The sequence below is a fragment of the Rattus norvegicus genome, chromosome 2 (assembly GCF_036323735.1).
Source record: "Rattus norvegicus strain BN/NHsdMcwi chromosome 2, GRCr8, whole genome shotgun sequence".
Lineage (NCBI taxonomy): Eukaryota > Metazoa > Chordata > Mammalia > Rodentia > Muridae > Rattus > Rattus norvegicus.
In genome coordinates, this window is record NC_086020.1 from 86908866 (window position 1) to 87053044 (window position 144179).

At 38.8% G+C, this 144179-nt stretch overlaps 1 protein-coding gene across 1 annotated transcript; it reads right to left on the reverse strand.

The window, feature by feature from the left end:
* Nucleotides 1-2086: 2086 nt before the first annotated feature.
* On the reverse strand, nucleotides 2087-95238 carry Sirpb2 (signal-regulatory protein beta 2). The gene is given in 5 exon segments (XM_063282798.1): nucleotides 2087-2316; nucleotides 2319-2396; nucleotides 79018-79383; nucleotides 81185-81541; nucleotides 95062-95238. Coding segments are annotated over 5 exon segments (1104 nt in total). The 5' UTR covers nucleotides 95135-95238.
* Nucleotides 95239-144179: the final 48941 nt, after the last annotated feature.

Genomic DNA, 144179 nt, shown 5'->3' on the forward strand with positions numbered 1-144179 from the left:
TTCTTCCTGAAGCCATCTTTACTTTTTATTCTTAATGTTCCCAAGTTCACTGTGGTTAATTATCTCAGCAGTCATTGGACCAGAGGGTATATGTGCTTCTCCCTGATTCCAAATTTAAGACCAAGTCTGGCAATGAACTATTTCTACAAAGGACCATGTAAGCTTTTATGGCCCTTATGCTTATGCTGTATAGAAATTTCCCCATGGACCTAAAGGCCAAGTTGAAGGCCTGTTTCTTGTGCTCCACAGCCTTTTGACAATCTCCACTACTCATTTCTGAAAACCACATCTGTTTCAATTACTATGGTGTGATTAGCTCTGAGTAATGGCGGGGGTTATAGTCCCCAGAAAGAAAGACTGAAGGTAGAGTAGTAAAGATAACAGATCAGCTTTGGGGCAACAGCAACTATCAGCACATGAGGGGATCATGGGATCAATGGCCTGGTGATGTTCCAGAAGCAGGAACTGTGTCACACCTCCCCTTTCACAGCCATACTTGATCAAGCTCCAAGGAACCTGAGTTTTCCAAAATCATTGAATTTGTGGACCTCCCAATTGTTTCATGAGCAAAAAAAAAGTATTCATATTGATGGATCTTTATCTAATTAAAACTTTACATTATAACATAAAATTTGTTTACATAATAACAAGTCCTGGGGAATTGCCTTTTGCAAATTTGATTTTTTTTCTCATTAGACCATATTGCATGTTCTTAGGGCAAGAATTCAACATCCCTATTAGTTCTCAACTACTAGATTCTTGACTGTAAAATTCCTAACTCATAAGATTGTTTACAAAGGAAAGAGATTGCAGCTAAACTGAAAAAAATAGTAAAGGTACATTAAGGGTTGCATGTGTTTGTGTAATATATTCATATTGAAAACAGAAAGATAAGCATTTCTTCTTAAAATATCACCCAGGAATATGGGTACCTAAATAACTGCTAACTACAGGTAGACTGTTGGAATTTCACCCAAAGGGAACACAAATGTTTATGGAAAAATGTAAAATGGAATGGAGGCAGAAAAGATATTATAAAGAAATTATATGACCTTGACGATGTAACAAATTTTAGGTAAAAATGGGAAGAGTCAAGATGCTTGAGTTTTATGATACTTTAATTTCTTACTTATTTAATTTATATACGTGAACACATCAGTGTAAATATGTATGAGACTTGCAAGGAGTCAGAATGAAATCTGACTTCATTTTATTTTGTTGTAGTTGTAAGGTTACATATATATTAAACATGAATGTTACCTCTTTCATTAAAAAGAGATCAATTTTACTCATAGCCAATAAAGTACGGTGAAGACCTCATGAGAGATGATGACAGTACACTGCTCCCTTTGATGTGCAGTGGCTTAAAACACTATGGGTTTTAGTATGTGGTGGCTATCCACCATGCTCAACTTGGCATGTGATTACCATGTCAACCTAATGGGCAGATGAATTTCCCAAGAGCCATCTGTTTCTGCTGTAAGATCCATCCTTGTTTTCTATGAGGGTAGAATCCAGTTCTATGAGTGGCATATTTACACTCTTGAACAGGTCAACTGAAAGCTCAAAAGATAGAACTTCTGCACCTGGCACATGATATTTATCACATTCCAGATTGGTGTTGACTGTTGATTGATCTAATGGAGAATGGAATTGAAAAATCACTAAGAGAAGCTGAGGTAGATGGAAATGTGACATTGGAAGACCCCAGAGAAAAGCTGTAGTGCTGAATACCTACCACATTACAAATGCACCTTGGGAATAGAATAGTGTTTTGCACAGAGCAGATCACAACTGCGTATAGCTCCAAACACAGAGGAGCACAGGCAGAGGTGGAGTGAGGACCCTAATTAGAGAAATCAATAAGCATAACTCTCAGATGCACTAGGAAAAATAAAGGTCTAACAATGCTGTGTATGAGATATGTGAATCATAATTAACACAGCTTCAGTTACTTTTGTTAAAATAAATACAATTTCCTTTAGGTGCTGACTACAATGCCTCCTTTGCAATGTGTATGAATGCTTGGGAACTATGGGAGAATGATTCTGATCATATAGGAACTGGAGCTCAGTTTCGAAGCCGTCTACCTAAGATGGTGTAAGACAGCTTGGTTCTCCCACAGAGTCCTTCCTTTTAAGGTGTTATGGACCACCTTACAGAAGATGTTAGTGTAGATCTCCACAGCTCCAAGCACCATTTGTGCTGAAGATATTGTAGAAGATGTTCTCTTCTTTGGGTCCCTAGTGGTTTGAAAGTGAGAGAGCTTCGTTTCATTTTTTAATCATTTCAGTGTGATGTTCTGAGGTGAAAAACTGATGTGCATGGGAAGCTCGGTGTCTGCTTAGGTATAGCTCTGCTTGTAGGACTTGAGAACGCAGGAGGAAATGGTTTAACTGCAGTGGAGCATGTAGACAAGAATGTCATTGTGATTGCCACCACTGATGACATACACTGTGAAGAACTTTACTAGATAATACCGATATCACAATTATCACATTTTCTTGTGTTGCTTGAGATCAAAATCAAGACTTCAGTCAAACTCTGAACCTGCTATAATTCCATGTTATAAATTCATTTTAGCCACAGACATTAAGGGTTCATCTTTCTGTACGGCTTTCCTCAGGACTTCTCATCTTCCTTCTGTGGTATCAAATGTTCTGTGTTTGCTTAGTTTAGCACTGATGGCCAGGAGAAAATAAAGGACAAAGCCAGGTAAAATTATAGGCCTCGCCAAGGAAGTCAATTACCACTGTATTTCATATTTAATATCATCTATTCCTGCTGGTCTCATGAAGGCTTGATAATCTATGGTAAAATTTTCCAGAATTATAACAATTGTAAGACAGAAAATAAAATTTATAACAGAAGGGTCACAAATCTTGGGCCCTTCCTGATTTCCATAGTTTCCTTTCTTCCTTTCTTTCTCACTTTCTTCCTTCTTTCTGGGCGCTCTCTCTCTCTCTCTCTCTCTCTCTCTCTCTCTCTCTCTTTCTTTTTTTCTTTTGTACATACAAACCTTTTGTCTAATATCTGTCAAGCCCTGAAATTAACATTGAGAACTCAATTACCTGTATCTCCATATGTGGACATAATTTGTACTTATTCTGAAGTAAAAGGCAAAAATTATCCTCTGTCACTGAAGCCAGGGTTGCTACATTTTCTAATTCTTAATATCAAAGGACCAAAACAGAAGTCTGTTGAACAGACATGAATTCTCTCTGGTCCTAAAAGCACACACTGAGTGGTCTGTTTGACAGAAAAAAATGTGTGCTGTAGATGTCTTGTGCTGATGTTATTATGTGTAACAGGCTGTATTTGATGAATATTCTACATAGTTACATGGTTGTATTTGTACAATGTGATTCCTCCTTAAAAAGTCATCAAACCAGGAGGATAAAAAAGTGTTATTGAAGTCAATCTATCCAAACACTAGCACACATGATGTCCCTGCAGTTTGGCAGACAATCTTCTGTTTTCTTATTCTGCAACTACTTCTTCCCAAACCTACTAGTGTCCAGGTGTCAAAAGTTTGAAGTCTAGCAATGGAAAGTTCCCTTTGCATCCCCTAATGGACATGCCCAAATAGTAGACACTTTATCCTAACACAGGGCTTATAACCTGCCATTTTCTGTATGTTACATTTATCTCATCTACATTCAGGCAGTCTTTTGTTTTCTGGGAAAAAGACTCCTTCTCCCTCCCCTTTGTTTCTTTCCCCTTCTCCCTCAACTTGTATCTCGTTTTGTGTATCTCATTTCCTGCCATGTTTTGCTCTGATGCACATAAATCTGCTCTGTGCTGAGAAATAGTACATGATCAGTTCCTTTCGTGAGCTGATATTTATCTCAATACCCTTCCATAAAAGTGAATTAAAATTCTCACCCCAGGAAAATAAAAATAAAGATAGAATCCATTTCTTATACACTTTATGACCACATGCTTATTTTCTTCCATTTGCATGAAGTAAAAGTCATAGAAAAACAATAAGATATTTCTCTAGTTTGTTTTGGTACTACCATGAAAATTTCACTTAATGAGCAGAAGTTTCTATATAGCTAACATTTTTCTCTTTCTTAGTGATCCTTTCAAAGGTTGGCCAGTGGCTTTTACAGTTCAATTAGGGCCTCCAGAGGTGCTAATTATAGAAAGCAAATCGCCATGAGATTAACAATTTACAGAACTGTTGACATTCTGTTTTATTAACATAGACTTCTGAGTAAAGGAGAGACATTTCTGGCCCCAGAAATTATTTGAATGCTGATCTGAGCAATACAGAAAAGATTTGCTTTGAGATTACAGTTGAATATGATGGTGTCTTTTTGTACATTAAGGACTCTGCTCCTCTCTGAGATATGCCCTTGAACACTACTTGGGATTTAGGAAATAGTGTGCAGCAGAGTTGGTTCTGCTATTTCAAAGCATAAGGGGTTGTAATGTCTCAGCATGGTATCCTAATAGCTCAATCAAGGTAATAATCACAAACATTCCCTATTGCATATATTTGATGTTTCAGATGTCAAGGGCCATACCAGAACAACCGAAGAAACTTGAATCTAGGATTTTTCTTAGTTTATTTAATTCTAAAATTAGTCAGGTGAACAGCTAGCAATCTCCCCCTAACTTCATTAATACCTAAGGCCTAGAGAAGGAAAGTGAAAAGTTCAAAGACACATGCCCACTTAGTAAGACAACACACAGTTATGAAACATTTCTTAAAAGTCAGCAATTTCTCTTAGTATGTCATATGACTTTACTACTTCAGTAGACGCAGTCTACATGGTGTGTTAACAGGCAAAGGGTATTATGTGAGGTCCCTGTGTAGAAGGTCTCTTTCTGTGTACATGTCAGAGGGTAGCAATTCTGGAATGCATAACCATTTAGATTACTTCCTCTCTACAGACCACGGAAATTCTGATGTTCCTAATAGCCCTAACATCACCAGCCAAGAATATATGCATGTTTTATCTTTCCTAAAGAAACATCTAACAGGGAGCATGACTTTCTCATCACAAAATGGGAAACTGAGGATTGTACAGAGTATGTCATTGTCACCGTATGGGCTCCTGCTGCCAGCCTTTCATCACTTTTCTGTGTAGCCAGAACACTTTGGGAAAGTGGGCACAAGAGCCACATTCTAAAGAAGAAACTAATGGTCAGACTCAATGAGCTATCCAAGATTTTAAAACCATAATATACCAACTGTTTTGTTTGTTACTTTGTTTGTTTTTGGCATGCTGCTGTGTCTGGTGATATTTGGCGGTACAGGTTTTTCCTCTGAATGATATGTGATCATCACCATACCACAGAAGAGGATTTTTAGGATGGAATAGAGACTATCTCCTCTTCCCCGATGTGTCTCAGAATTCACTCTGTGCCCTCATTTTCATTTTTCACAAGATAACAGCTACTTTTCACTGAAGCTCCTCCACTGACACCACTCTAATTCTAACCTAAGATTCTGAATTGAAGAATCCTGTGCCAGATGCCTGCTCCACAGAGCTCCAGAGAGAAGGGGGCCTTTTTTCCAGGAACTAGACTCCTGCAGAACATGACTTATTTATTCTTAATATTTTCAGTACTAGACACCAGAGGCCACTTGATTCTGTGTCTGCTCCTCAGAGAATAAGATAAATAGCAAGGCAGCTTGTGTGGCCTCTTAGTCTATGAGGTAGGGTGTTTTAGTGAACTCTAACCTCTCCTTCATGTGCTCACAAATCAGGTTCTCTCTATCAATTTCAGGGTCTTCTCTAAAAGGAAGAGGTGACCTCTCCTCTATAGCAATGTTTCAGGAGAAAATGACATAAGAGGGACCATGTACATAACCAATTGCTATTCCATTCAGCTCTTCCAACCTATATCATACTCAATAGCATCATTGAAGCAAATGATATGGAAAACATCTTGTTTACTGAAAAGCTGTAGATTGTATCTTACTGGAGTCACTTACTGGTTGCAATTGCTAACACATTGCCTTGCCTAGAGTATCAGTGTCCTTGTTTATGATATGTATGGATTCGTGGTGAAGCCACTTTCCCTGTCTTTGTCCATTGAAGGGATATAAGAAGACTTGCTACACTATATAAAAGTGGGCAATAGGTAACATCCCTATAAATTAACTCATGTTGAAGGTAGCAGGCATTCAGCAGAAGGCATATGCCTTATGGCCAGGATGGTTAATTAAGAGACGATCTACTGTTTTAGTAGCCACAAATTGAAAACAAAGTATTCATGGCCTAGGAACTTAAATATGATATATCTAGCTAATGCACTATTATACTTTGTTTCCACAAGGGAACAGTTCTCAAATCCAATACAGGGTGAGTATGGTTGACATTTGGGTAGTTTTCTAATCACTATTGCATATTAGAATCTGAATGTGAGAAAAATCTTTGGAGCTAGTAATGAATGAAAATTCTGGGCAAATTGAACAAATTATGATTCAATATATCTTATGCATTGAGCTTCTAAGTACAGATAGCTTCTCTTGCCTGGACAGTAAGAAAATGGCTTTTAAGGAGATGTGGATTCCAGTTCAGATCCCAACTCCTATCTGGCTGTGTGATCTTGGACAAGGCATATACACAGGTTATAGATCTAACAGGCTGGGTTGGATAGTATGTTTGACTTTTATGCTGTAAAATTCTCAAAATCAATACCTGGATAGAAGACTTCACGCTTTTTCAGGAAATGCAAAATGAACATTTGGCTGCCACAGATCCGGTGTTTGGAGATAATTCACACACAGGAGCCAAGCCAACACTGGTCCAAAATTTTCATGCCTGTGAGAGTAATTCCCTGAAAATGTTTTCTGACAGTGCCATGTCAAGGACCTAGATTTGTCTCAATACCTAAACTAGGGCTGTGAGTTTCTACAGTGAATATGAGCACATCAGGAATGTTTGCACTGTGAAGGAAGTTTTGAGTAAATAAGAAATGCACATTATGCCCTGGTTTTGTCACTCTCCCTTGATGTGCTTTTCCACTTGAGAGGGAGGAGAACAAATGTATGAGACCTCTTTCTTGACAGTTTCATACAACATAAATTGGCATACAGAGTGGAATCTGGCAGATCTAGGCCCCAAATAGGTGGGGAAATTCTATATGCAGTAGGAAATGTCTGACTCCACCAATGGATGAAAAAGTCAGCTCTGAGGGACTTTACATAGCCAATAGGCTGGGATAGATTTAGAAAGATAATTGCTGTTGGGAAGGCAAATAAAGGTATGGGTTTATCCCATTTACCAAAAGAAGAGGAACAACTAGAAAAATAGATTATCCTCTTCTCTGCTCCGGTTTCTTGGTCCACAATTGGGTTGGAGTGACCATATGAATATGAGGGTTCACTTCCATACTTGTTCCTTACTTATTTAAAAAATATTCAAAAATATTCAACAATATTGACTTGTTGGAAATAAATATCAGAGAAGTGTTAAACAGTGGAGTACTTACCACGAACATGGAGGTGGGTGCCTACCCCATACTGAAACTCCCCCTCTACAGAGTATGTGTTCCAGAACTTCACACAGTAGTAAGTACCATAGTCAGCAAGTGTAACATTACTGATTCAGATGGAAAAGTCCATGCTGTTTCTTTTTGTAGTATCTGAAACATCTGTAACTCTGGGGAAGTGCTCTCCTATGAAACTATATATTAAGAGTCGACATTGTCCTATACTCCTGAACCACTTTATGGGCCCCACAGGAAACAGGGAGGTTACAGTGCAGTTCAAAATGGCCGACTCTCCAGCAGTGAAAGAAACTGATTCATCAGGCTGAATCACCTTTAGGTCCTTTGTAGCTGCTCTTGAAGGAAACATCAGTTTGTGCTTATCCTGATGAAAACAAACAAGTTCCTCAACTATTTGATTAAATACTATTATTTACAAAAACTCATCATGATTGCATGAATGTAATCCCAATTCTTCTCATTTGGGCTTTTAGTACAAATATGTAATACAGATGAGAAAAGTGAATCACATAATGACTAGGAATTGGGGAGGATTTTGATCAAAGCACCAATTTTGTTTGGTATACATTTTTTGTGCACGTAGCACATGAAACTTGTGTTACAATAGAATTGAGTTTATTATGGGCTCTTTTAAACCAATGAGATATGAATGCAGTGTCTAGGTAGAGTGAGGTTTACATTTGATTGGCAGATTCTCATGACAGCATTTGCTTTATCAGATTGGCTGAAAATGCCATAAATATGCCTTATATGCAATTACAATCACCCAAATTAAGAAAAGAAATCTAGCCAATATAGGTAAGAGATCCACCTCTTACCTGTCCTCCCTTGCCCCCCTCAGTTCAGAGTCCAAAGACCCAGGCTGCTGACAACCTACAGACCTACATACAGTACCCCACCATCTCCCACTCTCACTACTTAGGTGAACATTGACTGATCAGGTACAGTCAATACTAGAAAGAAGAGGTAAAAGCCCTACCTGCTATTTTAACACAGCCAACACTTGTTTTGTAAGTTAATGACTCAACCCAATGACATGTCCCTTTCCCCCTTCCCCAGTTTCATGCACTTTCTCCTATATGATTGGACATTTATGGCTCAGGTAGAGGCCACACAAGCCAGAACAGGTAAGAGACAAACCCAACATCTAAACCCAAAACACTGGAATGTTTTGGAAAATATATTCTATGCCAATTCAAGAGTATCCCCCTCTTTCTGTCTATCAGGATCTGCATTTATTGTACTGTTTTTTTTGTTGTTGTTGTTTTGTTTTGTTTTGGTGGATATTATTTTACTTAAGTTTCAAATGCTATTCCCTTTCCCAGTTTCTCAGACATAAGTGCCCTATCCCATCTCCCTTCCCTTCTTCTATGAAGGTGTTTCCCTCACTATCCACCCCCATATCCAGCCCCAATGACATTCCAGTTCCTGCCAGCATGCAATTCTTAGCTTCATTCATCTTACCTAGTTTTGGGCCACATGTGGGGCAGACTCTGAATGGCCATTCTTTCAGTCTTTGCTCAAAACTTTGCCTCCAAATGCCCTCCTATGGATATTTTGTTCTCTTTTTAAGAAGGAGTGAAGCACCTGCATTTTGAGCATCCTTCTTTTTTTTTTTTTATTAACTTGAGTATTTCTTATATACATTTCGAGTGTTATTCCCTTTCCCGGTTTCCGGGCAAACATCCCCCTAATCCCTCCCCCTCCCCTTCTTTATGGGTGTTCCCCTCCCCATCCTTCCCCCATTGCCGCCCTGCCCCCAACAATCTAGTTCACTGGGGGTTCAGTCTTAGCAGGACCCAGGGCTTCCCCTTGCACTGGTTTTGAGCAGCCTTCTTGAGCTTCATGTAATCTGTGGGTTGCAGCTTGAATAATTCGAGCTTTATTTGGGCTAATATCGATTTATCAGTGAATGCATCCTACATGAATTTTTCTGCGATTGGGTTACCACACTCAGGATGATATTTTCTAGTTCAATACATTTCCCTATGAACTTCATGTAGTCATTATTTTTGATAGCTGAGTAGTACTCCATTGTGTAGATGTACTACATTTTCTGTTGCCATTCCTCTGTTGAAGGGCATCTGAATTCTTTCCAGCTTCTGGTTATTATAAATAAGGCTGCTATGAACATAGTGGAGCAATTGTCTTTGTTGTATGTTGTACCCTCTTTTAGGTATATGACCAGGAGAGGTATAACTGTGTCCTCAGGTAGCAGAATGCCCACTTTTCTGAGGAACCTACAGACTGATTTCCAGTGTGGTTGTACCAGTCTGCAATCCAACCAACAATGGAGGAGTGTTCCTCTTTCTCCACATCCTCGCCAGCATTTGCTGTCACCTGAGTTTTTTATCTTAACCATTCTGACTAGTGTGATGTGGAGTCTAAAGGTTGTTTTGATATGCATTTCCCTGATGGCTAAGGATGTTGAACATTTCTTTAGATACTTTGCAGCCATTCAATATTCCTCAGTTGACTATTCCTTAGTTCTGAACATCATTTTTTTAATAGTGCTATTTGTCTCTCTGGAGTCTAACTAAGTCCTATGTATATTTTGGATATTAAACCTCTATCAGATACAGGACTGGTAAAGATCTTTTCCCCTTCTGATGGTTGCCATTTTGTCGTAATGACAGTGTCCTTTGCCTCACAGAAGCTTGGCAGTTTTATGAGGTCCTATTTATTGATTCTTGAACTTAAAGCATTAGCCATTGGTGTTCAGGAAAATTTCCCCAGTACCCATGTAATGAGACACTTCCACACTTTTTCTTCTATTAGTTTGAATGTATCTGGTTTGATGTGGAGGTCCTTGATCCACTTTGAGTTGAGCTTTGTACAGGGCAATAAGAATGGATCAATTTGCATTCTTCTACATGCTGACCTCCAGTTAATCCAGCACCATTTGTTGAAAATTCTCTTTTTCCCATTGAATGATTTTAGCTCCTTTGCAAAAGATCAAGTATTCAGAGGTGTGTGGGTTCATTTCTGTATCTTCAATTCTATTACACTGATGTACCTGCCTGTTTCTGTACCAATACCATACAGTTTTTTTTTTTTATCACTATTGTTGTTTAATCCTGCTTGAGGTCAGGGATGGTGATTGCTCCAGAAATTCTTTTATTGTTGAGGATAGTTTTTGCTATCCTGTGGGGTTTTTTTTTTTGTTGTTGTTGTTGTTATTCCAAATGAATTTGCAAATTGCTCTCTCTACCTCTATGAAGAATTGAGTTGGAATTTTGATGGGGATTGCATTAAATCTGTAGATTGCTTTGGGCAAAGTGACCATTTTTACTATATTAATCTCCCAATTCATGAGCATGGGAGATCTTTCCATCTTCTGAGATCTTGAATTTCTCTCTTCAGAGACTTTAAGTTCTAATCATACAGATCTTTCACTTGCTCGGTTAACGTCACACTGAATAAGTAGTGGGAAAGTGGGCAACTTTGTCTACTCCCTGCTTTTAAGTGGGATTTCTTCAAATTTCTCTCCAATTAGTTTGATGTTAGCTACTGGTTTCTTGTATATTGCTTTTACTATGTTTATGTATGGGCCTTGAATTTCTGATCTTTCCAGGATTTTTATCATAAAGGCATGTTGAATTTTGTCAAATGTTTTCCCACCATCTAATAAAGTGATCATGTGTTTTTTTACCATTGAGTTTGTTTATGTAGTGGATTATGTTGATGGATTTCAGTATATAGAACCAGTGCTGTATCCCTGGGATGAAGCCTACTTGATCATGATGGATGATCATTTTGATGTGTTTTTGGATTTGGTTTGCATGAATTTTATTGAGTAGCTTTGCATCAATATTCATGAGGACAGTTGGTCTGAAGTTGTCTTTCTTTGCTGAGTCTTTTTGTGGTTTAAGTATAAGAGTGATTGCGGCTTCATAGATGGAATTTGGTAGTGTTCTGTCTGTTTCTATTTTGTGGAATATTTTGGAGAGTATTCTTAGGATGGTTTGTATGAAGGCCTGAGAATTCTGCACTACACCCATCTGGTCCTGGGCTCTTTTTTGTTGGGAGACTTTTAATAACTGCTTCTATTTCTTTAGGATTTACAGGCTTGTTTAGATTGTTTATCTGTTCCTGATTTCAATTTGGTACATGGGACTTGTCTAGAGAATTGTCCATTTCCTCTAGATTTTCCAGTTTTGTTGAATACAGGCTTTTGTAGTAGGATCTGAGGATTTTTTGAATTTCCTGAGAATCTGTTGTTATGTCTGCTTTTTATTTCTGATTTTCTTAATTTTGATACATTCTCTGTGCCCTCTGGTTAGTCTATCTAAGGGTTTATCTATCTTGTTGATTTTCTCAAAGAAATAACTCCTTGCTTTGTCAATTTGTATGGTACTTTTTCTTTCTACTTGGTTGGTTTCAGCTCTGAGTTTGATTATTTCCTGTTTTGTACTCCTATTGGGTGTATTTGCTTCTGTTTGTTCTAGAGCTTTTAGGTTTACTGCCAAGCTGCTGATGCATGCTTTCTTTTGTTTCTTTTTGCAAAGACTCTGAGCTATGAGTTTTCCTCTTAGCACCACTTTCGTTGTGTCTCGTAAGTTTGGGTATGCTGTACATTCATTTTCATTAAAGTATAAGAAGTCTTTAATTCAGTTCTTTATTTCTTTCTTGATATTTATCATTGAGTAGAGCATTGTTCAACTTCTATGTACAAGTGGGCTTTCTGTCGTTATTGTTATTATTGAAGCCTTAGTCTGTCATGATCTGATAGGATGCATAGGATTATTTCTATATTCTTGTATTGGTTGAAGCCTGTTTTGTGATTGATTATCTGGTCAATTTTGGAGAAAGTACCATGAGGTGCTGAGAAGAAGGTATATTCTTTTGTTGTAGGATAAAATGTTCTATAGATATCAGCTGTTCTATAGAAACTATTTAGTTTCAGTTTCCATGATCTGTCCATTGTTGAGAGTGGAGTGTTGAAGTGTTAGGTGCAGTGTGTGATTTGAGCTTTAATAAGGTTTCTTTTGTGAATATCAGTGCTTTTGCATTTGAAGCATAGCTGTTCAGAATTTACAGTGCATCTTGGTAGATTTTTCCTTTGATACATATAAAGTGTCCTTCACAAACCATATTTGATACCTTTTGGTAGAAAGTCAATTTTATTTGATATTAGAATGGCTACTACAGCTTGTTTCTTGGGACCATTTGTTTTGAAAAAAAAAAATCCAGACTTTTACTCTAAGGCAGTGTATGTCTTTGTCACTGAGGTGCATCCCCCATATGCAGCAAAATGCTGGGTCATGTTTTGTTTCCAGTTAGTCTATGTCTTTTTTATTGGGGAATTGAGTCCATTGATATTAAGAGATATTAAGGATTAGTTATTGTTTCTTCCTGTTTTTTTTTTTCATACAGGTGCAATTTTATATGTGTGGGTATCTTTTTTTGGGCTTGTTGAAAGATTACTTTCTTGCATTTTCTACAGTAGAGTTTCCCTCCTAGTTTTGGAGTTTTCCTTCTATTATCTTTGTAGGTCTGGATTTGTGTGAATATATTGTGTACATTTGGTTTTGTCATGAAATATCTTTGTCTCTCCATCTATATTAATTGAGAGTAATGCTGGGTATAGTAACCTGGTCTGACATTTGTGTTCTCTTAGGGTCTGTATAATATATGCCCAGGATCTTCTAGTTTTCATAGTCTCTGGTTAGAAGTCTGCATAATTCTGATAGCTCTGAATTTATATGGTACTTGACCTTTTTACCTTACTGCTCTTAATATTCTTTGTTTGTTTGTTTTTTGCATTTGTAATTTTGATTTTCATGTGACAGAATAAGTTTCTTTTCTGGTCCAGTCTATTTGGAGTTCTGTATGCTTCTTGTACGTTCGTGGGCATGATTTTCTTTAGACTAGAGAAGTTTCTTCTATAATTTTGTTGAAGATATTTACTGGCCATTTATATTAGGAATCTTTGCTTTCTTCTATACCTGTTATCCTTAGGTTTGGTCTCCTCATTGTGTCCTAAATTTCTTGGCTATTTTGAGTTAGGAGCTTTTTCCTTTTTTCTTTTTCTTTGTCTATTGTGCCAATATTTTCTACGGAATCTTCTGCCCCTGAATTTCTCTCTTCAATTTCTTGTATTCTGTTGGTGATGCTTCTTTTTATGACTCCTGATCTATTTCCTAGGTTTCCTATGCCCAGGGTTGTCTCCCTTTGTGATTTCTTTATTGTTTCTATTTCCATTTTTATATCCTGCATGGTTTTGTTCAATTTGTTTCACCTGTTTGCTTGTGTTTTCCTGTAATTCTTTAGAAAACTTTTGCGGTTTTACTTTAAGGGCTTCTACCTGCTTACCTGTGTTGTCCTATATTTCTTCCAAGAGTTATTTATATCCTTCTTAAAGTCCTCTATCATCATCATGAGATATGATTTTAAATTCAAATCTTGCTTTTCTGGTGTGTTGGAATATCCAGCATTAGCGGTGTTCAGAATACTGGGTTCTGAAGATGCCACGTAGTCTTGATTTTCGTTGCTTAGGTTATTGTGCTTGCCTCTTGCCATTTGGTTATCTCTGATGTTAGTTGGTTTTGCTGTCTCTTACTGGAGCTTGTCTGTCCTGTGGGTCTTTGCGCCTCTGAGACTGTGATTTTAGGAGTGAGAGCGCTCATCGCAGACCAGCTCTCTACCAGCAGGTTTTGGATCTGTGAGCTCTGGGAAAGCCCCATCTCGGGGCATAACTGGAAACTAGATGATTCCTGTCCTTGGTAGCCCTGCAACTCCTTTACTCCAGGCTGGTCTCTCTTTGGATAATCAGTAAAGAGAAACCAATGGACTGTGGGCTTAGGAGGGAAAAAGTTCCTTCCTGGCAGACCAGCTCTCTGTAGGTAGGTTTTGTGTCTGAGGGCTGTGGGACAGCCCCAGCTCCAGGCACAAATGGAGACCAAAAGGGATTCATGTGTTTTTATAATGAATTTCTTTCTTTCTTCATTAAGGACATAGATCATGTTCATATATGCTATTTTAATGTTTTTATTAAACTATTCGTGTACCTTGAAAATTCTACATCACTATGTCCATGTTTGAGTAAAATTAGACCTGACTGCAAACTGTATACAATCACATGCAAAAAATTGGCAAGTAATTGAGAGGACAACATTATTCCAGTCCTGCTCAGGAACAAATTCATCACTAAAAGTGGTACTTTATAAATACCAGGTAGTCACTTTTGAATTTGAGTATGGTTAGACTTTGAATCCCATCCCACCCCACCCCTCTTTTTTTGTTTTCTAACTTTCTGAGACTAGGTCTCTCTCTGATGCCAAGACTGGATTTGAATTTGAACCAAGATTTGGGACCACACTTTGTACCTGTTTTATAGTGCTTATTTATTAAGAATTCAACTATACTTGCCACAGTGTTTAGACAATTGGTAAAGCATTACTCATTATGTTTTTGTCAATATTAGTTTGGGTTATTTCTATGCTCTCTCTCAATCTCTCTCTCTCTCTCTCTCTCTCTCTCTCTCTCTCTCTCTCTCTCTCTCTCCCAGTATCTGTGTCTCTGTGTGTCTCTGTGTGTGTGTGTCTGTGTGTGTGTGTGTGTGTGTGTTGTGTATGTGTGTGCATGGTGTGTATGAGAGAGAGAGAAAGAGGGGGAGGAAAGAGAGAGAGGAGAGAGAGAGAGAGAGAGAGAGAGAGAGAGAGAGAGAGAGAGAGAGGAGAGTAGTTTAAATAGGGAGAGTTTGAGTAAATCAATTCTTTGTAACATAGGTATGCCTCATCATATCAATGGGTCACTGCCTCAGCTGAACATAGGGTTTCCTACCTTATCTTCCGAAACAGTAGGGAAGCATCAGCAAAGGTTTTTAGAATCTTCACACAGCAAACGATCTTCACACGACATAGACTAGTTCGAATTTCCACTCTCCAAAGTCCTCAGTCATTTGCTTGAAAGAAGTCTCAAGAAGAGATTTGTTTTGAAAGGAAAATTAAATTAAAGGACAGCAGAGCCCACCCGGGGCTGGAATACACAGATGTGAACTAGAAATTGTTTTTAAGCTCTGGTGCAGGTGGTGACTGCATCTCATTCTATCCTTCACAGCTCAACTTCCAAATCTAAAGCAGTTATTGATTGCAGAAAGAAAAGGAGGAGATTCAGGAAATCCAATATTTTGCCAATTTTTTTTCAGTACACTTCTGTTTTTATGTTGTTTTGCTTTCTTTTTCGATTTCTATGAGGAGCCTTAAATAATATGCGTGTCTTTCCTATAAAATTATATTTCTTTGTGTTTTCTAGTAAAGTCATTTCTTTTACTAACACTATTCAAATTTCCTCAGTAATAATTGGAGTTTGATGGAGAGATATGTATATTTGTTGTATATTATTGTTCATGTAAGTCTTTGGAGGAACATTCTTATTTGATTATGTCATGTCATTTATACAGCACTTTAACTCTCCTCTTCCTATTAATTTTTTAATATTAATGTTGTGAATATAATTATTGAACTATAGCATTTAATTACTTTAGATTGAATATCAGAGCTTCCTGTTGCAAACACCTACATTACAGATATTTGGAGAACAGTGAATAAAACCATAGATATGATTGATATAAGAATGAAAAGAAAGCTTATATTACTATAGCCCATCCAAGAATAACCCACTTAATTTTGTTTGTACACTTCTCAGGATGAGGAAATAATCTCTTTCTTAACTTGACTCTCTTTGAAGAGTTCTTTCTTTCTCCTAGATTCACCTGACATAACCTACAATATAAACAATACCTCTTACTTCTTTACTGGTTATACCTTAATAAGCTTGTTGGTATATAATGACTCTGTTTTTCATATGAGTCTCCTGCAGATCAATATCCCCTAGTCTTCCAGAGCAACTTCTCATAAAAACCTACATCTTTAAATGTTTATCTATTAATTTGAAGAATTAGGTGACCACTGAAAAATTAAGAACATTCAAATAAACTTAAAGCAAGTAGAATATTTTATTATATAGTATTATGAAGTATTTTATTATACTCCTGTCTGCCTGGAACTCAGACAGACACAGATGTCTCTGATACACAGGATTGGTACTAATAGTGTGTACCAGGATTCCTGGCATGAATTCCATTTTACTCAGCTGTGGCCTACCTTACCTGGTTAGAATTGCCTACAGTGGGCTAGACCCTTAGCAATTAGTAATGAAGAAAATGCCATACAGATGAGTCAGCATAAAACAGAAAGGTACTCAGTTGATGTTCTTCTTCTTAGAGGCCATCCTTATAGCCACTATTCGCCACCACACTGAACCACCACAGAAAATACTTATTAGGTCAGAATTAGAAAAAAGAAAATTGCATCATGAGGGTTTGGGTCTCTTGTTCTTTTTTCTATACACATTTCTGTGATTACTGAAGGCAATTATCATTCTCTCTCCCTAGTACCTAGCTGCACTTATTACAAAATGGAATATATTCTTACTTTCTATCCAGTACGACTCTGAGATCATTGATAAAGTGTGCTCTCCTTATCTCAGGAAATAGTCCATACTATTCCCTTCTGAGTGAAAATATATACTCTTTCCTATTCCATTCTATTCCATTGATCACACATACTGAAGTATACCGAGGAGCTCTCTGGAAGAAATTGGTGTGCTGCGATAAAATGCTCTGGCAAAGTCAACTTAAGGCAGAAGGAGTAATTTGTTGTTAGTAGAGAAATGGCATGAGAAGATTCTCCTAGCTTGCTAGCTGCAAAGCAACAGAAAATTCCTGCCAATCTTAGCACTCTGAAATAAAAAGAAAGGACACTTTCTCATAAAGAGGACTTAATGATCCTTTACTCATAAGAAAGTAACTTTGTTTTTACTTCATAATGCAACACATCTGTGAGCTGGAGTGCTAGTAGATGTGTCAATCTGCAAGGAGCTTTGAGTTATTTTGAATCAAGACAAGCTATTGCTAAGAAAACAGCACCTGGTGAAAACTAGAATCTATGAAAAATTTTCTTCTGCTTTGCTTTTAAAAAGAAGTTTAAACTTTGAATAAACTGTGCATTGGATGACTTGACTGGGTTCTCCCTGTGTCCTGGTTAATGTGGCTCTAATTTGGGGGCTCCAGTGCACTAGATGTTGACAATTTTTGTCCTTGTTGCTGTTGCTTGTTTACTTTACATTTGTTTTGGTTTTTAGCTCTCAACTCTACTGTTCAATTTGCAGTGAATTCCAAGTAGATAAAACTTGAAGGAGGGAGTCACATTATATCCATAGACAAGAGAAGAGAGAAATGAATTAGTGCACACATGCTGGTATTGAACTGGCCTTCTCCATTTTTTAGTTCAAAATACCTTACTTAAGAAATGGTTATGCAAAAAAGGCACTTTCACAAATCAATTAGATTTGATTGTGACAGTCAATCTCCCACAGGCATCTCAAAAGGCACACAAAACCTCAGCAATCATTCATAGATATCCCTGGAGTCCTGCTTCATCTGTGTAAAGTTGACAATTAATATTAACCATAACTGATTCTACTTTGTTTGTGCTGATCAATAGATGCTTTTGCTTTATTTGGAATACATTTTCAAGTATATCAGTGAAAGATTTCCAAAGGGACACTCCAAGAGGTCTGCTGATTTACTATAGCTTAATGGAGAACTCTTAGATGATATTGAGAAAGGATGGGCTTCAAATTAACATCTAGAGTCTAAAACTTAGGTGTTTAAAAACATCCAAATGTCCTGGATTTCAGATGATGAGTTAATAAAACAATATTTCTTGAGACCAGGTAGATTTAGTACAGGTCTACTATATAGACCTATATAATAGGTCATACTATATTGGAGGAAAAAAAGAGGGACTTTTCTAAGTCATGTTTAAATCCTGTTAAAAACACATGATAAAATCTCCTCATTTGTATCTGCCAGTAACATTATTCATTCATTTCAAAATCAGCAGTATGATTCCTGACTTATGAAAACACAGACAGATTCTTTATGCAAATTAAGACATAGCACTTTTTTCTCTTGCAGATCAGAACTTGAGATTTTACCAGCACAGACACTGGGCTAAACAAACTCCTTGGCTCCCATTACTATTGACGTTGGCTTTCGGCCACTGTCCTTAATGCTAGAATTCACAGATCAGCTTTTCCCTGGTGTACAATCATCTTTATGCATTTGGCTACCCCTGCTAATGAGATTCAAGTACTCTAGAAAAACAATAGAAATGCCACTGATGAGAAAATCACAACATTATTTTCATACCATTTTTTTTTTTATTAACTTGAGTATTTCTTATATACATTTCGAGTGTTATTCCCTTTCCCGGTTTCCGGGCAAACATCCCCCTCCCCCCTCCCCTTCCCTATGGGTGCTCCCCTCCCAACCCTCCCCCCATTGCCACCCTCCCCCCATAGACCAGTTCACTGGGGGTTCAGTCCTAGCAGGACCCAGGGCCTCCTCTTCCACTGGTGCTCCCACCAGGACACCCATTGCTACCCATGGGGTCAGAGTCCAGGGTCAGTCCATGTACAGTCCCCAGGTAGTGGCCTAGTCCCTGGAAGCTCTGGTTGCCCGGCATTGTTGCACTTTTGGGGTCTCGAGCCCCTTCAAGCTCCTCCAGTTCCCTCCCTGATTCCTTCAATAGGGGACCTATTCTCAGTTCAGTGGTCTGCCGCCGGCACTCGCCTCCGCATTCGCTGCATTCTGGCCGCGTCCCTCAGGAGCGATCCACATCCGGCTCCTGTCGGTCCGCACCTCCCTGCCTCATCCATCCTGTCCAACTGGGCGGCTGTATATGTATGGGCCAAATGTGGGACAGGCTCTGAACGGGTGCCCCTTCAGTCTCTGTTCCAATCCCCGCCTCTCCCTTCCCTGCCAAGGGCATTCTCTTTCCTCATTTAAAGAAGGAGTGGAGCATTCACATTTTGATCATCCGTCTTGAGTTTCGTTTGTTCTAGGGATCTAGGTTATTCAAGCATTTGGGCTAATAGCCACTTATCAATGAGTGCATACCATGTATGTCTTTCTGTGATTGGGTTAGCTCACTCAGGATGATATTTTCCAGTTCCAACCATTTGCCTACGAATTTCATAAACTCGTTGTTTTTGATAGCTGAGTAATATTCCATTGTGTAGATGTACCACATTTTCTGTATCCATTCCTCTGTTGAAGGGCATCTGGGTTCTTTCCATTTTCTGGCTATTATAAATAAGGCTGCGATGAACCTAGTGGAGCACGTGTCTCTTTTATATGTTGAGGCATCTTTTGGGTATATGCCCAAGAGAGGTATAGCTGGATCCTCAGGCAGTTCAATGTCCAATTTTCTGAGGAACCTCCAGACTGATTTCCAGAATGGTTTTACCAGTCTGCAATCCCACCAACAATGGAGGAGTGTTCCTCTTTCTCCACATCCTCGCCAGCATCTGCTGTCACCTGAGTTTTTGATCTTAGCCAATCGCACTGGTGTGAGGTGAAATCTCAGGGTTGTTTTGATTTGCATTTCCCTTTTGACTAAAGACGTTGAACATTTCTTTAGGTGTTTCTCAGCCATTCGGCATTCCTCAGCTGTGAATTCTTTGTTTAGATCTGAACCCCATTTTTTAATAGGGTTATTTGTTTCCCTGCGGTCTAACTTCTTGAGTTCTTTGTATATTTTGGATATAAGGCCTCTATCTGTTGTAGGATTGGTAAAGATCTTTTCCCAATCTGTTGGTTGCCGTTTTGTCCTAACCACAGTGTCCTTTGCCTTACAGAAGCTTTGCAGTTTTATGAGATCCCATTTGTCGATTCTTGATCTTAGAGCATAAGCCATTGGTGTTTTGTTCAGGAAATTTTTTCCAGTGCCCATGTGTTCCAGATGCTTCCCTAGTTTTTCTTCTATTAGTTTGAGTGTGTCTGGTTTGATGTGGAGGTCCTTGATCCACTTGGACTTAAGCTTTGTACAGGGTGATAAGCATGGATCGATCTGCATTCTTCTACATGTTGACCTCCAGTTGAACCAGCACCATTTGCTGAAAATGCTATCTTTTTTCCATTGGATGGTTTTGGCTCCTTTGTCAAAAATCAAGTGACCATAGGTGTGTGGGTTCATTTCTGGGTCTTCAATTCTATTCCATTGGTCTATCTGTCTGTCTCTGTACCAATACCATGCAGTTTTTATCACTATTGCTCTGTAATACTGCTTGAGTTCAGGGATAGTGATTCCCCCTGAAGTTCTTTTATTGTTGAGGATAGCTTTAGCTATCCTGGGTTTTTTGTTATTCCAGATGAATTTGCAAATTGTTCTGTCTAACTCTTTGAAGAATTGGATTGGTATTTTGATGGGGATTGCATTGAATCTGTAGATTGCTTTTGGTAAAATGGCCATTTTTACTATATTAATCCTGCCAATCCATGAGCATGGGAGATCTTTCCATCTTCGGAGGTCTTCTTCTATTTCTTTCCTCAGTGTCTTGAAGTTCTTATTGTACAGATCTTTTACTTGCTTGGTTAAAGTCACACCGAGGTACTTTATATTATTTGGGTCTATTATGAAGGGTGTCGTTTCCCTAATTTCTTTCTCGGCTTGTTTCTCTTTTGTATAGAGGAAGGCAACTGATTTATTTGAGTTAATTTTATACCCAGCCACTCTGCTGAAGTTGTTTATCAGCTTTAGTAGTTCTCTGGTGGAACTTTTGGGATCACTTAAATATACTATCATGTCATCTGCAAATAGTGATATTTTGACCTCTTCTTTTCCGATCTGTATCCCCTTGATCTCCTTTTGTTGTCTGATTGCTCTGGCTAGAACTTCAAGAACTATATTGAATAAGTAGGGAGAGAGTGGGCAGCCTTGTCTAGTCCCTGATTTTAGTGGGATTGCTTCAAGTTTCTCTCCATTTAGTTTAATGTTAGCAACTGGTTTGCTGTATATGGCTTTTACTATGTTTAGGTATGGGCCTTGAATTCCTATTCTTTCCAGGACTTTTATCATGAAGGGGTGTTGAATTTTGTCAAATGCTTTCTCAGCATCTAATGAAATGATCATGTGGTTCTGTTCTTTCAGTTTGTTTATATAATGGATCACGTTGATGGTTTTCCGTATATTAAACCATCCCTGCATGCCTGGGATGAAGCCTACTTGATCATGGTGGATGATTGTTTTGATGTGCTCTTGAATTCGGTTTGCCAGAATTTTATTGAGTATTTTTGCGTCGATATTCATAAGGGAAATTGGTCTGAAGTTCTCTTTCTTTGTTGTGTCTTTGTGTGGTTTAGGAATAAGAGTAATTGTAGCTTCGTAGAAGGAATTCGGTAGGGCTCCATCTGTTTCAATTTTGTGGAATAGTTTGGATAATATTGGTATGAGGTCTTCTATGAAGGTTTGATAGAATTCTGCACTAAACCCGTCTGGACCTGGGCTCTTTTTGGTTGGGAGACCTTTAATGACTGCTTCTATTTCCTTAGGAGTTATGGGGTTGTTTAACTGGTTTATCTGTTCCTGATTTAACTTCGATACCTGGTATCTGTCTAGGAAATTGTCCATTTCCTGAGGATTTTCAAATTTTGTTGAATATAGGTTTTTATAGTAAGATCTGATGATTTTTTGAATTTCCTCTGAATCTGTAGTTATGTCTCCCTTTTCATTTCTGATTTTGTTAATTTGGACGCACTCTCTGTGTCCTCTCGTTAGTCTGGCTAAGGGTTTATCTATCTTGTTGATTTTCTCAAAGAACCAACTTTTGGTTCTGTTGATTCTTTCTATGGTCCTTTTTGTTTCTACTTGGTTGATTTCAGCTCTGAGCTTGATTATTTCCTGCCTTCTACTCCTCCTGGGTGTATTTGCTTCTTTTTGTTCTAGAGCTTTTAGGTGTGCTGTCAAGCTGCTGACATATGCTCTTTCCTGTTTCTTTCTGCAGGCACTCAGCGCTATGAGTTTTCCTCTTAGCACAGCTTTCATTGTGTCCCATAAGTTTGAGTATGTTGTATCTTCATTTTCATTAAATTCTAAAAAGTTTTTAATTTCTTTCTTTATTTCTTCCTTGACCAGGTTATCATTGAGTAGAGCATTGTTCAATTTCCACGTATATGTGGGCATTCTTCCCTTATTGTTATTGAAGACCAGTTTTAGGCCGTGGTGGTCCGATAGCACGCATGGGATTATTTCTATCTTTTTGTACCTGTTGAGGCCCGTTTTTTGACCAATTATATGGTCAATTTTGGAGAAAGTACCATGAGGAGCTGAGAAGAAGGTATATCCTTTTGCTTTAGGATAGAATGTTCTATAAATATCCGTTAAGTCCATTTGGCTCATGACTTCTCTTAGTCTGTCGACATCACTGTTTAATTTCTGTTTCCATGATCTGTCCATTGATGAGAGTGGGGTGTTAAAATCTCCCACTATTATTGTGTGAGGTGCAATGTGTGTTTTGAGCTTTAGTAAGGTTTCTTTTACGTATGTAGGTGCCCTTGTATTTGGGGCATAGATATTTAGGATTGAGAGTTCATCTTGGTGGATTTTTCCTTTGATGAATAAGAAGTGTCCTTCCTTATCTTTTTTGATGACTTTTAGTTGGAAATTGATTTTATTTGATATTAGAATGGCTACTCCAGCTTGCTTCTTCTGACCATTTGCTTGGAAAGTTGTTTTCCAGCCTTTCACTCTGAGGTAGTGTCTGTCTTTGTCTCTGGGGTGTGTTTCCTGTAGGCAGCAGAATGCAGGGTCCTCGTTGCGTATCCAGTTTGTTAATCTATGTCTTTTTATTGGGGAGTTGAGGCCATTGATATTGAGAGATACTAAGGAATAGTGATTATTGTTTCCCTTTATATTCATATTTGGATGTGATGTTATGTTTGTGTGCTTTCATTCTCTTTGTTTTGTTGCCAAGACGATTAGTTTCTTGCTTCTTCTAGGGTATAGCTTGCCTCCTTATGTTGGGCTTTACCATTTATTATCCTTTGTAATGCTGGATTTGTAGAAAGATATTGTGTAAATTTGGTTTTGTCATGGAATATCTTGGTTTCTCCATCAATGTTAATTGAGAGTTTTGCTGGATACAGTAACCTGGACTGGCATTTGTGTTCTCTTAGGGTCTGTATGACATCAGTCCAGGATCTTCTGGCCTTCATAGTTTCTGGCGAGAAGTCTGGTGTGATTCTGATAGGTCTCCCTTTATATGTTACTTGACCTTTTTCCCTTACTGCTTTTAATATTCTTTCTTTATTTTGTGCGTTTGGTGTTTTGACAATTATGTGACGGGAGGTGTTTCTTTTCTGGTCCAATCTATTTGGAGTTCTGTAGGCATCTTGTATGCCTATGGGTATCTCTTTTTTTAGGTTAGGGAAGTTTTCTTCTATGATTTTGTTGAAGATATTTACTGGTCCTTTGAGCTGGGAGTCTTCACTCTCTTCTATACCTATTATCCTTAGGTTTGATCTTCTCATTGAGTCCTGGATTTCCTGTATGTTTTGGACCAGTAGCTTTTTCTGCTTTACATTATCTTTGACAGTTGAGTCAATGATTTCTATGGAATCTTCTGCTCCTGAGATTCTCTCTTCCATCTCTTGTATTCTGTTGGTGAAGCTTGTATCTACAGCTCCTTGTCTCTTCTTTTGGTTTTCTATATCCAGGGTTGTTTCCATGTGTTCTTTTTTGATTGCTTCTATTTCCATTTTTAATTCCTTCAACTGTTTGATTGTGTTTTCCTGGAATTCTTTCAGGGATTTTTGCGATTCCTCTCTGTAGGCTTCTACTTGTTTATTAATGATTTCCTGTGTTTCCCTAAGTGTGTTCATTTCTTTCTTGATGTTCTCCAGCATCATGATCAAATATGATTTTGAAACTAGATCTTGCTTTTCTGGTGTGTTTGGATAGTCCATGTTTGTTTTGGTGGGAGAATTGGGCTCCGATGATGGCATGCAGTCTTGGTTTCTGTTGCTTGGGTTCCTGCGCTTGCCTCTCGCCATCAGATTATCTCTAGTGTTACTTTGTTCTGCTATTTCTGACAGTGGCTAGACTGACCTATAAGCCTGTGTGTTAGGAGTGCTTAGACCTGTTTTCCTCTCTTTCAGTCAGTTATGGGGACAGTGTGTTCTGCTTTCGGGCGTGTAGTTTTTCCTCTCTACAGGTCTTCAGCTGTTCCTGTGGGCCTGTGTCTTGAGTTCACCAGGCAGCTTTCTTGCAGCAGAAAAGTTGGTCTTACCTGTGGTCCCGAGGCTCAGGTTCACTCGTGGGGTGCTGCCCAGGGGCTCTCTGCAGCGGCAGCAACCAGGAAGACCTGTGCCGCCCCTTCCGGGAGCTTCAGTGCACCAGGGTTCCAGATGGTCTTTGGCTTTTTCCTCTGGCGTCCGAGATGTGTGTGCAGGGAGCAGTCTCTTCTGGTTTCCCAGGCTTGTCTGCCTCTCTGAAGGTTTAGCTCTCCCTCCCACGGGATTTGGGTGCAGAGAACTGTTTATCCGGTCTGTTTCTTTCAGGTTCCGGCGGTGTCTCAGGCAGGTGTCCTGCTGCTCCTGGGCCCTCCCCCACGGGAGCCCAGAGGCCTTATACAGTTTCCTCTTGGGCCAGGTATGTGGGCAGGGGTGAGCAGTGTTGGTGGTCTCTTCCGCTCTGCAGCCTCAGGAGTGCCCACCTGACCAGGCGGTTGGGTCTCTCTCTCACCGGGTCTGGGAGCAGAGAGCTGCTGCGGGCCGGGATCCGCGGGTGTGGGTCTGGGAGCAGAGAGCTGCTGCGGGCAGGGATCCGCGGGTGTGGGACTTCCTGTAAACACAGAACGTGCCTGGTCCTAGAGAAATTCTGCTTCCGTGTGTCCCAAGCTCACCAGGCAGCTTTCTTGCAGCAGAAAATTTGGTCTTACCTGTGGTCCCGAGGCTCAGGTTCGCTCGTGGGGTGCTGCCCAGGGGCTCTCTGCAGCGGCAGCAACCAGGAAGACCTGTGCCACCCCTTCCGGGAGCTTCAGTGCACCAGGGTTCCAGATGGTCTTTGGCTTTTTCCTCTGGCGTCCGAGATGTGTGTGCAGGGAGCAGTCTCTTCTGGTTTCCCAGGCTTGTCTGCCTCTCTGAAGGTTTAGCTCTCCCTCCCACGGGATTTGGGTGCAGAGAACACACAACATTATTTTCTAGAGGCAGAATCCTGTTTACTGCTCAGTGAGTCCATAATTGCAATATTTAACCAGAAGCATCCTTTTAGAAAATGTTTCAAGGGCAATAATTAAATTTTTCTAATATTTCAGCTGACAAAATTACTTTCCGCAAAAATAGCATTTAAATTATTTTCACTCTGAGGTATATTGCACCCAGTGAGTCAGTTACAAAGTAGTGAGTAGGACTGCATGACTCCAAACTCAGAACCATCTGCTAACCTCCTGCCTCATCAGGGCTGGTATGGAGGTTAGTGATATAGCTTGTGGTACAGTGTTTCTGGTAATGCTCAGCTATCATCCTTTGTTAGTTAGCTTCCTCATTTTGTCCTCTGGCGTCTAGTTCCTTCCTCATTTCATATCAGTCTTCTCACTGAGTGCTGTTTCTTAGAGAGGCTGCACTACTAATTTTTCTGTGTTCTATTGTTAAGCTTGCCACAAGATAGTGGCCAAAACCACAGTCATCCAGTTTCTTACAATTCTGGAGTGTGGAATTTCAGGGTCAAGGCCTTCACGAAACTATTTTCTTCCTTGCTTACTCTTCTGATATAAATTGCATTTTTCTATCTGTCTTCATAGAATCTTATCTTATCCTGTCTTTGTGGATCTTGTCCATGTCTGAAAAGGAAACCAGTCACATTGGGTTAGGATCCATACAAATGACCTCAACAGACCCTTACTGATTGAAAAACACTCTCCAAACATAGGTGCATTGTTTTGTACTGTGATTATGGCTTTGATATGTAGAATACAAGCAATTCATAGGCACCCACACATCCCTCGCCTTCTTGTTCTGTTCCAGGGAACCTTGTATCCTTTCTCAGGAGAAGCAGGATTATTGACACACTCTGATTACTTCTTGCTCATGATTCCCAAGTGGCTGTTTTCCTTCATTTTCTTTTTTTTTGAAGAAAAATTGATCGTTTCATGTCAAGACACAGGCTATCCAATTTTGTTAGGTTTTATATCATCTAATGTTACAGAAGCTGAATTTTTAAAACATCCTCGTTATGCCCTTACTGCTCTTAATCTTAAAATGAGCAATAAAATAGGAGTCTTTTTAATGATTTTAGAACTTCGTGAAGTTTTTATTTTTTCTCAAATTTATATACAATTACATCAATTTCATCTTTTCTCTGCTCCCATTTGAAAATTCATAAACATCGTTTATCTATTCTCTTTCCTTCTCTTTGTCTCTCTCTCTTCCTCTCTCTCTCTCTCTCTCTCTCTCTCTCTCTCTCTCTCTCCCTCTCTCTCTGTCTCTCTTTCTCTCTCTCTCTCTGTTTAACACACACACACACACATTTTTATCTATATAAATACAACTTTCTCAATACATACAATGTTATCTTAATAAAGTCAAGACCAACACACGTGATTACATTGACGGGGGATATGGAATTAATTGATATTGTGTCCTGACTTTATCTTTTTGTTTTTGTTCCAACCATATTATGCTTTCATGGTGTTTCCCTGTCATGATAATTTGTCTTTCTACAGGTTCCAAATGCAAGAGGAGTGCCAGTGGTTCAGATTGAAATTTCTTCTTTTTTAAAATTGGATATTTTTATTTACATTTCAAATGCTATTCCCTTTCCTGTTTTTCAATTAATAAGACCCCTATCCCACCCCTCCCCTTCTTCTATATAGGTGATCTCCCTCTGCAAACACCCCTTTTCCTGCCTCCCCACCCTTATATTCCCATACACTGGTTGGTCCACCCTTGGCAGCTCCAAGGGCTTCTCCTCCCATTGGTGTCCAACAAGCCCATCCTCTGCTACATATGCACCTGGAGTCATGGGTCTGTCCATGTGCAGTCTTTGGGTAGTGGTTTATCCCTGGGATTTCTGGTTGGTTGGTATTATTGTTCTTATGAGGTTGCAAGCTCCTTCAGTTTCTTCAATCCTTTCTATAATTCCTCAAACAGGGACCCCATTCTCAGTTCAATAGTTTGATGCTACCACTCACCTCTGTATTTGTCACACTCTGGTTGAGCCTCTCAGGAGACAGCTATGTAAGGCTCCTGTCAGCATACCCTTCTTGGCTTCATCAATATTGTCTAGTTTTGGAAGCTGTAAATATATGGGCTGGATCCCAAGGTGGGGCTGAATCTGACTGGCCATTTTTTCATTTTCTGCTCCAAAACTTGTCTCCATATCTCCTGCTATGAATATTTTTGATTCCCCCTTTAGGAAGGACTGATGCATTCATACTTGGGTCATCTATCTTTTGAGCTTCATGAGGTCTGTGGATTGTGTCTTGGGTAATTTGAACTTTTGGGCTAATATCCACTTATCAGTGAGTGCATACCATTGGATTGGATTGCTTTAACTTGCTCAGGGTGATATTGTATAGTTCTATCCATTTGCCTTTGAATTTCATAATGTCATTGCTTTTGATAGCTGAGTGGTATCCATTGTGTAGATGTAGCAAATTTTCTGTATCCATTCTTCTGTTGAAGGGTATCTGGATTTTTTCCAGCTTCTGGCTATTATAAATAAGGCTGCTATGAACACAGTGGAGCAAGTGTCTTTGTTATATGTTGGAACGTCATTTGGGTATATGCCCAGGAGTGGTATAGCTGGGTCCTCAGGTAGTGCAATGTCCAATTTCCTGCAGACTAATTTCTAGAGAGGTTGTACCCACCAACAGTGGAGTAGTGTTCCTCTTTCTCCACACCATCACCAGCATCTGTTGTCACCTGAGTTTTTGATCTTAGCCATTCTGACTGGTGTTTGGTGTTTTGATTTTTATTTCCCAGATTAATAAGGATGTTGAACATTTCTTTAGGTACTTCTCAGCCATTCCATGTTCCTCAGCTAAGAATTCTTTATTTAGCTCTGTACCCCATTTTGAATAGGGTTATTTGGCTCTCTGAAGTCTAACTTCTTAAGTTCTCTTTGTATATTAAATGCTAACCCTCTATCATATATAGGATTGGTAAAGATCTTTACCAAATCTCTCACAGGATTTGGGTACAGAGAGCTGTGCTAGCAACACAGTTCAGGTGCAGTTAGAAACTAGAAGTGTCCTGTCCCAGATGACTTCTGTCATTGTGTTGGATTGAAATTTCTAAACTTGTATTTAGTCCAACTTCTGGTTGTATTGATTGATTTATCTGAGGAATTTACTTCAGGTCTGGCAAGTTATCTAGTACAAAGTTTGTAATTTGGCACTGGAATATAAGACCAAATTAAGGCCTTTATTCCTAGCTCATAGAACTTCTATGAGAGATGATTGGGTGCTTAGAACATAGTCAAAATGAGTAATATTTTCCCATATCACACTGGTGTAGCAGTAAATTCTCTGAATTTTGACTCATCAGAAACAATAAACCATAGGAAATATGTATTCCTTCGAACTGCTACTTCCAAATGTTTTCCAAATTAACAGAAAGCTAACTTAGCATGATAGAATTAAGTTCACATCCATGTTCATATTTACAACTAGACTCAGCTTCATCATCTGTACCTCATACATGTGCTGCCCTAAAATTATAAAAACATCTGTCTTTTTTCCCTGCACTAGATCTGGCACCATAGTGCCCCAAGATATCTGGTAGGTATCTTCATCTCAGTCAGCAAAGCCTCTCACCTACTTGATCTATTCCATATCACACTGTCAATGGTTTTTCCCTAAGCCTAGCAAAAATCTCTCTACCCATCTCATTTCCAAGGCAGGTTGCCACCATACCAAAAACACACATCTCAAATCCGTGGTGAACCCATGTCTCCAGTCACCTCAAACTCTCTTAAATTCAATAAAATCACTACATGAAAGAACACAAAACCCAATAACCTCTGATCCAATTGATAATATGTAATTGACATATTATCATAGACATATGAAGCGCTTGCACATCTATCCATTAAGAATATTCATGACAACTTGCAGATGTGTAGAGAGGAATATTAACATCCACCTCCATGTTCTCTCCACTGCTTTTCTCTTCCTTGCTCCAGTCTCCTCCTCTCTCTAAAACTTTTCTCCCACCCATCCTTTCTTCTCATCCAAGGACAGGCCTCATTCTGTCTTGTACCTGCCTTCACCTGCATAATGACATCATCTTACATTTCACCCTTTCTGTCTAAATAAAAAAAACTTTTCTCTCATATATAAGCTGAGCACAACTATTATCATTTTGTAATTAAAAGCAAAAAATATACCTAACACCCAGTCCAACATTTTATCAGTTAAACACAACATTTAGTTATCCATTCCAGCTTAAGAAAGGCTTAAAACCTATGTTATATTCTGGTTAGCTTGTATATTATTTGATAACTATCTAATAAAATATGTATTTTAAAAATTAAACAGCCTGATAGGCTATAAGAGTATAATCAGTCTTCAACCCTGTCAGAAATCTGAGAATGACCAATTATCTATAAATATAGGAAGCCTAATACAGCTTCTTGAACTGAGAGGTTGTAGAGACAAATCTTTACTAGCACAGTCCTCTCTTAGCAACATGTGAGCACAAGTCTTCAACCTTCTGACCCAAAGTCAACTAGATAGACTATTGAAATGCAAAAATCTTGAAGGGATGATAATTCTGGCATGGAAAAATTATCGTCGACTATTCTGCATAAGGTGTTCCTTTGTGGACTGTCTTAGTCTGTAGTTGAAATAGGGAGTTCCTGCCTAGTGGCTGCCTAGCCACAAAGTATTGCTTCACCTGGAGGTAGAGATGTTCAATTACTTTGTTTCCACCAAAGGGGAGCTGTTAGGAGTAGATACGTCTCAACAGAAGATAAATAACTTTAAATCTCGTATTTTGTGGATTTCTGAGTTTTTGAAAACCATTTATCTATAAAAGGTAATCTGGACTGTTGTTTGTTAACTATCTTAATATATTATCTTGAAAGCACTCTAACAAACTCAGAGACATGAATTTTCTCTTTGGCCCTTAACTCACATGTAATATCAACTCAGATGTTTGTAATGGCATCAATAAAAGGACTGGTTCTAAACCTTGTACTTTAAATTTTTTTTAACAATTAAATTGTATACCAAAGTAAAGATATGATTTTAGCTTTATCAAATGAGATAATGGCTGTACATATCTATCCAGTCAATTTCTCCCTGTTAAATTATGACCAATTCTAAATTCCTCATAAAAACAACCTTAGAATAAACACTTTCAGCCCCGCCAGAAGTCCAGAGAATTGGGGCAACGATTCTTCAATAACTTCTTCAGGTTGTACGTAGGTGTTGAGATATCCTTGCAGGTTAGTGGGTAGGGAAAATGGAGCAAATGTTGTAGCCTGTTGTGCCTGTCTTGACTGGACACATTTGAAAGTCCTTGAGATCAGGAATCCAAGTAGGTATATTCTGCAAAATATAATACTAACGGCAAAAGTTTAGAATAGAGTTATCTTTTTGTTTGATTCTCTTGAATCTAGCCCACAATTTATGGATCTATCAAGTTTTCTACCTAGAGCCTAATTTTTTTTTTTATTTTTAATACCCAAAGTATATCAATCTGTTAAGCTCTCTACCTGAAGTCTCAGATTTTTATGTATTGGTAACTTCTATAATATATGTCTGATTCACTGCCTGGTGTTAAAGACTTTTAGCAAAACTCTCTATTTGGAGTCAATGATTAATTTTCCCTAAGTTCCAAACCATGTGTAAAAAATCCCACATGATTTGGCTAATCTCTGTATTCTTTTCTTCTAAACACAAACTTAATCACCTTCTAATAATATCTGTCGATAGGAGGCACCTTGTCTCACTAGGATTTTAAGTAAAAATTCCCATGGAGCCCACTTTAGAAGGAATATGAGTATCCTGAAAGACTTTCTAAACAACTTTCTAAAAAAGCATCTTTTAATTTCTAACTCTCTGAGCTGCCACTACTTACCACAACAGGTGATCTACTGCCTGTTTGTGCATTCCTTTGTTAAGGTTCCGATGCTTGAGCCTGCCTGTGTGTTTCTTTGTTTAAGGTTCCTGCATTTGGACCATCATGTAATTCAACATGGTGCTGGCCTCCTCTTACTTAGAAAATAAAACTTTCTCTCAACTCTTAGGCTTAATAGTGGATTCTTGTCCGTTTTGTTGGTTCACCCCCTGTTGCTGTAAAATTATAAAAAAATCTGCATTTTTTCCCACATTAGTTCTGGCACCATAGTGTCCAAAGACAGCAAGTAGATATCTTCATATCAGCCAGTGAAGAATCTCACGTTCTTTGCTCTATCCCATATCACACTGCCAATGGCTTTTCTCAGAGCCTGGCAACAATAACTTATTTTTCTTCTTCTGATCCAATTGATAAGATATAATTGCCCACATAGACATACAAAGTCCTGTACACATCCACCGCTTAAGCATATTCATAACAACTTGTAGATGTGTAGAGAGGAATCTTTTTTTTTTGCCTTCCTTTTTTTTTTGCATCTTTATTAACTTGAATATTTCTTATTTACATTTCGATTGTTATTCCCCTTCCCGGTTTCCAGGCCAACTTCCCCCTAACCCTTCCACCTCCCTTTCTATGTGAGTGTTCCCCTCCCCATCCTCCCCCCATTTCCGCCCTTCCCCCAAAAATCACGTTCACTGGGGGTTCAGTCTTGGCAGAACCAAGGGCTTTCCCTTCCACTGTTGCTCTTACTAGGCTATTCATTGCTACCTATGAGGTTGGAGCCCAGGGTCAGTCCATGTATAGTCTTTGGGTAGTGGCTTAGTCCCTCGAAGCTCTGGTTGCTTGGCATTGTTCAGATGGGGTCTCGAGCCCCTTCAAGCTCTTCCAGTTCTTTCTCTGATTCCTTCAATGGGGGTCCCATTCTCAGTTCAGTGGTTTGCTGCTGGCATTCGCCTATGTATTTGCTGTATTCTGGCTTTCTCTCTCAGGAGAGATCTACATCCGGTTCCTGTTGGCCTACACTTCTTTGCTTCATCCATCTTATCTAATTGGGTGGCTGTATATGTATGGGCCACATGTGGGTCAGGCTCTGAATGGGTGTTCCTTCTGCCTCTGTTCTAAACTTTGCTTCCCTATTCCCTCCCAAGGTATTCTTGTTCCCCTTTTAAAGAAGGAGTGAACCATTCACATTTTGGTTATACCTCTTGAGTTTCATGTGTTCTGTGCATCTAGGTAATTCAAGCATTTGGGCCAATAGCCACTCATCAATGAGTGCATACCATGTGTGTTTTTCTGTGATTGGGTTACCTCACTCATGATGATATTTTCCAGTTCCATCCATTTGCTTATGAATTTCATAAAGTCATTGTTTTTGATAGATGAGTAATATTCCATTGTGTAGATGTACCACATTTTCTGTATTCATTCCTCTGTTGAAGGGCATCTGGGTTCTTTCCAGCTTCTGGCTATTATAAATAAGGCTGCTATGAACATAGAGGAGCATGTGTCTTTGCTATATGTTGGGGCATCTTTTGGGTATATGGCCAAGAGACGTATAGCTGGATCCTCAGGTAGTTCAATGTCCAATTTTCTGAGGAACCTCCAGACTTATTTCCAGAATGTTTGTACCAGTCTGCAATCCCACCAACAATGGAGGAGTGTTCCTCTTTCTCCACATCCTCACCAGCATTTGCTGTCACCTGAGTTTTTGATCTTAGCCATTCTCACTGGTGTGAGGTGAAATCTCAGGGTTGCTTTGATTTGCATTTCCCTTATGACTAAAGATGTTGAACTTTTGTTTAGGTGTTTGTAGAGAGGAATCTTAACATCCACCTCCATGTTCTCTTCACTGCTGTTCTCTTCTTTTTTCCAGTCTCCTTCTCTCTCTAAAACTTTTCTCCTACCCATCTCCCCTCTCATCCAATGACAGGCCTCATTCTATTCATCTTTCTGTCTTGTACCTGCCTTCACCTGCATAATGACATTATCCTATACATATATAACTTGGACATCTCTACATATGTATCTGTCAGCTCTGCATGACACTATGCAGATCAACCAACACCAGCAGAAGAATCTATGACTCAGGAAATCAACTCAGAAATTGCATTTAAATGCTATGAACACTCACTATGTCCCAGATACTGTAAGAAGCACTCCATGGCTCTATATCATATGGCCAAACATATCAGGTTAATGCACTTTCACACTCCCACAGACAGATTAAATGAACTAGAAGCAAAACCAACAGTAATTGCAATGTGTAGAGCTAGAATTTGAACTCAGAATTTCTGGATGAGGTCACAAGAGTAACAATTACTTGCTCCAGAAACTTCAATCTATCCCATGAACTTTAGCTTTTTGAAGTGAGATACAGTCTGTAGTTTTCTTCTCCTAGGCCCTTCAGTTTCTACAATACATGAAAACAGCTTTTCTTTGGAAAAGTCATTCTTATGGGAAATTAGGTTTTATTACTACACAAATTGACAATTTTCAGTGTCACACTTAAAGAATATACACAGCAAATAATTTGCTGAATGCTGAATCTAAACAAGAGGCTACTGAAAAATGAGACGCAACATTCATGATTCTTACTCTTATATAACATGATTTATGTTCCTCTTTGTTGAAAACTTCTCTCTTGTACCATGGGGCACTTGAGAGCTTTGAGTGTTGTTCTGATTGTTCTTCTGTCTAAGTTGAATAGTGATGCTGCAACCTCTGTGTTGTATCCTAGGATTTCTGTGTACTCAAATACAAGATAAGAAGGACTGTCTGACCTTTGACAACACAACCACTGTGAAATCAGAAACAATTCACTGGTTTAGGTAGTATGTACATACTGCACATGAGTTCTGGAGATGACATTTCTCCTGAGCAAATGTGCTGTGTAGATGTATCTGATATATGTATGATCACCCATAACCACGTAAATGGAGTTAGTTGAGATTCTCAAATTCCCACCTACAAATGATATTACAGAATAGTCAAGATACTTATTTCAGTTTTTCTGTGCCTTCATCCCAGACAAGCAACATTCTAATCACTCATTTGATGAGTTCCTTCCTTATCGCATAGTTGGTTGCCACAAAGTGGAGCTGGATATTACATTAGTTCTTTGTGCGAGATGAGATGGCTCATGGTCACATACCACTGACTTTCAAATCTCTTCCAATTTATCACATTATATTTACAAAATAAATTTATTAAACTACTTTATAAGTGTTAAAAATGTTAGTTCATTTAAATTTAGTATTAATTCTTTTAGATAATCTGTGCTAATAAGAAACATTGTAGCAGAATTGATACTACACCAGTCATGTCTAGACAATCCTGCTGGAACAGAAGCCATATTTACTGTTTATTTCTTCATTCCTTCCTTTCTTCCTCCTTTCTTTCTTTTTTCTCTTTAGAGTTTCTAGTGCTATATTTTTGTTTGAGCTCCTCTCCAGTATTACACTTTTTACAACTGCAGAAGTATTTCACAAATAACAATGAACATGCATATTTGTAATGCATTCTTTCTGCTTTATCAAAAAATGTGCTGAGACATGAAGACTGAGTGATAAAATCAAGGTCACAAATAGAATCACAATATTGAGTTGACGGTGACACAGAATCAAACAGGGATTTTCAGAACACAATGAGGGAGGCTGCAAATATTAGGAAAAAAATACTGATATGGGGACTATACAGATAAAGCTACCAAGCCTCATCCTAAACAAAATTCTGAACAGTAAAAGCAACCTAAAGAACTCAGAAGCAAGATCTGAACCTACCCTATCATAACTGAGGTTTTCAAACTGAGGTGGGCCCTGCAGGTGACTTTGCAAGCATGGGGACCTAAGATCAAATCACCATCACTCATGTACAAAGGACAGTCAAGGCTTTCTGACTGTTTCTCCAGCACTGGGGGTAGAGAATGACTCTAAGATCTCACCGGCAAAGCAAAGTGACAGAAGACAGTCAACGTTCTGATATGTCTTTCGCCTGTGTCCTATTTTTACATGTTCCACACACAAATTGACCAATTGATTAATCAATTCATCAATAGGAATCTTTATTTCTTATTGGATATTTTCTTTACCTATATTTCAAATGTTATCCTCCCTTTACAGTTTCACCTACAGAAAACTCCTATTCCACCCTATCTCCACAATCTCCCTCTATGAGGGTGCTCCCAAACCCACCCACTACTCCCTCCCACCTCCCTGCCCTGGCATGGAGTCTTCACAGGACCAAGAATCCCTCCCCCTCTTAATGCCTGACATGGCCATCCTCTGCTACATATGCGACTGGAGTAGCTCCATGTGTACAGTTTGGTTACTGTTTAGTTCCTGAGAACTATGGAGTGTCTGGTTGGTTGATATTGTTGTACTTCCTATGGGGTTGCAAATCCAGTCAGATACCTCAGTCCTTTCTCTAACTCCTCCATTGGGGAATCTATCCTCAGTCCAATGATTGGCTGCGAGCATCCACCTCTGTATTTGTCAGGCTCTGGCAGAGGCTCTCAGAAAACAACTATATCCAGCTCCTTTCAACATATATTTCTTTGCATCCCCAATAGTGTCTGGGTTTGGTGACTACATATTTACTGTTTCTATACTCTGTGGTTTTTTTATTAGATATTTTTATTTACTTTTCAAATGTTATCCCCTTTCATGGTTTCTCATGGTTTCATGGTTTATACACTTATAACATGACTCCTCCCCCTTCATCTATGAGGGTGTTACCATTCCAAAGACCCACACCTTCCCACGTACCAGCTCTGACATTTCCCTACATTGGGGGGGGGGTCCAGCTTTGACAGGACCAACAAGGCTACATATGGAGCTAGAGCCCTGTGTCTGTCCATGCATAAATTTGGATGGTGATTTAGTTCCTGGGAGCTCTGGTTGGTTGGTATTGTTCTTATGGGGTTGCAAAGCCCCTCAGCTCCTCCAATCCTTTCTCTAATTTCTCTGATTGAAACCCCATCCTCAGTTCAATGTTTGGCTGCTGTATTTGTATTCACCTTTGTGTTCGTCATGCTCTGGCAGAGTTTCTCAGGAGACAGATATATCAGGCTCCTGTCAGCATGAACTTCTTGCCATCAGCGATATTGTCTGGGTTTAGAGGCTGTGTGTATATGGGCCAGATTCACAAGAGGGGCAGGTTCTGAATGGTCATTACTTCAGTCTCTGCTCCAAACTTTGCCTACATATCTCCTCCTATGAATATTTTTGTTCCCCTTTTTAAGAATGACTGAAGCATTTGCACTTTGGTTATCCTTTTTGAGCTTTATGTGGTCTGTGGATTGTATCTTGGGTAATTTAAGCATTGGGGCTAATATCCACTTATCTGTGAGTGCACACCATGTGTATTTTTCTGTCATTGTGTTACCTCACTCAGGATGATATTTTCTTGTTCAAACCATTTGCCGATGAATTTCATGAAGTCCTTGTTTTTGATAGCTGAATAGTACTCCATTGTGTAGATATACTGCATTTTCTGTGTCCATTCCTATGCTGAAAGGCATCTGGGTTCTTTCTAGCTTCTGGCTATTATAAGTGAGATTGCTTTGAACACAGTGGGAGCATGTGTCTTTGTCATATGTTGGAGTAGCTCTGTTTATATGCCCAGGAGTGGTATATCTGGGTCCTCAGATAGTGCCATCTCCAATTTTCAGAGGATCCTCCAGACTGATTTCCAGAGTTGTTATACCACGTTGGAATCCCACCAACAATAAAGAATGTTCCTCTTTCTCTACAGCCTCAACTATTATCAACTAAGTTTTTGATCTTAGTCATTCTGACTGGTGTCAGTTAGAATCTCAGTGTTGTTTTGATTTACATTTCCCTGATGACTAAGGATGTTTTGTAAGAATAAAAAATTTTTAGTTAACTCCACTACAAGCACTCAGAGACCTACCCGTACCCAGCCTGGGTACATGGCCTCTTGTTCCAAGAAATAGGTTAACTACAAGTCCATCTGCCCCAGAATAAGGCTCGTTCAGTAATTCTGAGAAAGACAAGAGCAAGAATAGGGTTTGCTTAGATGAGTTGACTAAACTTGTGTTATAGATAGAGTATACCAATTTGAACGAGCCAATGAAATTGTTATGTGTCTACTGCTTCCCGTCCCAGTGATTTTCTCTATAAAATGATCCCCAAAATTGTGTTCTGGGTCAACTCCTCTGTCTCCTACGTGAGATATGTGTCATCCCCAGAGCTCTGGCTTCTCAAATAAACCTCTTGCCTGATTGCACCAAAACCAGCTGCTCGTGAGTTCTTGGATTCCCATCATCTCGGTACTCGAGTAAGATTCTCCCACTTGGGAAGGACCTTTCAGTTTAACATTTCTTTAGGTACTTCTCAGTCTTTCAATATTTCTCAGGTAAGAATTCTTTGTTTAGATTTGCACCCATTTTTTTAGTAGGGATATTTGATTCTCTGGAGTTTAATTACTTGACTTCTTTATATACTTTGGATATTAGCCCTCTCTCTGGATATAGGGTTAGTAAAGACCTTTCTTCATTCTGTTGTTTACCCTCTTTTCCTAATGACAGCAGCCTTTGCCTTACAGTAGCTTTGCAATTAAATGAGGTCCCATTGTTGTTTCTTGATCTTAGAGTATAAGCCGTTGGTGTCCTCTTTAGCATCTCTTCCCCAGTGCTCATGTGTTCAAGGCTCTTCCTCCCTTTTTCTTCTATCAGTTTGAGTGTGTCTGGTTTTATGTGGAGGCTCTTGATCCACTTGGACTTGAGCTTTGTACAGGGTGATAAGAGTGGATTGATTTGCATTTGTATTCATGCTGACTTCCAGTTGAAACAGCACCAATTGTTTAAAATGATATCTTATTTCCACTGGATGGTTTTAGCTTCTTTGTAAAAGAACAAGTAACCATAGGCATGTGGGTTCATTTCCGGGTCTTCTATTTTATTCCATTGATCTACATGCCTGTCTCTGTACCAATACCATACAGTTTTAAATCACTATTGCTCTCTAATAGTGCTTGCTGTCACAGACTCTCCCAGAAGCTCTTTTATTGTTTAGGACAGTTTTTGCTACCCTGTTTTTGTTTTTGTTTTTGTTTTTGTTTTATGTTATTCCAAATGAATTTGCAAATTTCTCTTTTTAACTCTATGAAAAATTGTGTTAGAATTTTGATGGGGATTTCATTGAATCTGTAGATCGCTTTTGGCAAATGGCCATCTTTACCATATTAATCCTGCCAATCCATGAACATGAGAAGTCTTTCCATCTTCTGAGATCTTCTTCAATTTCTTTCATAATAGACTTGAAGTTCTTGTCGTACAGATCTTTCACTTGCTTGGACAGAGTCACACCAAAGTATTTTATATTATTTGTGACTATTGTGAAGTAACTTTTTCTCAGTCTGTTTATACTTTGAGAAGAGGAAGGCTACTGATTTGTTTGAGTTAATCTTATACCCAGCTACTTTGCTGAAGTTGTTTTCTGGTGGAACTGTTGGGGTTACTTACATACATTATCATATCATCTGCAAATAGTGATATTTTGACTTCTTTCTTTCAAATTTCTATCCCTTTAACCTCCTTTTCTTGCCTGATTCCTCTTTTTAGGATTTGAGTACTATATTCAATAAATAGGGAGAGATTGGGCAGACATGTCTTGTTCTCCGATTTTAGTGGGGCTTGCTTCATATTTCTCTTCATTTATTTGTGGTTGGCTAATGGTTTGCTGTATACTGCTTTGAATATGATTAGCTATGGGCCTTGAATTCCTGATCATTCCAAATCTTTTAACATGAACTTGTGCTGGATTTTGTCAAATCTTTCTGCAGCATCTAATAAGTTGACCACATGGTGGTTTTCTTTGAGTTTGTTTACATAGTGTATTACATTGATGGATTTCTGTTCATTGAACCATCCCTGCATCTCCGGTCTTCTTAATCATGATGGATGATGATTTTATTTTCTTTTTGTATTTGGTTTGCAAACATTTTATTGAGTATTTTTGCATCTATATTCATAAGGGTACTTGTTGTGAAGTTCTCTTTCCTTGTTGGGTCTTTGTGTGGTTTAGGTATAAGCATATTTATGGCGTCATAGAAGGAATTGGGTAGAGTTCCTTCTGTTTCTATTTTGTGGAATAGTTTGTACAGTATGGATTTTAGGTCTTCTATTATTTCCACATTTTTACCATTTTACCTGTATAGAATTAAATTTATCTAATTACTTCCTAAGTGTAAAAATTATTTCATTTTTTATTATTAATTATGTTAGAGCGTCTATGTCAGTAAAAATATTGCAAAGGAAAGTGATGTGTCATATTTCACCAATTGTACTGAAAAAACAAGCCATAATACTGTTTCTATATTTGATGCTTTGTTACTGTCTCAAAATTATAAGTCCATGTGCTAAAAAAATTTTGAAGCTGTAGTTTTCTTTTTGAATACTATATTAAATCAGGTTACAAAGTTTTGAGAGTTGTTACATTCTCTAAATTCAGGATTTATGTAATCTTATTACAAAAGATAATTGAGAATTTTTTAATCGTTGTGGATTTTTTTCAAAAAGTTTAGTCTATAAATTTGCTATATAAATTCAGGATTTTCAGTTGGAACAAAGTATAGAAATGTGACAATATTAATTATATAGTTTGTGTACAAAGTTATGCAAAATATAAATTACTATTTATTCTTATATAATCTAATTAATTCTCATTATTTTCATATTTTATTTTTTAATCAGGAAGTACTCTAAAACTATCCACATGTTTGCGAGATTTGGAATTAGGTCATTACCAAAGCTCATTAGACAACAATTTTTGTCATTAATGTAGTGACTATAATGAAAATTCTTCAATTTCTTTCTGTTTGGATGTTTGGATTATAGTATGTGCTGGTGTGTATTTGTCAGAATTTACCTCCTAATGGATTGGTCCAGTGTGTTAGATTTGTAATTGTTATATTTCATCAAACCAGGAAGGTGTTAGACAATAATTTTTGTCATTAGTCTAGTGAGTACAATTAAAAATTTTCAATTTCTTTTATTTATCCTACCCCTGCAGTGCTAAGTAATTTTACTATATCCATTTTCATGATTTTAGGTTTGCTGTTGTTTGTAACTAGCTAAATCCTCTGTGGATTCTCTCCATTCAACTAATGAGTTATGTACTTCTCAAATTCTCAATTCCATTTGCTCTTCTTACACTACCTTTACATTTGGTGTGATTATTCTGCTATTCAGACACTTTACAATTTTAGTGCTCTTCCATATTTACTTTTGCTCTTTTCATATTTCAAATGAATGTTGTATCATCAGGATCCAATAGCATACGACGGTGTAGTATAGTATGGTTCTATTGGATCACCTAAGTCAGGCAGGAAGGGATCAGAAGTGTCAGAGTTATTGGTTTCAAGTTACTGAATGACTTGAAACAGGTGACAAGAAAACATACCCTCAGACAGACACAGGAGGTAACAGAAAAGTGAGGTACTGTGACTTCCTGGTAATTGCATTATAACAAGAAACTAGCCCTTCAGACCCTCTAAGCATAAAATAAAATGTGTGTGTGTGTGTGTGTGTGTGTGTGTGTGTGTCTGTTTGTGTGTCTGTGTGTAGCCACAAACTATTGTAATCAAATATATCATCCTTAAAATTTAATATAATATTTGGACTACAGAGATGATTTGATTATGAGCACCTTTTTCTTCCAAAGGAAGCAGGTTTATTTCTAACACTCGCATTGTGACATAACTATACATAAATTCAGTTCCATGGTATATCATACATTTTAAACATATTTTTTACATTTTTACTTGTTTGTTTTTATTATGCCCACTGTCACCCTCCCAGTTACCCTCTTCCACAATACATCCACCCATACTGCTAAATATCCCCCATACTGGCACATACAGTCTCTGTAAGTCTTGCCACATAATGTCTCTGTAAGTCTAGACATATCTGTTCCCCTTGACAACAAACAGACAGTCTAGCTAGAAGAACATACCCTATGTACTGGCAACAGATTTTAGGATAGCCCCCACTCCAGTTGTTCAGGATGCACTTGAAGGTCAAGCTGCATATCTGCTACATAGGGGCAGGGAGGCCGGGGTACAGCCTTGTATGTTCTTTGGTTGTTTGTTCAGTTTCTGAGAGCCCTAAGGACTCAAATTACTTTATTCTATTGGTCTTCCCTTAGAGTTTCTATTGCCTTAGATGCTGCAATTTTAAATTCTCTATATCTGTCTGAATCAACTGCTAAATAGAGCCTCTCAGAGGGCAGCCATGTTAGGCTCCTGTCTTCATGCATTATAGAGTATAAGTAATAATGTCAGAGATTGCTGCTTCTTTATGATATGGGTCTCTAGTTGGACTTGTTATTGCTTGGCCATTTCCTCATTCTCTGCCATATCCCACTACCCTGCGTTTTTTGTAGGCAGGATAAATTATGGGTCAAAAGTTTCTGGGTAGGTTGGTGTCCCTATCTGTCCATTGGGGTACCTGTCTAGCTATGAAATGTGGCCTCTTTGGGTTCCATACTCCATCCTGTGAGCAATTTGTTTATAGAAAGATGAGGAGATGGCATATATACTCTATGATGATGTAGTGATGTATGGGGAAAGAGAGTGCCTCAGAGAGCCCATGCTGAGGGAACCCTTTCCCTGAGGGACCAGGCACAGTATGGTAGAGTTTATTTACGGCATGGGGAAGAAAGTTGAGAGGGTAATAAAGGTAGAGAGAGAGAGAGAGAGAGAGAGAGAGAGAGAGAGAGAGAGAGGCATGTCATAAGCACGTGGAGAGAGGGAGGGAGAGGAATGGGAAGACAAAGCAGGGACAGTAAGGCAAGAGAGAGAGAGAGCAAGGGTGCAACAAAGAAAGAGTGCAAGCAGCCACTTTTACAGTGTCAGAAATACCTGGCTGTTTTCAGGTCACTGTGAAGGGGAGCATATCTGACTGTTGCCAGGTATCCATGGGGCAGGAATAGACAGAATGCCAACAGTGAGTTACAGATAAAGTCATCACCTTGATTCTTGGGCACCTCCAATATCACAAGTCTTTGTCTCATACTGATTCCCACTACTTCCTCATCCTTTTAGGTGCAGGTTTCCATTCATTCTCGTGATGACTGTGCTAGAACTCCTATCCCTCTCCGCACCAGATCCATAACCAGCCAATGAATTTCCCTATCCCCTCTCCCACCCAGTTCCTCACCCTCCATCTGCCTCTTATGATTATTTTATTCCCCTTTCTAAGTAAGATTTGGGTGTCCTTTCTTTTGCCTTTTATCTTAAGTTCTCTGAGTCATGAAGTGGAGCACGGGTATCCTGTACTTTATGGTTAGTATTCACTTAATAGAGTGACTACATACCATGGATCTCCTTTTGGGACTGGGTTACCACATTCAACATGTTATTCTCATAGTCTACCCATTTGACTGCAAAATTTGTCATGTCTTTTTGATAATAGCTGAATAGTTTCCCATCGTTTAAATGGACCACATTTTTGTAATTCACTCTTCAGTTTATGGACATCTAGGTTATTTCCAGTTTCTGGCTATGATGACTAAAACTTCTATGAATATAGGTGAGCAAGTACATTTTTGAGATGTTACAGCTTCTTTTGAATATATACCCAGAAGTGGTATAGCTTGATCCTGAGGTAGAAGCATCCTCATATTTTTGTTGCTTGTTTTTAATATCCAAAGCACATTTACTATCATTATTATTGTTGTTGTTGTTGTTGTTATTTAATCTTTTTTTTAAAATCCTGTCTTTATCCTCCTCCCAGTCTGCCTTCTGACTGTTCCTCAACCTAAATCTCCCCACACCCATCTCCACGAGGATATCCCTGCATTTCTTATCTCCAAGCCACTACATCTCCCCACATCCTGGGGCACGGGTTTTATGACACTTGTCCTAGTTGCCTGGAAGCCAGTCTTCTCATAGCTGCCTGTGGAACAAAAGTTCAAACTCCTTCACTCTCACTTCTGTCTGGATGCATCCATGCTCCAGCCTTGAAGGATAAACTTCTTGATAATAGACTAAACCTCTGTCAACCTGTAAGTCAACTCCAATTAAATGTTTCTTTATAATAGTTGGCTTAGTCTGTTCACAACAGTAAGAACAGTAAGTCATTAGCCCTTTGTTAGATGTACAACTGGTGAATATTTTTTCCCAATTCATAGATCCTATTGACAATGTCCTTTCAGTTACAGAGGCTTGCAATTTTATTATCTCCCATTTATGAAAGGTTGGTCTTAGAGCCTAAGCCATTGGTTTACTATTCAGGAAATTTTCTCCTGTACCAATGCATCCAAGGGTATTTACCATATTCTCTTATATGAGACTTAGTGTATCTTGTTTTACATTGAGATACTTGATCAACTTTGAATTGCATTTTGTTAAGAGTGATAAATATAGATCCATTTTCATTCTTCTACAAGTAGAGCTCCTTTTAGACTGGTAACATTTTTTGAAGATTTTGTTTTTATTTCCCATTGTATAGCTTTGACTTCTTTATCAAAAATTTAGGGTCAATAGATACATGGGTTCATTTAAGGGTCTTAAATTTGATTCCATTTATCAATGTGTCTGTTTCTTTACCAATAACATGTTTTTTTGTGACTGGTATCATACAATACTGATTTAATTTAGGAATGGTGATTCTTTCCTTGTTCAGGATTCTTTTGGCTCTCCTGCATTTTTATTTTTGAATATGAGGTTGAGAATATGTGTCCTATCAGACCACCAAGGGCTAAAGCTGGTCTTCAATAAAAATAAGGGAAGAACGCACACATATACATGTAAGGTGAACAATGCTCTACTCAGTAATAACCCTGTCAAGGAAGAAATGAAGAAAGAAATTAAGGACTTCTTAGAATTTAATGAAAATGATGGTACAACATACCCAAAATTATGGGACACAATTAAAGCTGTGCTAAGAGGAAAACTCATAGTTCTTTGTGCCTGCAGTAAGAAACAGGAGAGAGCATATATCAGCAGCTTGACAGCACACCTAAAAGCTCTAGAACAAAAAGAAGCAAATACACCCAGGAGTAGTAGAAGGCAGGAAATAATCAAACTCAGAGCTGAAATCAACCAAGTAGAAACAAAAAGGACCATAGAAAGAATCAACAGAAACAGAAGTTGGTTCTTTGAGAACATCAACAAGATAGATAAACCCTTAGCCAGACTAATGAGATGACACAGAGAGTGTGTACAAATTAAGAAAGTCAGATATGAAAAGGGAGACATAACTACAGAATCAGAGGAAATTCAAAAAATCATCAGATCCTACTACAAAAGCCTATATTCAACAAAACTTGAAAATCTGTAGAAAATAGACAATTTCCTAGACAGATACCAGGTACTGAAGTTAAATCAGGAACAGATAAACCATTTAAACAACCTCATAACTCCTAAAGAAATAGACGCAGTCATTAACGTTCTCCTAACGAAAAAGAGCCCAGGTCCAGATGGGTTCAGTGCATAATTCTATCAGACCTTCAAAGAAGACCTCATACCAATACTATCCAAACTATTCCACAAAATTGAAACAGATGGAGAGCTACCGAATTCCTTCTATGAAGCCACAATTACACTTATACCTAAACCACACATGGGATTATTTCTATCTTTCTGTATCCGTTGAGGCCTGTTTTATGACCAATTATATGGTCAATTTTGTAGAAAGTACCATAAAGTGGTGAGATGAAGGTATATCCTTTTGTTTTAGGATAGACTATTCTATAATTATCCGGTTTTCTGGGTGCCCCCATGCACCATGGTCCCAGATCGCGTTAGGTGTTTTCCTCTGGAGTCAGAAATGTGGGCAGAGTGTAGTCTCTTCTGGCTTCCCAGGCGTGTCTACCCCTCTGAAGGTTTAGCTCTCCCTCCCACGGGACTTGGTTGCAGAGAACTGTTGACTGCGTCTCTTCAGGTCTGGGAGGTGTCTGGAGCGCAGGGGACCTGCAGCTCCAGTGCCCCTATCTTCTGGTTCCCAGACGCCCTATACAGTTTCCTCTTGGTTCAGGGATGTGGGCAGGGGTGGGCAGTATTGGTGGTCTCTCCTGCTCTGCAGTCTCAGGAGTGTCCACCTGTCTGGGCGGTGAGTTGTCTCTCCCAAGGGGTTTGGGAGCAGTGAGCTGTGGGCCGGGATCAGCGAGGTTATGAAGGTAACTTTAACACTTGATTCTTACTTCTTGCTCACAGAATCTTATAAACTGCTTTGAACTGGTGGAGATATCAAGGATAAGAAGGACAATGAAGTACTTACCATGGACAATCAACTTGTTGCCTACCACAGACTGAATCTCTTTGTCAGTGTTTGCTTTGTCTCTTTGGAACTTCACCTAGTAGTAAGTGCCAGAATCAGCAGGAGTGATATTATTAATGAGGATGGAAAAGTCCAGGTTGTCCCTTTTTGGCATTCTGAAATATTTGTGACTCTATATATTATGTGTTGACTTGAATACTATATATTATGTGCTGACAAATGTCTGTAACCTTAAACCACTGCTTCCACAGGGAGCAGGAATAGAGAGGTCATAGTGGCTGACTTTCTGTAAAGATAGAAACTGATCTCTCAGGTTGAATTAGCTTCATCTTCTTCACAGATGCTCCTACAAGAAACACCAGTTAGTCCTCATCCTGATGAAACCCTCAGGTTTCTCAAGTTTGTGATCAAATATTGTTACTTTCTCAAGCTCAACAGACATCTAATCACAGTTTTGTTCACTTGAGCCTCTTAACAGTGATGTAGCAAATATGGGAAAATGAATCATGTAGACACTGGGAACGTGACATGATTCTGATTGATTCCTTTTATGTTGGGAATTACCATGCCTCATACAGTATCTGCTTGGTTTACATTTTCTGTGGCATTTCTTTTATAATGGTATCATTGTATTTATGTGACTGTGTTAAATCAAATAGAATTAGAGTCCCTTATACCAAGCCAAGCTACTTTGAGCAACTTGCTATCTACTGAGAACCTACATTCTCCTGCAACCTCCTTCCCCCTCAACCTTCATTAGGCTTCTATATTCTGAATTATGCATATTAGTTTCCCTTATCCCATACAGGTTTCCTTTGAATATGCCAAGCTGCCCAGGACAACCTGCTAACCCAACTGGGCCTCTGGTATACCTACTGAAACCTTTCTTCTTTTGTTCATCATATCTGCCCCTCCTGAATCATGCAAGACAACAAGGATACCCAACAGAGGCCTGTCACATCAGGACCATCAAGGTTAAATCCCTCCCAATACCTACTACAACAGAAATATCTAGAAACCAAAGCCATCTAAATAGCTAAATGTCCACGAAAGAAGGAACATAATCAACAAAAGCTATGGTAGTACGATATCTTCACAGCATAGCTATCCTTTTACAGAAAGGCCTGGATATCCTAAAAAATGAAGCATAAGAAAATGACATAAATGCAATCTTAGAGATATTATAGTAGCCTTTAAAGAGGAAATGAATAAATCTCTTAAAGAAATATAGGGGGGTTGGGGATTTAGCTCAGTGGTAGAGCACTTGCCTAGTAAGCGCAAGGCCCTGGGTTCAGTCCCCAGCTCCAAAAAAAAAAAAAAAAAAAAAAAAGGAAAAAAAAGAAATATAGGAAGATACAATTAGATAGACATTTATAAACAGGAAAAATAAACACCTTAAAGATACACAGGAAAATATAAATAAACATTTGAAAAAATAAAAAATGCAAACCCTGAAAGTAGAAAGTGAGAGCATAAGTGGAGGGATGGGGTTGCCATCCCACAGTCAAAAACTCCAATCCAGAATTGGTCCTGTCTAAAAGAACTGCAGGGATAAAAATAGAGAAGAGCCTGAGGGAAAGGAAATCCAATGACTGGCACAAACTGGGATCCAGCTGAAGTGGTAGGTCAAAGGGCTGACTCTTTCAGCTGCTTATTGGGCCTCTTGGGGGGCAGCCATGCTAGGCTACTGTCTGTAAGTTCACCTTAGCATCAGTAATAGTGTCAGGCTTTACCTGTATTGTTCAGACTCAGCAGGTCTGATGAAGGTGGGAAGGAGGACTAAAAGTAGAAATGGAAACAATAAAGAAAACACAAAAGGAAAGGAATCTGAATATGGATAATCTAGGGAAGAGAAAAAGAAAAGCTGATGTAAGCATCACCAACAGAATACATGTTATGGAAGAGAGAATCTCAGGTACAGATAAGATAGAAAAAAATCAAGACATCAGTAAAAGAAAATTAAAAGAGCATCCTTATTAATCTGGGAAATAAAAATCAAAACACCAAACACCAGTCAGAATGGCTAAGATCAAAACCTCAGGTGACAAAAGATGCTGGCGATGGTGTGGAGAAAGAGGAACACTACTCCACTGTTGGTGGGATTATAAACTTGTACAACCTCTCTGGAAATTAGTCTGCAGGAAATTGGACATTGAACTACCTGAGGACCCAGCTATAACTCTCTTGGGCATATACACAAAAATACCCCAACATGTAAAAAAGGCACGTGCTCCACTATGTTCATAGCAGCCTTATTTATAATAGCCAGAAGTTCAAAAGAACCCAGATGCCCTTCAACAGAGGAATGGACACAGAAAATATGGTACATCTACACAATAGAATATCACACAGCTATCAAAAATAATGACTTTATGAAATTCATAGGCAAATGGATGGAACTGAAAAATATCATCTTGAGTGAGGTAACCCAGTCACAGTAAAACACACATGGTATGCACTCATTGATAAGTGGCTATTAGCCCAAATGCTTGAATTACCCTAGATGCACAGAACACATGAAACTCAAGAAGGATGACTAAAATATGAATCCTTCCCTCCTTCTTTAAAAGGGGAACAAGAACCCTCTTGGCAAGGAATTGGGAGGTAAAGTTTAGAACAGAGGCAGAAGGAACACTGATTCAGAGCCTGCCCCACATAGGCCCATAAATATACAACCACCCAATTAGGTAAGTTGGATGAAGCAAAGAAGTGCAGGCCGACAGGAACTGGATGTAGATCTCTCCTGAGAGAGACAGCCAGAATACAGCAAATACATAGGCGAATGCCAGCAGGAAACCAGTGAACTGAGTACAGGAACCCCGTTGAAGTAATCTTAGAAAGGACTGAAAGTCCTTGAAGGGGCTTGAGACCCCATATGAACAACAATGCCTACCAACCAGAGCTTCCAGGACTAAGCCACTACCCAAAGACTGTACATGGAATGACCCTGGGATCCAACCTCATAGGTCGCAATGAATAGCCTAATAAGAGCACCAGTGGAAGGGGAAGCCCTTGGTCCTACCAAGACTGAACCCCTAGTCAACGTGATTGTTGGGGGTTGAGGGAGGATGAGGAGGGGAACACCTATAGAGAAGGGGAGGGGGAGGGATTAGGAGGATGTTGGCCTGGAAATCGGGAAGGGGAATAACAATTGAAATGTAAATAAGAAATACTCTAGTTAATAAAGATGGAAAAAAAATTAAAAAAAATTGATGACAAAAAGAAATGCAAGAAATCTTGAGCACTATGAAAAGACCAAAACTCAGAAAAGAATTAGACAAAGTAGAAAATTCCCAGCTACAAGGAACAGACATTATTTTAAACTAAATTATAATGGATGATATGGTTGTATAAATAGAAGAAGCTTAGAACACCAAATAGATCGTGAGAAAATAAAGAAAATCCTGTCACGTAATAATTAAAACAGTAAATGTAGAGAACCAATAAAAATACTAAAATATGCAAGGGGAAAATGTCAATAAAATATAAAGACAATCAACTGCTGGTAGAGTCTCTCAGAGAACAGCCAAGCTAGGTTCCTCTCTGTAAGCACAACATAGTGTCATTAATAGTGTGAGAATTTGGTGCCTGTTCATGGGGTGCATCCAAAGTTCGATTGGTCACTGGTCACCATTTCTTCAGCTTCAGTTCCATTTTTGTCCCTGCCTTTCTATTACACAGGAAAATTTTTGAGTCAAAGTTTTTGAAGGTGAGTTGGTTTCTCCATCCCTCCACTGAGTTCCCTGTCTAACTCTAGGAGGTGGTTCCATTTCCCCACTGTTGGGCATTTGGCTAAGGTCATCCCCATTGAGTCCTGGGATCCTCCCACACCCCAGATCTCTGGGATTTTTCTAGAGGTTCTCCCCTGCCCCTCACCTTCATAGCTACATATTTCCATTCATTCTACTGGCTCTCTGGGCTTATTCCTTATCTCCCACACACCTGATTCTAACTCCTTCCAGCCCCCCTCATACACACTTCACCCTTTATCTTCTCTCCCACCCTCGTCTCTCCCTCTGTTTCTTAAGAATGTTTTCTTTTCTGTTTTAAACAGGAATGAAACATCTTCTTTTGGGCCTTCATGTTAGTGTCTATGTGGTATATAATAGGTAAATTGTACTTTTGGTTTAATATACATTTATCAGTGAGTACATACTATGCATATCTTTCTGGGTTTTGTTTACCTACTCAGGTTATTTTCCAGTTCCATTCATTTCCCTGCAAAATACATTATTTCCTTGTTTTAAGTAGCTTAATGATATTCCTTTTTATAAATAAACCATATTTTCTGTATCCATTCTTCAGTTGAGGGACATCATTATTTCCACCTTCTGGCCATTAAAAATAAGGCTCCAATGAAGGTAGAATAGGACGTGTCCTTATGATAGGTATGTATGGTGGAGCATCTTTTGGGTATATGCCCAGGAGTGGAAGAGCTAGGACTTCAGGTAAAACTATTTATGATTTTCTGATGAAACATTAGTTGCATTTTCAGAATAGTTGTACTAGTTTTCAATCCACAATAAGTAGAGGAGTTTCCCCCTTTCTCCACATCCTAGCCAGCATGAACTGTAAATTGAGTTTTTGATCTTATCCACTGTGAATAACGTGGAATCTAAGGTTTGTTTTGATTTGCATTTACCCAATGACTAAGGATGTTGAATGTTTCAAGTGGCTATTCAAGATTATTTTGCTGAGAATTATCTGTTTAGCTCTGTACCATATTTTATCACAACCAAGGGCTACTCCTACTATTGATGCTAGATAAGGTCATACTCTGCTACATATGCAGCATGGATCACTCAATGTGCAGTTAGTGATTTAGTCCCTGGGAGCTCTGGGAGTTCTGGTTGGTTGATATTGTTGTTCTTCCTATGGGGTTGTAAACATCTTCAGATCCTTTAGTCATTTTCTTTACCTAATTTCTCCTTTGGGGTTCACAAGCCCAGTCCAATTGTTTGTTATGAGCATCTGCCTCTGCATTTGCCAGGTTCTGGCAGACCCTCTAAGGAGACTGTTATATCAGGCTCCTGTCAGCAAGCACTTATTGGTATCAGAAATAGTGTGTATGTTTGGTGTCTGTATATGTGATTGATCCCCAGATGGAGCATTCTCTAGATGGCTTTTCCTTCATTCTCTGCTCTACACTTTTTCCTAGTATTTTTTATAGACAAGACCAATTCTAGGTTAAAAATTTTGATATAGTGTGTGGCCCCAACCCTCAAGGAGAGGCCTTGTCTAACCTCTGGATATGGTCTCTACAGTTTCCACCTCCCCTTTGTGGGGTATTTCAGTTAATGTCATCCACGTTGGTTCCTGGGAGACTCTCACTTTCCTGGCATCGGTAACTTTCTGGGGTTACCCCTAGGTCCCCTCACCCATTGCTATATATCACTATTCAGTTTCCTCACCCTCTGTATATCATCCCAGTCTTCTTCCAAACCTGATCCAATCTCCTTTTTCCCTCTTGCTCCACTATTCCTTCCAAGTCCCTCACACTCTCATCCTCCTGTGAGTAAATTTTTTTTCTCCCTTCTAAGAAGGACTGAACCATACCCACTTTGGTCTTCTTTCTTCTTGAGCTTCATGTGGTCTGTGAGTTGTAGCATGGAAATTTGGAGCTTTTTGCCTAATATTCACTTATCAGTGAGTATGTACCATGTATGTTCTTTTGTTAATGGGTTATCTCATTAAGGATAATATTTTCTAGTTCCATCTATTTGCCTAAGAATTTCATGAAGTCATTGTTTTTAATAGCTGAGTAATAATCTATTGTGTAGATGTGCCACATTTTCTTAGTTAATTCCTCTGTTGAGCGACATCTGGGTTGTTTCCAAAATCTGGCTATTAAAAATAAGATGGCTATGAACATAGCAAAGCTGGTGTCCTTGTTATATGTTAGAACAACTTTTGCGTATATGCCCAGGAGTAGTGTAGTTGGTTCCTCAGGTTGTACCATGTCAGATATTCTGAGGAACCTCCAGACTGAGTTCCAAAATGGTTGTCCCAGCTTGCAATACCACAAGCATTAGAAGAGTGTTCCTATTTCTCCACATCCTTGACAGCATCTTATGTCACCTGAGTTTTTTATCTTAAACAATCTGATTGGTTGGAGGTAGAATCTCAGGGTCATTTTTATTTGCATTTCCCTGATGACTAAGGATGCTGAGTGCTTTTTTAACTGATTCTCAGCCATATGAGATTTCTCAGTTGAGAATTATTTGTTTAGCTCTGTACCTCATCTAAAATAGATTTGGTTCTCTGGAGTATAACTTCTTGAGTTCTTTGTATATAAGGGATATTAGCCATTGGTTGGACCTAGGCTTGGTAAAGACCTTTTCTCAATTTCTTGGTTGCCATTTTACCAATTGACAGTGTCCTTTGCCTTACATAAGCTTTCCAGTTTTATTAGGTCCCATTTGTCGATTGTTGATCTTAATGAAAAAGCCAATGGTATTCAATCATGAAATTTTCCCACGTGCGTCTGTGTTCAAGGCTCTTCCCCACTTTTTCTTCTATTAGATTGATTGTAACTGGTTATATGTGGAGGTTCTTGATCCACTTGGATTGAGCTTTGTAAAAGGAGATACATGTGGATCGATTTATGGTCTTCTATTCACTGACCTCCAGTTAAACCAGCACCAAATGTCAAAAATGCTATCTTTTTTTCCACCGGTGGTTTTAACTTCTTTGTCAAAGATCAAGTGATCATAGGAGTGTGGGTTTAACTCTGGGTCTTCAATTCTATTCCATTGATCTTTCTACCTTTCTCTGTACCAATACCATTCAGTATATATCACTATTGCTCTGCAATTCAGATTGAGGTCAGGAATGGCGATTCCCCCAGTTCTTTTATTGTTGAGAATAGTATTCCTATCCTTTTTTTTTTTTTTTTGGTTATTCCAAATGAATTCACAAATTGCTCTTTCTAACTCTTTTATATGTTTGAATATATATTTTTAATTTTATGTATGTATTAATCATCATCCTCTAGTCACAAGACTTATATATTAAAGGAATTTATTGTGATGAATTACAGTCTGTAGTCCAACTAGCCCAACAATGAGCAGTCTAGTAGTTGCTCAGTTCCAAGTGGGTAGTTGTTTAAGCTGTTATTCTGTAGAAATAGGTACCAATAGATGTGCTGGCAATTAAGTGCAGGCAGTCAAAGAATGAGTCTTTCTTTTTCCAATGTCCTATATAAGATTCCAGAAGAAGTTGTGACCTAGTTTAATGGAGTTTACCACCACTCCTGCATCTGGAACTTGCTTTATCCCAGCCTGACCTTGGATTTAGAGATGCCTTTGTCTCAATTTCCTGGGATTAAAGTTCTGTAGTACCTTGCCTGGGCCCTAAACTTTTCATTACCCTTATTCCTCAAGATCACCATGTCAAGGTCTCCATGTCAAGATCTAGGGAAGAAACTTATGTCTTCCAGCCTAAAGTTCTGAATCACAGGTGTGCCCTCCAATTCTAGATTGTAGATCACTCCAGACACAGTAAAGTTGAAAACTGGGAATACCTATTAAAATCCACCCCTTGAAAACTTGACATAAATCTTTCCCATTTCTAAACAAAACAATGACTAAGTGATAAATACACTAACATGATATAACTGTCCCTCATATAAGTACAAATGCATATGCTAATTTACAATAGGTAATGTCACTTGGGACAATCTTTTATAATCTCAATTTAAATACTGATTGATGTGAGAAAATTGAAAGAAAACATAAATATCTATACAAATGTATTCTTAATAAAATATAATATAAATAAACTATAATCCTATTTTCTGCAACTCATCATGTGGCCTTAGATGGCCTTATATCTTCCTTCCTCTACTACCTTTTCTGTATTTCCTAAACTCTCTGCAAGCACCTCAGCAGGTATTAGCTTTTCCCCTTGGCATTTTTTTTTTTCATGATGTGTCTGGGCCCTTTATCATCCTGCTTGAATTTAGGCTGTTGTAGCTTTCCATTGACGTTAGTCATAGAACATGGTAGTAGGGTGCCCTAAAGAATCCCCTGCAGTCCAGAAATAATCTTTCTTACCTCCATTGTGGAGAGGAAATCCAATTTCTTCCTGGTAATCAGAATCTATCATCCATCCTAACACTATTATTCCTTTCTTTGCCTGTTGATTTAAGGGCATTAGGAGCCCAAAATGACCAAGGAGAAGTCTTAGCTTCTAGCTCAATGTAATATTTGTTGTGGCTCCTGGTAGGAGCAATCACCATTCTGGAACCATAACTTGTAGGCCAGTAGAACCTAGGATTGTGGGAAGAGGAAGCAAAAACTTTTCTATAGGTTCATTAACAGTGGAACTATTTCCTTTTCTACCTTGTGATTCCTGAAACTGTCGATCCTGGCTACGGAAGAAATTACACTGGATGCTTATTAAAAGCATATATGTTCTTCTGAAGAACTCTGCTCTAATCCTCCATGCTAGTGCCACCTCATTGGCACTGTAACTGTGTCTTCAAGAGGCCATTCTATCTTTCTATCACACTAGCTGTTTCACAAGATGGGGAATATGGTAGGTAAGACCAGTGTATTCTATTATCGTTGGCCCACTGTCACACTTTTCTGGCTGTGAAATGAGTTAATTAGTACGAAACAATACTGTGTAGAGTAACATGCTGGTGGATAAGGCATTCTGTAAGTTCATTGATTGTGGTTTTGACAGAAGTATTACATGCAGGAAAGGTAAATCAATAACCAGAATAAATATCTACTCCAGTAAGAAAAAAAAAACCATTGTCCTTTCCATGGAGGAAGTGATCCAAATGTAATCAACCTGCCACCAGGATGCTGGCTGTTCATTCCAGGAATGGTGTCCTATCTGAGATTCAGTGTTGGTCTCTGCTGTTGGCACATCTGTAATTCAGCAGTAGCTACAGCCAGGTCAGCCTTGGTGAGTGGTAATCTATGTTGTTGAGCCCAAGCGTAATACCCATCTCAGCCACCATAGCCACTTGGTTCATGTGCAATAACAGGGATGGCTGGGCAAAGAGTTTGAGTGTCAACAGAACAGGACATTGTATCCACTACTTTACTGAACTCCTCAGCTGAAGTCACCTTTTGGTGAACATTTATATGGAGCACAAAGATCTTCACATCCTTTGCCCATTTAAAGAGATCTCTCCATATACTTCCTTTGCAGACATCTTTCTCACCAATTTTCCGATCATGATCTTTCTAAGACCCTGACCTTCTAGCCATTCCATAGGCTACAGTCCATGAGTCATTGACCAATTTTACATCGAGACATTTCTTCTTCCAGAGTTTAATACTGCCTGGAGTTCTGCCCACTGTGAAGATTTACCTTCACCTATATCTTTCAGAGTTGTCCCAGAAAAGGGTTATAATGCTAGAACTGTCCACTTCTGGGTGGTACCTTCATAATGTGTAGAACAATCAATAAACCAGGTACTAGGATTCTCATCTACAGTCAGCCAATCATAGGGAACACCTCATGACACTATAGGTGCATACTTGACAGTAGATGACATTGTAATGGGAGTAAAAACTATAGGCATTTGAAGAACACCTTCATGTAACTTGCTTTTGCCATCAGGACCTGCTCAGCCTGGTCACATATATACCACTTCCATTAGATAATAGACTACCAGTGTTCACATCCTACTTTATGACTTTAAAGGACTGAGAGTACCCAGTTCATGAAGGGCAGATCAGGTCACATGGTAAATTGGTGTCTTATTGTCAAATGTTTGGTTTCTACTAAGGCCCAATAGCATGTCAAGAGCTGTTTTTTCAAAGGGAAAATAATTGTCTGCAGATGATGGTAGAACTTTGTTCTAAAATCCCTAAGGTGTCTTCTGTAATTCACCTACAGGAGCCTGCCACAGACTCCAAACAGCAGCTCTCTCAACCACTGATACCTCAAGTACCATTGTGTGTGCTTTGTCACATGGTCCTAGTGGTAGAACATCATGGAAATATTGCTGTTCTTTCTCCTATTCCTGGCCCTACAAAAGATCACAACTTTCTGAGTCACTTAAGAACCTGAGTAACACACTCAAATAAGTGTACTATCTACAGACTCCAAATAGTCCCACATTGTGCTTCTTTCTTAGTTTTTGGAGGGACCCGGTGAAATAACTCATCTTTCACCTTCGAAGCAATAACTCTGAATGTCCCACACCTCTGGACTCCTAAGCATTTCACTAACATAGACAGTCATGAAATTTTTGTTGGATTTATTTCCCAGCCTCTAATATATGTGTTACCAGTGAGTCCAAAATGGTTGCTACCTCCAGATCACTTGGTCCAATCAGTATTATGTCATCAATATAGTTTACCAATGTGAAATTTTGTGAAAGAGACAATCAAAATCCTTTCTAAGTTATGTCACAGGGACAGGAAAGTTAATATATCCTTGAGAGAAAACTCTAAAGGTATACTGCTAGCCTTGCCAAATATAAGCAAATTGCTTCTGGGAGACTTTAAGGACAGGCACTAAGAAGAATCCATTTGGTAGATTTTGGGCCTGTGTAGTGGAGGCGTTCCAAGGAGATCTGTGGCCTGGCCAGATGCTAAGGTTCAGGTGAAGGGGAGAGAACATGAACAGGGTGGGGGAATTGCTTTCTCACTGCCTCCACTGCTGAAGTTGCCTCCATATTCACCTCTTCTGCTGATGCTTCTATTGCTCCAAGATGCTGCATAGGTCACTCTGCACTGAGTTGTCTGGGCAGAGTCAGAAGAGGCTGAATAGGCTACCGACAGATATAGAGGAGCTGCTGGCAACATTTTCCGGAAGGAAGATCTTTTCTCCAAGCAACAGTGTTACAGCACTTATGACAGAAGCTCTCAGATGATGACAGTAATTTTCTCACACTTTGCTCCTTCTCGATATGATCCTTATAAAAAGTTTGGGGTGGATCAGGGTCTGACAGGAGTTGTTTCATATTGGCTTGGTCTGAGAGCTTGGGGATACCTTATCCACATGCAGGAGGGCTTGAGGTGCTGCCCCTACAAGAGTGATTGCCACAAACCTCTCTACAGGAGATGTAACTACACAATAGAACCCTGGTTTCAGGAGCAGGCAAGGCAGGAAACCCTTCAGAATGTCCGAGGCTTCAAACCTTAGCTCAACTTTACCAGGCTTCCTCTCAGCTCACTGCCCCACAGTAGATCAATAACTACATACCAGGTATCAGGAGATATGTTAATTTGCTCAAGTAACAAAATTACATTTGGTACGTTAGCTGCAGTCGGAGTTACTACATGATTTTGGTTTCAAAATTCAACTGTCATTCTCCATGATCTCCATGTCTTCTGCATTGGCCAGATAGGAGAGTTAAAAGAAAATGTGGTGGGAACCACCACCCCTTCTTCTTTTATGTCCTTGATGGTGGGAGTAACTTCTGAAATTCCCTCATGAATAAGATACTGTTTTTGATTCATTAATTTATTTGGCACAGACAACTATAAAGGCTTCCATTTAGCCTTTACACCCATTATAGCCCATATTCTACAGGTCAGGAAACAAATATGAGGATTCTGCCAAATTCTAAGTATATCTATCCCAATTACACATTCTGTAACTGGAGAAATGGCCATATGATATGTTCAAAGAATTATTGGACCTACTGTGAGTCAGACATCAGGCAAAACTCCATTAATTACCATGTCTCCATATACCCTACTTTACCTAGAAAGCATCGATGTTTCTTGGAATCTCCTAGGACTGGGGTAAATTCAGAGCCAGTATCCAATAGCCCCTAGGACATCGGATTATTTCCCTTCACCTAGTGTACAGTTACCTTTGTAAAAGTCCATAAGTCTCTCTTGTGAAGAACAGGAGAATGGCTAACAGCAAACCTTTTAGGTGTCTCATCAAGATCCTTCCTCAGGGGAACCTGGACACACATTTATTGAAGAGGTTCTCAGTCTGCAAACTGTCTCAAATCTGAAAATTGATTCACTGCCAAAGACTACCTTCTGCCATGATCCAATGAAGCCTTCCTTTCTTTTATTTGAGAATAATTTTTGCATATACAGATCAAACTAATATGCAGTAGGCTTCCTATCTGTTTCATGCCTGGAAATACCATGATTAATTAGCCAGTACCAAAGGTGCATTTAAGTTGTGCCATTATACTTCCTGGTTGCTGCCGCCGCAGACAGCCCTTGGGCAGCACCCCGCGAGCAAACTTGAGCCTCAGGACCACAGGTAAGACCAACTTGTCTGCTGCAAGAGAGCTGCCTGGTGAGATCGGGACACACAGAGGCAGAGTTCATCTAGGACCGGGCACGTCCTGTGTTTGCCGGAGGTCCCACGCCCGCGGATCCCGGCCCGCAGCAGCTCTCTGCTCCCAGACCCTGTGGGAAAGAGACCTCACCGCCTGATCAGGTGGGCACTCCTGAGGCTGCAGAGCGGAAGAGACCACCAACACTGCCCACCCCTGCCCACATCCCTGGCCCAAGAGGAAACTGTATAAGGCCTCTGGGCTCCCGTGGGGGAGGGCCCAGGAGCGGCAGGACCCCTGCCTGAGACACCGCCTGAACCTGAGGGAAACAGACCGGATAAACAGTTCTCTGCACCCAAATCCCGTGGGAGGGAGAGCTAAACCTTCAGAGAGGCAGACAAGCCTGGGAAACCAGAAGAGACTGCTCTCTGTGCACACATCTCAGACGCCAGAGGAAAACACCAAAGGCCATCTGGAACCCGGGTGCACTGAAGCTCCCGGAAGGGGCGGACAGATGTTGCTGGTTGCTGCCGCTGCAGAGAGCCCATGGGCAGCACCCCACGAGCGAACTTGAGCCTCGGGACCACAGGTAAGACCAACTTTTCTGCTGCAAGAAAGCTGCCTGGTGAACTCAAGACACACGCCCACAGGAACAGCTGAAGACCTGTAGAGAGGAAAAACTACACGCCCGAAAGCAGAACACTCTGTCCCCATAACTGACTGAAAGAGAGGAAAACAGGTCTACAGCACTCCTGACACACAGGCTTATAGGACAGTCTAGCCACTGTCAGAAATAGCAGAACAAAGTAACACTAGAGATAATCTGATGGCGAGAGGCAAGCACAGAAACCCAAGCAACAGAAACCAAGACTGCATGGCACCATCGGAGCCCAATTCTCCCATCAAAACAAACATGGAATATCCAAACACACCAGAAAAGCAAGATCTAGTTTCAAAATCATATTTGATCATGATGATGGAGGACTTCAAGAAAGACATGAACTCCCTTAGGGAAACACAGGAAAACATTAATAAACAAGTAGAAGCCTACAGAGAGGAATCGCAAAAATCCCTGAAAGAATTCCAGGAAAACACAATCAAACAGTTGAAGGAATTAAAAATGGAAATAGAAGCAATCAAGAAAGAACACATGGAAACAACCCTGGATATAGAAAACAAAAGGAAGAGACAAGGAGCTGTAGATACAAGCCTCACCAACAGAATTCAAGAGATGGAAGAGAGAATCTCAGGAGCAGAAGATTCCATAGAAATCATTGACTCAACTGTCAAAGATAATGTAAAGCGGAAAAAGCTACTGGTCCAAAACATACAGGAAATCCAGGACTCAATGAGAAGATCAAACCTAAGGATAATAGGTATAGAAGAGAGTGAAGACTCCCAGCTCAAAGGAACAGTAAATATTTTCAACAAAATCATAGAAGAAAACTTCCCTAACCTAAAAAAAGAGATACCCATAGGCATACAAGATGCCTACAGAACTCCAAATAGATTGGACCAGAAAAGAAACACCTCCCGTCACATAATAGTCAAAACACCAAATGCACAAAATAAAGAAAGAATATTAAAAGCAGTAAGGGAAAAAGGTCAAGTAACATATAAAGGCAGACCTATCAGAATCACACCAGACTTCTCGCCAGAAACTATGAAGGCCAGAAGATCCTGGACTGATGTCATACAGACCCTAAGAGAATACAAATGCCAGCCCAGGTTACTGTATCCTGCAAAACTCTCAATTAACATAGATGGAGAAACCAAGATATTCCATGACAAAACCAAATTTACACAAAATCTTTCTCCAAATCCAGCCCTAGAAAGGATAATAAATGGTAAAGCCCAACATAAGGAGGCCAGCTATACCCTAGAAGAAGCAAGAAACTAATCGTCTTGGCAACAAAACAAAGAGAATGAAAGCACACAAACATAACCTCACATCCAAATATGAATATAACGGGAAGCAATAATCACTATTCCTTAATATCTCTCAACATCAATGGCCTCAACTCCCCAATAAAAAGACATAGATTAACAAACTGGATACGCAACGAGGACCCTGCATTCTGCTGCCTACAGGAAACACACCTCAGAGACAAAGACAGACACTACCTCAGAGTGAAAGGCTGGAAAACAACTTTCCAAGCAAATGGTCCAAAGAAGCAAGATGGAGTAGCCATTCTAATATCAAATAAAATCAATTTTCAACTAAAAGTCATCAAAAAAGATAAGGAAGGACACTTCATATTCATCAAAGGAAAAATCCACCAAGATGAACTCTCAATCCTAAATATCTATGCCCCAAATACAAGGGCACCTACATATGTAAAAGAAACCTTACTAAAGCTCAAAACACACATTGGACCTCACACAATAATAGTGGGAGATTTCAACACCCCACTCTCATCAATGGACAGATCATGGAAACAGAAATTAAACAGAGATGTAGACAGACTAAGAGAAGTCATGAGCCAAATGGACCTAACGGATATTTATAGAACATTCTATCCTAAAGCAAAAGGATATACCTTCTTCTCAGCTCCTCATGGTACTTTCTCCAAAATTGACCATATAATTGGTCAAAAAACGGGCCTCAACAGGTACAGAAAGATAGAAATAATCCCATGCGTGCTATCAGACCACCACGGCCTAAAACTGGTCTTCAATAACAATAAGGGAAAAATGCCCACGTATACGTGGAAATTGAACAATGCTCTACTCAATGATAACCTGGTCAAGGAAGAAATAAAGAAAGAAATTAAAAACTTTTTAGAATTTAATGAAAATGAAGGTTCAACATACCCAAACTTATGGGACACAATGAAAGCTGTGCTAAGAGGAAAACTCATAGCGCTGAGTGCCTGCAGAAAGAAACAGGAAAGAGCATATGTCAGCAGCTTGACAGCACACCTAAAAGCTCTAGAACAAAAAGAAGCAAATACACCCAGGAGGAGTAGAAGGCAGGAAATAATCAAACTCAGAGCTGAAATCAACCAAGTAGAAACAAAAAGGACCATAGAAAGAATCAACAGAACCAAAAGTTGGTTCTTTGAGAAAATCAACAAGATAGATAAACCCTTAGCCAGACTAACGAGAGGACACAGAGAGTGCGTTCAAATTAACAAAATCAGAAATGAAAAGAGAGACATAACAACAGATTCAGAGGAAATTCAAAAAATCATCAGATCTTACTATAAAATCCTATATTCAACAAAACTTGAAAATCTTCAGGAAATTGACAATTTCCTAGACAGATACCAGGTACCGAAGTTAAATCAGGAACAGATAAACCAGTTAAACAACCCCATAACTCCTAAGGAAATAGAAGCAGTCATTAAAGGTCTCCCAACCAAAAAGAGCCCAGGTCCAGATGGGTTTAGTGCAGAATTCTATCAAACCTTCATAGAAGACCTCATACCAATATTATCCAAACTATTCCACAAAATTGAAACAGATGGAGCACTACCGAATTCCTTCTATGAAGCCACAATTACTCTTATACCTAAACCACACAAAGACACAACAAAGAAAGAGAACTTCAGACCAATTTCCCTTATGAATATCGACGCAAAAATACTCAACAAAATTCTGGCAAACCGAATCCAAGGGCACATCAAAACAATCATCCACCATGACCAAGTAGGCTTCATCCCAGGCATGCAGGGATGGTTTAATATACGGAAAACCATCAACGTGATCCATTATATAAACAAACTGAAAGAACAAAACCACATGATCATTTCATTAGATGCTGAGAAAGCATTTGACAAAATTCAACACCCCTTCATGATAAAAGTCCTGGAAAGAATAGGAATTCAAGGCCCATACCTGAACATGGTAAAAGCCATATACAGCAAACCAGTTGCTAACATTAAACTAAATGGAGAGAAACTTGAAGCAATCCCACTAAAATCAGGGACTAGACAAGGCTGTCCACTCTCTCCCTACTTATTCAATATAGTTCTTGAAGTTCTAGCCAGAGCAATCAGACAACAAAAGGATGTCAAGGGGATACAGATCGGAAAAGAAGAAGTCAAAATATCACTATTTGCAGATGATATGATAGTATATTTAAGTGATCCCAAAAGTTCCACCAGAGAACTACTAAAGCTGATAAACAACTTCAGCAAAGTGGCTGGGTATAAAATTAACTCAAATAAATCAGTTGCCTTCCTCTATACAAAAGAGAAACAATCCGAGAAAGCAATTAGGGAAATGACACCCTTCATAATAGACCCAAATAATATAAAGTACCTCGGAGTGACTTTAAGAAAGCAAGTAAAAGATCTGTACAATAAGAACTTCAAGACACTGAAGAAGGAAATTGAAGAAGACCTCAGAAGATGGAAAGATCTCCCATGCTTATGGATTGGCAGGATTAATATAGTAAAAATGGCCATTTTACCAAAAGCGATCTACAGATTCAATGCAATCCCCATCAAAATACCAATCCAATTCTTCAAAGAGTTAGACAGAACAATTTGCAAATTCATCTGGAATAACAAAAAACCCAGGATAGCTAAAGCTATCCTCAACAATAAAAGGACTTCAGGGGGAATCACTATCCCTGAACTCAAGCAGTATTACAGAGCAATAGTGATAAAAACTGCATGGTATTGGTACAGAGACAGACAGATAGACCAATGGAATAGAATTGAAGACCCAGAAATGAACCCACACACCTATGGTCACTTGATTTTTGACAAAGGAGCCAAAACCATCCAATGGAAAAAATATAGCATTTTCAGCAAATCGTGCTGGTTCAACTGGAGGTCACCATGTAGAAGAATGCAGATCGATCCATGCTTATCACCCTGTACAAAGCTTAAGTCCAAGTGGATCAAGGACCTCCACATCAAAGCAGACACACTCAAACTAATAGAAGAAAAACTAGGGAAGCATCTAGAACACATGGGCACTGGAAAAAATTTCCTGAACAAAACACCAATGGCTTACGCTCTAAGATCAAGAATTGACAAATGGGATCTCATAAAACTGCAAAGCTTCTGTAAGGCAAAGGACACTGTGGTTAGGATAAAACGGCAACCAACAGATTGGGAAAAGATCTTTACCAATCCTACAACAGATAGAGGCCTTATATCCAAAATATACAAAGAACTCAAGAAGTTAGACCACAGGGAAACAAATAACCCTATTAAAAAATGGGGCTCAGAGCTAAACAAAGAATTCACAGCTGAGGAATGCCGAATGGCGGAGAAACACCTAAAGAAATGTTCAACATCTTTAGTCAAAAGGGAAATGCAAATCAATACAACCCTGAGATTTCACCTCACACCAGTGAGAATGGCTAAGATCAAAAACTCAGGGGACAACAAATGCTGGCGAGGATGCGGAGAAAGAGGAACACTCCTCCATTGTTGGTGGGATTGCAAACTGGTACAACCATTCTGGAAATCAGTCTGGAGGATCCTCAGAAAATTGGACATTGAACTGCCTGAGGATCCAGCTATACCTCTCTTGGGCATATACCCAAAAGATGCCCCAACATATAAAAAAGACACGTGCTCCACTATGTTTATTGCAGCCTTATTTATAATAGCCAGAAGCTGGAAAGAACCCAGATGCCCTTCAACAGAGGAATGGATACAGAAAATGTGGTACATCTACACAATGGAATATTACTCAGCTATCAAAAACAATGACTTTATGAAATTCGTAGGCAAATGGCTGGAACTGGAAAATATCATCCTCAGTGAGCTAACCCAAACACAGAAAGACATACATGGTATGCACTCACTGATAAGTGGCTATTAGCCCAAATGCTTGAATTACCCTAGATGCCTAGAACAAATGAAACTCAAGACAGATGATCAAAATGTGAATGCTTCACTCCTTGTTTAAAAGGGGAACAAGAATACCCTTGGCAGGGAATAGAGAGGCAAAGATTAAAACAGACACAGAAGGAACACCATTCAGAGCCTGCCCCACATGTGGCCCATACATATACAGCCATTCAATTAGACAAGATGAATGCAGCAAAAAAGTGCAGGCCGACAGGAGCCGGATGTATATCGCTCCTGAGAGACACAGCCAGAATACAGCAAATACAGGGGCGAAGGCCAGCAGCAAACCACTGAACTGAGAACGGGACCCCTGTTGAAGAAATCAGAGAAAGAACTCGAAGAGCTTGAAGGAGCTCGATACCCCTTATGAACAACAATGCCAATCAACCAGAGCTTCCAGGGACTAAGCCACTACCTAAAGACTATACATGGACTGACCCTGGACTCTGACCTCATAGGTAGCAATGAATATTCTAGTAAGATCACCAGTGGAAGGGGAAGCCCTTGGTCCTGATAAGACTGAACCCCCAGTGAACGTGAGTGTTGGGGGGAGGGCAGTAATGGGGGAGGGTGGGGAGGGGAACACCCATAAAGAAGGGGAGGGGGAGGGATTAGGGGGATGTTTGCCTGGAAACCGGGGAAAGGGAATAACACTCGAAATGTAAATAAGAAACACTCAAGTTAATAAAAAGGTCTCTTTGTTTAAAAAAAAAAATTTGTGCCATTATAAATTTTATCTTTCTCATGCTGACAATTCTGGGCGTCTAATTCAAAGTAATTATGAACATTACTTTGTTTACACTGTCCATTATAATAACTATGGTCACCTGTCTCTAATGATTCATTGCTGTCACTTGTCCCTTGCTTCCCCAGGGTCTAATTAAACACATTGAATGTAATTCATCCAATGCGGCAGTATCTACAACTCTAAGGTCTGACACAAGGAAAAGCATAGGAACAAATTCTTCAAATGTCCTCAGGTCCTTTTCACCAGTTTGTGTCTTATAATATTCATGAAGATTCTTCTGGGCCTTACCATTGTGGAGGGTTAGGTTTTACATAACATACCCATTTTAGCTTTACAATTCCCCTGACACTTAAAATATCCATCACCAACATTAAGCCAAGGAATATCAAATATCTCTAACTTCTTTTCAATAGGTATGCCCTCCAATTCTGGATTGTAGTTCATTCCAGATATAGTCAAATTGACAACCAAGAATAGACATTACCATGTACATATTTAAATTCTTTTAATAATAAAAATAAAGATATCTAGAATACAACTCAATATGCACAGCATTAAAGCTCTGAGACAATGATACATATGCAGAAGAACAACCAGATTTTGAGTTCAAGTTGTCCTAATTGTGTCTTTATGAGCAATCTTCAGGGGCTTCTCATCAGCATCTATTTCCATGCTGAATCTCTACAAAAAAAGTGATGGCAGATATTTAGGCCCCAATGTGGTAGGGATAAAGAGAAAACTATAAAGAATCAATTCTGGCTGGACACTTCTTTCATTATTTACAACTTATCTTCCTGCCATACTGTTTTTGATTCAACTCTTCTCCTAGCACTCCTGCCCTGAGTGAATAAGATGCCCATGTCAACTAAGTGGCAAGTAGCATTTCAGTCTAGCTCCTAAATCATTCAGTCTTCTGATTCTATTCTCCATGATCACAGACAGGTCAAAGCAGAAACAGTCATTTTTACCTGACATCTGAAATGTCTAAATTTTGGTACATAATCTAGATTGATATTTCCCATGCGTTCATTGTCTTTAACTGAAATCACCTGAAATAGGAATTTTCGAGGCCAAAACACAAGATTCTACTGGGCCAAGAATCATCACATCTTCTGGGATACATTGGGCATCTCTATATATCCTGAACTGAATAATTCTATAATATGAACAGAATTTCTGGGACATTAGGATGTCTCAAAGTGTATCATGAAATTCTTGAGGAGGCTCTATGTCTTAACATTGTGTGATGAATGGCATGGCCATCTTACATATTTTGTCTCTCCTATGGAGTCTATAGACTAACATCTATCCGGTGTTTCAAGTACAAAACATTCCCTATATACTAGGTAGGATATTGATTCTTATTCTCAGTTGGCAGTGCTCTTTGGAAGATTTAGATGGTACACTACTGCTAGAGGAAGTACATCACAGATACTGAACTTTGAGAGTAAATGTTTTTACACTTCCAATTTGATCAATCTGGTCCTGCTTTCTGCTTAAGGATGTGAGCACTCAGCTATCTCTCTTGGTTGCCACTACTCTCCAACATAATGTACTCATAAGATGCTAAAATAGTAAGGGACCCAATAAACCCTCTCATCTATAAACTATTTCAGTCATGGAGTTTTGTCACAGTAACTGACATTTAACTAATATATCTTTATCCCCCATAACTTACATTCAACATTTTGCATCTGTGCCTGTAAATGACAGTGACAGCAATTAATAGCAGTAGTTTGTATCCAAGGAGTGCAGCTGCAAAGATTTTAGCACTGCCAGATGTCTTCAGTTCTGAAAATCAAGGAGTAGGAGAAACCATTAAAAAATCACATTAGTGGTCTCTTCTTGGCACATTGGTTAACTTCTAAATCTAGCAAAGCTGTAAGGCATTTGAGTCTGTTTTCTTTTCCCATGAAATTCACTAGTTTAACTTAGAAAACATGATAAAGAGGGTGTCTAAATATAGAAGAATGAAAATATGTGTATATTTATCAACCTGCACAAACAAACAAACAAAAACAAAAACAAAAAAAAAAAAAACAGGATCCAATAAATCTCAAGGGAAATCTTAAGGGAAATACCCTTAAACATAGGTACTGAAAATAATTTCCTGAACAGAATATCAATGGCTCAAGCTCCAAGACCAACAATTGATAAATGAGACCTCAGAAAACTATGAACTTCTGTAAGGAAAATGACACTGCAATAGGAAAAAACAACAGCTTAAATACTGGGAAAGGATCTTCAACAAACCTACATCTAACAGAGAGGTAATCAAAATTTACAAAGAACTCAAGGAGGTAGTCACCAAGAAACCAAATAACCCAATTAAAAATGTTTATAGAACTAAACAGAGAATTCTCAACATAGGACTCTGGAATGGTCAAGTCATTAATGTTCAAAATTCTTAGTCATGAGGGAAGTACAATTAAAAAACTTGGAGGTTCCATCTTACAACCATCAGAATAGCTAAGAAAAATCACAAGAGATAGCACATGCTGGCAAGAATGGGGAGCAACAAGAATAAATTTCAATTGCTAGTGTGAGTGCAAATTTGTATAACCACTTTCAAAATCCATTTGGTAGTTTTTCAGAAAACGGGAAATAATTCTATCTCAAGACCCAGCTATACGACTCTTGGACAAATACCCAAAAGATGCTCCAACATACCACAAAGACACCTGATTAACTATGTTCATAGCAGCTTTATTCATAATAGGCCAAAACTGGAAAAATATAGATATCCCATAACTGTAGAATGGATTTAAAAAACATGGTATCTAAACAATGGATTACTATTAAGCTATGAAAAACAATCACATCATAAATTTTACGGGCAAATGAATGGAACTTGAAAATGTCATCCTGAGTGAGGAAACCTACTCCCAAAAAGACAGATGTGGTATGTACTCACTTATAAATGGATATTAGTAATAAAATATAGGCACCATGCTATACTCCACAGTCACAAAGATGCTAAAGAAGAAGGAAGGCACTATCAAAGAAGTGAGAATTTCACTTAGAAGGGTGAATAAAATAGGCATAAGAGACAAATGAACAGAGGGATTTGGGAAGGTGGGATTTGGGAAGAGGTATAAGGGCTTCAGAATCAGGTGTGGAAAGGGTTAGAGAGATGGCTACTTGGCCATGAAAATTATTGGAAATCTGCAATTGATAGGGGTGAGCACATAGAAAGGTCTGTATGATGAGACAGAGACCTTGTATAAGGGAGGCATTCAAGAATCAATAGGGTTAATCTTACTTGGGACTTACTATATTGGGGATGTGGGACCTAAAGGGGCCATCACCTGTAACCAGAGAGAGCCAAACAGTAACCACAGGGGAGCGATAAAGCCACCAACTCACACACAAAACTTCCAATCCAGAATTCTTCATGTCTCCAAGAGATATAGGAATGGGGGAATGAAGCAGAGACTGAGTAAGTGGCCATCCAATAGGTGGTCCAGGTTGAGACATGTCCCATGAACAAGCGCTAATCCTTAACCCTACTAATGATACTATTATGTTTACAGACAGGACCACATAGTCCTCTGAGAGGCTCCACTCAGCCACTGACTGAGACAGATACAGACACTCACAGATGAAGAGTGGATGGAGTATGAGGATTCTTATAAAAGAATAGTAGGAAAGATTGCAGGCCCAAAGGGTTTGGGAACACCACAGGAAAAAAACAGGGTCAACTAACCTGGAACTTTGGGGCTCTCAGGGTCTGAACCACCAACCAAAGGACATACCGTAATGGATTTAGGCCTCCCTGTATATAAAGCAGTTGTGCAGCTTGGCCTTCATGTGGGTCTTTCACTACTGAAACAGGAACTATACCAAAAGCTTTTGCCTGAATGGGGGATTTGTTCTTCTAGCTTCACTGCCTTGTCTGGATACAGTGGAAGAGGAACTGCATAGCATCACATGCACTTAATGTGCCTCATTGGTGGAGGATTACCAGAAAGACCCCACTAGCTTATAGAAGAAGAGAAGGGGTGTGGAGAAAGGATTGTCAGAGAAGGTGACAAAGAGGGAGGTGCCAAGTGGGATGTAAAGTGAATAAGTAAAAAAGAAAAAAGTAAAAGAAAGAAAATATAGGTATCTATTTCTCCATTGTCCCAATGTCAGGTCTCCAAATTATAGCAGTATATTTTATCAAAAAATTTTACAAAAAAATAGATGAAACTTCAAACTGAACCTTTTACAAGGGTGATAGTGCTTTTGGAATGTGAATGAGTTCTGGCACATTGCAGATCCAAAACAAATTTTTCTGGATCATATTTGCCCCTACTAATATCCATATATTGTCTTGTCTTCCTTTGTCCCTGACCAAACAGTTTTGTGACAATTTAGGTGAACCATCTGGAGTGTACGAGCAGACTACTAGTTTTCCTGTGGAATATATTAACTTAGCAGATTATTAGTTTCAACCAACCTAAATATTTAGGGCTTCATCAGTTAGTATCTGAAGTCTCAACCAGGTTTCTCTGCTATTTGGTATCCCTTCCATATTTTCACCAATTAATTTTTAAAAAGAGTCTTGATTTATGACCTTCTTCTATTTCTACAAAAAATGTTACAAACTGCTTCCACAGATGGCTGCCAGGTCACCAAAATCTGTGTACCTGCGACCTGGTAATTGAGAGTTGAATTAAATATGAAATATTTATTGTCCTCTTTGAGGAGAGAATTATAGTTCTATCTCAACTGTTAAATGCTTGTTTTTAGAGTCCTGTGGGTCAGGGAATTCAGTTTTCAAATTCTGGGAGAACTGATCCCTAGGGAAGATTACAGAGTTAGTGTGATCCAGAGATGCTCCTAATTGGCAGTACTTTGCATGATCCTTGCCTCAAGATGGTTTAAGTCTTTCAAGTAGTCAGGAATAGGTGTGAACTGGATATACACATGTAAGAGATGGTAAACAGAAAGGAAGAGAGTTGATAGTCTGCCTTGTATAGATATAAGTATTTTGGAAAATTCCAGATATGAGGGAATGAATGAACCCTGGTGAAGTATAAATCATCCTGATGGGAACACTTGCAGGAATACATGCAAGAAATGTATGAAAATTTTATATACAACACTTCATATTACAGACTAGTGGTGATTAAAAACTGCATGATATTCGTACAAAGATAGATATGTTGATCGAGGGAATAAAATTGAAGATCTAGAAATAAAACCACACACTTATGCACACGTGACAAAATCTTTGACAAAAATGCCAAAAATATACAATAGAAAAATGAAAGCATTTTCACTAAGTGGTGCCGGTTTAACTGGCAGTGTGTATGTAGAAAAATGAAATAGATCCATATTTGTCACCTTGAAACATAGCTCTAAAATCAAGAATTGATAAATGGGACCTCTTGGAACTGAGAAGCTTCTGAAAGGCAAAGACCTTACTTAACAGGACCAATCAGTAACAGATTGGGGAAAATCTTCACTAACCATATATATGATAGAGGGCTAATGTCCAAAATGTATAAAGAACTCAAGAGTGGGGTATAGAATTAAACAGAGAGTTTACAACAGAGAAATCTTGAATGGCTGAGGCACACTTAATGTTCAAAGTACTCAGTCATCAGAGAATTGCAAATCAAAATGAACCTGAGACTTCACCTTTCACCAATCAAAATGGCTATGATAAAACCTCAGGTGACAACACATGTTGATAAGAATGTGGAGAAAAGGAACACTTCCATTGTTGTTGGGATTGCAAACTGGTACAACCATTCTGGAAATCAACCTGGAGATTCCTCAGAAAACTGGAAATATATCTACCTGAAGAACCAGCTATATCACTCTTGGGCATACACCCAAAAGATCCCCCAACATGCCACAGGGGAATGTGTTCTACTGTGTTCACAGCAGCCTTGTTTGTGATAGCCAGAAGCTGGAAATGCCAGAAGAATGGATACAGAAAATGTGATTCATTTACACAATAGAATCCTTCTCAGCTATTAAGAATAAGGACATTAACAAACTGGATATGCAACGAGGACCCTGCATTCTGCTGCCTACAGGAAACACACCTCAGAGACAAAGACAGACACTACCTCAGAGTGAAAGGTTGGAAAACAACTTTCTAAGCAAATGGTCGGAAGAAGCAAGCTGGAGTAGCCATTCTAATATCAAACAAAATCAATTTTCAACTAAAAGTCATCAAAAAAGATAAAGAAGGACAATTCATATTCATCAAAGGAAAAATCCACCAAGATGAACTCTCAATCCTAAATATCTATGCCCCAAATACAAGGGCACCTACATACGTAAAAGAAACCTTACTAAAGCTCAAAACACACATTGCACCTCACACAATAATAGTAGGAGATTTCAACACCCCACTCTCATCAATGGACAGATCATGGAAACAGAAATTAAACAGAGATGTAGACAGACTAAGAGAAGTCATGAGCCAAATGGTCTTAACAGATATTTATAGAACATTCTATCCTAAAGCAAAAGGATATACCTTCTTCTCAGCACCTCATGGTACTTTCTGCAAAATTGACCATATAATTGGTCAAAATATGGGCCTCAACAGGTACAGAAAGATAGAAATAATCCCATGCGTGCTATCAGACCACCACGGCCTAAAACTGGTCTTCAATAACAATAAGGGAAGAATGCCCACATATACGTGGAAATTGAACAATGCTCTACTCAATGATAACCTGGTCAAGGAAGAAATAAAGGAAGAAATTAAAAACTTTTTAGAATTTAATGAAAATGAAGGTACAACATACCCAAACTTATGGGACACAATGAAAGCTGTGCTAAGAGGAAAACTCATAGCGCTGAGTGCCTGCAGAAAGAAACAGGAAAGAGCATATGTCAGCAGCTTGACAGCACACCTAAAAGCTCTAGAACAAAAAGAAGCATATACACCCAGGAGGAATAGAAGGCAGGAAATAATCAAACTCAGAGCTGAAATCAAACAAGTAGAAACAAAAAGGACCATAGAAAGAATCAACAGAACCAAAAGTTGGTTCTTTGAGAAAACCAACAAGATAGATAAACCCTTAGCCAGACTAACGAGAGGACACAGAGAGTGTGTCCAAATTAACAATATCAGAAATGAAAAGGGAGACATAACTGCAGATTCAGAGGAAATTCAAAAAATCATCAGATCTTACTATAAAAGCCTATATTCAACAAAACTTGAAAATCTGCAGGAAATGAACAATTTCCTAGACAGATACCAGGTACCGAAGTTAAATCAGGAACAGATAAACCAGTTAAACAACCCCATAACTCCTAAGGAAATAGAAGCAGTCATTAAAGGTCTCCCAACCAAAAAGAGCCCAGGTCCAGACGGGTATAGTGCAGAATTCTATCGGACCTTCATAGAAGACCTCATACCAATATTATCCAAACTATTCCACAAAATTGAAACAGATGGAGCACTACCGAATTCCTTCTATGAAGCCACAATTACTCTTATACCTAAACCACACAAAGAACCAACAAAGAAAGAGAACTTCAGACCAATTTCCCTTATGAATATCGACACAAAAATACTCAATAAAATTCTGGCAAACCGAATCCAAGAGCACATCAAAACAATCATCCACCAAGATCAAGTAGGCTTCATCCCAGGCATGCAGGGATGGTTTAATATACGGAAAACCATCAACGTGATCCATTATATAAACAAACTGAAAGATCAAAACCACATGATCATTTCATTAGATGCTGAGAAAGCATTTGACAAAATTCAACACACCTTCATGATAAAAGTCCTGGAAAGAATAGGAATTCAAGGCCCATACCTGAACATGGTAAAAGCCATATACAGCAAACCAGTTGCTAACATTAAACTAAGTGGAGAGAAACTTGAAGCAATCCCACTAACATCAGGGACTAGACAAGGCTGCCCACTCTCTCCCTACTTATTCAATATAGTTCTTGAAGTTCTAGCCAGAGCAATCAGACAACAAAAGGAGGTCAAGGGGATACAGATCGGAAAAGAAGAAGTCAAAATATCACTATTTGCAGATGATATGATAGTATATTTAAGTGATCCCAAAAGTTCCACCAGAGAACTACTAAAGCTGATAAACAACTTCAGCAAAGTGGCTGGGTATAAAATTAACTCAAATAAATCAGTAGCCTTCCTCTACACAAAAGAGAAACAAGCCGAGAAAGAAATTAGGGAAATGACACCCTTCATAATAAACCCAAATAATATAAAGTACCTCGGTGTGACTTTAACCAAGCAAGTAAAAGATTTGTACAATAAGAACTTCAAGACTATGAAGAAAGAAATTGAAGAAGACCTCAGAAGATGGAAAGATCTCCCATGCTCATGGATTGGCAGGATTAATATAGTAAAAATGGCCATTTTACCAAAAGCGATCTACAGATTCAATGCAATCCCCATCAAAATACCAGTCCATTTCTTCAAAGAGTTAGACAGAACAATTTGCAAATTCATCTGGAATAACAAAAAACCCAGGATAGCTAAAACTATCCTCAACAATAAAAGGACTTCAGGGGGAATCACTATCCCTGAACTCAAGCAGTATTACAGAGCAATAGTGATAAAAACTGCATGGTATTGGTACAGAGACAGACAGATAGACCAATGGAATAGAATTGAAGACCCAGAAATGAACCCACACACCTATGGTCACTTGATTTTTGACAAAGGAGCCAAAACCATCCAATGGAAAAAATATAGCATTTTCAGCAAATGGTGCTGGTTCAACTGGAGGTCACCATGTAGAAGAATGCAGATCGATCCATGCTTATCACCCTGTACAAAGCTTAAGTCCAAGTGGATCAAGGACCTCCACATCAAACCAGACACACTCAAACTAATAGAAGAAAAACTAGGGAAGCATCTGGAACACATGGGCACTGGAAAAAATTTCCTGAACAAAACACCAATGGCTTATGCTCTAAGATCAAGAATCGACAAATGGGATCCCATAAAACTGCAAAGCTTCTGTAAGGCAAAGGACACTGTGGTTAGGACAAAACGGCAACCAACAGATTGGGAAAAGATCTTTACCAATCCTACAACAGATAGAGGCCTTATATCCAAAATATACAAAGAACTCAAGAAGTAAGACCGCAGGGAGACAAATAACCTTATTAAAAATGGGGTTCAGAGCTAAACAAAGAATTCACAGCTGAGGAATGCCGAATGGCTGAGAAACACCTAAAGAAATGTTCAACATCTTTAGTCAAAAGGGAAATGCAAATCAAAACAACCCTGAGATTTCTCCTCACACCAGTGAGAATGGCTAAGATCAAAAACTCAGGTGACAGCAGATGCTGGAGAGGATGTGGAGAAAGAGGAACACCCCTCCATTGTTGGTGGGGTTGCAGACTGATACAACCATTCTGGAAATCAGTCTGGAGGTTCCTCAGAAAATTGGACATTGAACTGCCTGAGGATCCAGCTATACCTCTCTTGGGCATATACCCCAAATATGCCCCAACATATAAAAAAGACATGTGCTCCACTATGTTCATCGCAGTCTTATTTATAATAGCCAGAAGCTGGAAAGAACCCAGATGCCCTTCAACAGAGGAATGGATACAGAAAATGTGGTACATCTACACAATGGAATATTACTCAGCTATGAAAAACAATGACTTTATGAAATTCGTAGGCAAATGGTTGTAACTGGAAAATATCATCCTGAGTGAGCTAACCCAATCACAGAAAGACACACATGGTATGCACTGATTGATAAGTGGCTATTAGCCCAAATGCTTGAATTACCCTAGATGCCTAGAACAAATGAAACTCCAGACGGACGATCAAAATGTGAATGCTTCACTCCTTCTTTAAAAGGGGAACAAGAATACCCTTGGCAGGGAATAGAGAGGCAAAGATTAAAACAGAGACTGAAGGAACACCCATCAAGAGCCTGCCCCACATGCGGCCCATACATATACAGCCATCCAATTAGTAAGATGGATGAAGCAAAGAAGTGCAGACCGACAGGAGCCGGATGTAGATCACTCCTGAGTGACACAGCCAGAATACAGCAAATACAGAGGCGAATGCCAGCAGCAAACCACTGAACTGAGAATAGGACCCCCGTTGAAGGAATCAGAGAAAGAACTGGAAGAGCTTGAAGGGGCTCGAGACCCCATATGTACAACAATACCAGGCAACCAGAGCTTCCAGGGACTAAGCCACTACCTAAAGACTATACATGGACTGACTCTGGACTCTGACCTTGCAGGTAGCAATGAATATCCTAGTAAGGGCACCAGTGGAAGGGGAACCCCTGGGTCCTGCTAAGACTGAACCCCCAGTGGACTTGATTGTTGGGGGGAGGGCGGCAATGGGGGGAGGGTGGGGAGGGGAACACCCATAAGGAAAGGGAGGGGGGAGGGGGATGTTTGCCCGGAAACCGGGAAAGGGAATATCACTCGAAATGTATATAAGAAATACTCACGTTAATTTAAAAAAAAAAAAAAAGAAGAAGAAGGACATCTGGATTTTTGCAGGCAAATGGTTGGAATTAGAAAATATTATCCTCAGTGAGGTAACTCAGACACAAAAGGACATGCAGGTATGTACTCACTAATAAGTAGATAAAAGTAGATACAATACCCAGGATACAATTCACAGAACTCAAGAATACCAAGCTGAAGGGCCTAAGTGAGGATTAATCAATCCCACTTGGGAGTGAAAATAAAGCAATCACAGGAGGTAGAGACCTGTGTGGGAGAGGGGACAGGGAGGGAAGGAGGGGAACATGATAAGGTATTAGGTGGGGGAAACAGTACTGAAACCCTGAGGGCCAACAGAAAGAATGAAAACAGGCAACCTCAGGAATCAGGAGGTGAGGGCACCCTTCAGAATGTACCCAAGACCTGGGAAGTGGGAGGCTCTCTGGACTCAAAGGGAGGAAGCTTAGATGAACTATCCTATATTGAGGAGAGGGAACTTGTAGAGTCCAGTGTCAGCAGAAAGACTGGGCATCAAGTGAGGTGTGGGATTGCCATCCCACAGTCAAAAATTCTGACCCTGAATTGTTCTTGTCTTAAAGGGACAAAAATGGAAAAGAGACTGTGGGAAAAGAGATCTAGTGGCAGACCCAGATTATATTTCATGTCAAGGAGGCTCCAAGGCCTGACAATTTTATTGATGCTGTGGTGTGCTGACAGACAGGAACCTAGCATGGCTTCCCTCTGAGAGGCCCGACAAGCAGTTGAAAGGGTCAGATGCAGACACTTATACCCAAGTAATGGACCTAAGCTGGAAACTCCTGTAGTTGAATTAGGGAAAGGCTGGAAGAAGCTGAGGAGGAGGGCAATCCCATAGGAAGACCAGCAGTCTCAACTAACATGGACCCCTGAGGTCTTTTAGACACTGAGTCACCAATCAGGCAGAATACACTAGCTGATATGAGGCCCCCAACACATATACAGCAGAGGACAACCTGGTCTGACTTCAGTGAAATAAGACACACTTAATCCTTGAAGGACTTGAGGCCCCAGGGAATAGGGAGGTCTTGTGGGGTAGGGGTGGGTGGGTACATGCTGTAGGAGACAGGTGAGGAAGAATGGGACAAGGAATGGTGGACCAGAAGGTATATAATGACTGGACTGTGAAAACAGATAATAATAATAATAATAATAATAATAATAATAATAATAATAATAATGATGATGATGATGATGATGATGATGATGATGATGATGATGGAAACAGCCCTCAGCCTAGAAAGAAGAAAATGAAGGTTGTATTTCATGGCTAAGTATGTACACAAAAATCCTCCTTACCACTGCCCTTGTTACTAGTCTTAAGATTACATGTTTATACATCTTTTTTGCCATTCCTATGCAGGAAAAGCCACTCAGAATAATGTATGTCTCTACATTGCTCCGGGAACTACCATGAAAATCCCACCTAAGGAGCAGAATCATCTGTACCCTGACATCCTCCTTTTTCTTCGTGATCCACTCACTAAGTTCCCTAGTGGCTTTTACAATATAATCGCTTCTTCCAGAGGGTCTAATTATATAGAGCAGATGACCATGAAATGGAAAAAACACAGGGCTGTTGTTGACCTTCTGTATCATTTACATTGATTTCTGAATAATGGGGAGAAATTTCTGACACCAGAAATTGTTCTAATGCAGATGCATGCAATATAGAAAAAAATCACCCTGAGATTAGACATGAAGGGGGCTGTCTTGTTTGAAGCTTAGGGAACTTAGTTCTACTCACTGAAAGAGGTGTCTACCACATTACATAGGTTTTAGGGGATTGTGGGCATCAGGATTGCCCTTGCTTTTCTGAAGCATGAGCAATTGTCATGTCTCAACATGGTATCCTCACAGCTCTCTCAAGAAAATAATCCCAAATATCGCCTGTTGTCTTAAACTGTGTATATGATATTTCAGTTCCAAGACCCATATCAGAAAAACTAAAGGAAAATGGACCTGGGATTTCTCTGTTTCCAAGGAAATTCCAAAAGTAGCCAGATCAAGAGCTGCCAAACATATCCTAAGTTCATGTCAACAAACCAAAAGCTAACAGTGGGAGAATGGACTGTCCAAGATCACATGACCCAATAGTAGCATAGTTACAGTGATGAAACATTTCCTAACAGTCAGCAGTTTCTCTAAGTATGTTGTATGACCTTACTCCTTCATTAGAGCAAGTCTGTCCTCTGTTTTTGCTGGGAGAAAGTATCGCATTTTGAACATTTTGTCCTGGATACAGACCAAAGAGTAGCAGTGCTGGGATACATATACTGGCATTTAGATTCGAACTTCTTTTGTAAAGACCACTGTAATCCTCATGCTCCTAATGATCCTGACTCTACCATCCAAGAGTATGTGAATGGTTTTTCTTCTTTTTTCAAAGAACACCTAACATTGACCATGACTTAACAGAAGACTTATCACAAAAGAGAAAACTGAGCATTGTACAGAGTGTAAGATTTCTCACACTGGCCTTTTGATGCCAAACACTCATTGTTTCTCAGGGTAGTCATAACTCTCTCAAAATGGGTCCAAGTGTCCTCATTCTACAGAAGGAAAACTAAGGATCAAATTCAATGAGTTGTCCAAGGTTTACAACCATGATATACCTACCATGTCTGTTTTGGCATGCTGTTGTGTTAGGTGATATACAGAGGCCCAGGATTTCCTTCTGAAGAATCTGTGATCATCATCACATTACCAAGGCTGATACCATGTGATACCAAGGCTGAGACAAAAACTGTCTTTCATTCTTTACTGTATACAGGGGTAATTTTCTGTGACTTCACATTCATTTCCCAAAAGAAAGCTGCTGTTCTCCATTGAAGCAACTCATTTTTATTGCTCTGTTTCTACTCTAAGAATCCAGTGTGAGGAATTCTATGCTATATCCCTATTCCAGGTAGCACTGTACAGAAAGATACTTTTGTTTCAGGGGACCCAGATTCCTCTACATCCTAATTTATTTCTTATTCACATTTCCAATACAGAAAACAATTGGCAAATCTGTTCTGTTGTTACAGCTCAGAGAATAAGTTATGTAGGAAGAAAAGCATCCGTGATATGTTACATATGAGGCAGAGGTTGTAGTCAACATTTGCATATTTATTACCTGTTTACATGTCAGGTCCTTCTGTCAATTTCAGGGTCTTCTCTAAAGGGAAGAATTGGCCTCGCTTTTATAGAATTTTATAGAATAAATGACATAACAGAGGTATAGCACATAGCAATTGCTATTTGTGACCCCTCTATCTGCTAACATTAAGAGCATCCTTATAACAAATGACATGACAGATAAAAAGCTAGTATCACTGGAAAGCTATGAACTCCATCTTACCTCAGTCGCTTGCTGATTGGGCTTTGCTATACATTACATTTCCAAAAATTTCAGTGACCTGGTTGAAGGTTGAATATGTATGGATTCATGGTGAACCCATTCTCCTTGACTATCTCCAATGAAGGGTTGTGAGATTTGCTACACCACACTCACATGGGGAAATGGTAACATCCTTAAAAACTAATTCACTCTCAAATGCCACAGCCCTCATATAGAGAGGACATGTTTCTCTATGTCCAGGGTGGGGGAATATAAAGTAGGTCCACTCTGGTCCTATGTAGCTGCTAACTGCTAATGACTAACTACTGTTTAAGCAGCCAAAAATAAAAACAATAGCAGTAGAATTTTTATTCTGTTCCCTACTTCTGTGCATCAGGTCTGTTGATTTTTAAACACAGAATAAGCAAGAAAGGTTTGAGGATGTTTTAGAAGTTATAAGCAACAATCCAGTATAGTTACAGAGAAACAAGACTGGAGACATGTAGAGCAGTCATGTATTTCATGGACTTTTTACAGTCACTAATGTGAAATAGTCTGAGAAATATTGTTTGGTGGGGCAGGGAGACAAATGTATGAATTTACATCCATTCCCAAAAGGGAAAGCCTCTAATACATAGCATGTCCTCTCTTCTCCTCAACTTTCTTGGTCTAGAGATGGAGTAACCTGAACCTATGTATATTGGTGTCCCATCTAGATGTGTTTTTTTTCTTTTGCTGTTCACAGAGTATTGAACACTATTTCAACCTGTAGGAGAAATCAAGGATAAAAAAGAAAATGTAGTACTTACCAAATACTAACAACTCAGTGCCACCTCCAGACTGAATCTCAATGTCAGGCTCTACTATTCCTTTCTGGAACTTCACACAGTAGTAGGTACCTGCATCAGCCGGTGTGACATTACTGATGTGGATAGAAAAGTCCAGGTTGTTTCTCTTTGAAGCATCTGAAGCATTTGTTACTCTGGGGAAATTGTTTCCGATGAAATTATATATCAGCTGTCTACTGTGTTTTACACCCCTGAACCACCTGATGGGCCCCACAGGGATGACAGATGTCACTGTGCAATTCAGAATGACTGATCCTCCAGCATCAACAGAAATTGCTTTGTCAGGCTGGATCACCTTCAGCTCTTTCATATCTGCTCGTGCAGAAAAACATCAGTTAGTGTTCATCCTGGTAGAAAGCCACAGATTCCTCAAGTGTATGAGAAAAAAAAAACCTTAGTCATGAGAACTCAGCATGAATATTAGCATAGTTCTTCTAATATATATGGGTGTTTTAACATAAGAGTATAGTACAGAAAAGAAAATTAAATAACAGAGAAACTTGGAACTTTGTTAGGATTTTGATTTAAGATCTAGTTTTGTTTGGAATTATTATGCTTCATCAAAATCTGATTCTGACTCATTTTCTGTGAAAGTGACCTAGGGAAATTCTGTTATAATACTGTTAGGTGTGATTATGTCACTCTTTTATACCAATGAGAAATGAATATAAGTGCTTAAGTATAATTGTAGGGAGCCATATTGGATTTGGGCCTGGTCGCTTTGTGACTGTATGGCCACAGTTAAGTTTACTGCCATAAAGTCTTGACAAAAGCCTCTCCCATGAATTTATGGCACAAAAAGATTACAATCACAGAATGCTTTCAGCCGGGACAAAACCCTTCTGGCTCTCCTGCAGGATTTGACCCCTGCTGAGCCCTGCTGATACATGTGGAAGCCTTTTGTTCTTAACTAGGAGCAGTCTGGCCTGGTACTTCTCACCTGAGTCAGAATTAGGCTGGCCTTCCTGGTTATATCCCTAATTTATTCAGGTCTCGTAGTTGGTCTTTTGTTACCAAAGTCTCGAGCCAGGGGTTTCCCACTGTGCTTCCCAAATATTTTCTACCTAGTGTACTTGGGGTATATAGTTTGGGAAATAAAGTTACAGCAGGCCCTTTCCTCTTCTGGCTTGACAGGAATAACCTGTGTGTGTGTGTGTTTCTTTAATCCCACAGGCTTTCGCCTGTTTCTCGGTACCATGTCGGTGCTGGCACCGATATATAATGAGGCATGCATTTGATTACAAGATTCTTATGATGATATTTATGTTATCTGGTAGAGTGACCATGTCATTGATAGGTCCTAATAAAAATGCATCCTAATTGAGAATTAAAATTTCTAGCCAGAACATGTCAGAGCCTCATCTCTTCTATTAACCCTTACATTCCCACTTCCTTGATTTAGAGCGCAAAGGCACAAGCTCATTTCTTCCAATACAAATCTACAATTCCCAAAACCCACTTCCCTGTCCCACCCCTCAACCCCAGTTTCACCATGCAGGCAAACATTCACTGTTCAAGTGCTCGCCATACCATTCACAAGTGGCAAGAGCCCTACCTAGAGTCTGCCTGTCTCACTTTCTTGGTTTGGAAGCCATTACCCAAGCCCCTGACACCTACACACTTCCCCTGCTTCATTCCATGTACCTTTCCCTATTTGGGCAGAGATCCCCTACTTCTGTGCAGGGCATACAATCCCAAACAGATAAGATGCCCCTCTATAATCTAAACCCTTTTACTCCTTCCTTTCAGAGCTAAATAACCAAACTTCTAACATGTTTTTGGATGGTTTGCCTTGAGAAGCTCTGCCCTATACATTTATCGAAATGCAGATATCTGTTGTCTATATGTATGTATGTAAGTATATGCATGCATGTAAGCATGTGTAAATGCATGTGGAGCTGATTGTGGCAGACAGTGAGGTCCAGTGAGAATATATATATATATATATATAATCTGTGTGTGTGTGTGTGTCCCCACATTTGCAGGTATAAAACATTTTATTTCATTTTTTCTTTCTTTCTGGCTCACAAAGAGTTAACAAGCTTCACCAGAGAGGCTTCTGACTGCCTGGACACAGTTGCAACCTGTAGGAAAATTTCAAGGGTGAAAAGGAAAATGTAGTACTTACCAAATACAAACAACTCAGTGCCACCTCCAGACACAATCTCAGTGTCAGGCTCTACTATTCCTTTCTGGAACTTCACACAGAAGAAAGTACCTGCATCTTCAAGCGTGATATTACTGATATGAATGGAAAAGTCCATGTTGTTTCTCTTATTAGTATCTGTAACACTTGTTATTCTGGGGAAATATTCTCCTGTGAAATGATATGTCAGGATTCTATTTTGTCCTACACCCTTGAACCACTTCACTGGCCCCACAGGGATGAGAGATGTCACTGTGCAATTCAGAATGACTGACCCTCCATCATAAACAGAAACTGATTTCTGAGGCTGGATCACCTTCAGCTCTTTCATATCTGCTCCTGCAAAAAGATAAAAAATCAGTTAGTGCTCATCCTGATGAAAGACCAGGCTCCTCAAGTGTATGAGGAAATAAAAATAAAAAACCTTATGCACTAGAACTCAGCATATACATTAGCATAGTTCTTCTAACATGATCTTTTTAATACAAGAATATAATACAGAAAGGAAAATTGAATAACAACGATAATTGGAACTTGGCAGTATTCTAATATTCTGATTGAACCACTAATTTTGAATGGTATTATCATGCTTCATTCAGTATTTGCTGCTCTTTCATTTTCTATGAAAGTGGCTTAGGGAAATTCTGTTATAATAGTGTTGGGTTTGATTATTTTACACTGATGACACATGGATATAAGTGCTTAAGTATAATGAGGCATACATTGAGTTACAAAATCTTTATGATGGTGTTTGTTTTATCAGGTAGAGTGATCATGCCATGAAAAGGTCTATGACACTCGAATATGTAACACTCGAAATGTATATAAGAAATACTCAAGTTAATAATAAAAAAAAAGAAATTAAACCACCAGCCAGAAAAGGTAATGGCCTTATCTATTGTCTCAACCCTTCCATTCTCACTTCCTTGATATAGAGCCCAAAGAAACAATCTCTTCACACTGAATACAAATCTTTACCTTTCATCCCACTTTACTTTCCTCCTGGTTCCACTACTCAGGTGAACATTCACTATTCAGGTGTTGGCCATACCATTAAAAATTGGCAAGATCCCTACCTATAGTCTGATCTTCCCACTTCGGTGGTTTATAAGTAAATCACTGATACCTTCCACTACACAATGCCCTTACCTAAAGCAGTGTACTTTCCCCCTATTTGGGCAGAGAATCATTGGTCATGTGCAGAGCACACAATCCTGAACAGGTAAGATCCCCATCTGCAATTGAAACCCTTCTATTCCCTCTTTTCAGAACTAAATGACTGAAACTTCGAACATGCTGTTGGATGGAATGCATTGAAGAGTTGTGCCGTGTCCGTTCACCATTCCACTCAAATGTTTATATCTGTTTTTCTATATGTAAATGTGAAGGTAGATTTTTGTGTTTTCTCTTTAAGTGTTTCTACCTGTTTTGTCCTGTATTACTTTAAAGTAGTTATTTATGTCTTTCTTAACATCCTTTAGCTTCATTATGAACTGTTATTTTAAATCAAAATCTTGCTTGTACACTGTGTAGAAGTATCCAGGGCTTGTTGTGGTGGGGGAACAGGGTCCTGATGATGCCATGTGTCCTTGGTTTCTGTTACGTAGTTTCTTGCCCTTGCCTCTCCACATCTACTTATCTCTGCTGTTAACTGTTCTTGCTGTCTCTCACTTTGGCTTTTGCCTCCTATAAACCTGTGTGCCCATACTATTGGGAGACCAGCTCTCTCCCCGTGCGATCTGGGTACCGAGAGCTGGAGTACAGGGTCAGCTCAGGGTGCTGGCAGAAACTGGAAATATCCTGCCCCTGATTTCTCCTTGAATCCCGTGTCCTGTGAGCTTCAGACACATTCCTCTTGGGTCAGGAATATGAGCAGAAATGCTGGTCTCACCTGTGCGTTGGGTATGTCAGCACTTCTGAGAAACTAGCTTTCTCCCAGTGGGATCTGGGTACAGAGGGTTATGGCACAGGGTCAGCTACAGGCTCAGGCAGGAACTTGATGCAGACATTTGATTTTATATAAAGAAGCTAAAATCAATGGATAATGAAAGCATCTTAAACCAATGATGCTGGTCTATCTGGGTGTCTGCATTGAGACAAATGAAAATAGATCTATTTTTATCACCCTGCACAAAACTTAAGTCCAAGTGGGTGAAGCACATCAACTTAAACCCACATACTTTAAATACATAGATGAGAAATTGGAAAAAAAGCATGAATGCATTGGTATAGGAGACAATTTTCTGAATGGAAGACTAATGACCCAGCTCTAATACCAACAATTGATAATTGGGACCTCATGAAACTTCCAAGTTCTGTAAGGCAGGAAACACTGTCAGTAAGACAAAAGATCAGCCTACAGATTGGGAAAGAATATTAAGTAACCCTACATCTGACACAGGGCTAATATCCAAAATTTACAAAGAACTCAAGAAGGTGGACAACAACAACCCAAATAACCCAATTTAAAATTTGAGTGAAGTACTAAATAGTGAATTCTCAACAGAGAAATCTTGAATTGATGAGAAGTACTTAACAAAATTTTCAAAGTTCTTAGTCATCAGGGAAATACAAACCAAAACATTAAAAAAAAAAAAACCTCAGGAGATAGCACAAACTGAAAGGATGTCTAGCAAGAGGAACACTTCTCCACTGCCAGTGGGAGAGCAGATTTGCAGAACCATTATTGAAATAAATTTGGTGGCTTATCAGAAAACTGGAAATATTTCTACCAAAACCCAGCTATACTGGTCCTGTGCATATACCCAAAAGATGCTCCACTATCCCACAAAGACAGTTGTTATGTTCATAGTAGCTGCATTTGTTAAAGCCAGACACTGGAGACAACTTAGATGGAATTAAAATAAAGAATGAATAAAGAAATTATGATGACTTCATACAATGGAATAGTGTACAGCTATGAAAAATAAAGACATCATGAATTTTGCAGGTATCCCATTCATAAAATTGTCTCCAATGCATTCAACAATATTTCCCAAATTCATGATGACTTAAGAAGCATCACATGGGCAAGCACCATTTAATAATACTTTTAATGATACTCTGTTATGCTTGTAGACAGGCAATGTCCTCTAAAAGTCCACATCATGCATTTGACTCAGATAGATAGAGTCAAACATTGGATGGAGACATTTCTGACTCCAGAGGAAAACACCAAATGCCATCTGGCATCACCAACAGAATACAAGAGACAGAAGACAGAATGTCAGGAGCAGAAGATAACATAGGAAACATTGACACAATGGTCAAAAATAATGTAAAACACAAAAAGCTCCTAGCCCCAAATATCCAGGAAATCCAGGACACAGTGAGAAGATCAAACCTAAAGATAATAGCTATAGAAGAAGAAATCATTTACTGGCCCAACTTAAAGGGCCAGTAAATGATTCAACAAAATTATGAAAGAAAACTTCCCTAACCTAAAGAAAGAGATGCTCATAAACATACAAAAATCCTACAGAACTTCAAATAGATTGGACCAGAAGAGAAATTCGTCCATTCACATAACAGTAAAACCACCAAATGCACAAAACAAATAAAGAATATTAAAAGCAGTCAAGGTAAAAGGTTAAGTGACATATAAAGGCAGACCTATAAGAATTACACCGGACTTCTCACAGAGACTATGAAAGCGAGAAGATCCTGGAGAGACGTCATACAGACCCTAAGAGAACACAAATACCAGCCAGAGCTACTGTATCCAGGAAAACACTCAATTACCATAGATGGAGAAACCAAGATAGTCCATGACAAAACCAAATTTACACAATATCTTTCTACAAATCCAGCCATACCAAGTATAATGGATGGAAAACTCCAACACAAACAGAGAAACTAAAGAAAGCCATAGTGTAATCTTTTTGCAATGAAACCAAAACATACAAACACACAAACATAAATCCACCTCGAACAATGAAAATAACATGCAGTGACAATCACTATTCCTTAATATTTCTCAACATCAATGGACTCAATTCCCCAATAAAAAGACACAGACTAACAGACTAGATATGTAAAGAGGACCCAACATTTTGCTGCATTAAGGAAACACACCTCAGAGACAAAGACAGCAATTACTTCAGGGTAAATGGCTGGAGAACAACTTTCCAAGCAAATGTCCTGAAGAAACAATCTGGAGTCACCATTCTAATATCGAATAAAATAGACTTTCAACCAAAAGTCATTAAAAAAATAAGAAAGGAAACTTCATATTCATAAAAGGAAAAACTGAACATGAAGAATTCTCAATCCTAAATATCTATGTTCCAAATGCAAGGGCACCGACATTTATAAAAGAAACCTTACTAAAACTCAAAGCACACATTCCAACTCACACAATAATAGTAGAAGATTTCAACATCTAACTTTGATCAATGGACAGATCATGGAAACAGAAATTAAACAGAGACATGAGGAGACTAACAGAAGTAATGAACCAAATGGATTTAACAGATATTTATAGAACCATCCATCTTAAAGCAAAAGGATATATCTTCTTCTCAGGACCTCATGGTATCTTCTCCAAAATTGACCATATAATCAGTCACAAAAAAGGCTTCAACAGATAAAAGAGATAGAAATAATCCCATGCATCCTATCAGATCACCACAGACTAAGACTGATCTTTAATAACAACAATAATGAGGAAAAAGCCCACATGTACATGGAAGTGGCCAATGGCCTACACAATGACAACTTGGTCAAGGAAGAAGTAAAGAAATTAAAGACTTCTTAGAATTTAATGGAAATGAAGATACAACATACCCAACGTTATGGGACACAATGAAAGTGGTGCTAAGAGGAAAACTCATAGCTCTGAGTGTGTGCAAAAAGAAACAGGAGAGAGCATATGTCAGCAGCATGACAGTGCAACTAAAAGCTGTAGAACAAAAATAAATTCATAAACCAAAGAGGAGTAGAATGCAGGAAATAATGAACCTCAGGACTGAAGTCAACCAAGTAGAAACAAAAAGGACTATACAAAGAGTCAACAAAACCAGGAGCTGGTTCTTTGATTAAATCAACAGGATAGGTAAACCCTTAGCCGCACTAGCCAGAGATTACAAAGAGTGTATCCAAATTAAGAAAATGAGAAATGAAAAGGGAGACATAACAACAGAATCTGAGGACATTAAAAAGTAATCAGATCCTACAGAAAATGTGGTACATCTACACAATGGAATATTACTCAGCTATCAAAAACAATGACTTTATGAAATTCATAGGCAAATGGATGGCTCTGGAAAATATCATCCTGAGTGAGGTAACCCAAACACAGAAAAACACATATGGTATGCACTCATTGATAAGTGGCTATTAGCCCAAATGCTTGAATTGTCCTAGATGCACAGAACACATGAAACTCAAGACGGATGATCAAAATGCGAATGCTTCACTCCTTCTTTAGAAGGGGAACAAGAATACCCTTGGCAGGGAATCGGGAGGCAAAGATTAAAACAGAGGCAGAAGGAACACACATTCAGAGCCTGTCCCACATGTGGCCCATACATATACAGCCACCCAATTAGACAGGATGGATGAAGCAAAGAAGTGCAGGCCAACAGGAACCAGATATAGATCTCTCCTGAGAGACACAGCAAGAATACAGCATATACATAGGCGAATGCCAGCAGCAAACCACTGAACTGAGAACGGGACCCCCGTTGAAAGAATCAGAGAAAGGACTGGAAGAGCTTGAAGGGGCTCGAGACCCCATATGAACAACAATGCCAACCAACCAGAGCTTCCAGGGACTAAGCCACTACCTAAAGACTATACATGGACTGGCCCTGGACTCTGACCTCATAGGTAGCAATGAATATCTTAGTAAGAGCACCAGTGGAAGGGGAAGCCCTTGGTCCTGCTAAGACTAAACCCCCAGTGAACGTGATTGTTGGGGGGAGGGCGGCAATGGGGGGAGGATGGGGAGGGGAACACCCACATAGAAGGGGAGGGGGAGTGGTTAGGGGGATGTTGGCCCGGAAACCGGGAAAGGGAATAACATTCGAAATGTAAATAAGAAATACTCAAGTTAATAAAAAAAAAAATCAGATCCTACTACAAAAGTCTCTATTTGACAAAACTGAACCATCTGAAAGAAATGGACAATTTTCTAGACAAATACCAGGTACCAAAGTTAAATCAGGAGCAAATAAACCATCTAAATAACCCCATAACTCCTAAATATATAGAAGCAGTTATTAAAATATCCCAACCAAATAGAGCCCAGCACCAGATGGGCTTAGTGCAGAATTCTATCAGACCTTCATTGAAGACCTCATACCAATAATGTTCAAATTATTCCACAAAATAGAAACAGACAGAGCACTACTAAATTTCTTTTAGGAAGCTACAATTACTCTTATACTGAAACCACACAAAGACCCAACAAAGAAAGAGAACTTCAGACCATTTTCCCTTATAAATATTGATGCAAAACTACTCAAGAAAATTCTTGCAAACTGAATCCAAAACATATAAAAATGATCATCATTCATGATCAAGTAGGCTTCATCCCAGATCCCATGAATGCAGGGATGTTTTAATTATAGGGAAATCCATCAATGCAGTCCACTATAAAAACAAACTGAAAGATAAGAAACAAATGATCATTTCATTAGATGCTGAGAAAGCATTTGACAAAATTCAACACCCATTCATGAGAAAAGACGTGGAAAGATCAGGAATTCAAGGTGCTTATCTAAATATAGTAAAAGCAATATACAGCAAACCAGTAGCTAACATCAAATTAAATGGAGAGAAACTTGAAGTATTCTCACTAAATTCAGAGACTAGATAAGGATGCCTACCCTCACCCTACTTATTCAATATAGTACACGAAGTTCTAGCAAGAGCAATCAGAAAACAAAAGGAGGTCAAAGGGATACAAATGGGAAGGGAAGAAATCAAATTATCACTACTTGCAGAAGATATGATAGTATACATAAGTGACACCAAAAGTAGCATCAGAGAGCTACTTAACCTGATAAAGAACTTCAGCCAAGTGTCAGTACATAAAATTAACTCAAACAAATCAGTAGCCTTCCTTTACTCAAAGAATAAACGGGCTGAGAAAGAAATTAGGGAAAGGACACCCTTCACAATAGTCCCAAATAATGTAAAATATCTAGGCGTGCTTTTAACCATGCAAGTGAAAGATATGTGTAAGAAGAACTTCAAGTCTCTGAAAAAAGGAATTGAAGAAGAGTTCAGAGGATGGAAAGATCTCCCATGCTTATGGATTGGCAGGATTAATATAGTAAAAATGGCCATTTTGCCAAAAGCAATCTATGGATTCAGTGCAATCCCCATCAAAATTCCAATACAATTCTTCATAGAGTTAGACAGAACAATTTGCAAGTTCATTTAGAATAACAAAAAATACAGGATAGCAAAAATTATACTCAACAATAAGAGAAATTCTGGGGTAATCACCATCCCTGACATCAAGAAGTATTACAGAGCATTAGTTATAAAAACTGAATGGTATTGGTACAGAGACAGGTAGACAGATCAGTAGAACAGAATTGAAGACCCAGAAATGAACCCACACACCTATGTACACTTGATATTCGACAAAGGAGCTAAAACCACTCAATGGAAGAAAGATAGCATTCTCAACAAATGTTGCTACCTGAACTGGAGGTCAGCATGTAGAAGAATGTAAATCAATCCATTCTTATCGCCCTGTACAAAGCTTAAGTCCAAGTGGATCAAGGACATCCACATCAAACCAAATACACTCAAACTAATAGAAGAAAAAGGGGGGAAGAATCCCAAACACATGGGCACTGTGGAAAATTTCCTGAAAAAAAAAAAAAACAAAGGCTGATGTGCTAAGATCAAGAAACAACAAATGGGACCTCACAAAACTGTAAAGCTTCTGCAAGATAAAAGACACTGTCATTAGGACAAAACAGCACCCAACAGATTGGGAAAAGATCTTTACCAACCTACATCTGATAGAGGGCTAATATCGAAAATATACAAACAACTCAAGAAGGTAGACGCCAAAGACCCAAATAACCCTATTAAAAATGGGGTACAGAGCCAAACAAAACATTCTCAGCTGAAAATTTCCGAATGCCCAAAAAGCACCTAAAGAAATGATCAATACCCTTAGTCATCAGGGAAATACAAATCAAAGGAACCCTGAGATTCCACCTCATAGTACTCAGAATGGTTAAGATAAATAACTCAGGTGACAACAGATGCTGGCGAGTATGTGGAGAAAGAGGAACACTCTTCCATTGTTGGTGGGATTGCAAATGGGTACAACCACTCTGGAAATCAGTCTGGAGGTTTCCTAAGAAAATGGACACTCTACTACCTGAGGGCTCAGCTATACTTCTCATTGGCATATACCCAAAAGATGCTCCAACATATAGCAAAGACACATGCTCCACTATGTTCATAGCAGTCTTATTTATAATATCTAGAGCTGGAAAGAACCCAGTACCCTTCAACAGAGGAATGGATTCAAAAAATGTGGTACATCTACACAATTGAATACTACTCAGCTATCAAAAACAATGACTTCATGAAATTCATAGGCAAATGGAATGAACTAGAAAATGTCATCCTGAGTGAGGTAACCCAATCACAGAAACACACACATGGTATGCACTCATTGATAAGTATATAGAGCCCAAAAGCTCAAATTACCCAAGATGCAATCCACACACCACAGGAAGCTCAAGAGGAAGGATGACCAAAATGCAGATCCTCCCACTCCTTCTTGAAGTGGGAAAAATTATCCATAGGAGGAGTTATAGAAGCAAAGTTCAGAGCAGCAACTGAAGGAATGGCCATTTACACCCTGCCCCACATGTGGCCCACATATATACAGCTACTAAAACTAGATAAGATTGATGAAGCTACAAAATGCCTGTTGAAAGGGACCGGATATACATCTCTCCTGAGAGACACATCCAGAGCATATCCAATACAGAGGTCAATGCTAGCAGCAAATCACTGAACTGAGAACAGAACCCTGTTTAGGGGAATTAGAGAAAGGATTGAAAGAGCTGATGAGACTTGCAACCCCATAAGAACAACAATGCCAACCAACCAGACCTTCCAGGGACAAAACGACTATCAAAAGCCTATACATGGATTGTCCCAGGGCTCCAACTGCATATGTAGCAGAGAAGAGACTTGTTGGGGCACCAGTGGAAGGGGAAGCCCTTGGTTCTGCCAACGTTAGAACTCCCAGTTCAGGGGAATGTCGGGGGGGGGGAACACCCATGTGGGTGAGGGGGTGGGGATGCAGGCTTATGGAAAGGAAACTGGAAAAGGGAATACCATTTGAAATATAAGGAAAGAAATATATCTAAGAAAAAAATTTTGAAAAGGAATACAGCAGCAACACCCAATCTTCTTCTTCACTGAGATATTGCTTCTCATTCTTCACATTTCTATTGGTATAGTCTTTGTTCAGGTAAGATGTAGACTGAGCAAGTTGTATTTAAATATCTAGGAACATACAGATAAGTATGAGCTCTGTGTGTGTGTGTGTGTGTGTGTGTGTGTGTGTGTGTGTCAGAGAGGAAGAGAGAGAGAGAGAGAGAGAGAGAGAGAGAGAGAGAGAGAGAGAGAGAGAGAGAGAGACTTAAAAGATATGGATTTTGAAAAGAAAAAGAAAGACATCATGAAACTATTAGTGTCAGAGACTATAAAAAGCAGAGAGCTTCAGGAAGTTATAAAATCATCGTTGGGACTTATCTCATTCTGTAGTCTCAGGTCCAGTGAGTGCATAATGAGGAAATTTTCAAACCAAGACTTCTGCAAGGTTAGATGGGATAGCATCTCAACCAAAGAAGAGCATAGGACTGCTAAGGACAGATCAGAAATTATGGAGTCAACCATGCAATCCTATTCATTGACAGTGATAGAAGAGACAGAGAGACAGACAGACAGAGAGAGAGAGTGACAGACAGAGAGAGAGAGAGAGAATAGAGAGAGAGAGAGAAGAGAGAGAGAGAGAGAGAGAGAGAGAGAGAGAGAAATATATTTCTTCTGTTTCAATTTTGGAACCGTTTGAAGAGTATGGTACTAAGTCTTCTTTGAAGGTCTGACAGACAGAATTCTGCAGTAAAACCATCTGATTCTGATTTTGGTGCAAAAAAATTCCCAACTCAATTCTTCAGAAAGATAGAAAGAGCAATTCTCAAATTCATCTGCAAAACCAAAAACCCAGGATTGCAAAATCTATATTTAACAACAAGAGAACTTCTAGGGGAATCAACATCCCTGAACTCAAGATGTACTACAGAATAATAGTCATAAAAGCAGAATAGTATTGGTATAGAAACAGATAGATAGATAAATAAAATAAAATTGAAGACCCAGAATTAAACCCACATACCTATGTTCACTTGATCTTTGACAAAGAAGTCAAAGTATCCAATGGGGAAAAGAGAGCATATTCAACAAATTGTGCTAGCAGACACTGGATCACCAACCAAGCTGCATACACCAGCTGAGATGAGACCCCCAACACATATAAAACAGAAGACTCTCTGGTGTGGGTATAGTCAGAGAAGATGCACCTAGTCCTCAAGAGACTGGAGGCCCTAGGATGTATCGAGTTCTGGTAGGGTGGTGGGGAGGCAGTTTGGGGACATCCTCATGAAGACAGGGTCAGGGAGAGAGTCAGGAAGGAGGTATGGGATGTGCAACACTCTGAGGGTAGACAAGGAGGGGAATAAAATCTGACGGATAAAATATAAATACAAAATTAAAAAAGAAGAAAACAAATTGATCAATTCTATTCTCCTATACAAAGCTCAAGAAGATCAAGAATATCAACATAAAGCCAAATACAGTGAATCTAATAGAAGAAAAAGTGTGAAAGGGCCTTGAACACATGAGCATAGGGAAAAAATTTCCTAAAGAAAATATCAATGGCTTGGGCTCTAAGACCTACTATTGACAAATGGGATCTCACAAAATTGAAAAGCTTCTGTAAGGCAAAGGACATCGTCCATAGGACAAAAACAATAACTTACCAATTTGAAAAATATCTGCACTAACCCTATGTTCAATGGAGGGCTAATATCCAAAATATACAAAGAACTCAAGAAGGTAGACTCCAGAGAACAGAATAACGCTATTAAAAAATGGGGTACAGAGGTAAACAAAGAATTCTCAACTGAGGAATCTCAAATTGCTAAGAGGCAAATAAAACAATGTTCAACATTCTTAGTCATGTGGGAAATGCAAATCAAAATGACCCTGAGATTCTACCTCACAGCAGTCAGAATGGATAAGATCCAAAAGGCAACTCCAAACGTCCACCACTGGGGATCCTATGCTCAGTATAATGGTTGGCTGCAAGCATCCACCTCTGTATATATCAAGCTCTGGAAAAGCCACTCAGGAGATAGCTATATAAGGTCCCTGTCAGCTTGCACATCTTTTTATCTGCAATAGTGTCTGAGTTTGATGACTATATATATGAGATGGATCCCCAGGTTGGGCAGTCTCTGGATGGTCTTTCCTTCAGGCTCTTCTCTATATTTTGTCTCTGTTTTTCCTGCTGTGAGTATTTTGTTTCCCCTTCTAAGAAGGATTGAAGCATCCACACTTTGGTCTTCTTCTTGAACTTCATGTAGTTTATGAATTTGAGCTAATAGGAAGAACAGCAATATCAACCAAGTAGACCTCAGAGAGTTCCCAGGGACTAAATCATCAACCAAAAAGTACAAGTTGAGTGACCCATGGCCCCAAACACATATGTAGCAGAGAAAGGCCTTGTATGGCATCAATGAGAGGAGAGGCCCTTGGTCCTGTGAAGTCTCAATGTCCCAGTATAGGAGAATGCCAGTGCAGGGAGTCTGGAGGGAGTTGATGGGAGGGAGAGGGAGCACCATCATAAAAGCAAGGGGAGGGGTGATGAGATAGGGGCTTTCTGGAGGTAAAACTGGGAAAGTTATACCATTTGAAATACAAATAAAAAAATCCAATAAAAGAAAAGAAAAAAACTTAGGGTGAAAACAGATGCTGTGAGGCTATAAAGAAAGAGGAACACCTTCCATTGCTGGTGGAATTACAAGCTGGTACAACTCTGGAAATCAGTCTGTTGGTTCCTCAGAAAATTTGACATAGTACTACCAGAGGATCCAGCTATACAATTCCTGAGTTGTATACCCAAAAGATGCTTCAACATATAAGAAGGACACTTGTTCCACTCTGTTCTTATCAGTGTAATTTATAATAGCCAGAAGCTGGAAACAACCCAAATGTCCCTCAGCAGAGGAAGAGATACAGAAAATATAGTACATTACAAAACAGAGTACTATTCAGCTTCTAAAAACAATGACTTCATGAAAGTTGCAGGAAAATGGATGGAACTAGAAAATACCATTCTGAGAAAGGTAACCGAGTTACAGAAGAACATAAATGGTATGCACTCACTGATAAGTGAATTTTAGGCAAAAAGCTAGGAATACCCATGATACAACTCACACACTATATGAAGCTCAAAAAAAGGAATACCCAAGTGTCAATTCTTCAGTCCTAGTTAGAAGGGGAAAGAAAATTATCTGGAGAAATAGAGAGAGGATGGGAGAGACCTGGGAGCAGGAAGAAGAAGAAAAAGTGGGACAGGATCAGGTGTGGGAGGAGATGGGGAAAGAAGTACAAAGGGTCAGGAAATTGAAAGGACATGGGGATGAAGAACTGTTGAGTAATCTCTGGAAAGCCCCAGACTCCAGTAAAACAAGAGGCTCCCAGGACACAATGGAGATAGCATAAACTGAAATACACAACAAAGTAGAGAACCTGTAGAGACCAGATTTAGGAGTTCAGCATGGCCCCAGATTGAGGGCTGAAGTCACCGACCTATCTCAAAAATATTAACACAAAATTGTTCCTGTCTAAAGAGAATGCAGGGACAAAGAGTGGACCAGAGACTGAAGGAAAGGCCATCCTACTTACTGATCCATCCCATCTGCAGCCATCAAACCCAGACACTATTGTTGATGCCAAGAAGTGCAAGCTGACAGGAACATGATATAGCTGTCCCCTTAGAGGCTCTGCCAGGGCCTGATGAATACAGAAGCAGATGCTCACAGCCAACCATCTGATCAGGAAACCACAATGGAGGAGTTAGAGGAATGACTGAAGAAGCTGAAGGGGTTTGCAACCCCATAGAAAGAACAGCAGTACCAACAAACGAATGCCCCATCCCCCAGAGCTCCCAAAGTCTTAACCACTATCCAAAGAATACACACGGAGGGACCCATGGCTCCAGCTGCTTATTTTGGAGGATTGCCTTATCTGACATTTATGGAAGGGGAGCTCTTTGGTCCTGCAGAGACTTGATGCCCCAGTGTAGGGGAACGCTAGTGCGGTGAGGTGGGAGTGGATGGGTGGGTGGGTGAGGGAGCACCATCATAGAAACATAAGGATGGTGCTCGGATAGGGGTTTTTCAGAGTGGAGAGTGGGAAGGGGGATCACATTTAAAATGTAAATGTAAAAAATAAATTTTAAAAAAGGAAAAAGAAAAGAAAAATCTGATAACATTCAGGAACCATGTAGAATATTACTAACCCCATTTGATACAAATAGAAGAAACTAAAGCTCACTGAAGAGGGTCCAGAAGATCATGGGTGTGTGGTAAACTGTTATGGATGAATCATTTATACTCTATTTATCAAAGCTATAACTCCACATCCCAGTTCAGGCAGTGCTCAGAATTCTGGATCTATTATGTGGGAGACTATTCTGACCTTCTCTGCTGTGACATTTCAGGTAACTAACTGGAGTCCTTTACTTTCAATGGTAAGAGTAGCTCAGAGACAGCGGGATGATTCTATTCTTGGGGCACGCTTACCTTTAAGTTCCAGAAGCAGGATCAAGAGCAGGGCACTGTGAAGAATGTTGGCCCAGGTATCTAGGAGAAGCATGGTTGGTGTTAAGAAAACTCTTGTGATCAGAATCAGTTCTCATGAGATCCCAGTTTCTTATACGTAGAGAAAGGAAGAACTGTGACTTAGTATGCATAAGGGTCATTTTAGTGTTTCATGAAAACAGGAACTATACTGCATATTTTGAAATAGATATTCAATGTTCCATGCAGCTGCAAGGAAGGAGTTCATATTTATCATTTGTTTTTAGAGGGGCTCAGATGTGTGTAACAATCCTTTCTCTTCCTCTTGATTCTGAACTGGAGGAATATTGTCTCAAGTATCTTGTCTTGTTAACACACCAGTTAGAATTCAGTACAAAAGAATGTTTCCCAAACACCTAAGATCCTAGATGTTGTTAATTTGTGTCAAATTCTTTCCAAGTGCCACATAAAAGTTGTCACTTGGAGCCATAAAATATTCGTCAGAGCAGCTCAATGCTGGAGTATACCAGCTGTTCTCTTGGAATGATACCATGTATATTGTTTCCTGATATCAGGGTAAATGTAGTCCGGTTGAAACTTAGGAGTCTTTTTGCCTATACAAGCAAGTAAAATATGTTATAATTAGTATTAATTGCAAACTTCTCACAGATAAAAGAAGCTACAAAGGACATCTATGAGAAATTGTTGAAGTGTTACTATATCTTAGCCCAACTATGAGGGATTGTCTTTAGTTAACTGTTTTGGGAAAATTCACCTTAATTTTATGCAAAATATTGTCCTACAGAGTACATTGAATTGGAAAATGGAGAGATACAGTTGAATGCTAGCATACTTGTATTAATTCACTGGTCTCAGCTATTGACTATAGACATAATGTGACACCCTGCCTCAGTATGTTGCTGCCTTGAAATCTTTGCAATGCTGAATTGTAATTTGCATTGTAAACCCAATAAACCTGTGATCTCTTAAATTGCTTTTGCCAAGGTTTTCAGTCTTACCATTTTGATTTCTTCTAAATATCAAATGGGAAATCTTTACTAAGTATATGTGTAATAGAGTATGAAAGTGTATACTGCAACGGATATTGTATAGACTGCTTTTTGAGACAGGGAGGACATACTGAGACAACAAATTTATATTCTGTTTTAGATAGAAATAAGATTTCAATTCTTACTACATGCAGACAAGAAGTAGGGAAAGAGAGGTATAATTACTTTCAACAATATTAGTTATGTGTGTAGGAAAATGAGCAGGAGAGCTAAGCCTCCAGATTCAATTTCTTTCCTGAAATCCAGTAATAAGAACTATTTGCCAGATAAGGCAATCCTGGGCTACATATCCACCTGGAGCCATTTATTGCACCCCCCATGTGTACCTTTTAGTTGATGGTTTAGTCCTTGCTTAGCAGGCATCAATTAGAGGGGAACCCCTTGGTCCTGTGGCGGTTCAATTACCTAACATAAGAAAATGGTAGAGCACTGAAGTGGGAGTGGATGGGTGGGTTGGTGGGTAAGGGAGCTCCTCATAGAGGCAGGGGCAGGGAGGGTGGGATAGGGATTTTGCAGAGGGGAAACTGAGTAGGGGGATAACATTTGAAATGTAATTAAATAAAATAAGCAAATAAATAAATAAGAACTCTTTGCTTTTGTGTTTCAGTGTGTGTAAATGTTAATCTTGGCTTTGAAATCAACAGCTGAAAACAGGAACCTCAATTGAGCAATTTCTCACTCTATGCTGCCTCACAGGTGACACAGCCATGACTAGTAAAATGTGGCAAGAGCCATGAAGCCAGCACATCTGTTTGAAAAAGTCCAGCAAAGTTGAGCCAAATGCTCTTTTGGCCATTGTGATTTCTTTTGTCTTCGGTTTCTGAACTCTGTTTCATTTTTCCTAAGGTAAAATACTTCTAGTTGAATATAATGTTGTTGTGCTGGAAGCATATGAAATTTAACAGACACGTCAGAACTTTGAAAACATTCAATTAGACACCTTAGGAATTGTCCATGAATCTTTTTCCAATGTGATAATGTCATAAACTAAGCAAATGAGGAATGGAAATGTACTTGCATGGTTGAATTTGGGACTCCTGTGCCTTTGGTATTTATACTGAAAGAAAAATGCATCCAAATGGTAAGAGGTTTACATTTGTAGTCATGTGTAACATAACCCCTGACAATCATAGCTCACAGTAACTCAAGCAAAGACTAGTGAACATTCTTTATGTGAGAGGGAGAACAGGGTTCCTTATTAAGTATAGAGTATTGGATATTGCTTGGCCTGTAGTAATACATTGCTAACAAACAATTGTAAACTATTGTAATACTGTTAAATGAATAGTTAAAATTAGTACTAGTAACTGTGGGGTTAGTTTCTAGCTAACAAATTAACTGAGATAGAAATTTGAAAAATCATGCAGGTGTGAATAAAGTGCCAATGCTGTCCCCTTAGTTCCCTGAGATGGTGGGAATTTACCCAGTGAAACAATAAACTTAAATATAAATATGTATCCCTGAAATAACGCAGGATTTTTTCTAGAAAGAGGATATATAAATTATCTTGCCTTTCTTCTTTTATTTTCAATGTGTAAGAGAATTATCATTTATTCATAAGACCATATTCAGAAGTTTTTTGCCAGATATATAACCTTTTTTTATTATTAGATATATTTCTTTACTTATATTACAAATGTTTCCTTTCCCAGTTTCCTGTCCATAAGCCCCCAACACCTCCCCATCTTCCATATGGGTATTAACCCCATCAATCCCCCTTACTGCTTCCCCATATTCCCCTGCACTTGGGGTCCAACACTGGCAGGACCAAGGGCTTCCCCTGCCACTGGTGCCCCAACAAGGCTATTCTCTGCTACATATGCAGTTGGAGCTCTGGGTTAGTCGATGTATAGTCTTTTGGTAGTGATTTAGTCCCTGGAAGCTCTCGCTGGTTGGCATTGTTGTATGTATGGGGTTGCAAGCTCCTTCAATTCTTTCAATCCTTCCTCTAATTCCCCACAAGGGGGTCCTATTTTCAGTTGAGTGGTTTGAGGCTAGCGTTGATCTCTGTATTGGACATGCACTGGATGTGTCTCTCAGGAGAGATCTATATTTGGTCCCTTACAGCATGCATTTTTTAGCTTTATCAATCTTACCTAGTTTTGGTGACTGTATATATACATATGGGCCACATGGGGGGTAGGCTCTGAATAGCCATTCTTTCAGTCACTGCTCTAAACTTTGCTAACATATCCCCTCCTTTGGATATTTTTCTCCTTTTAAAATGGAGTGGGAACATCCACATTTTGGTCTGTGGATTGCATCTTGGGTAATTCGAGCTTTTGGGCTAACATCCACTTATCATTGAGTGCATACCAAGTGTGATTTTTGGTGATTGGGTATCCTCACTGAGGATGATATTTTCTACTTCATTCCATTTGCCTATGAATTTCATGAAGTCATTGTTTTTGATAGCTGATCCATTGTGTAGATTTACCATATTTTTTATTCCATTCCTCTGTTGAAGGGCATCTGGGTTCTTTCCAGCTTCTGGCAATTACAAATAAGGCTGCTATGAACATAGTGGAGCATGTGTATTTGCTGTATGTTGGAGAATATTTTAGATATATGCCCAGGAGAGGTATAGCTGAGTCCTCAGATATTGGAATGTCCAATTTCAAGAGGAACCAACAGACCGATTTCTAGAGTGGTTGCACCAGTTTTTGATCCCATTATTTAACAATTACTTTCCCATACATTTCTGTTCTTTGAGTATGTTGTGTATAAATACAATTTAGAATAGTAATATTATCATCTTAATACATAAAATTATTTATGTACAGATTTTAAAATTTAGGTCTGTATATACTCAATTTGATGTAAAATTCAGAACCAAAATTAGTGCCATAGATATACTAAGTCTCCTGGAGGTCATCATTACATTGAAATTTTAGCACATATTTTACTCTATTTTAAATAGACAACTATTTTCATATGGTACTGTCAGCACAGTGACTAAAATGATAGTATTTTGACTAAGGAAAGTTATAGATTTCTTTTATACCCAGAGAGCCAGACCATGTTTATAAATAATTTATGATTTATAAATATACATTTAAAGACATAGGTTTTTATAAAAAGCAATTCCTGAAGATATTGGGTCCCATAGCAATGACATGATAACAAACGTCTGAATGGATAATTGTTAAAAAATATTATATATTAATTATCCTCCATCTTTGGGTTAGGTAAATCTAGGATAAAAGCATAACAGCTCAAAAATTGGCACACCAACTTAAGCAAGCAATGATTCCTCCATTTCAGGAAGCATGCAAGAAAAAAGTGGGTGAGTTATTGTTAGGAGGTGCTGTGGATATATGTTTCTTAGAATTCTTTTCCAGTGACATCTGTGGTTCTTTCCCCTTTATTTACTGTATTTTCAATACAGGTGTTTAAAATCAACAGTTCTAATCATGAGCATTCAACAGTATCTTCATTTTTATTAATTTTAATATTTAAATTTTAATATTTATTTTACAATCCAGTCATTATCCCCTTCCCATTATGCTCACTGATCATTCCTCATTCCATACCTCCTACCTGTCTTCAATAAGATGTCCCCATCCAACCACCACCTGCATCCCATCAGACCTCCCTACTCCCTGGGTCCTCAAGTCTCTCAAGGCTTAGGGGCATCTTCTATCATGTGGCAAATCCAGAAAGTCCTCTGCTGTCTAGAGCCTCATATCAGCTGGTATATACTGTTGATGGTTCTGCGTCTAAGGGATATCATTGGTCCAGGTTAGTTGAGACTGCTGGCTTTCTGATAGGGTTGCCTTATCCTCAGCTTCTTCCAGCTTTCTCTAATTCAACCACAGAGGTCCCAAGCTTCTGTCCATTGGCTGTAAATATCTACATCTGACACTTTCAGTTGCTTGTTGGGCTACCCAGAGAGCAGCTATATTAGGCTCCTGTGGAAAAGTACATCATGCCATCACTAATTGTGTCAGCACTTGGAACCTCCCCTTCACCCAGAACCAATTTGGGCCTGTGATTAGATACCCTTTCTGTCAGGCTCTTCTTCATTTTTGTCTCTTCATTCCTTTTAGACAGGAAGAATTATGGGTCAGATTTTTAACTGTGGGGTAGCAAGCCCATCCATCTACTCGATTCCCTGTCTTTCTCTTGGAAGTAGAGTCTACAAGTTCCCTCTCCCCACTGTAGGGAATTTCATCTAAGGTCCATCATCCTAGGTTCTGAGAGTCTCTGACCTCCCAGTTCTCTGGTAAATTCTGTAGGAGCCCCCAAACTCTCTCCACCTGAGGTTGCCTGTATCCATTCTTTCTCCTGACCCTCATGGATTCATTCCTATTTCCCCTGCTCCCAAAATCTGAACATGTTCTCCATTTCTCCTCTTTGGATCCTCTCCCACCCTGGTCCCTCACTTCCTCTGACATCCATGATTGCTTTCATCTCTTTCCCAATTGAGATTGAGGGATCCTCACTTGAGCCCTTTGGCTTGTGAACCTTCCTGAGTTGTGAGGATTGTATCCTGAGTATTTTGTAATTTTTTTGGCTAATATCCACTTATTAGTGAGTACATACCAGGCATGTCTTTTTGGGTCTGAGTTACCTCACTGAGGATGATGTTTTCTAGTTCCACTCATTTGCTGGAAAAACTCAGGATGTCCTTGTTCTTAATAGCTGAGTAGTGTTCCATTGTGTAAATGAACCACATTTCTTTATACATTCTTATGTCATGGGAAATCTGGGTTGTTTCTAGATTCTGGCTATCATAAATAAAGCCACTGTACACACACAGTGGAACATTTGCCCCTGTGGAATGGTGTGGCTTCTTTTGGGTATAAACCAAAGAGTGGTACAGCTGGATCTTCAGGTAGATCTATTTCCAATTATCTGAGAAACCTCCAGATTGATTTCCAGAGTTATTATACTAGTTTGAAATTCCACCAACAAGGGAGGAGTGTTCCACTTTCTACATATCCTCACCAACATGATGTCACCTGAGACATTGAATTGGTATAAGTTGGAATCTCAGGGTCGTTTTGATTTTTCCTGGTCAGTCAGGACATTGAACATTTCTTTAAGTGCTTCTTAGCCATTCGAGATTCCTCTGTTGTGTATTCTCTTTTTAGTTATATACCCCAATTTTGATTGGCTTGTTTGTTTTTAGAGGTTACCTTCTGGAGTTCTTAATAAATTTGGATATCAGCCCTCTACTGGTTATGGGTTTAGTGAGGATTTTTTCCTAATCTGTAGGTTGATGTTTTGTCTTACTTACAATGGCCTTTGCGTTAAAGAAACTTTCTGTTTTATGAGGTTCCATTTATCTATTTCTGATCTTAGAGCCAGAACAATTAGGCCCTAATCAGGAAATTCTTCCCCATACAACCAATGCCAATGATTTTGAGGCTTTTTCCCACTTTCTCTTCTGTTAGATTCAGTGTATCTTGTTTTGTATCAAGTCTTCAATCTCTTTGGACTTGAGCTTTGTACAAGGTGACTAATATAGATCTTCTTTCATTTTTCTACACATTGATTGACAGAGCAGCATGATTTATTGAAAATACTTACTTTTTGTCCATTGTAAATTCTTTGTCATAGATCCAGTGTCTGTAATTTTTTTAGTTTTATTTCTGCAACTTAAATTTTATTCAATTGATCAATTGTCTGTCTCTGTACAAATACCATGCAGTTATTATCTCTATTGCTCATTATTGTAGTATAGCTTGAGGTCAGGGATGTTGACTCCCCCAGAAGTTTCTTAATTTTTATTTTATTTCTTAGGCTTGTCATTAATTTTTATTTGATTTTTTAAATTTACATTTCAAATGCGATTCCCTTTCCCAGGTTCCCATTCATATCCCCACTTATCCCATTTCCCATCCCACTCCTTCAATGAGAGTTTTGCCCCATCCAACCAACCACCCATTCTGACATTTCTCTAAACTGGGGGCCTAACCTCTGTAGGGCAAAGGGCTTCTCCTATAATCGGTGCCTAACAAGGTCATCCTCTGCTATATATGCATCTGGAACCATGAGTCTGTCCATGTGTACACTTTGGATGTGGTTTAGTCACTGAGAGCTCTGGTTGGTTGGTATAGTTGTTCTTCTGGAGTTGCAAACCCCTTCAGTTCATTCATTCCTTTCTCAAATTCCTCCAACTGAGACCCCATTCTCAGTTCAACGGTTAGCTGTGAGCATCCCCATCTGTATATTTCATGATCTGGCAGAGCCTCTCAAGACACAGTTATATCAGGCTCCTGTCCACATGCACTTCTGGAATCGGCAATATTGTCTGTGTTTGGTGGCTATAGGTATGTGGGCTGGATCCCCAGGTGGGACAGGCTCTGTATGACCATTCTTGCTGTGCCAGCTCCAGTGGAGCCTGTCTGACATGAGACAATCCTGGTCAGCAGGCCAGGGATATGGGTTCCTTGGAACTTGGTCTCCTGGAGACACTCGGCCACTTCCTCCTCGATTTTCTGCCTAGCTGATTCGAATAGGTATGATGGGGTGTTACATACTGACTCTTTTGTTTCTTTTTCTACTAACAGGAACACCGTGACCTGATTTGGTCTTTATGGATCATGCCTCTTTTGAAAGCATTAGCAAAAATTAAGTAGAATCAGAATGAAACCGTAAGAGATGTGATCAATAACTTACGACAGGAAGAATTATCTGTGGAATATCCATACCTCCTAGACAGTGAAAGAAGTAAGGTTCTAGCTATTAGAGGGGAAAGTCCCATCAACTATAAAAAAATCCATATATTTAGGAATTCCTATCAAGTAGTTACATGGAAGAAAACATTGTTTAACTAGAGGAAGGGGATGGACCACTCCATTAGGTAAAAACAGCATGAGTAAGTACAGAACTTCTGAAGAGCCATTGCCCTACACAGGAACATATGATGAAGAAGGTAATAGATTGGTTAATATTGATGGAAAGAGAATACTGTATTATTCTTTAACTTTTAAAGAATGCTTGGCCAGATCACGTCCCCGTGCTTGCCTATTATCAAAAGGGATTATCCTTTCTTTAAAAAGACAATTACATAAATTTTGGCTAAGAGGGAGAAAAAGACTTAAGATTCCTTACAGCTGGCTGTCCTGTTGTTATCTGAGAGATGATATTAAGATATTGAGGTAAATGAGGTTTACGACCACCATCTGGCACTAATCTGATTCTTGGGAAAATTTATTTTCTGTCTTGCTTTCTGTTCTAAACTTCATGTAAACTGTTAAAGTTTTTCTTGCTTATTGTTTAAGTGTACCCTGGCAAGGGGCAAAAAATTAGCTCCTGTTTAAGCATTGTATATAACCACAAAGCAGAGTTCAGTAAAATTGCAGCAGATTCAAACCACCCTGAGTCTGTTGTGTCTGTCTGTCATTCTGTCGAACCTTTGCCTTCCTGAGTACCAGAGCCCTGCTTCTCCAATAGTGTCCTCTGTCTGAGTGGTCTGTGGCACATTCTGTCAGTCTCTGCTCCAAATTTTGTCTCCATATCTCCTCTTATGAATGCTTTTGTTTCTCCTTCTAAGAAGGACTGAAGCATTCATGCTTTGGTCATCCATCTTCTTGAGCTTCATGTGGGTTGTGGATTATATCTTGAGTAATTCGAGCTTTTGGGCTAATGCCCATGTATCACTGAGTGTATACCATGTATGTATTTTGTGATTGGGTTAACTCAGGAAGAATGATATATTTAGTTCCATTCATTTGCATATGAACTTCGTGAAGTAATTGTTTTTAATTACTTAGTAGTACTCTTTTGTGTAAAACAGTAAATACCACATTTTCTGTATGCATTCCTCTGTTAAAGGATATCTAGGTACTTTCCAGCATCTGGCTATTATAAATAAGGTTGCTATGAAGATAGTGGAGCATATCCCCTTGCTGGAGTATGTTGGAGTTGGAGTATCTTTTGGGTATATGCCCAGAAGTGGGGCTGGAATCTCAGGGTTCTTTTGATTTGCATTTCCCTGATGACTAGGGATGTTGAACTTTTTTTAGGTACTTTTCAGCCAGTTGATATTCCTCAGCTGAGAATTCTTTGTTTAGCTATATACCCCATTTTAATAGGGCTATTTGATTCTCTGGAACCTACCTTCTTGAGTTTTGTTTTTTTTTTTTTTTTTTTTTTTATTTGACATTAGTCCTCTATTGAATGTTGGATTGATACAGATCTTCTCCAAATATGTAGGCTGCCATTTGGTGCTAATGACAGGGTTCTTTTCTTGACAGCAGCTGTGCTATTTTATGAGGTCCATTTGTCAATTCTAGATCATAGAGCATAAGCCATTGGTATTCTGTTTGGGAAATATTCCCAAGTGTACATGTGTTCAAAGATCTTCCCACTTTTCCCTCTATTACTTTGAGTGCATCTTGTTTTATGTGGAGGTCCTTGTTCCACTTGGAATTGAGCTTTGAATAGGGTATGAGAGTGGATTTATATGCATTCTTCTACATACTGATCTCCAGTTGAATGAGCACCATTTGCTGAAAATGATTTCCAATGGAGGACTTTAGCTGCTTTGTCAAAGATGAAGTCACCATTGATAGGTGGGTGGGTCCAATTCTGGTTCTTCGACTCTATTCCATTGATCTATCTGCCTGTCTCTGTCCCAATACCGCACAGTTTTTATTATAATTACTCTGTGATACAGCTTGAGGTCAGGGATAGTGATTCCCCAGAAGTTCTTTTATTGTTGAGGATAGCTTCGAATACCCTGGGTTTTCTGTTATTCCAAATGAATTTGCAAATTGTTCTTTCTAACTCTTTGAAGAATTGAGTTGGTATATCGATTGGGATTGCATTGAATCTATAGATTTCTTTTAGGAAGATGGCTGTTTTTTGCAATATAAATACACCCAGTTCATGGGCATGGGAGATCTTTCCATCTTCTGAGATCTTCAATGTCTTTCTTCAGAGACTTGAAATTCTTGTCATACAGATTTTTCACTTGTTTGTTTAGAGTCAAACCAAGGTATTTTATTTTATTTGTGACTATTGTGAATGGTGTTATTTCCATAATTTATGTTTCAGACTGTTTATCCTTAGAGTACAGGAAGGCTACTGATTTGTTTGAGTTAATTTTATATCCAGCCACTTTGGTGAAGTTGTTTTTTGGGTTTAGTAGTTCTCTGGTGGAATTTTTTGGGTCACTTAACTATACTATGATATCATCTGCAAATAGTGATATTTTGATTTCTTCCTTTCTAATATATGGCTTTTATTTCCTTTTGTTCTCTGATTTTTGTGGAGAGGACTTCAAGTACTGTATTGAACAAGTAAAGAGAGAGTGGGCAGCCTTGTCTAGTTCCTGATTTTAGGGGATTGCTTCCAGATTCTCTCCATTTAGTTAGATGTTGCCTACTGGTTTGTTGTATATTGCTTTTGCTATTTTTAGGTTTGGGACTTGAATTCCTGATCTTTCCAGGATATTTAACATGAAGGGGTATTGAACTATTTCAAATGCTTTGTCATCATCTAATGAGATGATCATGTGGATTTTATCTTTGAAATTGTTTATATAGTGGATTACATTGATGTATTTCAATATATTGAACCACCTCTGCATGCCTGGAATGAAGCCTACTCAATCATGATGGATGATCGTTGTGATGTGTTCTTGCATTTGGTTTGTAAGAATTTCATTGAATATTTTTGCATTGATATTCATAAGGGGAATTGTCCTGAAATTCTCTTTTTTGGGGGGTCTTTGTGTGGTTAAGGTATAAGCATACCTATTATCCTTAGCTTTGATCTTCTCATTGTGTTCTAGATTTCCTGGACGTTTTGGCTTAGGAGATTTTGGTGGTTTATATTATCTTTGACAGTTGTGTCAATGCTTTCTATGGTATCTTTTGCCCCTGAGATTCTCTCTCCTGTTTCTTTTATTATGTTGGTGATACTTGCAATTATGACTTCTGATCTCTTTCCCAGGTTATCTGTCTTCAGGGTTGTCTCTCTTTTCGATATCGTTATTGTTTCTATTTCCATTTTTAGACATTGGCTGATTCTGTTCAATTCCTTCACCTGTTTCCTTGTGTCATCCTGTAATTCTTTTGGACAGAAAATACCAAAGTGTTTTCTTTTTAAGGACTTCTACTTGTTTACCTTTGCTCTCCTGTATTTCTTTAAGGGAGCTACTTATGTCCTTCTTAAAATCCTCTATCATCATCCTGATATGTGATTTTAAGTTCAAATCTTACTTTCCCAGTGTGTTTGGATACCTAGTATTTGCATAGTTGGTAGAACTGGGCTCTGAACATGCCAAGTAGTCTTGGTTTCAGTTGCTTAGGTTCCTAAGCATACCTCTAGTCATCAGGTTGACTCTGGTGTCTACTGGTGTTGCTGTCTCTGACAGTGTCTTGACTCTCAGGTAAACCTGTGTTCAGCCCTCCTGGAGACTAGTTTTCTCATGACTGGGTCTGGGTACTGAGGTCTGTCACAGGTTCAGCTCTAGGAGCAGGTAGAAACTGAAAGAATCCTCTCCCAGATTGCTCCTCAGGTCCTGTGTCCAGAGGGCTCCATGTGGGAACCTCTTGGGCCAGGAATTTGAGCAGTATTGGTGGTCTCTCCTGAGCTCTCAGGATTTCTGCACTTCTGAGAATCCTGCTCTGTCTGCAAGGGATCTGGGTACAGAGAGCTGTGTGACTAGATCAGTTGCATGAATAAGCAGAAACTAGAAGGACTCTTTCCCAGAATGCTCCTAGGTCCTGTGTCCTGAGGGCTCCAGGCAATTCCATCAGAGCAGAAATGGTGGTCTTACCTCTGCACTTAGGTGTGTCAGTGCTCCTGGAGAATGGTTGTCAACTCTGGGTACAGGCAGATACCTGAAGTATCCTACCTCTGCCTCCTCCTAGGTTTCTCTGTCCAGAGGCCTCCAGGCATCATGTTGGACCAGGAATATGAGCAGAAGTGGTGGTCTCCCCTGAGCTCTCAGGATTGCCCACACTTTTGAGTTTCCAAAACTCTCGCCCAAGGTATCTGGGTACAGAGAGCTGTGGGACTGGATCAACTCCAGAATTCTCCTTGGTTCCTGTGTCCTGAGGGCTCTGGAAAGGTGCTCTGAGCAAAAGTGGTGTTACCTCTGCTCTCAGGTGTGTCAGCACTCCTGGAGACTGGTTTTCAGCTCTGGGTGCGGGCAGATGCCTGAGTATCCTATCCTTGACTGCTGCTAAGTCCTTTTGTCCAGGGGTCCCCAGGTGGGTTCCTCCTTGGCCAGGAATTTGAACAGAAGTGGTGGTTAAACCTGAGCTCTCAGGACTGTCCATACTTCCCCAGAAGCTCTTTTATTGTGAAGAATAGTTTTTATTTTTGTTTGCATTCCAGATCATTATCTCTTTCTATGTCTTTCAAGAATTATGTTGGAATTTTCATGCACATTGCATTGAATCCATAGATTGCTTTGGTAGGATGGGCATTTTTATTATGTTAGTTCTACCAATCTACAAGCATGGGAAATCTCTCCATTTTCTAAGGTCTTCTTTGATTTCTGTGTTCAGAGACTTGAAGTTCTTGTTATACAGATCTTTCACTTGTATTGTTACAGTTAATCCAACATATTTTACATTATTTGTCAGTACTATGAACTGTTTATTTGCCTAAGCTTTTCTTTGCCCATTTACTCTTTATATGAAGAAAGGAGACTGACTTATTTGAGTTCATTTTCTACCCATCCACTTTCCTGAAGTTGTTTATCCCCTGTAGAAGTTTTCTGGTAGAATTATGGGATTGCTAATGTATATGCTATTATATCATCTGCAAGTAGTAATATGTTGACTTCTTCTTTGCAATCTGTATCCCCTTGATCTCCTTTTCTTGTCTTGTAGTTCTAGATAAAACTTCCAGTAGTATAATGAAAAGATACTGAAAGAGAGAGCAGTCTTTTTCTGTACATGATTTTAGTGGATTGTTTCAAATATCTCTTCATTTAATTTTATGTTGGCTGTTGATTTGCTTTATATTGATTTATCATGTTCAGTTATGGGCCCTGAATTCCTGATCTCTCCAATACTTTTAATATGAATGGTTTTGGAATTTTGTCAACTGCTTTTTCAGCATTTAATGAGAGGGTCATGTGAATTTTTTTGAGTTTGTTTAGTTATGTTAATGGATGTTCATATGTTGCACCATTCTTGCATCCATAGGATGTAGACCACTTGAATGAGATGATTGATCGTTTTGATGTGTTCTTGGATTGGGTTTGCAAATATTTTATTGAATATTTTTATATCAACATCAGTAAGTGGAATAGGTCTGAAGTTCTCTCTTTTTTTAGGTCCTTGTGTGGTTTAGATATCAGAGTAATTGTGGCTTCATAGAATGAATTAGGTAGTATTCTTTCTGTTTCTCTTTTGTGGAATAGTTTGGGAAGTGATAGTATTAGATCTTTTTTGAAGGTCTGGTAGAATTCTGCACTAAAGCCATTTGGCTCTTGGATTTTTATTTTTATTTTTTTTTTTTTGGTAGGGAGGTTATAAATAACTTCTATTTCCTTAGGGGATGTGGGACTATTTACCTGCACTTGATTTAACTTTGGTATGTAGTATCTATTGAAAAAACTATCCATTCTATCTAGATTTTCCAGTTTTGTTGAGTATTGTCTTTTGTAGTAGAATCTGATGACTTTTTAAAATGTCCTCAGTTTCTGTGGTTATGTCTCCCTTTTCATTTCTGATTTTGTGAATTTGGATACTTTGTCTGGTTCCTTTAGTTACATTGGCTAGTGGTTTATCAATTTCTTTTTTTTTTTTTTGGTTCTTTTTTTCGGAGCTGGGGACCGAACCCAGGGCCTTGCACTTCCTAGGCAAGCACTCTACCACTGAGCTAAATCCCCAACCCTATCAATTTCTTTTTATTTTTTTAAATAACCAGCCTTTTATTTTGGTTATTGATTGTATGTTTTTCTTTATTTCTATTTGGTTGATTTCAGCCATGAGTGTGACTATTTTCTACTCCTCTTCAGTCTTCTATTATAACTAACCTTAAAATTATCTTTACAATACACTGTTGAAAGATCATTGGATGGGGAGAGCTAAATTCTGTATAAATGAAACAAAGTATTCATGTGAGTAGAATGTTGCCCTGTTGCTCTACATGGAGAACTGTCTTAGGAAATAATATTAGACAACCACATTATTTTCCCTGATAAATTCATATATTACTGGTCAAATTTGAGTTATGAGTAGCAAATGAGTTATCTTTATCACACAAAACAATGAAATCTAGTTTTAGGTAAAAATGGCATATTCGTTTGCACAGAAAAATAGAAATAGTATATATATAATATAAGAAAAGAGTTTTTATTAGCTTGGGAAAACCCCATATATTTGCAACATATGCCCTTCCTTTCTGCAATCAGTCATCTGCTTTTCATTTTGATATTGAACTGCCACTACTAAGATGAGCTGAAGTTACTACCTACCTTACAAATAAAACACAACATCCTTCTTTTCCAATCTGTATCCCTTTGATCTCCGTTTGTTGTCTAATTGCTCTGGCTAGAACTTCAAGAACTATATTGAATAAGTAGGGAGGGAGTGGGAGCCTTGTAAAGTCCCTGATTTTAATGGGATTGCTTCAAGTTTCTCTCCATTTAGTTTAATGATAGCTACTGGTTTGCAGTATATGGCTTTTACTATGTTTCGGTATGGGCCTTGAATTCCTATACTTTCCCATACTTTTATCATGAAGGGGTGTTGAATTTTGTCAAATGCTTTCTCAGCATCTAATGAAATGATCATGTGGTTTTTATCTTCAGTTTGTTTATATAATGGAAAAGGTTGATGGTTTTCCATATACTAAACCATCCGTGCATGCCTGGGATGAAGCCTACTTGATCATGGTGGATGATGGTTTTGATTTGCTTTTGGATTCGATTTGCCAGAATTTTGTGTGTATTTTTGCATCGATATTCATAAAGGAAACTACTCCAAAGTTCTCTATCTTTGTTGGGTCTTTGTGTGGTTTAGGTATAAGAGTAATTGTGGCTTCATAGAAGAAATTAGGTAGTGCTCCATCTATTTCAATTTTGTGGAATAGTTTGGATAGTATTGGTATGAGGTCTTCTATGAAGGTCTGATTAAATTCTGCACTGAACCCATATGGACCGGGACTCTTTTTCATTGGGAGACCTTTAATGACTGCTTCTATTTCTTTAGGAGTTATGGGGTTGTTTAAATGGTTTATCTGTTCCTGATTTAACTTCGGTACCTGGTATCTGTCTAGGAAATTGTCCATTTCCTGCAGATTTTCAAGTTTTGATGAATATAGGCTTTTGTACTAGGATCTGGTGAACTTTTGAATTTCCTCTGATTCTGTAGTTATGTCTCCCTTTTCATTTCTGATTTTGTTGATTTGGACACATTCTCTGTGTCCTCTTGTTAGTTTGGCTAAGGGTTTATCTATCTTGTTGATTTTCTCAAAGAACCAACTCTTAGTTCTGTTGATTCTTTCTGTGGTCCTTTCTGTTTCTACTTGCTTGATTTCAGCTCTGAGTTTAATTATTTCCTGTCTTCTACTCCTCCTGGCTGTATTTGCTTCTTTTTGTTTTGGAGGTTTTATGTGTGCTGTCAAGCTGCTGACATAAGCTCTCTCCTGTTTCTTTCTGCAAGAATTCAGAGCTATGAGTTTTCCTCTTAGCACAGCTTTCATTGTGTCCCATAAGTTTGGGTATGTTTTACCTTCATTTTTATTAAATTCTAGGAAGTCTTTAATTTCTTTCTTTATTTCTTCCTTGACCAGGTTATCATTGAGTAGAGCATTGTTCAACTTCCATGTATATGTGGGTGTTCTTCCCTTACTGTTGTTGAAGACCAGCTTTAGCCCGTGGTGATGTGATAGGACGCATGGGATTATTTCTATCTTTCTGTACCTGTTGAGGCCCATATTTTGACCAATTATATGGTCAGTTTTGGAGAAAGTACCATGAGGAGCTGAGAAGAAGGTATATTCTTTTGTTGATAGAATGTTCTATAAATATCTGTTAAGTCAATTTGGTTCATGACTTCTCTTAGTCTGTCTATGTCTCTGTTTAATTTCTGTTTCCATTATCTGTCCATTGATGAGAGTGGGGTGCTGAAATCTCCTAATATTATTGTGTGAGGTGCAATATGTGCTTTGAACTTTAGTAAGGTTTCTTTTATGTATATATGTGCCTTTGTGTTTGGAGCATAGATATTTAGGATTGAGAGTTCTTCTTGGTGGATTTTTCCTTTGATGTATATGAAGTGTCCTTCCTTATCGTTTTTGATGACGTTTAGTTGAAAATCGATTTTATTCAGTATTATAATGCCTACTGCAGCTTACTTCTTCAGACCATTAGTGTGGAAAGTTGTTTTCCAGCCTTTCAATCTGAGGTGGTGTCTGTCTTTGTCTCAGAGGTGCATTTCATGTAGGTAGCAGAATGCAAGGTCCTCATTACGTATCCATTTTGTTAATCTATGTCTTTTTATTGGGGAGTTGAGTCCATTGATGTTGAGAGATATTAAAGAATAGTGATTGTTGCTTCCTGTTATATTCATATTTGGATGGGAGGTTATGTTTGTGCGTTTTTCTTTTCTTTGTTTTGTTGCCAAGACGATTAGTTTCTTTCTTTTTCTAGGGAGTAGGTTGCCTCCTTATGTTGGGCTTTACCATTTATTAACCTTTGTAGGGCTGGATTTGTAGAAATATATTGTATAAATTTGGTTTTGTCATGGAATATCTTGGTTTCTCCATCTATGTTAATTGAGAGTTTTCTTAGATACAGTAATCTGGGCTGGCATTTGTGTTCTCTTAGGGTCTGTATGACATCTTTCCAGTATCTTCTGGCTTTCATAGTCTCTGGTGAGAAGTCTGGTGTGATTTGGATAGATCTGCCTTTATATGTTACTTGACCTTTTTCCCTTACTGCATTTAATATTCTTTCTTTGTTTTGTGCATTTGGTGTTTTGACTATTATGTGATGGGAGGAGTTTCTTTTCTTATCCAATCTATTTGGAGTTCTGTAGGCTTCTTGTATGTTTATGGCTCTCTTTCTTTAGGTTAGGGAAGTTTTCTTTGATTTTGTTGAAGATATTTACTGGTCCTTTGAGCTGGGAGTCTTCACTATTTTCTATTCCTATTATCCTTAGTTTTGATATTCTCATTGAGTCCTGGATTACCTGTATGTTTTGGACCAGTAATTTTTTCCGTTTTACATTATCTTTGACCATTGTTTCGATGATTGCTATGGAATCTTCTGCTCCTGAGAGTCTCTCTTCTATATCTTGTATTCTGTTGGTGATGCTTGTATCTATGGCTCCTTGTCTCTTCCTTTGGTTTTCTGTATCCAAGGTTGTCTCCCTTTGTGCTTTCTTTATTGCTTCTATTTCCATTTTCAGTTCCTTCACCTCTTTGATTGTGTTTTCCTGGAATTCTTTCAGGGATTATGTGATTCCTCTCTATACTCTTCTACTTGTTTATTTATGTTTTCCTCTGTTTCTCTAAGGGAGTTCTTTATGTCTTTCTTGAAATCCTCCATCATCATGATCAAATGTGGTTTTAAATCTAGATCTTGCTTCTCTGGTGTGTTTGGATATTTAGTGTTTGCTTTGGTAGGAGAATTGGGTTCTGATGATGCCATGTAGTCTTGGTATCTGTTGCTTGGATGAAGCAAAGAAGTGCAGGTCGACAGGAACCGGATGTTGATCTCTACTGAGAGACAGAACCAGAATACCGCAAATACATAGGTGAATGCCATCATTAAACCATTGAAATGAGAACGGGACCCCGGTTGAAAAATCTTAGAAAGTACTAAAAGAGCTTGAAGGGACTTGAGACCCCATATGAACAACAATGCCAAACCAACCAGGGCTTCCAGGGACTAAGTCACTACCCAAAGACTATATAGGGACTCACCCTAGACTGCAACTGCATATGTAGCAATGTATTGCCTAGTAAGAGCACCAGTGGAAGGGGGAAGCCCTTGGTCCTGCCACGACTGAACCCCCAGTGAATGTGATTGTTGGGGGAGGGTGGTAATTCAGGAAGAATGGGAAGGGGAACACCCATAGAGAAAGGGAGGTGGAGGGGCTAGGCGGATGTTGGCCTGGAAACTGGAAAGGGAAATAACAATTGAAATCTAAATAAGAAGTACTCATGTTAATAAAGATGGATAAAAAAGACAACATCCCTGTGGGTCTTGCAACCCACTTTGGGTTCTGGTACACTCTTTTGGAAAATAATTTTCTAACTAAGATACATTTGCTTTCTTTATGTTACTTTACTTCGCATAGAAATTACTAACTTTTTGTTTAACATTTATACAAAGAAGAAGGGGTATTTTAAAGAAAAATGATTGACAAGATTTTGGAGGCTGGAAAACCCAGCTAGTGGGGGCTGGCTAAAGATTCAAGCAGTAGTCACAAACCATGTGCTGATGCTTCCACCCTGTCCACAGAAGTCTCTTAGGAGGACTTTCTTTATTCAATTGAGGCAAACTCATTCATTAATAAAAAGAGGGGTCCATACTAGAGAGTAAAATTAGTTTACTCCAAATTCACCTATTTAAGCTGATCTAATCCACACATACACATTATTCTTTATAAAATCACTCAGGTGTATGTTTTTCAAAATATCATAGCATTGAACCTATTTAAGTGGTCTTGTAAAAATAACCACCAGAGGTCAAGCATGGTGGCACTCACCTGTAGTCCCAGTACTTGGAAACTGATCCAGGAAAAACACCTGAATCCAGATTCAAAGTCATTCTGACCCTCACAGTAAGATATAGTCTCAAAAAGAACAAGAATTAAAATAGAAGAAGTGGGAAAAGAAGTACAGTGGCAGCACAAAAAAAAAAGGAAGAGGAAGGGGGAAAGGGGGAGAAAAGCTGAAATACTAACCATAGTCAAATATGGCAGCTTCTGTCTGTGAGCCAAAAAAAAAAAAAAATCTAATCAGTAAGTGAAATAATCAAACTCAGGGCTGAAATCAAACAAGTAGTAACAAAAAGGACTACACAGTAATCAAGAGAACCAAAAGCTGGTTCTTAACTTGAGAATTTCTTATATACATTTCGAGTGTTATACCCTTTCCCGGTTTCCGGGCAAACATCCCCCCACCTCCCCTTCTTTATGGGTGTTCCCCTCCCCATCCTCCCCCACTTGCTGACCTCCCCCCAACAATCTAGTTCACTGGGGATTCAGTCTTAGCAGGACCCAGGGTTTCCCCTTCCACTGGTGCTCTTACTAGGATATTCATTGCTACCTATAAGGTCAGAGTCCAGGGTCAGTCCATGTATAGTCTTTAGGTAGTGGCTTAGTCCCTGGAAGGTCTGGTTGCTTGGCATTGTTGTGCATATTGGGTCTCAAGCCCCTTCAAGCTCTTCTTGTTCTTTCTCTGATTCCTTCAACGGGGGGTCCTATTCTCAGTTCAGTGGTTTGCTGCTGGCATATGCCTCTGTATTTGCTGTATTCTGGCTGTGTCTCTCAGGAGAGATTTACATCCGGCTCCTGGCAGCCTGCACTTCTTTGCTTCATCCATCTTGTCTAATTGTATGGCTGTATATGCATGGGCCACATGTGGGGCAGGCTCTGAATGGGTGTTCCTTCTGTGTCTGTTTTAATCTTTGCTTCTCTATTCCCTGCCAAGGGTCTTCTTGTTCACCTTTTAAAGAAGGAGTGAAGCATTCACATTTTGATCCTCCGTCTTGAGTTTCATTTGTTCTAGGCATCTAGGGTAATTCAAGAATTTGGGCTAATAGCCACTTATCAATGAGTGCATACCATGTGTGTTTTTCTGTGATTGGGTTACCTCACTCAGGATGATATTTTCCAGTTCCGACCATTTGCCTACGAATTTCATAAAGTCATTGTTTTTGATAGCTGAGTAATATTCCATTGTGTAGATGTATCACATTTTCTGTATCCATTCCTCTGTTAAAGGGCATCTGGGTTCTTTCCAGCTTCTGGCTATTATAAATATGGCTGCGATGAACATAGTGGAGCATGTGTCTTTTTTGTATGTTGGGGCATCTTTTGGGTATATGCCCAAGAGAGGTATAGCTGGATCCTCAGGCAGTTCAATGTCCAATTTTCTGAGGAACCTCCAGACTGATTTCCAGAATGGTTGTACCAGTCTGCAATCCCACCAAAAATGGAGGAGTGTTCCTCTTTCTCCGCATCCTCGCCAGCATCTGCTGTCACCTGAGTTTTTGATCTTAGCCATTCTCACTGGTGTGAGGTGAAATATCAGGGTTGTTTTGATTTGCATTTCCCTTATGATTAAAGATGTTGAACATTTCTTTAGGTGTTTCTCGGCCATTCGGCATTCCTCAGCTGTGAATTCTTTGTTTAGCTCTGAACCCCATTTTTTAATAGGATTATTTGTCTCCCTGCGGTCTAACTTCTTGAGTTCTTTGTATATTTTGGATATAAGGCCTCTATCTGTTGTAGGATTGGTAAAGATCTTTTCCCAATCTGTTGGTTGCCATTTTGTCCTAACCACAGAGTCCTTTGCCTTACAGAAGCTTTGCAGTTTTATGAGATCCCATTTGTCGATTCTTGATCTTAGAGCATAAGCCATTGGTGTTTTGTTCAGGAAATTTTTTCCAGTGTCCATGTGTTCCAGATGCTTCCCTAGTTTTTCTTCTATTAGTTTGAGTGTATCTGGTTTGATGTGGAGGTCCTTGATCCACTTGGACTTAAGCTTTGTGTACAGGGTGATAAGCATGGATCGATTTGCATTCTTCTACATGTTGACCTCCAGTTGAACCAGCACCATTTGCTGAAAATGCTATCTTTTTTCCATTGTATGGTTTTTGCTCCTTTGTCAAAAATCAAGTGCCCGTAGGTGTGTGGGTTCATTTCTGGGTCTTCAATTCTGTTCCATTGGTTTATCTGTCTGTCTCTGTACCAATACCATGCAGTTTTTATCACTATTGCTCTGTAATACTGCTTGAGTTCAGGGATAGTGATTCCCCCTGAAGTCCTTTTATTGTTGAGGATAGTTTTAGCTATCCTGGGTTTTTTGTTATTCCAGAAGAATTTGCAAATTGTTCTGTCTAACTCTTTGAAGAATTGGATTGGTATTTTGATGGTGATTGCATTGAATCTGTAGATCGCTTTTGGTAAAATGGCCATTTTTACTATATTAATCCTGCCAATCCTTGAGCATGGGAGATCTTTCCATCTTCTGAGGACTTCTTCAATTTCTTTCTTCAGAGTCTTGAAGTTCTTATTGTACAAATCTTTTACTTGCTTGGTTAAAGTCACACCGAGGTACTTTATATAATTTGGGTATTTTATGAACGGTGTCGTTTCCCTAATTACTTTCTCGGCTTGTTTCTCTTTTGTGTAGAGGAAGGCTACTGACTTATTTTAGTTAATTTTATACCCAGCCACTTCGCTGAAGTCGTTTATCAGCTTTAGTAGTTCTCTGGTGGAACTTGTGGGATCACTTAAATACACTATCATATCATCTGCAAATAGTGATATTTTGACTTCTTTTCCGATCTGTATCCCCTTGACCTCCTTTTGTTGTCTGATTGCTCTGGCTAGAACTTCAAGAACTATATTGAATAAGTAAGGGGGAGAGTGGGCAGCCTTATCTAGTCCCTGATTTTAGTGGGATTGCTTCATGTTTCTCTCCATTTAGTTTAATGTTAGCGAATGGTTTGCTATATATGGCTTTTACTATGTTTAGGTATGGGCCTTGAATTCCTATTCTTTCCAGGACTTTTATCATGAAGGGGTGTAGAATTTTGTCAAATGCTTTCTCAGCTTCTAATGAAATGATCATGTGGTTTTGTTCTTTCAGTTTGTTTATATAATGGATCACGTTGATTGTTTTCCGTATATTAAACCATCCCTGCATGTCTAGGATGAAGCCTACTTGATCATGGTGGATGATTGTTTTGACGTGCTCTTGGATTGGGTTTGCCAGAATTTTATTGAGTATTTTTGCGTCGATATTCATAAGGGAAATTGGTCTGAAGTTCTCTTTCTTTGTTGGGTCTTTGTGTGGTTTAGGTATAAGAGTAATTGTGGCTTCATAGAAGGAATTCGGTAGTGCTCCATCTGTTTCAATTTTGTGGAATAGTTTGAATAATATTGGTACGAAGTCTTCTATGAAGATCTGATAGAATTCTGCACTATACCCGTCTGGACCTGGGCTCTTTTTGGTTGGGAGATCTTTAATGACTGCTTCTATTTCCTTAGGAGTTATGGGGTTGTTTAACTGGTTTATCTGTTCCTGATTTAACTTCGGTACCTGGTATCTCTCTAGGAAATTGTTCATTTCTTGCAGATTTTCAAGTTTTGTTGAATATAGGCTTTTATAGTAAGATCTGATGATTTTTTGAATTTCCTCTGAATCTGTAGTTATGTCTCCCTTTTCATTTCTGATTTTGTTAATTTGGACGCACTCTCTTTGTCCTCTCGTTAGTCTGGCTAAGGGTTTATCTATCTTGTTGATTTTCTCAAAGAACCAACTTTTGGTTCTGTTGATTCTTTCTATGGTCCTTTTTGTTCCTACTTGGTTGATTTCAGCTCTGAGTTTGATTATTTCCTGCCTTCTATTCCTCCTGGGTGTATTTGCTTCTTTTTTTTCTAGAGCTTTTAGGTGTGCTGTCAAGCTGCTGATATATGCTCTTTCCTGTTTCCTTCTGCAGGCACTCGGCGCTATGAGTTTTCCTCTTGGCACAGCTTTCATTGTGTTCCATAACTTTCGGTATGTTGTACCTTCATTTTCATCAAATTCTAAAAAGTCTTTAATTTCTTTCTTTATTTCTTCCTTGACCAGGTTTCATTGAGTAGAGCATTGTTCAATTTCGACGTATATGTGGGCATTCTTCCCTTATTGTTATTGAAGACCAGTTTTAGGCCGTGGTGGTCTGATAGCACGCATGGAATTATTTCTATCTTTCTGTACCTGTTGAGGCCCGTTTTTTGACCAATTATATGGTCAATTTTGGAGAAAGTACCATGAGGAGCTGAGAAGAAGGTATATCCTTTTGCTTTAGGATAGAATGTTCTATAAATATCTGTTAAGTCCACTTGGCTCATGACTTCTCTTAGTCTGTCTACGTCTCTGTTTAATTTCTGTTTCCATGATCTGTCCATTGATGAGAGTGGGGTGTTGAAATCTCCTACTAATATTGTGTGAGGTGCAATGTGTGTTTTGAGCTTTAGTAAGGTTTCTTTTACGTATGTAGGTGTCCTTGTATTTGGGGCATAGATATTTAGAATTGAGAGTTCATCTTGGTGGATTTTTCCTTTGATGAATATGAAGTGTCCTTCTTTATCTTTTTTGATGACTTTTTAGTTGAAAATCGATTTTATTTGATATTAGAATGGCTACTCCAGCTTGCTTCTTCTGACCATTTGCTTGGAAAGTTGTTTTCCAGCATTTCACTCTGAGGTAGTATCTGTCTTTGTCTCTGAGGTTTGTTTCCTGTAGGCAGCAGAATGCAGGGTCCTCGTTGCGTATCCAGTTTGTTAATCTATGTCTTTTTATTGGGGAGTTGAGGTCATTGATGTTGAGAGATATTAAGGAATAGTGATTATTGCTTCCTGTTATATTCATATTTGGATGTGAGGTTATGTTTGTGTGCTTTTCTTCTCTTTGTTTTGTTGCCAAGACGATTAGTTTCTTGCTTCTTCTAGGGTATAGCTTGCCTGCTTATGTTGGGTTTTACCATTTATTATCCCTTGTAGTGCTGGATTTGTAGAAAGATATTGTGTAAATTTGGTTTTTTCCTGGAAAATCTTGGTGTCTCCGCCTATGTTAATTGAGAGTTTTGCAGGATACATCAACATGGGCTGGCATTTGTGTTCTCTTAGGGTCTGTATGACATCTGTCCAGGATCTTCTGGCTTTCATAGTTTCTGGCGAAAAGTCTGGTGTAATTCTGATAGGTCTGCCTTTATATGTTACTTGACCTTTTTCCCTTACTGCTTTTAATATTCTTTCTTTATTTTGTGCGTTTGGTGTTTTGACTATTATGTGACGGTAGGTGTTTCTTTTCTGGTCCAATCTATTTGGAGTTCTGTAGACTTCTTGTATTCCTATGGGTATCTCTTTTTTTTAGGTTAGGGAAGTTTTCTTCTATGATTTTGTTGAAGATATTTACTGGTCCTTTGAGCTGGGAGTCTTCACTCTCTTCTATACCTATTATCCTTAGGTTTGATCTTCTCATTGTGTCCTGGATTTCCTGTATGTTTTGGACCAGTAGCTTTTTCCGCTTTACATTATCTTTGACAGTTGAGTCAATGATTTCTATGGAATCTTCTGCTCCTGAGATTCTCTCTTCCATCTCTTGTATTCTGTTGGTGAAGCTTGTATCTACAGCTCCTTGTCTCTTCTTTTGGTTTTCTATATCCAGGGTTGTTTCCATGTGTTCTTTCTTGATTGCTTCTATTTCCATTTTTAATTCCTTCAACTGTTTGATTGTGTTTTCCTGGAATTCTTTCAGGGATTTTTGTGACTCCTCTCTATGGGCTTCTACTTGTTTATTTATGTTTTCCTGGAATTCTTTCAGGCATTTTTGCGATTCCTCTCTGTAGGCTTCTACTTGTTTATTAATGTTTTCCTGTGTTTCTCTAAGGGAGTTCTTCACGTCTTTCTTGAAGTCTTCCAGCATCATGATCAAATATGATTTTGAAACTAGATCTTGCTTTTCTGGTGTGTTTGGATATTCCATGTTTGTTTTGGTGGGAGAATTGGGCTCCGATGATGCCATATAGTCTTGGTTTCTGTTGCTTGGGTTCCTGCGCTTGCCTCTCACCATCAGATTACCTCTAGTGTTACTTTGTTCTGCTATTTCTTACAGTGGCTAGACTGTCCCTATAAGCCTGTGTGTCAGGAGTGCTGTAGACATGTTTTACTGTTTTCTTTCAGCCAGTTATGGGGACAGAGTGTTCTGCTTTCGTGCGTGTAGTTTTTCCTCTGTACAGGTCTTCAGCTGTTCCTGTGGGCCTGTGTCTTGAGTTCACCCAGCAGGTCACTTGCAGCATACAAGTTGGTCTTACCTGTGGTCCCGAGGCTCAAGTTCACTCACGGGGTGCTGCCCACGGGCTCTTTGCGGCGGCAGCAACCAGGAAGACCTGTGCCGCCCCTTCCAGGAGCTTCAGTGCACCAGGGTTCCAGATGGCCTTTGGTGTTTTCCTCTGGCGTCTGAGATGTATGTACAGAGAGTAGTCTCTTCTGGTTTCCCAGGCTTGTCTGCCTCTCTGAAGGTTTAGCTCTCCCTCCCACGGGATTTGGGTGCAGCGAACTGTTTATCCGGTCTGTTTCCTTCAGGTTCCGGCGGTGTCTCAGGCAGGGGTCCTGCCGCTCCTGGGCCCTCCCCCACGGGACGGCCTTTTTTATTTTAACATCTACAGTAATTTATATCAATTTGGAGTGCAACTTAAGTCTTGGAAACTGTGTTTTGTTTGGTGATTCCCAAAAGACTACTTTGACCAACAACTGAATTAGATGTAACCCAACCTAGAACAAGAAGCTCTATTTGTTGACATGATAACACCATTTGGGACCCCATAATTTGACAATTTTAATTAGGTTGGCTTCATGTATGCATATGATTTGGTAAACCTCTACTTTTAGGTGAGGAACTGAAAACTAAATCTGGTTCCCTAGTTGTTTCTTGATTTTGTCCATAAAAACCCCAAGAGCCTATCACTTCTGAAAGGTAAAAAAGTAAAGAAAGTAAAATTACACACAAAAGATAATGTCTGGCCATGGTACCAGAGGTAAGACCATATTTTGTGCTCCAAGTGACCTGCCTGGTGGACTCAGGACAGAGGCCCCCAGGAAAAGCTGAAGACCAGTAGACAGGAAAGACTACACGCCAGAAAGCAGAGCACTCTGTTCCCATATCTGGCTGAAAAAAAACAGGAAGACAGGTCTACAGCACTCCTGACACACAGGAGTAAAGGACGGTCTAGCCACTGTCAGAAATAGCAGAACAAGGTAATACCAGAGACACCCTGATGGCGAGAGGCAAGCACAGGAACCCAAGCAACAGAAACCAAGACTACATGCCATCATCGGAGCCCAATTCTACCACCAAAGCAAACAATGAATATCCAAACACATCAGAAAAGCAAGATCTAGATTGATAATCACATTTGATCATGATGCTGGAGGACTTCAAAAAAGACATGACGAACTCCCTTAGAGAAATGCAGGAAAATATAAACAAACAAGTAGAAGTTTCTAGACAGGAATCACAAAAATCCCTTAATGAATTCCAGGAAAACACAATCAAAGAGGTGAAGGAACTAAAAATGGAAGTAGAAGCAATGAAGAAAGAACACAGGGAAACAACCCTGGTTATAAGAAACCAAAGGAAGAGACAAGCAGCCATAGATACAAGCATAACCAATAGAATACAAGAGATAGAAGAGAGAATCTCAGGAGCAGAAGATACCATAGAAATCATCGACACAACGGTCTAAGATAATGTAAAACAGAAAAAGCTACTGTTCTAAAACATACAGGAAATCCAGGACTCAATGAGGAGATCAAAGCTAAGGATAATAGGTATAGAAGAGAGTGAAGACTCCCAGCTCAAAGGTAAATATCTTCAACAAAATCATAGAAGAAAACTTCCCTAACCTAAAGAAAGAGATGCCCATAAACATACAAGAAGCTTATAGAAGTCCAAATAGATTGGAGCAGAAAAGAAACTCCTCCCATCATATAATAGTCCAAACACCAAATGCACAAAATAAAGAAAGAATATTAAAAGCAGTAAGGGAAAAAGGTCAAGTAACACATAAAGGCAGACCTATCAGAATCACAACAGACTTCTCACCAGAGACTATGAAAACCAGAAGATCCAGGACAGATGTCATACAAACCATAAGAGAAAACAAATGCCAGCCCATGTTAATGTATCCTGCAAAACTCTTGATTAACATAGATGAAGAAACCAAGATATTCCATGACAAAACCAAATTTACACAATATCTTTCTACAAATCCAACCCTACCAAGGATAATAAATGGTAAAGCCAAACATAATGAGGCAAGCTAAACCCTAGAAAAATCAAGAAACTAACCATCTTGCCAGCAAAACAAAGAGAAGAAAAGCACACAAACATAATCTCACATCCAAATATGAATATAACAGGAAGCAATAATCGCTATTCCTTAATATCTCTCAACATCAATGGTCTCAACTCTCCAATAAAAAGACATAGATTAACAAACTGGATATGCAAGGAAGACCCTGCAGTCTGCTGCCTACAGGAAACATACCTCAGAGACAAAGACAGACACTACCTCAGAGTAAAAGGCTGGAAAACAACTTTCCAAGCAAATGGTCTGAAGAAGCAAGCTGAAGTAGCCATTCTAATATAGAATAAAATCCATTTTCAACTAAAACTGATCAAAAAAGATAAGGATGGATGCTGTAGAGGATGTGGAGAAAGAGGCACACTCCTCCATTGAGGGTGGGATTTCAGACTGGTACAACCATTCTGGAAATCAGTCTTGAGGTTCCTCAGAAAATTGGACATTGAACTACCTGAGGATCCAGCTATACCTCTCTTGGGCAGATACCCAAAAGATTCCCCAACATATAACAAAGACACGTGCTCTATTATGTTCATAGCAGCCTTATTTATAATAGCCAGAAGCTGGAAAGAACCCAGATGCCCTTCAACAGAGGAATGGATACAGAAAATGTGGTACATTTACACAATGGAAGATTACTCAGCTATCAAAAACAATGACTTTATGAAATTCATAGGCAAATGGATGGAACTGGAAAATATCATCCTGAGTGAGGTAACCCAATCACAGAAAAACACACAGGGTATGCACTGATTGACAAGTGGCTATTAGCCCAAATGCTTGAATGCCCTAAATGCACAGAACACATGAAACTCAAGAAGCATGACCAAAATGTGAATGCTTCATTCCTTCTTTAATTGGGGAACAAGAATACCCTTGGCAGGGAATAGGGCTGCAAAGTTTAGAACAGAGGCAAAAGGAACACCCATTCAGAGCCTGCTCCACATGTGGCCCATACATATACAGCCACCAAACTAGAAAAGATGTATGAAGAAAAGAAGTGCAGGCCAACAGGGACCGGATGTAGATCTCTCTTGAGAGACATAGCGAGAATACAGCAAATATATATGCGAATACCAACAGCGATCCACTGAACTGAGAATGGGAATCCCGTTGAAGGATTCAGAGAAAGGACTGAAGGAGGTTGACGGGGTTGAGACCCCATATGACCAACAATGCCAACCAACCAGAGCTTCCAGGGACTAAGCCACTACCCAAAGACTATACATGGACTGACCCTGGGCTCCAACCTCATAGGTAGCAATGAATAGCCTAGTAAGAGCACCAGTGGAAGCGGAAGCCCTTGGTCCTGCCTAGACTGAAAGCCCAGTGAATGTGATGTTGGGTGGAGGGCGGTAATGGGGGGAGGATGGGGAGGGAACACACATAGAGAAGGGGAGGAGGACGCGTTGGGGAATATTGGCCCTGAAACCAGGAAAGGGAATAACAATCGAAATGCAAATAAGAAATACTCAAGTTAATAAAGCAAAAAAAAAAAAAAAAAAAAAAAAAGAAAGAAAGAAAGAAAGAAAGAAAGAAAGAAAGAAAGAAATGTGACACAAACCTAAAAAAAAAAAAGATAATGTCCAATGATGTAGGCAAGAATCTACCACTAATTTAGGATTCTCTGATGGCTCACACACGGTGATGCAAGTCTAGGAATGGAAGAATTGGTTTCTTAGTGAGATCAATGAAGAGGTGACTCAAGCCCAGGAATCTTTTTTTCTTTCTTTTCTTTTTTTTTTTTTTTTTTTGGTATTTTATGGTTTATTTTTTTTGAGGTTTTTTTTTTAAATTTATTTAATACTTAATAATAATTCTTTGGTTTCCGGGCAAACCTCCCCCTCCCTCCTCCCCTTCCTTATGGGTGTTCCCCTCCCAACCCTCCCCCCATTGCCGCCCTCCCCCCAACAGTCTAGTTCACTGGGGGTTCAGTCTTAGCAGGACCCAGGGCTTCCCCTTCCACTGGTGCTCTTACTAGGATATTCATTGCTACTTATGAGGTCAGAGTCCAGGGTCAGTCCATGTATAGTCTTTAGGTAGTGGCTTAGTCCCTGGAAGCTCTGGTTGCTTGGCATTGTTGTACATATGGGGTCTCGAGCCCCTTCAAGCTCTTCCAGTTCTTTCTCTGATTCCTTCAACGGGGGTCCTATTCTCAGTTCAGTGGTTTGCTGCTGGCATTCGCCTCTGTATTTGCTGTATTCTGGCTGTGTCTCTCAGGAGCGATCTATATCCGGCTCCTGTCGGTCTGCACTTCTTTGCTTCATCCATCTTGTCTAATTGGGTGGCTGTATATGTATGGGCCACATGTGGGGCAGGCTCTGAATGGGTGTTCCTTCAGTCTCTGTTTTAATCTTTGCCTCTCTCTTCCCTGCCAAGGGTATTCTTGTTCCCCTTTTAGAGAAGGAGTGAAGCATTCACATTTTGATCATCCGTCTTGAGTTTCATTTGTTCTAGGCATCTAGGGTAATTCAAGCATTTGGGCTAATAGCCACTTATCAGTGAGTGCATACCATGTATGTCTTTCTGTGATTGGGTTAGCTCACTCAGGATGATATTTTCCAGTTTCAACCATTTGCCTACAAATTTCATAAAGCCGTTGTTTTTGATAGCTGAGTAATATTCCATTGTGTAGATGTACCACATTTTCTGTATCCATTCCTCTGTTGAAAAGCCCAGGAATCTTAAACAATGAAACACAGGGGCAGACTCAGCTCACAGGCTCTGGGTTCCCCTGCTAAGAAGAAACAGGATAGCTCCTCTGAGAAAGAGAGCCGAACAATAAAATCTGCCTGCTTCCTACAAGCAGGTAATCTAGATTTGGTTTAATTGCTATTAAAGATAGAAGAGAATACAGATTTTGCCCAAACCACATGGAGAATTCTTCCCACAGTTCACAACAAATGCAGGGAGTTTCAGCCCAGATGCACTGGGAGCCTCTGCTGTGCATGGACAGGCTGAGTTATAGTTATGCACAGAGGATGGTCTGCTGCCTCCAACAGAAGATTCAGGGAGAATGTGTGAAAATAAAATCTCTAGGAAAGTTTTGAAGAAGTCTTGCAGGATAACTCGATTTCTTTGAATGTGGGTTCCATGAGAATTCTGGGTTAAATTTCTTGGCATAACAGATTAGGAAAAACTCCTAAGAATAGGATTATACTTTAAACAAAAGGTAATGCTTTATGGAAGTCTTGAAGTCTTGCAGGATAAGTCAGTTTCTTCAAATGTGGGATCCACAGGAATTCTGGGTTAAATATCCTGGCATGACAAAGTAGAAAAAGTTTAAAAATAGACTCATACAGTATGTGTTTAGTTCACTTTATTTGTTTTGAATTGTTTTAATTATCAAAATGGATGTGATTTTGAGTTTTGTTTTGATTCTATTATTCCTCTGGAAGAGTGGTCAAGCTAAAAGTTTTCTGGTTATTAGCTAAAGAACATACAAATTTGGGAGAAAAGCTTAGAATTTGTGTTTATTGAAAAGGTGAAGACGCTATGGACCACTTCCAGAGTTGTATGGATCAGATATTACAGAAGGAGAACCTCTGAAGAACTAGAAAAAGGCAAGGATATCAAACAGGGCAGGTAAAAATTCTTAGTGCCATCCTTCACAAGATATAAATGAATCCTTATTATTGTTTATTATTAAAACTGGCTCATAAAAAAGACTTGTGTCTTTCACATGTCCAAACAAGGAGCAGAATTTCATTCTTAACTAATCTGTACATCCTACACAGACTGACAAAACCCATGCTAAGTGTATAGGTTTGTTGAGAGTCAGCCTCAGACATGGTGAAGTGGCTTACCTGAACTCCTAGTGTCATGGATTCCAAATCTTCTTGTGTCATGCAGCCTTCCTGATGGATCCAGTCAGAACTTTAGGCCTCAATTATTGCTTAAATAATTGTGAGTTAGCAACAGTTATTGCTTTGGCTTTCTTAAGGCCTAACCAAATGTTCTAGTTTACTTACCATTCCCCTCCCATTTGTAGATATTTCATCACCCCAATTCAGCAGGAATATGCCATGGAGTGATCTCATCCTGATTCCTTGGGTTTGGGTTTCTGGAAATATTTGTCATTGTAGGAAATTTAGGAATGGTAATAATTTTGAATAGGAAAGAAATAGGTGGAATTGATAGTATATCCATATTCTTACTTGGTAGAAATCTTTATAACTGATGCAAAGTTAAAGTTGCAATTTCTTACATTGTTACAGAATCTATTTTTGAGACAGATTTAAGGTTTTCATTGATAAGAACTTCTTACATTGATATAAAATTGGGTATTATGAGGCCAAACTTCTGTGGTTCTCCAGATTGTGGCTTGTATATTATATGTTATTGACTTAACAGATAATATGCACACATAAAGGAACATATGTATATTGTGTTATGCTTGGTCTGGAATAACACACTCATGGTAAACTTTTCAAGGTCTATCCATTAATTCTTATTTCATGGTTTAATATTTTAAGAGCCTGAGTAATATTCCATTGTGAAAATATACCACATTTTCTTTAACCAGTTTTCATTAAATGGATGGTTCTGAACTTTGCTAAGGTCACAGTTCTTTAATACAGTCTCTCATATAACATTCAGGCTCCTCCTAATGATCTATAGTGGTGTGATTGCATATCATCTAAACCAGTAGATCCTGACAGGGAAAGACAGGCATAGTGGAGAAGAACAAAGTGACTGCAGACAATGGTGACCTTGGGGATAGAACACTCCCCAGAAGTAGCTTTAGTGAGACAGCTCATTTTAATATGGGGAACAAAGACTATTTAAACAGTTGGAGAGTGAGTAGGGACTGCTTACACTTCTAGCAGCAGAAAGTTTTCCCTTTACACTACATCCTCATTATTACCATGAGCTTTCATTTGTTTTATTGAGCTTAGTCATAATGACTGATAAAAAATAATATTTTGTAGTGGTTTTTATTTGATTTTTCCTTATGACTAGAGGTGATAAGCATTTTTCAATTGTTATCAACCTTTTAAGCCTCCCCATTACGAAAATTCTATGCTTAGATCTGTACCCTATTTTTAATTGTGTCATTTGTTTTATTGATATCTAGGGCTTTTTAAAATTCTTTCTATAGTGTTACTATTAGACTGTTAACAGATTTGTACATGGTAAAAACCTTTTCCCATTCTGTAGGCTGACATTTCATCTAAATTCTGCTTTCTTCTTCTATGAAGAACCGTTTTAGACTCATAAAGTCTTATTTAGTAGTTGTTTGTCTTAATGTCTGTGCCAGTAGTGTTTTGTTCAGAAACTCATTTCCTGTGTCAATGATTTTTAGGTTATTCCAACTTTCTCACCTATCAACTTTAATGTGTTTGATATTATTATGATGTCTTCAATCCTTTTGGAGTTGAATTATGTACAGTGTGATAAGAATAGCTCTATTGGGATTCAACCACATGCAGCTATCTAGTTTGAGTGGTTCTATTTGCTGAAGATGTTTCCTCCTTTCTAACCTATGTTTCTGTCTTCTTTATCAAAGATTGTTTGTCCACAGATGTGTAGTTTTAATTTGGTGTCTTTAATTTGATATAATTAATAAACATGTATATTTTGTGCCCTTACCAGATTGTTCACATTATTATATTTTTGGTAAAAAAAAAGAAACAAACAAACAAACCTTGAAATTGGGTGGAGATGCCAATTGCAGTTCTTTTACTATTCTGGATTATTTTAAATATCCTGTTTCTTTTCTTTCTAAAAGAAGAGGAAATTGTTCTTTTATGATCTGGGAACAAGTTTATTGGAATTTTAATGGATATTACATTGAAATTATAGATTATTATATATAGGATACGTAATTTTCCTATGATAATTTTGTAGATCCATGAGCATGGGAAATGTTGTCATCTACTGAGATCTTAAATTTCTTTCTTCAAATAGTTGAAAATTTTAATATCAGTCATTCACTTGCTTGGTTAAAGTAACTACCAAATATTTAATATGATTTGAGGCTAATGAGAGAGGCATAATTTTTCTGATTTCTCTTTTTAAGATTGTTTGTACTTTGTATAATAGAAAGCTGATGGTTTTCATTAGTTGATTTCATATGCAGGTACTTTGCTGAAATGGTTTTCATGCTGTAGGAGTTCCTTGGTAGAATGTGTGAAATCCCTAATGTATACTATCATATATCATCTTCAAATAAAGACACTTTGACTTCGTTGATTTCAATTTTATCCTCTCTTCTATCCCAGTTGTTTTATTGCTTTAATTAAGACTAAGTACTATTTTGAATAGGTGTAGGGAGACTGGGCAACCTTGTCTTGATCTTGAATTTTAGTTGGATCGCTTTGAGTTTTTCTCCATTAAAGTAGATATTGTCTATGGGATTGCATAATAAACTGCCTTTATATGTTCCTAATATTCTCCTGAACTTCTATCATCAGAAGTGTTGGATTTTGTCAAAGGGTTTTCCTACCTCTAATGGGATAATTATGTGATTGTTTTTATCTTTCAGTTTGATTATGATAGATAACATTTATCAATTTATGTTTGTTGAACCATCTTGCATCTCAGGTATTAAGGCTACTTGATCATGGTGGATGATCTCTTTGATGTGTTCTTGGTTTAAACTTACAAGTAATTTATTGTCATATTATATGTGTATGTTAATACAGGAAACATTTCAGTAATTTTCTTTGCTGGCTTTATATGTGGTTATGTAATCAGGGATATTGTGGCTTCATAAAATATATTGGACAATATTTGTTCTGTTTCTATTTTGTGGAATAATTTGAGATGTATTGACTCTTCTTTGAAAGGTTGGTAACATTTTCAGCAAAAATCATATGAACCTGTGCTGGAGGTCTGTTTCAACAGTTCTTCCTGGTCTTCTCTTGAAGGTAGCCAAGAGGGGACGAACATTGTCAGGAGTAAGACTTGGTCTTTCAAGATATTTAAGGTTTCTTTTTTCAATATTTATATATTTCCCTGTTGTAAGTCTAAATTATTTTGCAACAGTAACTGACCAGTCTGTCTGACATTCTGTGAGACCAGAAGCTGTACCAGTGGGGAATAGAGTAAGGAATTAATTGATAAGGCTGTTTTCTCTCTTGCCTCTCTTGCTTAGAAGCCTTTCCTCTTGTCAGGCAGGAGGCATGTTTGGTGCAATAAACTTTACTAAACTATGAGAAGAGAATCATATTCACAGACAGGAAATATTTTACACAAGCAAATATACATAAACTCGCAAAACATATACAAATTTATCCAAATAAATTCATACATACTCAATCTACCAGTTGGACTCAGCAGCATAGTTTTCTCAAAATTACATATTTATATACACATATACTTACATATGCATATGAAGCAAAAGACCACATGCCACTGCAGAAAGAACTCATTCTGGATGAGAAATGAGCTCCAATATTAATTGCATAGAGGAATAAAAAGCTTCTATGCTTTTATTGCTAAATTAACTAGACCTAAATCTGTAAGGTAAGAAAAAAAGCTTTTTCCTTTGTAATAAGACTAAGCTTGCCTTGCTGTAAAGAAAAGACCCATTTCATTCCATAGTAAGGAGAAGCCTACCCGTTCTTTCTGCAGTCTCTGCACCTTCATCTTTTTCTCTCTTTCTCTCTCTATTCTGCATGTTGCTCTCTTAATTTCTAAGTTCCCTTTAATTTCTAGGAGTCTATTCTGCTGCCATCCTTCTCATTTTGCTTTCTCCTCCATCTCTGATGTAATAATGTCTCCAATGAAATAAAAGCTCTGCAATGTAATCATTCCTAGACTTTTGTACACTTTCTAGGAGAAGAATAGTTCACTAGGTTTTTTGAAGCACCATTTTTTTTTTACAAATGTTCAATAAAATTTCAAACAAATTCAAATCATAAATTAAATAATGTTACAACAGAGAATGTTTACATATGCATTCATTAAGTCTAGACATTCATTATGTCCACATAGCTCTAAAAGATCATGGTGAGTTAGAGACGATAACTAAGTTATTATTGATATTTTGTATAGATGAACCAAGAAAATATATTATCTTCTGTCCTTCCACCTACAATAAATCATTAGTTCTTTTTTTCTGTCCTTTAGTTAATTATTGTACTGCCTCTTTGAATTTGTTTTATGCTTTAAATGCTTGCTTATATCTCAGAAGTAATTAACTACTGACACTTGAGGACTTACAGAGATCTCATTTCAGTTTTGACATCAGAATTGACTTAATAGTAATCATTATTATAATATAGCTTCACAATTACTAATATAATTTTAGGAGTTCTGATGAAATCATCATACAGAATTAAGAAATCCACCATGATCAATATATTCATGTAGGCACATTGTTCTATGAACTTGCCTCTTAAATCCACATTCATTGTGGCCCAAAAGATTGGGTATGTTATATATTCATTTTCCTTTCATTCTGGATAGTCTATATTTTCTTTCTGTTTTGACCTATTTTTCATCCAGTAGTGAATTGTTCAGAATCCATGAGCTTATAGGTTTACAATTATTTCTGTTGTTGTTCATATACAATATTAATCCATCGTGGTCTGATAAGATTCAGGATTTTATTAAAGTTTTCTTATATTTGTTGAGACTTATTTTGTGTCTGAATATGTGGTTAATTTGGTAGACAGTTCCTTGAAGTCCTAGAAGGTATACTCTTGTGTTTAGGTGAAAATTTCTGAGAATATTTGTTAGGATGATTTTGTTTATAGCATTAGTTAGTCTCCAGCATTCATCTGTTTAGTTTTTGTCTGGCAGACCTGTCTGTTAGGAAGAGAAGGGTATTGAAGTCTTCTGCTCTCAGTGTGTGAGGTTCAATACATGACTTATGGTAGTATTTCTACCATAGAAGAGCTTTGGTACCCTTGTATTTGGGGTAGAGATGTTAAGAACTGCAATCACCTCTTGGTAGATTTTTCCCTTGATCAGTATGCCGTGCCCTTTTCTCTGCATTTTAATTATTTTGGATTTGAAGTCCGTTTTTCAGATATTGACATTTCTACAGCAGCATGCTTTTTATACCAATTTGCTTAGGATTTATTTCTTAATTCTGTTAATCTGAAGTGATGTTTTTCCTTGATGCTAAAGTTTCTTCTGTGCAAAAGAAGGATAGATCCTGCTTTTACAGGCATTCTACTAGTCTGTTATTTTTTAACTGTGAAATCATTACTGATGAGAATTATCAATTAATAATGAATGTTTATTCCTGTTTCTCTGGTTGTTGTTCAGTGAGTGAGTGAGTGTGTGTGTGTGTGTGTGTATCTATTTATTACTCTGTGTTGAGTGTCTGTGTGTCTGTGCATTTTTCTTCTTTTGTCCTTCCCTTCTTTTGTCCTTACTGATCTGGAATTATTTATTCTTCGTATTTTCTTCGGTATTGTCAACCACATTAGGTTAAAGTTTATTTTATAAAATCTATAGGGCTGGATTTATACACCAATAATTCATTTAATAAAATGATAAAATTTAGTTTTATCAAGTAATGTCATATTTTCTCCATCTATTGAAGTTGAACACTTTACAGGATATAGTAGTTTTCGTTTACATCTCTGGTCTTTTAGAGTCTGTAGCACATCTGGCTAGGCCTTCTTTTCTTATGTGGATTACAGTGAGAAACAAAATGCTCTTCTAATAGATCTATTTTTATATGTATGCTACTTTGTCTTTCTCTTTTTGCCTTTAACATTTTGCACTTTTTTCTGTGCATTTGTTGTTTTCATTATTCTTTGCAAAGTGGACTTTTTTATGGTCCTATTTGGTGTGCTGTGAGCTTATCGTACTTTGATAGTCACCTTCTACTTTGAGTTAGGGAATTTTGTTTATAATTTATTTTAAATAATTTCTGTAATTTTTACTTGGGTTTCTTTTTCTTCCTCTATTTTTATTGTTCTCATATTTAGTCTTTCCATAGTACCAGATTTTCTGAATCTTCTGTGTCAAGAGTATTTTAGAGTTCACATTCTTGAAAGTTATATACATATATTTTATTGGCTCTTCAATATAAGAGATTCTCTTTTCCATTTCTTGTATTTTGATGGTAAAACCTTCCTGCGGTTCCTTATATTGTTTCTATACTTTTCATTCCCAGCTTTCTTGCAGTTTGTGTTTTGTTACTGAGTCTATTTGCACTTCTACGTCTTGAGTGGATTTATTTCTTTACTTCTAATGTTTATTTGTGTTTGCATAGATTTCTCTAATAAATTTGTTTCTTTCCTCATCAAGAGAATCTCTCATATTAATACAGGTTCTTTTAAGGTCTTTACTAAGCTCTCAGCGGTCCTTGAAAAGTCTCCATTAGTATGTCCAGAGTTGAGTAAACTTATAACCACCTGCAATCTGTGTATTATTACATTCATACAATGTGATGAATAACTGAGTGGACAGCAAGATAACAATCATTATCAGAAAGCAATTCATCAGAGAAAATTGCACTTGATTGAATCATAAGTAGGAGCTATTGAATTTGACTATGATTAGTTTTTCAAATTTATTTTTTTCTTTCACATCCCACCCCTCCTCTTTTCTTTTTCAACTTTTTGAGACTTTGTTTCATTTTGACCAGGAGCCTGATCATGAACTTGAACAGACAAACAGATCTGCAACTTCTTCCTGGTTTAATTTTAATATTGAAGAGCCCAATTGTACTGGTGACAGTATGACAGTACTCAGATATTTTGGAAAGCATTATTCTGGATATTTTACAAAGATTGTTTTAGATTTTTAGTTTTCGTTTGTTTGGTGTGTGTGAGTGCTTCTGAGAGAGAGACAGAGAAACACACAGAAATAGATAGTGAAAAGTTCTCAGTGAGAACCTTCCCTCGGGAAGGAGACCCTCCAACCCAATGACCAGACCGAGACCACAGGATGCAATCAGCAAGATGATTTGGTTTATTGTCAGGATACACAGGCACCTGTGGGCGTTTCAGTCAACTCAGGGGACTGGCGCACCCAGCAGAACCAAGGATGGGCTTTTTATAGGGTTCTGGGGAGCAGAAGCAAGCATACAGAAGCAGATGCATGGTTACAGGGATATAATTGGTGGATTCTAATGTGGCAAGGGTTCAGCCCGGGGGCAAGTTCCCTAGCTGCCTTCCTGGAACATAACGGCTGTCTCGGCTCCCCACCAGGGTGTGGGACCTCTCCCAGGGCTTTCCACATTCCTCTTTCTCATTGTCAGGCGCTCAACCGCAGTCATCCTGTCTCCAGGCTCTCAACCACACACATCCTGCTTGGCAGCCGCTGTGTACTCAGTGTTCTAACCTTTCCCTGAACCAGTCATCTTAAGTACAGCCTTGCAAAATGGCGTTACTGCTGCTAAGCTGGGGTCTTTCAATAGATAGATAGATGGATAGACAGATAGGTGAGAGAGAGAGAGTTAGAGAGAGAGAGAGAGAGTTAGAGAGAGAGAGAGAGTTAGAGAGAGAGAGAGAGAGAGAGAGAGAGAGAGAGAGAGAGAGAGAGAAGCTTAAATCTGCTAGTTGCCATTTTGTCCTAATGACAGAGTCTTTTGCTTTAAAAAAGCTTTGCCATTTTATGAGGTCCCACTTTTCAATACTTGATCTTAGAGCACAAGCCATTGGTGATTTGTTCAGGAACTTTTCCCCAGTGCCCATGTGTTCAGTACTCTTCTCACCTCTTTCTTATATTAGTTTCAGTGTATCTGGTTTGATGTGGAAGTCCATGATCCACTTCATTTAAGCTTTGTGTGTGGTGGTAAGAATGGATCGCTTTGCATTCTTCTACATGCTGACCTCCAGTTGAACCAGCACCGTTTGTTGAAAATGCTATCTTTATTCCATAGGATGGTTTTAGCTCCTTTGTCAAAGATCAAGTGACTATAGGTGTGTGGGTCCGTTTCTCGGTCTTCAGTTCTTTTCCACTGATCTATCTGCCTGTCTCAGTACGAATACCATGCACTTTTTATGACTAATGCTTTGTAATACTGCTTGAAGTCAGGAATGGTGATTCCCCCAGAAGTTCTTTTATCATTGAGGATAGTTTTTGTTATTCCAAATGAATTTTCAATTGCTCTTCTTAACTCTATAAAGAATTGAGTAGGAATTTTGATGGGGATTGCATTGAATCTGTGGATTGCTCTTGGCAAAATAGTCATCTTTACTATGTTAATCCTGCTAATCCATGAGCACAGAAGATCTTTCCATCTTCTGAGATCTTCTTCAATTTCTTTCTTCAGAGACTTGAAGTTCTTGTCATACAGATCTTTCACTTGCTTGGTTAAAGTCACACCAAGATATTTTATATTACTTGGGACTATTGTGAAGGGTGTCATTTCCTTAATTTCTTACTCAGTCTGTTTATCCTTTGTGTAGATGAAGGCTACTGGTTTTTTTGAGTTAATATTATACCCCAACATTTTGCTGAATTTGTTTTTTGGGTAAAGTAGTTATCTGGTGGAACTTTTGGGGTCACTTAAGTAAACTATCATATCATCTGCAAATAGTGATAATTTGATTCCTTCCCTTCCGATTTGTATCCCTTTGACCTCCTTTTGCTGTCTGATTGCTCTGGCTAGGACTTCGAGTACTATATTGAATAAGTAAGGAGAGAGTGTGCAATGTTGTATAATACCTGATTTTAGTGGGATTGCTTCAACTTTCTTTCCATTTACTTTGATGTTAGCTACTGGTTTGCTGTATATTGCTTTCACTTGTTTAGATATAGGCCTTGAACACTGAGATTCCACTTCAAACCAGTCAGAATGGCTAAGATCAAAAACTCAGGTGACAGCAGATGCTGGTGAGGATGTGGAGAAAGAGGAACATTTCTCCATTGTTGGTGGGATTGCAAACTGGTACAACCACTCTGGAAATCAGTCTGGAGGTTCCTCAGGAAATTTGACATTCCACTACTTAAGGACACAGCTATACCTCTCTTGGGTATAGACCCAAAGGATGCATGCTCCAACATACAACAAAGACACATGCTCCACTATATTCATGGCAGCCTTATTTATAAAAGCTAGAAGCTGGAAAGAACCCAGATGCCCTTCAACAGAGGAATGGATAAAGAAAATGTGCTACATCTACACAATGGTGTACTACTCAGCTATCAAAAACAAAGACTTCATGAAATTGATAGGCAAATGGAATGAGCTAGAAAATATCATCCTGAGTGAGGTTACTCAATCAAAGAAAAACACACTTGGTATGCACTCATTGATAAGTGGATATTAGCCAAAAAGCTCGAATTATCCTCGGGTAATCCACAGACCACAGGAAGCTCAAGAAGAAGGATGTCCAAAATGCAGATGCTCTCACTCCTTCTTAAAAGGGGAAAATATTCATAGGAGGGGATATGGAAACAAAGTTTAGAGCACCACTTAAAGAATGGCCATTCAGAGCCTGACCCACATGTGGCCCATATATATATATATATATATATATATATATATATATAAACTAGATAAAATTGATGAAGCTAGAAAATGCATGCTGAAAGGGACTGGGTATAGATCTTTCCTGAGAGACACATCCAGAGCATGTCCAATACAGAGGTCAATGCTAGCAGCAAACCACTGAACTGAGAACAGGACCCCCTTGGGGGGAATTATAGGAAGAATTGAAATAGTTGAAGGAGCTTGCAACCCCATAAGAACAACTATGTCAACAAACCAGAGCTTCCAGGGACTAAATCACTACCAAAAGACTATACATGGACTTACCCAGGACTCCAACTCTATATGTAATAGAAAATAGACTTTTGGTGGCCCCACGGGAAGGGGAAGCCCTTGGTCCTGCCAAGGTTGAACCTCCAGTGCAGAGGAATATGCGAGGGTGGGCAATAAGTGGGATGTATAGGGGGAATACCCTTATAGCGGTGGGAGAGGGGAGGGAATGGGTGCTTATGGACAGGAAACTGAGAAGGGGGATAATATTTGAAATGTAAGTAAAGAAATATATCTAATAAAAATTTTTTAAAGAAAGAAAGAAGGAAAGATTTCCTACCATGTTTCTCTCAACAGAAGGGAAGAACCAGTAACTAGCTTTAGAAATTTTCCTGGATCTACAGACACCACATAGTATCTGGAATTTCCAGTCTCCAAAATCCTATCAGTCATTTTCTTGAAAAAATTATCAAGAAAGCAATTTTTGGGAAAAAATTTAGTTCCCCAAAACCAAATTGAGCTGTAATACAGAGACGTGAACAGGGAATATGTCTTTATCTCTAATGTAGGTGGTGACTACATCTCAATCCATTAGTCAGAGGTCAACTTCGAAATCCAAACAAAATTGACTGAGTGCACAAAAGAGAAATAAAATTCTTGTCATGCTAAATACTTATATTGAGCTATCCAAAAAATTGACTGGTTCCAGAAAAGGGAAATGTAAATTCCTGTCATGTTAAATAATTTTATTGATAAGAAATATTACAGTGCACGTCTGATTTTTTTTTTAATTTCTCGTGAGAACCCTGATTATCATGCTGGCTTTTCCAGTTAAATTATATTTCCTTTTGTTTTCTACTAAAGGCATCTTTTTTATTAAACATCACTCAATTGTACTCAGTCATACATTGAAGTTAGGTAGACAAATACATATATTCACAACATATTATCCTAGATTTGTCATGTAATTCTTTGGAGAAACAGTCCCCTCATTTGAGTAAATAACTTCATTTATACAACAGGTTAAGTCTGCCCTCCCTATGCGTTTTTAATACACTATGTTGTAAGAATAACTCTTGAGCTAATTTCCATAGGAGATAATTTATGTAGAGTCAAGTCCAGAACTCCAGATTATAAAAAAAAAGAAAGATAAAAAGCAATCATAGAAGTGGGGGGATGGATGGAAGAACCTGCATGGGAAAGGAAGCCATTATTTTGGTCCCACATCTGCTCCACTACAGTCTTGGGGATCTTGGAGAGACAGGATGTGCAAAGTTGACCATGCTTGCTTCATGTTGCTGTCATTGTCTGTAGCCAGGCAGTTGTTAAGCTGTTGGAAGCTGCTATACACTTATGTTGGATTCTTTGTCTCTTGGGGATCCAGGTGCCACTGGATGCCACAGAAGATGTGAGAACAGAGTGGGGGCCCATTGGACTGGATCTAATTTGGGGCTGAGAAGAAAGTGTGGGGAGCTCTGACTGGTTGTGGAAGTCCTTGGCTTGGAATTGGCAGGGTTGAGCTATGGGTATATTGCTTGTGGGAGTGCAGGGAGACTGTCTTTGGGAGATTAGAAGGCAGCGCTATAGGCACAGGCATTCGTCATGACTCCACACTGTGGGTCCCAGTGAAAAGAGACAGTCTGTTGTTTTAAGGCATTTATTGTCATTGCAGAAAATGAATGAATAAAGTTGTACTCCACTTCTCACAGTGGGCCTGAGATTAAATATATTTTATAACAGGAGTGTCTGGGAAGGGAAATTCATTGACTAAGGCTCCAGATCTTTGTGTACCTCATTATAATGGAAATCTAATTTGACCCTATGTGACCAGTGGTCACATTCTCTAACTGTGGAGGGACTTGGGGAATTGCCCTGACAGGACTGATGGCTACAAATCTATGGAGGACTGCTGGCTAGTAACAGGCATGGTTTTCTGGGAGTCAAGCAAAATGCCTATTGTCCCTTCAGGGTCTCTAGGCGTCAAGCCTCCTCAACCAGGAACCAGGGTGCCTTTCTCTGTCCCACAGGAAAGGGTTCAGTGAGGGGAAGATGGAAACATTATCACATATTGGCTGGAGGTGGGGAGGGGTAAAGGACTGAAGCCCAAAGTGCCAGAATAAATAATGGAAATAGGCAACTGTAAAAGTTGAGAGAGTCCTCTAGAATGTACCAGAGATCTGGGCAGTGAGAGACTCTCAGTACTCCAAGGGAGGGACCTTAGATGAAATGTCCTCCACTGGAGCAAGGGAACTAGGAGTGTTTATCTCCAGTAGACAGGACAGCATGTGGAAGGATAGGGTTGCCATTCCACAGTCAAACATTCAGATTAAGAATTGGTCCTGTCTGAAAAAAAATACAAGGACAAAAATTGAAAAGTGCCTGAGGAAAAGGAGGTCTAGTGACAGGTACAAATTGGGATCTATCTCAAGGGGAGGCCCCCAAGGCCTGAAACTACTACTTATGCTTTGGTGTACTAACGAACAGGGGCCTATCAAGACTGCCCACCAAAAGGCCCAACAAGCAGCTGAGATAGATACAGGTATTACACCCAATCAATGGACAGAAGCTGGTGACCCCTGTGGTTGAATTAGGGAAAAGCTGGAAAAAGCTAAGAGGGAAGGCAACCTGATAATTAGACTAGCAGTCTCAACTAACGTGGATCCCAAAGATCTCTCAGACATTGTGCCACTAACCAGGCAGCATACACCAGCTAATATGGGGAACCCGACACATACATATCAGAAGACTACTGGGTATGGGTTCAGTCAGGGAAGATTCACCTAACCCTCAATAAACATGAGGCTCCATGGAGACAGTGTGGGGAGTGGGAACATGCTCTTGGAGACAGGAGAGTAGTTGTAGGATGTGGAATAGTGATAGGAGTGAAAGGGGGATGCAAATTCTGGATTATAAAATAGAATTAAAAAAAAACTTGAGAATAACAGCAATTAAAATAATAATAAATTTTAAAGAGAAAAAATATGATGACAAAATTCTAAATAAGATACTCAAAAAAAAAAAAAAACCATATCCGGAGGGAGGGTTGAAACCTGAGAAGTGTGGACAATCCTGAGACTGCAGGACCACTTCTGCCCACTTCTGCCAACATTCCTGGCCCAAGAGGAAATTTCAGAGTGCTACTGGATATAGGAATATAGGGGCAGTCAGCAGCAGGAACCTGCTGGTTCCTGCCTGTGCTGGGATCTGAACTGAATCAGTCAAACAGCTCCCTGCACACAAATCCATGGGGGAGAGAGCTGGAACCTCAGACCTACAGGGGCTCTTGAGAACTCAGAGGAGATTACTCTCTGCCCACATTCCTAACCCAGGAGGGAATCACCTAATGCCATCTGTGATCCCTGGGCACAGGGACCTGGGAATAGTCAGAGACAAGACACTTTGGATTTCTGCCTGTACCCAGAGCTGAAATCCAGTCATTAGGAGTCCCAACACACCTGAGAGCAGAGGTAAGCCCAACTCCTCTGCAACAAGCAACACACCTGGAGGATTCAGGTTACACAAACACAGGAGAAGTTCTCTGTTCCCAGATCTGGGTGAAAGAAAACAGGTATACAGGAGTGCTGATACATAGGCCTAGAGAAGGCTCAAACTACCATCAGAGACAACAATAGAAGCTAAACTCAGAGACAACCTGACGGTGAGAGGCAAGTGCAATAAACTGAGCAACAGAAACGAAGAATATCTGGCATCATCAGAGCCCAGTTCTCCCACCAAAGCAAATACAAGATATCCAAACACACCAGAAAAACAAGATTAGGTTGAAAATCACATTTTATGATGAGGATGATGATGATGATAGAGGACTTTTAAAAGGTCATGAATAACTCCCTTTATAAAAATACTGCAAAATACAAGTAAACAAGTAGAAGCCCTTAAAGAGGAAACACAAAATCCCTTGAAGAATTATAGGAAAATGCAATCAAACAGGTGAAGGAATTGAACAAAATCATCCAGGATTTAAAAAGAGAAACAATAAAGAAAGCACAAAGGGAGACAACCCTGGATATAGAAAACCTAGGGAAGAAATAGGAGTCATAGATTCAAGCATTGCCAACAGAATATAAGAGATAGAAGAGAGAATCTCAGGGGCAGAAGATACCTTACAAAACATCCGCACAACTGTCAAAGATAATGTAAAATGCAAAAAGATCCTAGCCCAAAACATACAGGAAATCCAGGACACAATGAGAAGATCAAACCTAAGGATAATAAGTAGAGAAGAAAGTGGAGACTCCCAACTTAAATGGCCAGTAAATATCTTCAAAAAAATTATGGAAGAAAATTTCCCTAACCTAAAGAAATAAATGTCCATAAACATACAAGAAGCATACAGAACTCCAAATAGATTTGAACAGAAAAGAAATCCCTCCCATCACATAATAGTCAAAGCATCAAGTGCACAAAACAAAGAAAGAATATTAAAAGGAGTAAGGAGAAATGTCAAGTAACATGTAAAGGCAGAACTTTAAGAATTATACCACAGTTCTCATCAGAGAATGTGAAATCCAGAAGATCCTGTGCAGATGTCATACAGACCCTAAGATAACAAACGCTAACCCAGGCCACTATATCCAGCAAAACTCTCAATTAATATAGATGGAGAATCCAAGATACTCCATGACATGACAAAACCAAATTTGCAAAATACCTTTCTACAAATCCAGCTTTACAAAGGATAATAGATGAAAAACTCCAGCATCGGGAGAGAAACTATGCAGTACAAAAAGCAAGAATGTAATCTCCTTGCAACAAAACCAAAAGAAGAGAGACACAAAACATAATTCCAACTCTAAGAATGAAAATAACAGTAAGCAGCAATCAATATTCCTTAATATCTCTCAAGAACAATGAACTCAATTCCCCAATAAAAAAACATAGAATAACAGACTAGTTATGTAAAGAAGACCCAGCATTTTGCTGCATACAGAAAACACACTTCAGAGACAAAGACAGACAGTACCTCAGAGTAAAAGGCTGGACAAAAACGTACCAAATAAATTGTCCCAAGGTGGAGTAGCCATTCTAATAATGAATAAAATCGACTTTAAATGAAGAGTCATCAAAAAAGATAAGGTAGGAACTTGATACTCATCAAAGGAAAAAAAATCCAACAAGATGAACTCTCAATCCTAAATATCTATGGTCCAAATGCAAGGGCAACTGCGATCATAAAAGAAACCTTACTAAAGCTCAAAGCACACACTTTACCCCAAACAATAGTAGTAGGATATTTCAACAACCCACTCTCATCAATGGACAGATCATGGAAACAGAAATTAAACAGTGACATAGAGAACCTAACAGAAGTTATGAACCAAATGGACTTAACAGACATTTATACAATATTCCATCGTAAAACAATAGGGTATACCTTCTACACAGCACCTCATGGTACCTTCCCCAAAATTTATCATATAATCAGTTACAAAACAGGCCTCACCAGATACAGGAAGATAGAAATAATAACATGCATCCTCATCAGACCAGCACGGACTAAGGCTGGTCTTCAATAACAAATATAATGACTGAAAGCACACATATACATGGAAGGTGAACAATGCTCTACTCAATGATATCTTTGTCAAGGAAGAAATAAAGAAAGAAATTAAAGACTTCTTAGAATTTAATAAAAATGAAGGCAGAACATACACAAACTTATTGGATACAATGAAAGGAGTGCACATATAAACAGGAGAGAGCATCTATCAGCAACTTGACAGCACACTAAAAGCTTTAGAAAACAAAAAAGCAAATACACCAAAGAGGAGTAGAAGGCAGGAAATAATCAAACTCAGGGCTGAAATCAACCAAGTAGAAACAGAAAGGACTATACAAAGAATCATCAAAATCAGGAGCTGCTTCTTTTAGAAAATCAAAAATATTGAAAAAACCTTAGGCTGACTAACCAAGGGGCAGAGAATGTGTCGAAATTAACCAACTGAGAAATGAAAAGGGAGTCATAACAACAGAATCTGAGGAAATTCAATAAAATCATCAAATCCTACCACTAAACCAACCAAACTGGAAAATCTGGATGAAATTGACAATTTTCTAGACATATACCTGGTACCAAAGTTAAATCAGGAACAGATAAACCATCCTCACAGTATCATAGCTCTTAAATAAGTAGAAGATATGATTAAAAACCTTGTAATCAAAAAGATTCCAGTACCAAATTGGTTTAGTGGAGGATTCAATCATACCTTCATAGAAGACCTTGTACCAATACTGTCCAAATTATTCCAGAAAATAGAAACAGAAGGAGCACTACCAAATTCCTTCTGTGAAGCCACAATTACCCTTAAACCTAAACCACACAAAGATCCAACAAAGAAAGAGAAATTCAGACCATTTTCCCTTATGAATATCAATGAAAAAATACCCAGTGGAATTTTTCCAAACTGAATCCAAGAACATATCAAAGAGATCTCTCACCATGATCAAGTAAGTTTCATCCCAGGTATGCAGGGATGGTTCAATATATGGAAATCCATCAACATAATCCACTGTATAACATATTCAAAGAAAAAAACACATGATCATTTCATTATATGCTGAGAAAGCATTTGAGAAAATGCATCACCCCTACATGATAAAAGCCCTGAAAAATCAGGAATTCAATGCCCATACCTAAACTAAGTAAAAGCAATATACAACAAACCAGTAGCTAACATTAAAATGAATGGAGAGAAACTTGAAGCAATCCCACTGAAGTCAGCGATTAGACATGGCTGCCCACTCTCTCCCTACTTACTCAATATAGTACTCGAAGTCCTAGCAAGAGCAATCAGACAACAAAAGGAGGGCAAAGGGATAAAAATTTGAAAGGAAGACGTCAGAATATCTCTATTTGCAGAAGATATGATAGTAAACTTAAGTGATCCCAAAAGTTCTACCAGAGAACCACTAAGCCTGATAAACAACTTCAGCAAAGTGGATGGGTATAAAATTAACTCAGACCAATCAGAAGCCTTCATCTACTCAAAGGATAAAGAGGCTGAGAAAGAAATTAGGGAAATGACACTATCACAGTATTCACAAATAATATAAAATAACTTGCTGTCACTCTAACACAGCAAGGGAAAGGTTTATATGACAAGAACTTCAAGTATCTGAAGAAAGAAATTGAAGCAGATCTTAAAAGATGGAAAGACCTCACAGACTCATGGATTGGCAGGATTAATATAGTATAAATGGCCATTTTGTCAAAAGCAGTCTACAGAGTCAATGCAATCCCCATCAAAATTCTAACACAATTCTTCATAGAGTTAAAAAGAACAATTTGAAAATTCATTTGGAATAATAAAAAAACCCAGTACAGCGAAAAATATCCTCTACAATAAAACAACTTCTTGGGGAATTATCATCCCTGACCTCAATCAGTATTACAGAGAAATTGTGATAAAAAACTGTATGGTATTGGTACAGAGACAGGTAGGAAGATCAGTGGAATAGAATTAAAGACCCAATAATGAACCCACACACCTATGGTCACTTGATCCTTGTCAAAGGAGCTAAATCCATCCAATGGGGAAAAAGATACCATTTTCAAAAACTGGGGCTGGTTCAACTCTATGTCAGCATGTAGAAGAATGCAAATCTATCCCTTCTTATCAACCTGTACAAAGTTTAAGTCCAAGTGGATCAAGGACCTCCACATAAAACTAAATATACTCAAACTAACAGAAGAAAAGGTGAGGAAGAGTCTTGATCATATGGGCCCTGGGGATAGTTTCCTGAACAAAACACCAATGGCTTAAGCTGTATGATCAAGAATTGACAAGTAGGACCTTATAAAATTGCAAAGCTTCTGTAAGGCAAAAGACACTGTCATTAGGACAAAATGGCAAGCAACAGATTTAGAAATATCTTTACCAATCCTACATCTGATAGAGGGCTAATATCAATACATATAAAGAATTCAAGAAGTTAGACTCCAGAGAACCAAATAACCCTATTAAAAATGGGATGTAGAGCTAAGCAAATAATTCTCACCTGAGGAATATCAAATGTCTGAGAAGTACCTAGAGAAATGTTCAACATCATTCATTATCAGGATAATATTAATCAAAACAACCCTGAGATTCCACCTCACGCCAGTCAGAATGAGTAAGATTAAAAACTGAGGTGAAAATAGATGCTGGAGAGGATGGCAAGAAAGAGGAACACTCCTCCAGTATTGGTGGCATTATAAACTGGTACAAACCGTCTGGAAATTAGTATGGAAATTCCTCGGAAAACTGGACATTTCACTACCTGAGGATCCAGTTATACTACCCCTGGCCATATACCCAAGCGATGCTCAAGCATTCAACAAAGATGAATGCTCCACTATGTTCACAGCAGCCCTCTTTATAATAGCCAGAAGCTGGAAAGAATCCAGATGCCCTTCACCAGA